This window comes from Tenrec ecaudatus, chromosome X, assembly GCF_050624435.1.
Source record: "Tenrec ecaudatus isolate mTenEca1 chromosome X, mTenEca1.hap1, whole genome shotgun sequence".
Lineage (NCBI taxonomy): Eukaryota > Metazoa > Chordata > Mammalia > Afrosoricida > Tenrecidae > Tenrec > Tenrec ecaudatus.
The window spans coordinates 26,543,165-26,655,838 of record NC_134548.1 but is presented as its reverse complement, the minus strand read 5'-3'; the positions used below and the strand labels follow the sequence as shown (position 1 = coordinate 26,655,838).

Below are 112,674 nucleotides of genomic sequence, written 5' to 3'. Positions count from 1 at the left end.
TTGTAAAGCTTACTTCTTAGTAGGCTTTAGCTAATGATGCTGTTCTGTCATCTGATATACAAGGGGGTACTTCCCAAAAACCTAAAAACAGTCCCCTGAGTGGAGTATTCATAGTACACTTTTTCCCCACTAGGCGAGCAGTCAGCCAACTCACTCTGAATTAGTGCACCCAGTGGTGTCACAGTGCATTTTTTTTGCATGTGAAAGCAGTTTTGCTTGAACCTGGTGTTTTGTGTGTGTGTGTGTGTGTGTGTGTGTGTGTGTGTGCACGCGTGCGCGCGGGCCGATTTAACTGAACAGTGTGCAGCTGTGAAATTTTGTTTCCCGCTTGGGAAAAATGTGGCAGGAACTGTTGTGATGTTGAACACATTTTACCGAGGACAGTGCTACGGGAAAAATGCAAGTGCAGGGTCATTTTCTCATTTCAAAAAACGTGAAATGTTAATTGATGACAAATCTCATTCAACTTCCCGAACTGACAAAAATATTGACTCCTGGTGCATTTGGAGTTTGTTCCACCAGGTCAGACTGTTAATCAAGCTTTCTCTGTGGAGATTCTGAAAAGATAGCATAAAGATGTGCAAGAAAAAAGTCTGATCTGTGGCAGAGGGGGTACTTACTGGTTTTTCCATCAAGACAATACATCTGCTCATGCAGCCATTAAGGTGCACCAGTTTTTGGCCCAAAAGAGTATGTCCTACTCACCTGACCTCGTTCCATGTGACTTCTTTTTGTTCCTGAGAAAGAAGAGGCACATGAAAGGACAATGATTTGATGCCATAGAAAAGGTGATGAAAAGAACCAGAGAGGTGCTGTCAGACATCCAAGTAGGTGAGTTGGAAAACACGTTTCCAAGAATGGAAGTACAGATCTGGCAAAGGTATTAAGTGTAATGGAGAGTACTTTGAATGTGATAATGCTGTTTGCAAACAAATTTAAATACATTGCTTTGGGGGGAATAGCGTGATAGCAAAAAATAATTGCTCCATGAATGAATGATATATTTATGCAGCAAATATTTCAAATAGTACATCCGTATAGATAGCTAAAAAAATAGTATGCAGTCCTCTTCCCTTCTTTTCACAGTAAGCTTACCTTGGCCCTTGATCTGACTTGAGTCTCTTAATCCTTATCTACAACTCAGTGGGAGGAGGCTTCTGCAGGAATTCAGTAGGGCAAGATGTCCTGTGATAGTAATAACTGTTTCTATCTTGCTTAATGTGGAGTGTTTACATACCAATAATTTGGCCCAAGCAGATGTGTAATACAGTTTCTGTGTTTTATCTCCATTTTATTCTGCTATTTAACATGTTTTTTCTTCTAAAGCTAAAAATTTCATATCAGCAACAGAAACTGAATATTTTACAGAAACATTTCAAAGGGATTATTTTTTATAAAGCTGAACCCCCTAGTGATGAAGCATTTGTGTGGAGAATGATAAGGGTAGTTTCCCTATTGTTCACACAGCAGGTTGTCAACTTTTTCTTCTTCATAGGGAAAGGTCTCCTCAGCAATGTTGCATGAGGTTTGCTGTTACTTGGCAACAATAATAAAGAAGACGTGCGCAGCAAAGTATCTATCATCAATATCATGACAAATAGTAGTACCTCAGCTGTTTTTAATGACCACAGGGAGGCATTAAGCTCCTTGCTTTCAAGAATGAAACCCAGGGCATATGAAAACAGAAAGCCCTCCTATGTGTACCTGTTTGAAACATTTTACCTGTTGCATATGACTTAATATGAAGAAAATGGTAAATAAATATGAGTCACTCGCTTGAATAAAGAAACAAAGCAACCTTGGAATGCATAATATAGGCCAGACACTGATTTTCCTCATTTGATTGTCTGGATACTTATCTTTGGCATATCCTTATGATCACTGCCAACTGATATCTACTATGTGCATGATGGTGTCTGCTGCTTAGAAATTAATAAATAGAAATGAGTCAATTGATTAAGAAACATTTCCATTAATAAACAGATGATTAAAACCAACCAGGATATGAAGAAAACGCAACATGAAATACAAACACTAATGAGTGAAACTAATAGTATTCAAAATAAATTACATAACCACATTGTAGGTGAGGGGCAAAAATAATTAATCCAAATAACTGAAAAGCAGTGTTTGATTGGATGCTATAAGAATAAAGACACAAAAAGAACTGTATAAAAATTGGGGCTTCTGATCAGTAAAGGGTTTTCTCTTAGATGCAAGACATTCAGAAAATGATTTATGCATATACTATAGTTATACAAATAAGCATATATATTATAGCTAGTGAAAATTGGGTTCCTCAAAATCTGAGGGGGAAAAAGTTACAAATAAGAAAAATAATCAAATTATTCCCATGGTGTTGAATTGGAATCTGAGTTCTTAGGTGAATATCAAGATATATATGTATGTGTGTGTGTGTGTGTGTGTGTATAGAGACAGAGATATGGAACACTAGTGGTGTAGTGGGTTATGCATCAAAAGGTCAGCAGTTCAAACCCACCAGCCACACCATGAGGAAAAAGTGAGGCTGTCTGCTCCTGTAATGTTTAAAGTCTTGGAAACCCAAAGGAGCAGCTCTATTCTGTTCTACACGGTACCTGTGTGTCGAAATTGACTCTAGCACTGGATTTGGGTTGGGTTATCGATATCAAGATACAAAGAGAGATAAATATGCATGCAGGCATGGGTTACCACTAGTATATCTCCTAGTCCCATTTACTGAGAGAGCCTTAAGAACACGACACTCTGATGTCATTGGGTCTCATTAAGTCAGTTCTAACTTAGAGCAACTCAGTTTGTCAGAGTAGAATGGCTTCATATGACTCTACTGGTTATGGATGCAGATCGCCAGCTCTTTTATCCTGTGAAGTTGCAGGGTGGATTCAAACTGTCCCCTTTTCAGGTAGCAGCTGACGGCTTTAGTATTATATCAAAAGGGTTCATTTCAGGTCTGGGACATAGAAAATACAAGATGAGCATAGAACATCCTTTGGAACCAGAAAAATAGTAGAATTGTTCAAAGTAAGGGAATAAGGTGAAGGCCTATCAAAAGAACACACGGGCCAACCACAAAAACTCCTATAGTCAAAGCTTTGAGAAAAAAATTAAGAGCACTGTATTATAGTCCACAGAATAAAATAAATATCCATGAGTCCATAACTATAAATAATTGGCCAACACAGAAGATATGACAGTTTTTCCTGATGGTGGAAATGTAACAATTACACATTTAAAGAGGAGAAAAAAGGAGCATCATAAGCAGACAGTACAGGGTGATTATCGTGGACATGACCTTCTGATGGGTGCTGGATAAACAAAAGCTGCGATTCAGTGGTGGCAAGGTAATGTGCATCAGCTTAGGAAGAACAGTGATCCCTGAGATTTGGGAAACAATAAGAGACAAATATTATCACTGTCATAGTTTAATACCTTGGAGAGTTTCCAGGCCTCAGTGAATGCAGAGGGAAAGATTGGAGACCTTGAACATAGAACAATAGAAATTATTCAATATGAATTATAGAAGAAGAAGAAAAATGACTGCAAACTAATGAAAAAATCTTTTGGGAGTTATGGGGCAACATCATAAAGCCCGATATACTTGAGTAACCCACAGGAGAAGAGGAGGGGGTGGTGGGACAGAAAGAAACATTTGAAGCAATAATGACTGAGAGTGTTCCAATTTTGATGGAAACTATTATCCCACAGATACAAGTTAAAAGAGCATCAAGTACAAGGCATCCTAAGAAGATGACATCAAGGCATAATGCCAGAATCAATAGTTTCAAGTTCGTAATAAAGAGAAAATGCTTTAAATGTTCAAGAAATAATTATCTTCAGACAATAAAGCACATATTAGCCATGTGCAGAAAACAATGCAAGTTAGAAGAGAGCAGAGCAATGTCTTGAACGTACTGAAAGGAACAAGAAAAGAAAGCTATCAACCTAACATTCTACAGCCCTTTGTGGTGTATGACTCTTCCATCCATACTCTGTGTAATACCCACCCAGTGACTGAGATCATGCAAATAAGGTGTAGCAGACTGTAATTCAGGGATTAATCCATTTTCCCATTCCTCTGGATATAAGGAAGACATTGCAGAAGCAGAAATCAGAAAAAATATGATCATCAAGAAAGAAGAGCTATCGATGAAGCATGTGCATGATCTTGGCCTTAAGTAGCAGAGGCACAGAGATGCCAGGGGGCACTCCAAGCTGAGACCACAAGAAAGAACACAGGAATTGCATTGAAACCATGAGGTAGAGCCAAGGAGCAGAACCAGGACTGTGAGGCCAATAGGATAAGGCAAAAGCCAAGAGGCTAAAAGGCTGTGGTCCAGAGAGAAAAGCTTGGCTGCTGGCTGAGGAAAGCCGCTGCTGAACAAAAGGTTATATTCTTAATGCTTTCTGTGGCAGTTACATAACCTACAGTCAACTTGAAGAATGGGTAGAATCAAACCTGTCAATCAAGTCAAAGCCAATACTGCTTCTGTGTGGCCATGGCCTTCTCCTGAGGATTCTCGGGACTCCTGTCTTCCTCTCTGGAGATGGGAGACACTGTCTCTGCTACACATTCCTGTTGACAAGCCACATAGAGCTACACTGATGGAGTGAGACACCTGGAGCTGGAGGACACATAGGGAGACCCACACCAGTGCTGAGATGCTCCCACCATCACTGGATCCGCAAGACTTTCCACCCACTGGCCTGTGATTTTCCTGCATTTGACGTCATTGCATGTGTTGTGCATGTCTGAATAGGAATTTGTGGACTGTTATCAGACCTATGGGCTTATATTTGACTTATGGACTTGATGTGAACTTTCCTGCGATGTTTTCTTAATATACCATTACTCTTTATGTAAAGCTTTTTCTTATACACACGAGTGTCTATGGATTTGTTTCTCTAGTCTACCCGAACTAACATACTTTCTGATCCTGACTTGTGTTAACCTGTTAACTTGCCTAATAAACCCCAATAATCATGAGCATTGCCTGTGCGTTCTCTGTAGCTGTTGCCATGGATTATCTAATGCAGCAGAGAAGTAGAGTGCTGTAGGAGGAAGAGTTGATAATCGACTAGGGTAAAAGAAGGGTGGAGAGTGGAGCCACATCTGACCTCTGCCTTATGGCAATCAAACGTGGGCTGGTGTGGAGTTGGACACTCCTTCTCTCCACTGATGCCAGAGCAGGTCAGATGTGTCCTCACGCCATTCCCTTACCAGTGAATGGATTTTTCTCAAGTAAAGGCAAAATGGAGGATTTTTCAGGAAGAAAACCTGAAAGACTTCATCACCGATCAATGCACAGGACTAGAAATGCCAAGAAAAGTCCTTCAGACATAAGGAAATTATACCAGATGGATTTCTAATCTACACAAAGAAAAAAAGCACTGGAAATGATAAATTCATAAATAAATAGAAAAATTTCCCTCTTATTTTCATGTCCTTAAAATTTAATTGACTCTTTAAACTGAAAATAATAGCAATGCATTGTGGGGCTTATAACCTGCATAGAAGTAAAACAGATGGCAATAACCAGGAGAGGAGAAAAGGGAGTGCACCCTTCTTTCTTTGATGTCTGACTTTCATGAATGCCAAAGGGCATGGGCAGCTTTTTCTTCTCTCTACCTGAGGCTTAATTACTAGGCAGTCAGCAAATGGCAGGCATTTATGGAAACACTCATCACTTGAAGTGTGAACTCAAGGTAATTAGAGGTGGTGCATTGCTCTTCTCTGTTCCTTGAAGCATAAAATTATATGAGAACCTTACTGGTGGTATTAAAGGGTTTCAAGCGACACAGCTTTAGGAGAAGTTGGTGAGATCAGGCAATTGACTATCAATCAAGGGGATTGATTATAAGTCCTTTGGAGAGAGCCAAAGCAATAGATGAAAGTAAAGGGAGTGAAGCCCCCCACAATTGTTGAAAGAGTGCTTACATGAACATGAGAGGATAGTGTTTTCAAAATAAGAAAACATGGGTAATGAGGCAGAGAAGGCCCATCACATTTAGATGCTACAAGGCACCACCAAATACAGGTAACTGCAGAGGTCTCTTTCTCAGGGGAGAGTTTGAAGTCGGGTTATGAAGGGGACAAAGGAAGAGACCGAGGTCACCAAGAAGGAAGAGCCTGCACAAAGTTCTATGAAGGATGGTAGATTTTGTCAGAGGGTAGCTAGGTCTGTGCTTCAGATAGAGATTAGATAGAAAGACACGTATGCTTAGGTATGTCCTGGTGGGGATGGGGTGGGCTAAGAGGAGTTGGAGGAAGAAGAAGTGGCATGGTAAGGCACGCTGTGGGTAGAGTTTGCCAACACATGTGCAGGTAGGGCTAGAAAGTGAAGCAATAAAAACAGGATCCTGTGTGTTGTGCAGAATGCTTAGGCAAGAGCATGGTGAATCCAGGTGAAAGCTTTTCTAGGACCAAACTTTCCCAGAATGCTCAGAGAGAACTCAAAAATTTCATGAGCTTTGGGGTTTGACCACCATGATGGAAGGACAGGGGCAAGACAATAAGTTTTCCCTCTTTATATAGATTTGTAGTCCTTCAAATTAGAGATTGAATTTTGGAGGATGATTTCCAGTAGAATAAGAGATCTCATATCCAAAAGGGTGACAACCACTGTATATAATAGTGAGAGATAAGATGTTGAAGGTGCCCTGGCCTCCAGGGAATTGCACTGTGGGGATTTCATGTTCTCCTTCATGGACTTTATAAATTTCTCTCTCCGGGTCCTCTTGAAATGCCCAAGGAGTGGAGTGTGTCATATCTGGATCCATTCCCGGACACCCAGTCATTCCAATCAGAGTAACGGGAATTCTTATACTTACATTTGAGAATTTTAAAGCATTTCAAGATAAATACAGCTGCTCAAGTTATCACTGCTGAAATCCTGCTTTCCATCAGTGAGGAAGTCAATTAAGTTTCTACTCAATCTAATTAGAAAACCACCACCATCACCACCACCACCACCACCACCACCATCACCACCTCCACCACCACCACCACCACCCACCACCATCACCACCACCACCACCACCCAAAACGCACTGTTATTGAATTGCTTCCCATTCAGATAACACTTTTTTTTTTACAGGAACAGAAAACCTCATATTTTTTTCCACTGAATCTGCCAACGCTGTAGTTAGTAGTGCAACTTTACTTAAAAGCACCATCAAAGTTCACGGCTACCCTACAAGAAGGTTTCTGAGACTTTCAAACTTTACAGGAACAGACAGCCTCATCTTTGTCCTGAGGAGTGACTGGTGGATTTCAACAGCCCAACATTTACCTGGCAGTGCCAGCAACTACAGAAGCCAAACTCACTGTCATGGAGTCAATGCCAACTCAGAGGGAACCTATAAGAGTGAGCAGACAAGTTGATGGTTTCTAATTGCTGACCTTGCAGTTAGCGGCCTAACACAGAACCACTTGGCCACCAGGGCTCCTGGCAGCACCAACAGAGATCTTTAATTAAACAATAGAGAAATCAAAATTACACAAATAAGGAAAGAACCTCCCACCCACACCCAGAGTTTGACCAAAATGTATTAATGTTGACTAAACTATCTAGGGGGAGGGTTAATGACCAGGTGCTTCCTTATATTCATTTGTGAGACTATGAATTGGTACAGCTGTATTAAAACAAAATTTCATCCATATTTATCATCATCATTTGCAGTGATCACATTTCTTCTCTTAATCCAGTGTGTTTGTGTCTTTGCCTTTCCTGGTGGCACTGTTTGGGAAGCATTGAACGGCGTATCTCAAGGTCAGCAGTTCAAACTGCACTCAAGCTTAAACCTTGAGCACTAGGCTGATGAAAGGCTACCATCACAACAAAAGCCCAATATCCATTTTTGCGTCCACATGGATTAAGACTTCATTTGATGCTTGCTGACCATTTGCCAGCAGTGTATTTGGCTTTCCCCATTGGTCAAGTGTGTTCAAGGGTGGATTACTACCACTCTCCTGGCCATTCCAGGGAAGGGCAGTCTAGCTCTGGAAGACTTCCCCAAGTGTGCCCTGGATGGAATTTGGGGTACCAGAGTCTGCATGGTTTTGAGTTATATCCTGACTGCCTTAGTCACAGGATCCTGAATCAATCCTGTTTATTTTTCTATCTCTAATATTATATGTGTCCCAATCACAGTCAAATTTCTTCTTCTGCAGGCCCACCTGCAATTGTGATGTATTGATCTGCCACCAGTCATGCATGGGTGACAGTTGCCCTTGTGCGCTATGTTCTATTTAAGCAGCCAAGCTTCTTTGGTTGTCGGTATGGCCTCATGCCGATAGTCTCCGTCATCTGGATGTATTGGCTCTGTTTTTTCTTCATCCTGCTTGACTTAATGAATGTGAGGTCTCTTGTCTCCCCTAGAACAAAACCCACCAACTAACTTCTCCAAAGAAGATGAGACTATCTACTCCTGTAAAGACTTAAAGCTTGGGACTCCTATATAGGGGTCACAATGAATCATAATCAACTCCATGGCTGTGAGTTTGGGTTTTTAGCCTTTCCTGTAAGAACACATGCATACTTGTCCGTGGAGAGTGGATTCAAAGCACCAATCTTCCATCCATCAGTCCAATACTTAACACAGTGTGCTACTAGGGCTCTTTGGAAGGTGATATTCTGGCCCTCAAATGCCTTCAAGTGATAAACATGGCTTCTGCTGACATTTCAATCACAAGGATAGTGATATGACGCTTCCTATTGTCCAGAGAACTAGAAACATAGTCTCCATAAGAAACCAGGGAAGATTGCAGAAGTGGCTGAGCACTGCACTCTCTATGAGAACCTGCTACCTTGTAGGCATTCAATAAAGAGCAATAGTGAGCTATGCATTGAGCTGTGAATTGCGGGATCAGTGGTTCACACCCACCAACTGCTCCATGAGAGAAAGACAAGGCATTCTACTCCTGCAAAGATTTAAAGTCTCATAAGCACAAAGGGACAGTTGCACTCTGCCCTCATGTTCTCAGAGCCATGAAGTTGATTCTGACTCATAGTGACTCTCTAAGACAAGATAGAACGGCCCTGTGGATTTTCAAGTCTTTAAATCGTTAAAGGAGTAAAAAGCCTCCTCTTTCTCCTATGGAGTGGCTGGTAATTTCAAACTGCTGACCTTGTGGCTAACAACCCAATGTGTAACCCACTAGGCCCTATAGAGTCATTATGACTTTGGCTTGATGGCATTTAGTTTGGTATTACAAGTTTTAGAGAAAAAGGGGCCCTTTTTATTCTTGGATGAGTGCCTAAGGAAGCAAACTTCCTTGTAATTCTTCTTCTTCCTTTTTGTTTCAGTCCCTACTCTCTGACAAAGGAGCCCAGGTGGCACAGCGGATTATGTTTTCAGCTCCTAACCATCAGGTCAGCAGTTTGAGCTCACCAGACACTCCATAGGAGAAATATGAGGCTTTCTGTTCCCATCATGATTTACAGCCTTGTAACCCAAAAGAGCAGTTATACTGTCCTATAGGGTCACTGAGAGTCAGAATAGACCTGATGGTAGTAAATCAAGTTTAGTTTGGTATACTATGTGAGAGGGGTTTCAAATGCAAAATCACACAGTTTTCAAAACCCATCAAACCCACTGCCATTTAGTTACTTCTGACTTATTGTAACCCCCTATAGAATTGCAGAGACTGTAAATCTTTACAGAAAGAGATCGCATCATCTTTGTGTCATGGAACAGCTAGTGGGTTGGAATCACTGACCTAGGAGCTAGTAACCAAATGCCTATTAGTATCTCATGGCACCACCAATTTTCAAAAGGATTCTGTATATCTCTGCAGGAGGAATTCAACTTTCTTCATTCAACAGTGCGTTTCTGCACTGGCCTTTGGAATGACTTCTATCACCTCACAAACCGAAGATCAGTTACATGAAAGGGTCTGTTTTTATCAGAGTAGTTCAATGGTGAGGGATGGGACAGGTGGGAGACACTGTAAAGAGTTGGATGCTTTAAGTCAAGGGAATGCCAAGGGATTCTGGGCTACCTGTTTCATTGGGAGAAAGCACAGTTATCAGAAGAGATAGGCTTGAAGGATGCAGGATTTCTCACTGGAGGGGAAGTGTTGGGGGAAGACGTGGGGAGAGTGCATTGATGTGGGAAAATTCTAGCACTGGACTCATGCACCAGCACTCACGCAAGATCAGAATTGTAGGATACTGGGGATACAAAAAGGAAGGATGCTTCTGAGTGATGGAAGCCCACAAATAATTCCAAATGTGGTCGATTTCCACTTTCACCTTCCTTACATATACCCAATTACATTAAGGTGGGCACAGTCTCCTTTTCATCACAAAAGAAACATTTTGGAGCAGTAAGAATAAAAGTGACAGAAGAGATTAAAAAGGGGGGGAGTAGGAAACTGCCTGCAGCTGGGAAGAGCGGAAACAGCGTGTGCTGTAAAGGAAATCAGACCAGGGGTCTAATGTTTCACTTACTAGTCATGTGGACTCAGACACATGACACACTCTACGAGCCTCGGGGTCTTCATTTATGGAGTGTGTTTGATATGTACTGTCTGCTAAGATTGTAGCGGTGCATATCAAGCAGCTGGCACCACATCTGTCATCCACTGAGACATCAAACCGTGCCTGTTATTACTATGAATATTTTCACCCTAGAAAATACCATCCAATATGCTGAGATTTCTTTTTCTTTCTTTCCTTTTCAATCCAGGAAATATCAGAGAATAATGCAGTGCTGTAGATTGGCATGAAGAAAGGAAACCTGTAAATCCCCACCCCTTAGAGAATATATTCTTTCGTGTGGCTGTTGGGCACTTCTCCCCATCTGGATAGAATTCAGAATTCCTAGAATGTGTGCCAAGGACCAACTTCTTCCCTCCTCCTGGCCCTCCCAGGTGTCTTCAGATGAACACCATGCCTGTTCTCATTTCTTTCACCCCCACCAAATACGTACCTCATGTAGAACTTGCCCAATAATGTCAGTTAACTTAAATAACCAATTGTTTAATAGAGTGGGCGCTATCTTTCCTTTGCCAGGGCAAAAGAATGCCAACTGCTGGGCATCTCATTTCAAAAGAATATCATTTTTGTTTCTCAGAAATTTAATGGTGATGATGTGCATTAAATAAAAACCCCAGTCAGTACATGTATTCTAGCACAATGGAACAAGAGAATGGGATGCCTTCCAATCCTGCCCAGGAAAAGTTTATTGGTAATCCTAATGTAACTACCAAAACCAGTTCTCTATCCTACAGTGTCTTATCTGGCCCACGGGTGTCCCCCCAACCCCAACCTCATTTGATTCATCATCCAACTTAATTTAATATTAACTCACCGTGAAGAACTTAGTTTTCCAAAGTCCCAAACTGCCTCACCTCAGGGCATTTACACTTGACTGCTCTCATCTGAAAACCTCCCCCACCTCCTCACCTCTTGACTTCTTTCTGCCTTAGAGGGTATCTCGTCATGTTCCTTCTGTGACTTCTTTTCGTGATCTCCAAAGTTGTGTGACCAGGGGCTAGGGCCCTGTTTATTTGATTATTTCGAGTTCTACCAGGGAATTTTCCAAAGAGCAGATGGTCAATTAATGTTTAAAAAATAAACGAGCCAGTGTTCCAGAAGTCTGCTTTATTGCTTTTTATTTTTAAAGTTTACAGAAGAATAGAAGAAAAATCAGAAGTGCTGAATCAAACTTTTGGGGGAAAACTTCTTTTCTTTCTATTTCTTGATGACAACAATTTTATTGCTTATTTCTCTCACATTTTGAAGGCTGTGCCTATTCCAGTCTCATCTTCTCATGTGCCATGTGACTACATGTGATGAAAGGTTCACTGGGTTGCCTTATAAAAGGCAAACAATCATACTCTTAAACCTCAGAGGCAGCAAGCAGTAAAGGTGCAACCACTATTATTCATACACTTAGATTATGAAGTTTAGGAAATCTTTGGGTTTTTAAAAAACAGAACTATTTGACATTTTAACAACAAAAGATAAAGTACTCGTGCAGAACAGGTACAAATACATAACAGATACAGTTCCCTCTAGACTCACTTCAACACCCCAACTACTTAGAAATTTGACTGCTTACTTTAAACACAAAGTGAAGAAACTGCTTCTGACTTCACTAGAAGTGGAAAGAGCTGCCGGGAACCCTGAGATGTGCACTGGGTATAGCATTAGTACGAACAAGCGCTGCAAATCTGGATCGGGCTTTCTCTTCTTCATCTCTCAAAGCCTCCTCATACCAGGCTGGGAAGGCACTGGGCACGGTATTATGGACCCTGGCCAAAAACTCCAGGACTTCCATCTTGCTAGTTTCAGCCAGGGCTTTAGGACCCCACAGGAATTCGTAGCGTGGAGGCTCACTGTTGGGCACCTGCCGGTACTCCAGGTACTTTTCTTTCACCAAATCATTGGTGATGAGCTTCCTGGGCTCCCCATAGATGAAATGCTTCTTCCCTGCATGGATCCCCATCACATTAAGCACTTCCCAGATCACATCCTCGGTGGCGCTGTTCCCCTTCATGAAGATCACACACAGGACGGTCATCAGAAGGCCGCTCTTGGGCAAGACGTCCTCGCCAGGAAGGTTTCTATCACGGCTGCATCGCAACTTGCTGAACAGGGCATAGCAGTGCCTGGTGCTGTCGACTTCCCTCACGTCAATGCCAAAGGCCAGCACCATGAGCTCTGTGGTTCTTCTGAGGATCTCATGGAAGTGATCTCTATGCTTTTTAATGACATACTTCAGCATGTCTTCCTTTGTTGCGGTCTCTTTCATCTTGTACTTGCGCAGCAAGAAATGAACCAGCAAAATCGCCTTCTGGTCGAGAGGGGTCCTCGTCGGGGCAAAACTGAGAGAGGAGGCCGCTAACATGCTTGCCACCTTGTCGTCAAGCTGGCTGGCATCCCTCTCAGCTCTTTCAGCAGCAGCACCCGCAAAAGCTGTGGTGATGGAAAGGGCACTGCAAGGAGACTGGCTAGTGCTAGGTGACCCAGCTGTAGGCGCACTCTGGGAAGTAGCTCCCAAAACAGGAGAAGAGGAGGCAGGCCCTTCCTCTTCTGCTACAGTGGCCTGAGCATCCTTGAGATCCTGGGGGTCACCGCGAGCCAGGCGGCGTTTCTCCTGGGCACGCAGCTTGCTTTTATGACCGCGAGGCATGGCGATTCTGCCCAGGGACAGCAGGCACAGGAGTGTGATCAGGAGGGCAAGTGCTGTGAGCCCGCTGGAGAAGGGAGATGAGAGACTTTAAGCACCTTCCGAGGGGTGGTGCTGATATTGCTTTAACAGAGGCCACCAACGCACTTTTCCTTGAGGGCACATCTCTAACAACCCATAAGACTCCTGCGCTCCAGATCAGTTTGTCCCTTGAGAACCCTGTGAAGGAAGTTAAATTATGCCACAGGTTAAATTTGCCTGCTCTCCCTGCCTGGGGCTTCATGGGGCAGTGAGCTGAACCCAGTCTGGGCAGGCCTAGGCTCCTCAGGGGCCTCTCTGTTTGCTACATTCAGTTGCCATCAAGTCAATTCTTGAGCCCCCTCCCCTCTGGTTTACCTAAGGCAGCACCCTTTTCACAGAATTTCACCTTCCTGAGACTCCCAAACCCAAGGAGATGTAATTCCTGCTGTGACACCCTGAATTGACACAGGAGAAAGGGTCTGTCACCCCCTTTTTCCTGAATGATTACGGTTTTCAGTCCTTACTCATTAATATCCCACTAAGCCTTGGCCCCTACAACCCTAAGACCCCTGGATGGAAAAACGAGGCTCCTCTGCTATAACAGCTCTGCCTGGGGCCTAAAAGGGTGATCCTTAGCAGTAGGTCTCTGTGCCAGCTGGTACTCTGTTGTAGGCTACGTGTCCCCTCACGCAGGGCCCCCTTTTTTACTCCATGGAGTGACTGGGTGTTCTCACTCTGCTGACCTGAGACTACCAGCTCTGCTCAAGAACTTTAGTGCCTGGGATCACAAAACAAAATTGGAGATGCCAGGCATTTACCTAAAAGCTAGGCCACAGGCCTTCCATCTTGTATGGAGGATTGTGGGGTGGGCAGGGCAGGGCTCCTAGTGATGCAGCTGTCTTTCAGAAGGAGTAGGGCCTATATAAAGTAGTTCTCATGAAGGTCCTCCTTTTGACTCTCAACTGTGCTGTAGCCCTCTCCCTTACGGAAAGCTGAGGACAAATTCTTCAGACCATGGGTTTGATCCCCCTGAGACCCTTGAAGTAGAAATTCATGGGGCATTTCCTTCAAAGTGCTCCATCCTGATCGTTCCAGGAATAACAGAGGGCAGGGGTCTATGGGGTTTTGTTCCAATGAAGAATGGATCAGTGTCTTAGGCTAAATGGGAACCCCACAGCCCAAGGTAGGGGACCAAAGACAGGTGGCCTGGGCTGTCAGAGAAAACACATACTGACCTCTGGGGTGTGGTCAACAGCCAAACTTACAATTTGGGAAACATGTTTAGATCTGCTTTCTAAGAAGAAGCTGTCTCATATGATTGGGGACACTTGGATCTTTGGGCCTGATTTAACATTGCTCAGTCCAGTAAAGTACCTTTCATTTTGTTTTCTGACCTTTATTAATAGTAAGAAATACAGTGACATCTACTGAGTGTATGTGTGTGTGTGTGTCTACTGCTATGCGTAATTCACTCTTCATTCTTTATGCTTAATTATAATATTCTTTTTAAAAGGTAGTTCTCACCCTCAAAAAGAATTTTCAGGTAGTTATTAACACAGCCTTTGGAGTGATCTTGTCGCAACGAACCCAAACTTTGGTGCCATCCAGTTATCACCCCGTGGCGCTGACACTCATGATCTGGATGCTGCTGTAGTGAAACAATGGAAGCTGTCCTAAGGCACACTGCCAAGAATCAGGGGCTGGACTTTCTTTCTACTGCTTCTATCATTGGCAGATCTGTCTCAACCTCAGGGCATGCTCCACCTGCCATGCAGAAAAACGGGTTCAACACTGAGAGAGCCTCTCCTAGAGGATTCTGGTTTGTGTTGTCTCACTTCTACAGCTACTCCAGGGTTGATTTCAGAAACAGCGGCCCTTGTCTGGTTGCCACCTTGATCGCTACAGGCAAGGTACCAAATGTATAAATAATGTAAGGAGAATAGATATCTGAAAGAATGGCATAGGGATGCCTCCGACCTCCTCTGACTTTAGAATGGTGGAGGAAAGTCAAACTCAACATCAGTCCAATGATGTCAGAATTAGACATACTTCCATCCGCCAATATTTTTTTAAAATCAATTTGGATACTAACCATCCCTCACAAGAGACTCTACTTATCTGCTGGGTTTGATACCTAATTGCAGAGGTCACACAACTCACAGATTATATTCGTGATTATGAAGTCTATTAGCAAGATTAACAGACTACATTTCAGGGTCCAAAATGCCCAGGATACAATTATTCTGGTCAGTAGCACCTTGTCTCAGCTGTGCCCACAAGCAAGTCTTTCTCTGGTCCTCAGCCTCTCAGCTATACAACTTCTTTGGCTCTGTCCTGCTCAGTACTACAAAGCTCCTTTAGTCTGCCGAGAAGCCAAAGGATATGCCACCCTACCCAAAGCCTTAACTGGAAGGTGGTTAGCTCTAGCATCATGGAACAGCAAAGCTAGTTCCCTCAATTACATGTCTAGATGCATCCTACTCTACTATCAAGATTCCTGCCCAAGGGCATTCAGTTTTATTTTCTCTATGAGTGGGCTTGGAAGCCCGCTACTCTTGTCTCATGCTCTGCCTTTTAGTTCTGCTGCTGCTCCTCCGATGTAACAACTCTCTGTTTCCTGTGTTAAGGAGGGCCAGCACAACATAATCTCAGGTTCCAAAGAATGAACTCTGCTGTGACTCTTCTTTTTTCATGGTAGTGAAATCTTCCATTCCTGCTTCAGAGAAGAGTACTTTTATACCCAGCAGGATGGCCAAACCGACCAATCCCCATGTTAGCGTTCCATGTTTTCAAATCACAATTAGCTCCATTAGCAAACACTCCCAAGGGAATTATATAATCATTTGGCACTTCTTTCACCTTTACTTACCTGATCAATCAGGAAACGAGGAAATACACCCAATCTGCATGGTCGCAGTCATTTGGTGGAAGTTACAAAGACTATAGTTATGAGTCATATCAAATAAGTCACTGCACCATTCCTTTACAGTATCATTTCCCCATGACTAAACAACAAACATAGGGTACTGTTCTATGAAGATGCTGTGTCTTAGGCATTGGGCTGCTACCCAAAACAGCACTTTATGCCCACCTGCTATTCCGCAGGGGAAAGGTAGGACTGCCTGCTTCCATCAGAAACCCTATAAAAGGTTCCTGTGAGTTAGAATCAACTTGATGGCAGAGGGTAGTGAGTTTGGTTTGTGTGTGTGTGTGTGTGTGTGTGTATTGTTTTGTTTTTGGACCATTCCATTATTGAGTTTATTTTTAACCTAATTTTATCAGTAATTTTTATAGTTACCTCCTGAAAGATTGTGTACATTTTTATTAGGTTTCTTTTTAGTTAACTCCTGGATTTTATTGCTGTCGTAACTGGGATATTTTTTATTACTTGACCCAATTAATTATTGATTTTATAAGATCACACTCTTGATTTTGCTATTTGCTATACAGAGTATTCTGATGTCTTATTCATTTGAGTGTTATTTTTGTCCTGGTCCCTTTGGATTTTCTAATTAAATGACCATATAGTTTCCATTTATTATCTTTCTTTTCAATATTCCAATATGTTATTTATTTTTATATCCTTATTGCTCTAGTTATATTTTCCAGTAAAGTTCAACAGAAGTAGTACCATATATCTGTGCCTTAGTCATAACTTAATGACAACTATGTTCATATAAGTTTCATATAAGGACTTCATGTTAATATTAGTTTTCTGTATGTTTTAGCCAATGGAAACTCCCTTCTAATATTATTTAGGTAATTCCTTATTAGGAGAGGTGCCTTAATATGAATAAGTTTGACTCAAGTGTTCTTTTCTAGAGGTATCTTTGTCTCTTTAGCCGCATGCCTGCTAAATTCAGTTTGGTAATTTCCCATATTTTTTTATAGTTTGCATAAGATTTTTTATAGTTTATGTTAGTTAGCAATTACTTTTCCTCAATTATGTACTATGAACCTGATTGGTCTTGGAAAACATTGAGAAGGAGTGATGCTTAGCCTAGATTCAGTTTTCTATTGATTGATCAAAGTTTTTAATATCTGTTGTGAAAGGTTTGGCTAATTGCATTTGTCAAAAATCTTGGAGTTCATATTTCAATACATAATATGCATTTTTAAAATTGGCTAGAGAAATACAAAACATATGTAATAGTACCAAAAATAGTGTAATGATCCCAATATACCTGCCACGCAGCATCATCAATAAATACTCAAAACTCACTACCATTGACTCAATTATTACAACCACTACACCAATGAGCTTCTGACATTGGATATCTTTGCAAGAGTACAAAGCCTCTTTGTGGGTTTGAAATGCTAACCTGTAGTTAGTAGCCCAACAGGACAACTGTAGGCCACCAGTGGTCCTATCAACAGCTGTAGGTAAAAAAAAGTTTGATCAGATTAAAAGTGGTTTTTCACCTTATCTTTTGATCTCTATTTTGATCCATATAAAACATGTTCTAGTTTTTCCATATTTTCTGCTTTCTTTTCAATTGAGGTTTATATCTGTTTTACTTTGTTATGGCTGTTAGTTTTGGTTTTCATTTATGATTGTTTTTCTCTATATGAAATCCAGGAGAGGTAAATATATAGAGACAGTAACTGGATTAATGGTCCCTTGGGGATATAGCAGGGAAAGTTGGGGAGAATGAAGAGCTGATAACAATGAGTACAAGAATAAATCAAATGTTCTAAAATAGATTGTATATGCATCATCTCAATCAGTTTTAGTGTACCCTTTCCCTCCCATATTCATAGTTTGGTCCCCAAGTCCCCTCACCCACTCCCTCCTCCCTGATAAACCATTACATCAGTTACTGTCTCTATATGCCAACTCCTTCTGTGCTTCATAAACTGAGACACATAAGAAAAACAATAAAAATAAAACACAAAACAAACTAGACAAAAGGAAGAAAGAAAAGACTGCTGACAATATTAAAATAAGTCATAGGGAAATTTTCTGTTAAGGAATGCGCAAGAAATATTTAAACCTAGAGCAAATTTAGGATGGCTCAAGAAGGAGGTCAACAGACCAGGTTTCATATTATACTGCATTTTTACCCACAATAATCAAATTTACAATGATGTATACTAGTAAGGTGGTTCTCATCCCTTGACTGTGGCCTGAGGGGATCTCCCAGAGGTTTAATCCAAATAGGCACTCTGAAAATGGATTTTAGGCTCCCACTGTCCTCCATAGCCTACAAATTCGTTCCTCCCAATTTAAGCTCTGAAGCCTTTCCCTTCAACGTATTTGGATTTTGATATTCGTTGTCTTTGGATCACACAGGCTTCTTCCATGTGGACTTAGTTGACTCCTCACTTGGATGGCTGCTTGTTTGAATTCAAGCCTTTAAGACCCCAGACACTTTTCCAATTCATAGCCAGGCACCATCTGCTTTCTTCACCACACTTTGTTGCTTTGCTGCAGCACCTATAACTTCAGTCATCCCTTCATGAATACGAGTATCGAGCAGGGCCATATCATAATATCTGAGTGTGTTTGGCTTGAGGCTAGAATTAAGTGGGATCTTTTTTTAAAAACCATTTTATGGGGGGCTTATACAGCTCTTATCAAAATACATACATGCATCGATTGTGCCAAGCACATTTGTACATTTGTTGCCATCATCTTTTTCAAAACCTCTTCTTTCTACCCGAGCCCTTGGTATCAGCTCCTCATGGACTTGTATATTTTAGTGGTATACAAGTTCATTTTTTAAAAAGATATATATAGTTCTAAGGACTGTGTCTACATATAGAGAGTATAAACGTTATGTAATGTTTCTGGTTGGGGATTATTTTAACACATTTTCTATATTCATGTCCTAATGGTTCCTTTGATGTATGTGCAAAGGAAAGGTTACCTTATAAAAAATGGATGAGATTGTTTTATAATGAAAAAAGTAAAAGTTGTTTTGTTTTTAATTGTATTTGTTAATACTAGTCCAGAGGTAATATTGAATATTTCCAATAGAAGGAACGTTATGTCTGTGTGTCTTTATTTGCAATAAAGCTGGTAGTTATAGGAGATCATTACCTTCATTCATTCATTCACTAGGAGGTAAAAGATGGCAGTTCTCATGTCTACCATTCCTTCGGGAATTATTAGCTGAAATATTTATACAGATAAAGTCTTCCCTTCTTGGTTATATTGAGGTGATGGTAAAACGTAGTTGTGGTGTTCTTTTACATTAAATGTCTTCTGCATCTATAACGAACAATGCTATTTCTCTGACATCATTTATTTCTCCTTTCTCTTTTGTAGTTGATAATATCTACTTTTTTTTTTACAAATTTTTTTAAGAACTAGTTTTGATGTTTTGGTTTTACTATGATCCTTTTCCTTAGTTTTTGTATTTATCTATTTTCTCATCTTTTACTTCTTTGCGTTTAATATGCATTCATTTTCTCGCTTGTTGAATGCTCGCATATCTTAAATGTTTGTTTCCTAATAGACCTACAGGGATGAGGAACATCTGGCCATTGGGCCATATGAAGTCCATGAAATCATCAATACCACCTAGCATCATACACCTCACCAAAGATAAGCAGTTCCCGCCATCACGTTAGGAGTGACTTAATTAAACATTTGACCAGTATGGCCTGCAAATGATGTTATAAATATCCAAATGTCCCTTGGAAGAATAAAGGTACCCCGCCCCTGATTTAAGGCTACAATTGTCCCTCTTAATGGGTTGTATCTAACAGGTAGTTCTTCAGAGCTCTGTGTGCATGCTTGAAAAGTTTACAACTTGACTACATAGTTCTGGTCCACATGCAAGGAAAACAGTAAGTACAATTTTAACAGTCAACTGATGATCAGGGCAAAGTAAATTTATATCTTTAACTTAGAGGGAATTTAAAGTTATAAATTGATTACTCAAGAAATTGAGAAGCCACATAGGGAAAGGTCAGAAACCCTAGTAATTAGTAACACAATGAAATGATTCTCACCCCTGCAATTGAAGGACAAGGAGAGGAGGTAGTGTTACTAGGGTCATTAAGGTCAACAGGATCAGGAATCATTGTGGTCCCGTTTTATGGGTGCCATAGAGAGGATATAGCCATTGAAGGGGAAACCACCTGACACACAAAAGGAAGCTGGGCAGTGAAAGGATGAGGTATGAAACTGGAGGCAAGTAAGATCAAAACTGATGTATCACACTGACAAATTAATTGGAGAAATTATGCCTAATTTGATACAGAAAAGTGTCTTATAAAAATCACTGATATTTACTTATGGTAAAATAATGTTATCAGGCTAAATAAAGCATATCTAATCAAAACAAAGAAACACTAAACAAATGTCACATTAGCTTTTGTTTTCAAATTGTGGTAGTACACAGAAATTACTGACTACATATTACATAGGCATGTAGCAAGGTTGGTAAGATCTCATCTCAAGTACTTTGGGCAGCCAAGAGAGATCAGTCTCTGGAGAAGGACATTGTTCTTGTTAAAGCTGAGGGGCAGCAAAAAAGAGGAAGGTACTTGGCAAGATGGATCAACCCAGCAACTACAACAAAGGGCACAAACGTAAGAACAATTGTGAGGATGGCAGTGTTTCATTCTGTTGGACATGGATCTCTAAGAGTCGGAACCAACTGGACAATACCTCTTAAGAACAACACTCAACATTTGAATAAAAGTATAGAATAGTACTGTAATGGGAATAAGACAAAATAACAGGGATAGGGATTAAAAGTAATACATAGAGCTTACAAAATAACTGATCATTAGACTGTGTATGGGGAAAATCTGAAAAAAGAAATTCTTCAATCAAAAAAATTAAAAGTTGTTTGGTATAAAATCAATATATAAAAACAAGCTTTATTTCTATAGTACCAGAAAACATGAAATTAAAATAAAATACAACTTTTATGTTATCATAACAAATACCATGGAGTTAGAACAAATCTCATAAAAAGTGTAAGAACTGTCGAAACAGCAGAAATTTTGTCATTTGGAGCAATTAACAATAATTAACCAAATAGTGCAGGTTCATAGATTGGAAGATTTAATGTGGTCAATATTATCACTTTCTTCAACTTTAAGTTATAGATGCACTGAAAATACAATAAAAAACTCAGTAGACTTTTCATGTGAATGTGTATGAAGGACTTCAAAAGTTCCTGGGAAAATGAAATGAAAAGATAATAGACGTTTTCCCAGAAATTTTCTGAGTATGTGTGTAAAACTTGGCAAGCTGATTTTTAAAGGAAATAAATTCACATGGAAGTGGCTAGTCACAATGGATGGATGGATGGATAGTGATAAGAGTTGTATGAACCCCAATAAAATCATTTTTAAAAAAGAAAAAGAAAGATGGAGAAGACAAAAACACAATATACCAAAATATTTGGGATGTGGCCAAAGCTGTGCTCAAAAGTAGATATGTAACTGCAAATAGCTACATTTAAAAAGAAAAAATTATATCAAATCAGTAATCTGACTTTACATCTAAACTGATGCAAAGTAAGTGGAAGGAAGCACATTACAATACACTGAAATATATAATAGGAAAATTATGGAGAGGATTAATGAAACCAGAAGTTGGTTCTTTGGAAAGACAAAGAAGACATTTTTTTAACTAGAATAACTAATAAAACACAAAGTCAAGGAATAGAACTACCCCACAGGGTTTCTAAGACTGTGAACCTTTAGAGGATCAGGCAGTCTCTGCTTTCTCCCATGGAACATCTGCTTGGTTTGAACTGTTAACCTTGTGGTTAGCAACCTGACACTTAAACCACTGTATTATCAGGGTTCCAGAAAACAAGAAAGAAACAACTAAATAAAATTACAAATCAAATGGGGACATTAATATTAAATTTAATGTAGACATAGAATTTAAATCAGAAATTTAAAACATCATAAGAGAATACTATGAATATACCATCCAAATGAAATAGGTAAATTGTGAAATATGTTAAATTTACAAAAATTGACTCAAGAAGAAATAGGAAATATTTTAGTACAAAATTTGCATCAGTAATATAAAACCTCCAAACAAAGGAAGCTTCAGGGCTTGACAGGGTCACTGATTAATTCTACCAAATATCTAAGGATAAAGTAACACCAGTTCTTCACAAAATTTTTTAACACATTCTATGAGGCAAGCATTACCCTGACACCCATGCAAGAGAAAGATACCACAATTTTAAAAAATCACAGACCTTGTGAATATAGATGCAGCAACCTTAACAAAATACTCACAAATTGAATCTTAAAACAGATAAAAATAATTGTATGCCTATGCAGGAGAAATTTATCCCAGTAATGCAAGGGTATCTCAACATATATAAAACAACAGGAAAAACATTCATCTCAACAGATGCAGACAAAGCATTAGACAAAATCCAATACACTTTCATGATCAAAACATTCAGCAAAATATAAATAAAAGGGAAATTTTTGAACCTATAAAAATCACTTATCACACACAAAAGCCCACAGGTAACATCCTACACTGAGGTGAAAAACTGAAAACTTTTCCCCTGAGACCAATAACAAGACAACGTCACCCAATTTTACCACTGTTATTCGGGGAAGAAGAATTCGGCAAGAACCAGGTAAAGAAAGGCATCCAGAATGGAAAAGAAGAGAGTAAACGGTCATTGTTCACAGATGTGATTTTCTTCATACAAAATTCCCATCAACCACCTACATGCAGAAAACCTACTAGACTTAACAAAGAAATTCAATAAAATTCGCAGGGTAAAAGATCAACAAACAAAAAATAAATAAATAAATAAAAAATAAAAAATAAAAAATAAAAAAAAGATCAACAAACAATAAGCAGTTACATTTTTATTCACTAGCAATGAACTTTCTGAAAAGGAAATTAGGAAAATAATTTCACCTATAACAGCTTTGAAGAAAAGGCACTGTGGCGTGGTGCCATTGAATCAATGCTGATACAGCAAACACCATCCCGTTCCGCATGCTTGAACCTGTTGTTGCAGACACTGTGTCCACCCATCTCCTGGACAGTTCCTTTTTCACTGACTTGATTGTCCTTATCCAGAGACCGGCGAAGTTTTTAAATCTTTGCTTACAAGGAGCATTCTGACTGTCCTTCCTCAAAGACAGACTTGCTCATTCTTTTGGCAGTTGACGGTACTTTTTTTTCTAGTACCATAATTCTAATTCATCAATTCTTCCGGGATCTGCCTTATCCATTGTCTAATTTTTGCATGTGTATGAGGTTATTGACAATAATGTCTTGGATCGGATACATCTTTGCTTTCAAATTGACATCTTTGCACTTGAGACCTTTTGCAATAGATTTCCCAATGCAATGCATCGTTTTATTTCTTGATGTACTGCTCCCATAGGTGTTGATTATAGATTTCAGTAAAATAAAATCCTTGACAATGTCAATATTTTCTCCACTTATCAAGATGATGCTTATTGGTCAAGTGGCGAGTCTTCCTGTTTTCTGTATGTTGTGAGGAGCCCTGGGTCACAATTCAAAACCATCAGCCCCTCCACAGGAGAAAGATGAGACTTTCTACTCCTGTAAAAAGTTACAGTCTCTAAAACCCACAGGATGGTTCTTTGTCCTACAGGGTCACTAGGAATTGGAATCAAGTTGATGGCAGTGAATTTAAAGTTGGGTTTTGGTTTTTGTTTATTCCAGTTTTATTGGCACATAAACAATTGTTCAATCATGTCAAGAATTGTCTAATCATTATCACACTCAATTTCAAAGCATTTACTTCATTTCCCTGTGACTAAATCACCATTAAAACGACCTGTGTAATCACTTTCAGTTATAGTGCTCCCTCCTCCACCCGCCTTCACTGTTGACTCCAGAAATCCCCTCACCCTCCACACCTCCCCCCTACCCACCCTATATGCCCTACAAATCCTTAGATCAATTACTATATTTATGCGTCCACTCCTTCTGTGCTTCATAAACTGTCAAACCCAAGGGAACCAATAAAGAACAAAAATGAAATGAAGTGGTAAGGATAAAACAATAACAATATAAAGATTAAAATACCACAATGAGCAGGAAAGAAAAGACCACTATCAATATTTTAAAAGTCACGATCAAGCTAGAGATCAAATTCAGGTTGGGTCTTGAGGGAGGTCAACTGGCCAAGTATCAAGTTTTATCCAGCCTAATCAGGATTACAATGATCTATGTTTGATGGTAAGGCTGTGCCACACTTTTGCCTATGGCTAGAGGGGATCCGCCAGTGGTTTAATCTGACCACAGCTGGTTTTTGTGTTCCCATTGTCCTCCACAATTTAGAGGGGTTTTTTGGTTGTTGTTGCCATTCAAGTTTATGGTGAGGTGTAGTTTTATGGAAGGCTATAGTTTTTTATCTTCATCACTAAGTGTTTCAAGCCTTCTTCACTTTCAGCCAACAAGACTATGTTACCTGCAGATTAGAGTTATTAATGACTCCTCCAATCCTGATGCTGCATTTTTGTTCATACTCTCCAACTTCTTAGGTTATTGATGACCATACAGATTGATTAAGTATAGTGAAAGGATGCTTCTCTCTCTCTCTTTTTCACACACACACACACACACACACACACACACACACACTCCTCTTGATTTTAAATCAAGCAATTTCTCTTTGTTTTGAAATTACTGTCTCTTGATCTATGTACAGGTTCTGCATGATCACAAATGTTCTGAAATTCTCATTCACTGCAATAGTATCCAGAATTTGTCATGACTATACAGGAGAAGGCCTTTGCATAGTCAATAAAACACAGGTTAAAAATTTTTATTTTCCCCCTTCCAGCAAAGATCCTTCTGTTATTAGCTATGATATCCTTTGTTCCACATCCTCTTCTGGACGTGATGCTGGGAGATAAAACAATAAATTTATCATAGAAGGTTAAATATTTTTTCACTGAAAAATGAAAACTATTTCTGAAAGAAATTAAACATAATCTAAGTAAATTAAAAGATATTCAATGTTCATGAATTAGAAGACTTTGTGTTGTTAAAATGTCAGTGCTTCCTAAAGCAATCTACATACTCAGGGAACTCCTTATCAAAAACCCAAAGGCCTTTGTTGCAGAAACAATATCGAAAAGAAAAACTAAGTCAGAGGATTCATACTTCCCTCTTTGGATTTTCACTACAAACCTTCAGGAATCAAAACAATGTGGTAGTGACATATGGCTAGATGTATTGAATAGTGGAATGGAATTTCCAGGTTAGAAACAAACCCAAATATGTATAGCCAATTGTTACCTAATAAAAGTACCAGGACTATTAAACGGGGAAATAGCTCCATACATATTTCTGGGACTACTGGGCAAATTCTTTGACCCCCACCTCACACTACAGGCAAAAATCAAGTACAAATTGAACAAAGACCTAAATAGAAGACTGAAAAACATAAAATTCTTAGGAAAACACAGAGAGAAATTGCCATGGCTTTGGATGTGAAAAAATCAATAAACAGGACTTCATAAAATTAAAGAAATTTTGTGGAACAAAGGATGTTATCAACAATAGGAAAATAGACCCTATAGAAAGGTTGAAAATATCTTTAAGTCGTATATTTGATATAAAAATAACCAAACTCTGCCATTGAGTGAAGTGTGACTTGAGTCAACCCTATAGGACAAGGTAAAACTACCCCTGTGATTTTCCCAGGCCCTAACTCTTTATAAAAGTAGAAAATCTTATCTGTCTCTCAAACTGCTGATCTTGAGTTTAGCAGACTAACCTGTAACCACTGTGCTACAAGGGTTCCTCCATAGCAACCCTACAGGGAAGAATAGAACTGCTGAAAGAGTTTTTACCTTGTCACACTTAATGGAAGCAGCTGTTTCACCTTTATCCCTCAGAGAGGATGGTGTATTCAAATCATCAACCTTTTAACTGGTTGGCCAATGCTTACCTCAATATTCCATAGAGCACTTCCTGTATGATAAGACACCTAATGGTATATTGTAAGCAGATATAATCATGGGGATGTAAGTGACAATAGGTAGACTGAAGGGAAAAGCAAAGCTCTTGGTAGTTGGGTAAACGTCCTAGAAGTTTGGACATAGGGCTAGTGTCATACTATATTCTATTTTAGTATCTATAGAAATGTATAAAATATAGCATATTTTAGGCAAAATCAGAGGAGATAAGTAATTGAAAATGATAAAGAATTAGAAAAAATTAATATAGAGATGATATACATGGATCCAAAAATAAAGCTAACATATACATTTTATTAAGCACAGAGCATTAAAAATTTTTATTTTAGAAAAGATTAACTGCAATATATTCCATGATAACTGAAATGCTACTTAACAGAAAATTGAACTTTTCAGATAGGTTCTGTAAGCAGGACCTAGATAGCAAATGGATTACATTCCTAAATCAAATTGTATGATGTAGGTAGGAAATTGCAATCAAGCATAAGACAGGATTTGCTATATTAATATAGACTACAGAATAAAGGAAATTGGTATTGACAAAATGAAGAGATATTATCAAAATAGAGTCAATACACCAAGAACACATAGTCCTAAATATGGATATACAAAAAAGCAGGATTTCAAAATAGCTAAAATTGGCATAATGGAAAGGAGAGATAGTTAAACCCATAATAATAGTTGTTAACTTCAGCATCTCTAACCAGGAATGAAAATAGCAACTTGACAAAAATAATTAAAATACAGAATTGAACAACACATCAACCAGATTATGGCTGCGTATATACCAATAGAATCTAATATTTATAAAACCCTTTATTGGAGGCTCTTACAGCTCTTATCACAATCCACACATACATCTATTGTGTCAAGCACGTTTGTGCATATGTTGCCGTCATCATTTTCAAAACATTTTCTTTCTATTTGAGCCCTTAGTATCAGCTAATTTACCGCCACCCCTCCCTCATAATCCCATGATAATTAAAAAATTATTATTTTGTCCTGTCTTACACCAACTGCTGTCTCCCTTCTCCAACTTTCTGTTACCTCTCCTCATAGGGGGGGGGAGTTATACATGGATCACTGTAATCGCTTCCCCCTTTCTCCCCACACCTTCCCCTTCCCCTCCTGGTTTTGCTACTCTCATTATTAGTCCTGAGGGGTTTACCTGTCCTGGATTCCCTGTGTTTCAAACTCTACCACAGTTATTATGTAACTACTACAGTTAGCATGTATTGAAGATTTTCATAATAAGGCCTTTGTCTTATGTGTCATTGCTAAATATGTTTTCCCAATCTGTGGGCTCTCTTATTATTATCTAGGCACATTCTTTTGATGTGCACATGTGTTTTGTTTTCAGTAGATCCCACTTGTCAATTTGTAAAGTCTCTGTGTTTGTGTCCTTCCCTGTTTCTGATAGCCTATGTATTCCCTGAACCAGAGTTCTCAGGTTTGTTCCAATTCCCTCATTGATGGCCCTGATAGTTTGGGGTTTTACCTCAAGGTCTATGATCCACCTTGAGTTTATTCTTGTGCATGGAGTGAGGTAAGGGTCTTGCCTCATTTTTGTGCAGGAAGATATCCATTTTTTCCAGCTATACTTGTAGAAGAAGGCATGTGCATACCATTTGATATTTTTGGGACCCTTATCAAAGATCAGTTGTCTGTATGCTGATGATTTCATTTCTGGGTTTTCAATTCTTTTCCATTGGTCTGAGTATCTGTCATTATGGCACACTATACTTCACATTATACCACATCTTATAACAGTACCACACTGTTTTGACCACCGTGGCTGTATAATAGGTGCTAAAGTCGGGTAAAGCAAGTCCTCTGACTTTGTCCTTCTTGAGGAGTTCTCTGCTAATTCTGGGCTTCTTCCCTTTCCATATGAAGCCGGTAATGATTTTTTCCAATTCTTTGAAGAAATATGATGGTATCTGTATTGGGATGGTATTGACCTTATATAATGCCTTAGGTAGGACTGACATCTTGACTATATTGAGTCTTCTCATACACAAGCATGAGATATTCTTCCATTTGCTGAGGTCACTCTTGGATTCATGTAATAGTGTTCTGTAGTTTTCTTCATACAAATCTTATGTTTTTATAGTCAGGCATATTCCTAGGTATTTCAATGTGTGCTTTGATATTGTGAAGGGTACTACCTTTTTGATACTGTCTTCCATGGCCTTGTCCAATGTGTATAGCAGTCCAACTGACTTTTGTTTGTTGATCTTGTATCCTGCCACTCTGCCATATTTTTCTATCACTTCCAGCACTCCCCTTGTGGAGCTTTTGGGATTTGTCATATATAAAATCATATTATCTGCAAATAATGATAGTTTCACTTCTACCTTCCCCCAGACGAATACCTTTGATGCCTTTTCTTTGCCTTATGCTGTTATCTAAGACCTCTAGTATGATGTTAGGAGTGGGGACAAATTGTGTCCTTGTCTGGTCCCCTTTTTCAGAGGGATTGTTTTCATCTTTTCTCTATTGACTACCACATGGTTGTTGGTTTTTCATATAAAACTTATAAACATGACTTTTAAGTAGACATGAAAAGTGCACTTAGGAAGATCATGTCCTAAGTTAAAAGACAAGCCCCCAAAATGTAAAGTAATTTAAATCACACAAATTATATTATCTGCCCCTAGTGGAATGAAAGCAAGACTCAATACCAGCAATGAAACAGGACAATCCTCTCACAATTGAAAAATTAAACAACAATGTTCTAAATATAGGTCAAAAAGGACATCTCAATTGCAGTTTAAATATATCAACTAATTGAAGATTAAAATAAAACATGTAAAGTCTGTGCAATGCAACTAAAGGGATATTTTTAAGGAATGAATAGCAGTAAATGCTTATTGTAGGGAAAAGTAATATCTAAATGCAATAATCTAAACTTCCTTCTCAGGAAACTAGAAAAGCCAACAAATGGGGTACAGGAGAATATCTCTATCTTGCTGTCATCTACAACTATATAAACAAGCTCAAAAATAATAAAACTTTAAATAGAAAAACAATAGAGAAAATCAATAAAGTTGTATGGTTAAATCCTGGTTCTTTCAAATGATGTATAAATCTATGAATTTCTACTATGACTGACAAGAAGGCAGAAGGACACAAACAATATTAGAAAAGAAATTATCATATTACATACCCAATAGACATAACAAGGAAAATAAGAGACTATTATGAACCACTCGACTAGCATCTAAATTATAAAACTAAGGGAAAAATCAATCTCAAAATCCATGAACTACCAAAACACATCACAATTTGAATGAACCAGTTGCTACTGAGTCAACTTTGACCCCACTACAACTATGGGTGTGTTATTAAAGAACTGTGCTCAATAAGTTTTCAATAGCTGATTTTTCAGAAGTAGATGGCCAGGTCTTTCTTCTGAGATGTCTTTGTCTGAATTAAACCTGCAACCTTTCTAGAAGCAGCAGAGAGTGTTGTTTGTACCACACAGGGAACCACAGCTAACTAAGCCTATTTAATAAATAAGACGCATAGTTAAAATCCTTCTGAGAAAAAATTCTACCCACCCAGATGGTTTCACTGGAAAATTATAGAGGAAAGTTAAAAAAAAATAGCAATTCTCTATATTCCTCTTTCAGAAAATAGGAAAGGCAGGGGTACTTCTCAATTCATTAATGAGGTCAACATTATACTTCTATCAAGTCATATAAAGATAATATAATAAAAGGATACTACAAAACATAATACCTCTTGAACAAAAATCTTCAACAAAATATGAGTAAACAGCATCTATCACTATAACAAAAAGTAATAAACCATGGGAAAGTACTGTTTATTCCAGGAATACAAGATCAGCTGACTGTCTGAAATCAAACAATGCCATCCATTTCATTTTACTTGGTTCCACATCCCTTTCTGAAAGTGGCTTGAATTCCTGGCAGTTCATTGTCAGTGTATTTTTGCAACCATTTTTAAATTATTTACCTTCAGCAACACTTAATTTGTGTGGGATATGGATGAGAATGTTGAATAATTCCCATATTCTGTTGAATCACATCACTTTGGAATGAGTACTGACATTTATTTTCTCAGGTTAGTTTAGCAGACAGACGTCTTACAAATTGCTTGCCCTACATGAGCATTGCTGGAACACTTGCATTGGTGATCTGTTAATTATTGGAGCTTTATTTTTTGCCAATGTCATCCATGTAGCTTGGACTGTGTCTTTCAAAGGCATCCTGAAATGCTTGAGAATCAACAACAACAGACTTATTTAAAATGAATCACATGAAATTATAATACTTAAAATATAAATATAGGAGATAATCTTCATGCCCTAGAGATTTGTGAAAAGGTCTTACACTAGAACTCAAGACTGATACACAAAAGACATACTCAAAAATTGAACTTTTCAAAATGAAAAACCTCTCTGTAAAAGACACTGTTAAGAAATTTCAAAGACAAGCCACATTCGTGGAGAAGGTATGTAGCATACCTTTCAATATATTTGTACTCCCAAGAACTTTCTAAACTCAACATTAGAAATGGGAGCAATCATTGACCTGGGCCCACCAAATCATCTCCTGAAATTTGGAGAAATGCAACTATGCAAAAGCAATACAAACAAATAAAAAAGAAGATCAATTGAAAAATGAGCATAGGATTTAAGCATGCACTTCACCAAAGGGGCTATATGAATGGTGAATTGACAAATTGAAGCTATTTTACACCATAGCCTTTATCCACTGCCTATTCTGTTGATGATGACTCATAGGGACCAGACATAGCATTTCTGAAACCATAATTCTTCCAGAGAGCAGACAGCTTGTCGAGCTGCTTGTGGGTTTGAACAGCCAACCTAGAGAATAGCTAAAATAAAAAGTTGCTAAAAATACCAAGTGTTGGTGAGGGTGTGAAGCAACTTAATCTATGGTTCATGAATGAAAAAAATGTTCACTGAAAAGCAATCTGTTAGTTTTCTCATCAATTAATCATACACTTACTATATAATTAAAGACCCTTCCTTAATATTTATTCCAGAGCAAGAAAAACCCTTTATAAAAGCTTTACTTGTCCTAGTTAAAATCTGAACCAAGTCCAAATATCTTACAATAGGTGAATGGATAAGCACATTGTAGTATATTCATGTAATGGAAAACCAATAAAAAGTAATAGACTATTGTATTGGTCTCAAGGCCATTTTGCGGAGTGGCAAAAAAGAAAAAAAAAGCCTAAAGGTATGATTCACTCATACACAATTCTTAAAATGATAAAATTACAGCCAGGAAAGTATGATGATAAAGGAGTCATAGCAAGAGATTCCTTTAGGGTATTGGAGCACTCTCTATCTTAACTGTGGTAGTTGGGGAAAAAATGTGTACATGAGAAAAATTTCATAAAACTAGATACCAAAAATATAAAAAAATGAAATTAAATGATGGCAGCCACTACACAAAGAAGCAATTTAATTTTTAAACTGGTAAAATTCACGTTAGATTGATTTTTAGTCCATAATACGGTACCAATGTCATTTTCTGAGTTTTGATTACTATCATTAGGTAACCCAGTTCTAGAGTTAAGTAAGTTGTTATCTTTGGAGTAAGCTGGGACAAGCATACTCTGTATTTTGTTTACAATTTCTATGAGTCTTCAAGAATTTTTAACTAAGAGTTTGTGGTGGTTACATAATCTGTTGTCAATTTGAGACTATTAAGAGTGAAGGGGTGGAGGTTAGCCTGTCAATCAAGTCGCAGCTTGATGACCTCATTTGGAGGCACTAAATAGATAAATATTTCACTGGAGGTGGGACACTGGCTCACTCCCTGCAGGACCTTACTGAAGAAGAGCCTGATGGAGCTACGCTGATGCAGCCAGAGCCTTGAGAGCTGGCAGAGCTACATGGAGACCCCTGCCAGAGCTGAAATGCTTCTACTGCCACTGCATCCGTAAGATGTTCCACCCACTGGCCTGTGATCTTCCTACATTCAGCATTATTACATGGTGCATGAGTATAAAGAGGAATTTATGGACTAGTATTGGATATACCAGCTAATATTGGACTTATGGACTTGATCTGAACTGGGCTGGAATGCTTCCTTAATGTACAATTACTCTTTATATAAAGTTCTTTCCTATACACATATGTGTGTTTATGAATTTGTTTCTCTAGTCTACCCAGACTAACAAAAAGGATTTTCTTTTTTCCTTCTTTTAACTTCTTCTCTCCCTCTTCCCCCTACCCTTCTGGCATCACTACTCCCACTCCTGTTCCTGGATTCTGTGTGGCGTGAGCTCCCATCTCTTTCTATACCTGTGTACATGTTCTGGTCTAGTCTGAATTGAGAAGCCGCACTGGGGTCATGGTAATGGCGGGTGAGGAAGCATCAAGGAACCAGAGGAATACTGTGGGCTTCATTGATGCTTTACTGCACCCTGGTGACTCATCCCTTCATGGTGGCCCCTCTGTGGGGAGATTGTTCCACTGTCTACAGATGGGCATTGGAGCTCTGCTCAAGCCCCCCTCATTCTCTACATGTTTTTTGCTTGTTTTGTGTCTGCACATGCCTGTTATCTGGTCCCTATGACTCCTCATGATCACACCAGCGATGTGCCTCTTCCATGTGTACTTGTTGCTTCACTGCTGAAATGCAGCTTGTGTAACTTCAAACCTTTAAGATCCCAGACACTATATCTTTTAATAGCCAGCACCATTCACCTTCTTCACCACATTTGCTTATGCACCTGTTTTGTCTTCAGCGATTGTGTTGGGAGGGTTAACACCTCAGACTGCCAATTGGTTAGAACAAAGTGTCTTGTAATGAGGGAGGTTATGAGCAGAGGCCCCAAATCGATCCCCTATCTCAATGTATTGCCATATAAATATATGTACATGGGTTAATACCTCTATTTTGTGGATTAATATGTACACATGTACACCATTATGTTTGTACCTCTATCCATGGCTTTGCTTCCTCTAGTTTTAAATTTTCTTTACAACTGTTGCTCTAGAAGTGGGATATGGAGGAGGATTCCAACTCCAACATCTAAAGAGCCTGTTCATTACCTCCTCCATCGTTACAAAAAGTAGATGGAAAAACTGAAAATAAATGACTTTCTTTGTACATCTCAGAGAACAAGGGTTACAGGGCCAATGGCCACCTCAAAATCTGAAGAGGCAGGCACATCAAGAGAGAGAAAGCAGATCTGCGTACGTGGACCAGAAGTCACTGGAAGGCATAAAGGACTAAAACCAATTACTTCATGAGTCTGAAAAACCCCTCGGCACTGAAATCACAGAGGAGACTCCAAGCTTCTACAGATTTTCTTTCTAGGAACTTCATCAAGATTTCCTGATCAAGATTGGAGACACATTCACGAGTTGGTCTTGCAGAAACAGAGGGAATAATAATGATTGTTTAATCTTCTTTGAGTCTGCTCCATAACACAAGCCAGTTCTATAGGAAAGCTCAGAAATTTTACTGCATGTCAACAGCGGTTCTCAACCTGTGGGTTGCGATTCCTGTGGGGGTCGAACGACCTTTTCACAGGGGTCACCCAATTCATAACAGTAGCAAAATTACAGTTATGATGTAGCAATGAGAATAAGTTTATGGTTGGGGTTCACCACAACACGAGGAACTGTATTAAAGGGTCATGGCACTTGGAAGGTTAAGAACCACTGACCTAGGAAAAAAGACATTTTACCCCACTCTAAAAAGAAAGAAAATTTCAAAACAAAAAATCTTTACAGCCAACAAGTTGATTCTAACTCATAGGGTTTCAGAGAATGTAAATCTTTATGTGATCATACAGCCTCATCTTCCCACAGAGCAGCTGATGGACTTGAACCTTGAGTTCAGCAGCCAAACAGTGAACTCAGTACATCACAAGGGCTCCTTCTACCCTACTTGAGTCCCTTCCAAATGAGCCCTGATGGTTCAGTGGTTACATACTAGGCTATCGAGAGTTCATTGGTTTGGACCCAGGAGCCACTCCATGGGAGAAAGATATGACAGTCAGTGTCCATAAAGATTAAAGCTTAAGAAATTCCATGGGCAGTTCTACTCTGTCTTAGTGGTCAGAATTGGTTTTTTGACAATGGGTTTGTACTTTATTTTGTCTTTCTACATCTTACACATTCATGTCTCATCCCAGAGAAAACACACACACACACACACACACACACACACACACACACACACACACACACCAGTACACAAAAGACAGGGTTCAGAAGTAGTTGATTGGGAATGGTGCAGCCAGGTTAGAAGGGAGAGGGCAAGAAGTGTGGCAGCCTGACACACTGTATTCCTGGAGGAGGGAGGCTCCCTAACATGCCGACATTTAATCAGAACATTACAGAATCCTCCTCCATATCCCACCTCTAGAGCAACAAACCTCAAGTATAGTAACCGTGCATTACACCTGGAAGAGCTGCAAAATACAGATACTGTCAGGGGAACGGTGTGAAGATAAGTGCTAAAGCAAAGAGAGGACACAAAAACATCATTTCTACCTGTTTTGAGAGGCTCAGAAGCAGTCACAAAAGCCGAAACGTGTACACCAATGGCCACTGCATCACTATGCACAATTGCCGACAAGTAAAAACAACCTTAATGCCCATCCACAGATGAGAGTATAAAGGAAATGTGCATTATGCCACTCTGCTAAAAAGGAGCCTTAGTGGGTTAGTAGCCTACATGTTGGGCAGCTAACAGCAAGGTCAGCAGTTTGAAATCACCAGCTGTTCTACAGGAGAGTGACTACTGTACAAATTTATAATCTCAGAAACCCACAGGGGAAGTTTTATAGTCTGTTCTATACGATTGCTGTGAGTGGGCATCAACTGGTGGCAATGGACGTTGGTACGGTTCATAAAGAGAAATGTAGTCCTGATATGTTGCAACATAGGGGAACCTTGACAACATGCTGAGTGAAATATAGAAATCACAAACAAGATAAATATTGGATGATTTTGCTCATATGAAATAACAGGAGTGGGAAAGTATATATACAGAAAACTTATGAGCTATGACCACAGGCCACAGGGAAGGGAAAAGGAGTTACTGTTCAGGAAGTAGTGCGTTTCTGTTTGCGGTGATGGGAAATTTGGCCACAAAGAGTATGACAATTACAAAAAGATGAATTGAATGAATGTCACTAAATTGTATAGAGGAAAGGCATTAAACTGGAAAATGCCTTTATACATATATATTTATATGTTTACAACAAGTTTGAAAAACTAGACTTGAAATGAACCCTAGCCAAAAGTTATTAAAGAGAACAATGGTAATATTTCACTGTATTCTACGGGAATAAAATTTCTGATACCACGGAATACAAACAGTTTACTGACATCCTGGGAGGAAAACTTGACAACACTTGTCATGAATAAATAATTCTTATTCATTGTGTATAAGGAAGGAGCCCTGGTGCTGCCGTCGTTATAGTGTCTACTACTAACCCAAAGGTTGCTTGGTGATTTGAACCTACCAGCTGAAGGAAAAAGATGTGCCAGTGTGTTTCAAGGTAAACATCCCCGTCTTAGCAACCTTATGGGGCAGTTTCACATGTCCTAGAGGGTCACTTTGAATTCTAAGCAATTCGATGGCAATGGACTTGGGTTTGGTGTGGGTGTATGATGAGTGTTTTTATAGCAATGAAAAAGGGAAAAAAAGTATTGGTAGTGATTATAAACAGCCAGTTTACATATAAAATCACAACTGATCAATATTGAAAAGACATACCACTTTACTAATAAACAGAAATGTATACATTCAATCTGAAGTGAGATATCAGCCTTTTCTAACCAAATAGACAAAAATGTAAAGTATGTTACTAAAGACGGACCATTAGTGGGTACTATGATAATTGGGGAAATTACCTATTACTGTTAGAAATATAAATTTTCATTAATTCAAATAGTAATCAATTGTATTAATTCAAATATAGTAAAACCTGTGAAAGCTGAAAACTTTGGGCAAAAAAAAACTTGGCATAGAGGCCAAGTCTGAAGTCCTCTGGCTTTACAAAGCAGGATGGAGGAGAATCAAGAAACCAAGGTTGGCTTCTGTAAGTCCCAGGTCAGACATACCTCTAGCCTCCGAACTTCTTTACCCTAGTCACACAAGAAGCAAAATCCTACTTCCGAGTCAGCTCTGAGTCTTTATACTCAGCCTAAAGGCAAAACTGACCAATTTCCACATTAGCATTTTATACAAATTGTGTTCATATGCCTACCTGTTCATCTAGGAAGCATACCCAAGCCATTCAACTGCACCACACAGTGTAAGGTGAACACTGTCAGAGAAGGAATTTCCAGTAATGGAGGGTTACAGAAAACTCGTAAGACATAATGGTAAGTCTGCACCCTCCCCTAGGTGAAAAAATGTAAAAGATCTGAAAAACAAAGGGAGTTTCTTGAATTGTAGGTCTCATAGATTTCACCGTATCTTGAAGACAATGTGCCAAATATATCAAGATTTAAAATGACCACGCCCTTTTCATTTTTAAATTCCTTCGATAGTAATTATTATTGAAAATTTCTTTATGTGAATATATTCAAACAGTAAGCCCCAAGAATACAGTGATACTTTAAAAAGAAAATTTATATAAGTAATTTTAAACAATGCCTGAGGCATTCAATAATGCTAATTATCTTATTTTTATGAGGATGTTAATTATAAAAATGATTACATTAATGAATGCAATGAAATCTTATGAACATATTTGTCATAGAAAATGCCTAAATAAATTATGTTTTACTTAAAAATGAAAAAGGTGCCAACCTAGAATTCTGTCTTCCACAAAATTATCTTTCAAGGGTGAAGTAGAAATAAGAGCCACTCACACTGAAGCAGACCTGCTATGTAAGAAATGTTAGAAGAGTTTTCTCTTATTGAAGGTAAACCACCTATCAGAAAGAAAGGAATAGCATTGAGAAGGGAATAAATGAAGGCAAAATAAGTTTTTTCTCAACTTTGATTGAAAAATTGTTTGCCCAATGTAATAATGGTAAAGTACTGAGTGATTCCCGGATATCCACCACCACTTACTTCCTGAGTGCATTCCAGTCTTTGACTACCCTGTATGCGGGGATTTGAGGATGTAAATTATTTTTAATCATTTTATTGGGGGCTCTTACCGCTCTTATCACAATCTATACATCCATTCATTGTGTCGAGCACATTTGTACATATGTTGTCATCATCATTTTAAAAATATTTTCTTTCTACTTGAGCCATTGTTATCAGCTCATTTCCCCCTCCCCAAGCCTCCCTCCCTCATGAACCCTTGATAATTTATAATTTTTTTCATGTCTTACACTGATTGATGTCTCCCTTCACCCACTTTTCTGTTGTCTGTCTCACTGGAAGGGGGATATCCATTGATCTTTGTCATCAGTTCTCCCTTTCTCCCCCCACCTTCTCCTTACCCTACTGGTATTGCTGCTCTCATTATTGGTCCTGAGGGGTTTATCTGTCCTGGATTCCCTGTGGTGTATACTCTTATCTGTACCCGTGTACATGCCAGACTTGTAAGGTAGAATTGGTGTCATGATAGTGGGGAGGGGAGCATTTAAGAACTAGAGGAAAGTTGTATGTTTCATCGGTGCTATACTGCACCCTAACTGGCTCGTCTCTTTCTTGTGAACCTTCTGTGAGGAGATGTCCAATTGCCTACAGATGGGCTTTGGGTCTCCACTCCACCCTCCCCCTCATTCACATTGATAGAGATTTTTGTTCTGGGTTTTTGATGCCTGATACCTGAACTCATTGACACCTCGTGATCACAAGGGCTGGTGTCCTTCTTCCATGTGGGCTTTGTTGCTTCTCAACTAGATGTCCACTTGTTTATCTTCAAACCTTTAAGACCCCAGACACTTTATCTTTTGATAGCTGGACATTATCAGCTTTATTCACCACATTTGCTTATGCACCACTTTTGTCTTCAGTGATTGTTTTAGGAGGGTGAGCATCACAAAATGCTGGATTATTAGAACAAAGTGGTCTTGCGTTGGGGGAGTATATGAATAGAGGCCCAATGTCTGTCCGCTATATTAATACTTAACATATAAATATATGTACATAGATCTGTTTCTGTATCATTATATATAAATGTATTTACATATGTATATGCTATATTTAGACTTCTATAAATGTCCTTTGCCTCCTATTTCTTTCCTCTATTTCCATTTACTTTCCTCTTGTCCCACTATGATGCTCGGCCTTCATTCAGGTTTCATTAATTCCTCTCAGCTACATTGCCTTTGATCAAGCCCCACTAGGCATACTGTGACCTCTTTGCCATCTATTTTAGATCACTTGTTATTCCTTTGTCTCTGGGTTTGCTGTCAACCCCCTTCCTTTCCCCCACCACCCCCTCTCTCATGTCCCCTGGGAACTGTCAGTCCTGTTGTTTTCTCCCCTGGATTGTTTATCCCACTTATCTTATCTAGGTAGACATGCAGAGACAATAATAAGCATAAAACCAAGACAAAGCCAAACAAAACAATATAAGAAAACAAAACAACACAACAACAAAACCAATGATACGCAAAAAAGAAAAGTCTATAAATAGGTTCAGATTTGTTTGTCGACCTTTAGGAGTGTTTTCCAATTGAGTCTGATGAGGTGCCATGCCCTGACCCCAAAGTCTATTTTTGGTCTTCCTCGGAACTTCATTGCTTTGCTCCCCTTGCTGGTCTGATGCATACCCTTAGGGTTTTCTCCAGTGTGGTAGGGTTAGATCGGGCAGAATTTCCACACTGTGTCTCCAGTGTTGTCCCCTGTAGCACTATGGGTCAGTGGGGGAAGTCTTCGTGTCTTGAGGTAGGGCCAGCCCTATGGTCCTCTCTGTGCATTGGTTGCTCTAAGCAGGAACATAGTCCTAGGGGCTTGGTGGACCAAGATGTGGTCCACTTTCTACTTCCCTCTTAGTTTGCTCCTGTGTGCTCTGCCTTTGCCTCCTAGTTCTTTCCTCTATTTCCTTTTACTTCAGATGCGCCTCTCTCCCTGAGCTTTAATTTCATTGCTGTCCTCTGAAGTGCATTCTGCTTTTCTTTTGGGGGAGGGGTTGTCCACATAGTTTGGATTGGGCTGTAAATCTTTATGGGAGCAGAAAATAAGGTATTGCATTAGTGTGGAATATTTGTTCCACAGCTTAGAAAACTGGTGGTTTGAAACACTGACCTTCTGGTTAGCAGTCTAATTCTTACCCAACAGTGCCACCAGGGCTCCTATGATAGCATACTGGTATATGAAATGAATTAGACCAATGTCCCAAGGGATAGGAAGGTGAACTTGGAAAACTTTTATAAAGAATCTTCACTACATAATAAGCATTTTAGTGTTACTTGAAGAGGAAATTATGTAGATGACTTTAAAACGTATATGATAAACCATAGGAAAACTACTGTGGGTAAATTCCTTTATCAAGAGAAGAGATAAAGAAAATAATATATAATGTTCAATTAAAACTAGAGAATTCATAGAAAGAAGTATATAAAATAGAAGGTCAAATGCAACAGATAAAAGGCAGTTATAAAATATTTTTATGATACTATTTCAATACATTGATATATTATATCAATAACATAAGTCTACACTCACCAGTTAAAAGCAAAGCTTGTTAGATTGTGTCAAAAAGAAAAAACATCAGACCAAAATATATGCAGTCTAAATGAGCCCTTGTGGCATAGTGGTTATGTGTTGGGCTGCTAACTGCAAGGTCAATAGTTCAAAATCACCAGTTGCTCCATGGGAGAAAGACAAGGCAGTCTACTCCTGTACAGAGTTTCAGTCTCAGAAACTCACAGGGACAGTTGTCATATTGGGTCATTATTAGTCAGAATTGACCAATGGCAAAGAGTTTGGGGGTTTTTTTTTTGCTTTTTTGGTATACAGTTTACATACACCCACTTTGTATATAAAGACGGGTTACTCAAGAAGTATAGGAGAGAGGCTATTGAATGCAGGCATACTCCTCTGTATGACACATGACATTATGAATTTGTTAAACCCATACAGCTATGCAACACAAGGCTAAACCCTAATGTAAACTGTAAAGTTTGATTAGGAACTTATAAAAAATATTCCACACCAATGCAAAATATCAACAGTAGGGATCTCTCTCTCTCTCTCTCTCTCTCTCTCTCTCTCTGCGTGTGTGTGTGTATGTGTTTGTGTGTGTGTGTGTGTGTGTGTGTGTGTGTGTGTGTGTAGAAGATATATGGGAACTCTGTACTTTCTGGAAAAAATTTTAAGAAGAAAAAAAGTATAAATGATACATCAAGAGACAAGATAAACTGGAATCATCTAAAACACTCCATTTTTCCATGAAGCTGAAATTGCTCTCAAAAAGAAGTTTACTAATGTTTGTAAAAGCAATGAAATCCTATATATGTGGTTGGTGCATAATTGAAGTATATCATATATATATATTGCACACTGTTTGCCTCACTACTAATTTGTACTTCTAACACATCAAATTGTGTACTGTTGCTTACAAATTGACTCAGCATCTTCAGACCACCTACCACATCTTCTGTTCAATATCCAAGGATTACCTCAGAACATTCAACATCAGGCCAAAATTTTGAAGGCCATGCCAGGTAACATCCTTTCAGTATTCCACGACGTTGTCTCCTCTAAGGAAATGTCGGATGTTCTTCCTCACTTTAAGCAAAAAGCAGCGGTAGAAAAGGTAGGAATGTTTACATGATGTGCTGGCTTATTTTGTTAACAACACATTTATTAACTGATGGGTCCCAAAACCAAACTCACTGTCATTAAGTCAAGCTGACACTTAGCGATGCCCTGTGGGTTTCTAAGACTATTAATGATCTGCAGGAGTAGAAATTCAAGTCTTTCTCCCAGCAGAGCTGTTGGGGGTTTCCAATGGCCAACCATGGGATTGAAGCCCAAGGCATAACCTCTCCACCACGAAAGTTCCTAACTCATTGGTAGATTCCTTTTATTCTCAGTTTATTGAATATCAACAGGTAAACTTTTCCTTGTCACCAGTGGAAACAATCAGTTGGTATCTTCTGTTATATTAAAATTGACCTGTTGAACAATTTGGAATTAGGGTAGCAGGTAGTTTGTTTTTTTAATGTCCTTAATTATCATCACTTCCAAGTGAATAAAGAATTTTAAAATTTCTGGCATTATCAGATAAGTTCTGTTGTTTACTTGGATGGTTAAAAAAATGATAGACTTGTCGTTGCCTAGCCAGAGTGTGCTATAAGTTCAAATGTATTTATGGACTGACTCTGTGGCCATTTTGTTGCTCTGTCACCGTGAATCAGAATTGACTCAATGTACATTTGCTTTTGGTCTTTATGTAGTTGTATTAAATATGATGGGGCTTCAATATATCTCTGGAGAAATGGAATCATAGAATTTTTGAAGAACAGTTTTTTGAATCACCTCATAAAGAACACTAATGTGGGCTGTGGCGTTAAGTGTAGTGTGCTTCAGTTTTGTTGACCGGGACTGACTCATCACTGTTATCTCAAGCGACATACTTGAAGTTAGGGTCCTTGTTATTATTGTTGTTGTTTTGTTTCTCATAAAGGAACGCCACCTTTGAATTCAATACAATGCACTGCAGAATATATCAGGTTTGAAATAAAAAGTGAAAATGTAAAAGGATAGAGAAACTGTGATAACATAATCAAATAAAAACTAAAATAGCTATATTATTGAAGAGCTCTCGTGGCATAATTTCCCTGCAAACCATAAGGTCAATCAGTTGAAATCATCAGCCAAGAAAGATGAGGTTTTCTACTCCCATAAAGGTATATAATGTCTGAGCCTTTACAGGAACAGTTCTACTCTATGGATCAGAATTGACTCGATGGCAGAGAACTTGGGTGTGTTTGTTGTTGAGCTATATCATTCCAAACAAAGCTGAAATCAGAACAAGCACTATTACTAGGGATAAAGAGAAACATTATACAAATAACAAAAGGGTCAATTATACAAGAATACATTCTAAATGTGGATGCACTCAGCAAGAAAGTATCAAAATGCACAAAGTAAAAACTGATAGAAATGAATGGAGAAATATATGATTATAGTTGCAAATTTCCATTCTTCTGTAGTAACTTATGAATCAAGCAATCAAGATGGCAGTGAGCAGAGACCGTGGCCTGTACAGCACTGTCACTTAACTTACGTAATACAGTTGACATTTAGTATAGTCCATGCAACAGCAGCAAAATACAAATTATTCTGAAACTCCCATGAAATATTAAAACAGATCACATTGCTGGCCATAATACAGACCTTACATTTAAAAAAATAATTAAAAACTAAATATATTCTTGCGTTACAACAGATTAGAAATCAGTGACAGAGATATCTGGGAAGTTCTCAAAGCTCTGCAAATTAAAAAACACACTCTACAATGACACATGAGTCCAAGACGACATCTCATAAAAATTTTTTTTAAATCGCCTAAACTAAATGACAAGGAAAATCCAAATCATCAGAGCTGTGGGCTGCTGCTAAAGCACTGCTTAAGAGAAATTTAGAGAATTAAATGCATATATTTTAAAAAGAGAGATTTAATGTAAATCACCTAAACTTACACATTAGGAAAGTAGAGAAAGAAGAGGGGGCATGCCTAAAATAGGCAGAGTGAAAGGGAAATAACAAAAATTATAGCAGAAACAAACCCAATTTGAACCATAAAAAAATGAAAATTAACAAAATGCTGTTACTTCAAATAAGAAGTCAGTACAATTGATAGTTGTCAGGAAAACCAAGAAAAAGAGAGTGAAGACATAATTACCAGTCTCAGGAATGAAAGAAGTATTGCTGCTACAGGTCCCATGGACATTATAAGGATAATAATGCTATACTTGGACACATTTTATTCCCTAGAATTCAATAACTTAGATGAAAGATCAATTCCTTAAGAAAGATCAGTAATTCAAACTCATGTTAAATTAGGTAACTCGAATAACCTCACATCTAATAAAGAAATTTTATTAGTAGTTGTACTCACCCCCCCCACACACACACACAAAAAGGAATTACTATATCCATTGGTGAATTGTACTCAAAATTTAAGGAAGACATATCAGTCATATTTTTCCAGAAAGTAAAAGAGGGACCATTTCCCAACTTACTTTATGAAGCTACAACACTGTAATACCAAATCCAGATAGTGTTATCACTGGGAAGGGAAACTATAGTCTAATATATTTCAAGAATATAGACAATGGAAAAAATTCCTTAGCAAGATATTTATTAGCAAATAGAATCCGGTAATAATTAAATATATATCATGACTGAATGGGGCTCATTTCCAGAATGGAAGGCAAGTGTAGTGTATATGAATCAATCAGTGAGCTCAATAAGTAGTAACAGACTATTTTTAAAAACATCATTAAATCAACATGTTGTTATTTTGTTGCTGTTGATACTGCTCTTGTTGTTAGCTGACATTAAGTCAACCACTGACTCCTGGATAGCCCATGGATCAACAGGTGCAGAAAATAATATGAAAAATCTAATACCTACTTATGACAATTTTTTTCAAGGAATTGGGAATAGAATGGCATTTCCATAACGTGGTAAAGAAAGGCAGTCCCCTTTCATCCAGGGCTCATCCAGGCTGTGGATGAGATCCATTCTTAACTGTGACTTTAAGAATTCCCATCCAAATCCCAGCACAATTCTTTAAAGAAAGAGAAAAACTAATCACTAGCTTTATATGGAAAGGAAAGAAACCCAGGATAAATAAAAGATTATTTAAAAACATAGTAAGAGCACTTTCACTCCTGGACTTTAAAACCTATTATATTGTCACAGTAATCAAATGAGTTTGGTATGGGTACAATGATAGACACGAAGATCAATGGATTGGAAACACAACCAAGTACCTACCAAAGACCTGGTTTTTGATAAAGTTCCAAATCACATTACATGGGAAAGATACAGCCTTTTCAATAAATACTGCTGGAAAAAAATAGATCTCCACCTGCAAAAGAATGGAACAGGACCCCTATCTCACACCATGTAAAAAATGAACTCAAAATGGATCAAAGACCTAAATATATCATAACCCCCAAACCATAAATACCATCAATTAAAAAATAGGGACCAACTTAAAGGTTCTAATACGAGGCATAAATACACTACTAAACATAATGAAAAATATCCACCCTATAGAAGACAAAATAAAAATCTGACACACATCTTTTGCACATCAAAAGAGTTAACAGAGAACTCACAAACTGGGGAAATTATTTTGTAATATTACATCAGATAAAAGGCTAATTTCAAAAATCTATAGAAAACCAGAACACCTTAATAAGAAAAATACAAATGGCCTAATAAAAATGGGAACAATATATGCATAGACAATTCATTAAAGATGGCATCCAGATATCCAACTACCATATGAAGAAATGTTCACTTTTTCACTAGCATTAAGAGAAATGCAAATTAAACAATAATGAGCACCTCACACTGATACTTTTATCAAAAATTTTTAAAAGTAGAAAATAATGCTGGAGAGGATGTGGAGAGAAATTTTGCTGGTGGAACTGCTGAACTTACAACACCTATGGAAATGAGTATCCTGTTTCCTTAAACAAATGAATATTAATTACCTTATGATCCTGCAATCCCTCTATTGGATATATAATCTAAAGAAATAAAGAACATAGCACGAGCAGACGTATGCACATCTGCTATTTCCACAGTAGCAAAACCATGGATACTACCAAAACTCCCAATAATAGAAGTATGAATAAACTCCGGTATATTCATACAATAACAAACAATGACTACTCTGCTAAACATCTCAAGATTATGGAGAAAACTAGAGAACATTTGGCTTAGCAAATTTAGTCAATTTTATAAAGAAAAATATTCAATGACACCATTATTAAAAGGAAAAACAAAGAAAAATGAAACTTGTTTTCACACCAAAAGACGGGATTTGGAAGACTGCAATGAGGCAGGAAGAACAGAAAAGATGGCAGCAATCAAGCCCCAGAGGGCTTGGATTGTGGAGCAGCTGTGCATCGAGTAGCTGCCTAATAAGGACCTTTTCAAGTTTCTGCAGGACCACAGTTCAGACTCGGTTTTTTTTGCACAGCATACGCTATTACAAAATATCAAAAAATGTGGCCCAAACAGGTGACACGGCTCATCTGGTTACAGCCTATAACCATCTTTTTTAAGCATTTCAAAGGTACCTAAAGCATAAATAAAGTGTGTGTGTAGATGAAAAATGTGCAGGTTACTGGTGCCAACCCCAAAGAAAACAAGTCAGAAGAGGCTCTGGAAGAAAGTAAACAAAATCTGTTCTTCAAAAGGGAGGGGTAAATTATAAATTTTTATTATTTTCACAGAATAATAATGTATAATTTATCAAGGGGTCAGGAGGGTGGGAGGCAGCGAGGAAGGGTAAACAGAGGAGCTGATGCCAAGAGCTCACATAGAAAGTAAATGTTTAGAAAATAATGGTGGCCACATATGTATACATATGCTTGGTAGAATTGATGTATGGATAAGACCTGTAAGAGCCCCAAATAAAATGTTCTTAAAAATAACAATAAAATTGATTTTTTAAAAAGGAGGAAAAGCCAATGTTCCCCCAAAGGGTGTTGTTATTTGTTGTTGGTTTCCAGAAACACTCCAGGATGGGACTATGTTTGACACTAATATTCAAACAAGTGCCAAGAGGAAGAAAACTTCCAAGCCTTTAAGACTTAAGGTTGGAGTTGGCGAGCTTCTCAGAGGATGGGCTGACGCACGCTAGACTATGAGAAAGGGAGCCATGGCTCGACTACGGATGGAACCAGAATGGGTTTCTTGAAAGAAAGGACAGCCGGATGCCAAAATTCCACCAAATGGAAAGCATATTTTTGAGGTAGAAGTAATGGATAGTGATTGAAATGACAGCACTTCAACTCTAAAGACAGCAACAATGGTAATACCTGCCCTTGAAGAAACTCAATGTCATCAATTAGAGCTGGTGACTATTATGTTTAAGACTAAAAAGTAAAAGCCTGTTTATCTGATCCCTGACTTCTGAGAAACGCAATCCCATATCCTTGAAACCGAAAATATTTTACAACTCTGTAAAATATTTGTTAAATAGAATTGATTTTTCATTTCCCTTGGTGTTGTAAAGTAAGTCTCAATACAAACATCCATTAAAAACACACAAACAAAAAAAGATTTATACCTTCAGAAACCTTCAGGGGTAGCTTTACTCTGTCCTACAGGGTCATTTTGAATCAGAATTGACTCAGTGATAAAGATTTTGGTTTGATCTTAGTGCAAGAAAAGGTTCAATGACTTTTCAATGGTTTAAATGATGTCCATGTGGCAAATGAAGGTAATTGGGATTGAGAATTTGTAGCCAGTAGGGTTTGCTTAGATCCTTTCAAAGTGAGGGAAAATTTACACAACATTAAGGGGTAAGTAGGAGCACTCATCCAAGATGTAATTAAGAGAGAGCTTTGAAAACAGGAAGTGGGCTTCAAAAATATTTCTTGAAACCTTCGATTATCTTTGAATTCCATTTTTCCACCCATTATATTGGTATCTCCCAGTGTGGAGCAAAGAAGGTTGGAGAAAATCAAAGCATGAAAGAAACAATTCGACCACAGCCTCCACTACCCTTCATCAAGAAGAACTAGATGGTGCCCAGTTACCATTACTGAAGTATCTGGTCAGAACTGAAATCAAAGGTCCTGGCTAGAGAGCGAAAATAAAATGCAAGATGATTTCAAAAGACCAGTGTTACTGGACTGATAGAGACGGACAGAACACGCACAACTCTACCCTTCAACAGCCCTCAAGCCTGGAATTAAACCCACCCTCAGGCATCAACTTGTAGAGAAATAAGCAAGCCTGTCACATGAATAGCACCAGAGAAGCACTTCCTCCTCACGACAATCATCCTTACAAGATCAAAAGAGCATCTCTGGCTCAAAATCAAAGTTCAAAAGGTAGGAAGGGCCAGAAAAGAGGTGACACTGGGCCCCAGCAAGAAAGGGGAAAGAGTGCTTTACATCAAAGGGATTGCAGCCAATGTCACGAAACACAATGTGCAGAAACTGTTCAACTGAAAATTAATTTTTTCCCTAACGGTTCACCCGAACTCTAATAAAATATCCAATTATAAAGGGCAAATAGGAGTTTTCCATAAGCCAGACTCTCCTAAATCAGATGGTCATAACTCTGGATCTCCCTATATAGTGATAACAAAACCTGTACCTCATATCATAGTTGATGATGAGAGGAGTGCACAGTTCCTAAGACCAAGAAGGAAAGAAGGCTATCCTCTCTCATTACTCCTAGTCACCATTATATGGAAAGTTCTACATAGTGCAAGACAAGCAAAGATTCAAAAATAAAAGTATGCAGACATGAGAGGAGTTTTGCTGGTGCAAGGGTAAAGGGCTGGGCAATTAAGTGAAAGTTTGGAAGATTGACCTTACTCAGAGGTGTGGCAGAAGAAAGAGGTGGCAGTTTGCTCCCATAAGGATAAAAGCCAAAGAAAACATGGTAAACTCACTCACTGCCCTCCAGTCAAGTCTGACTCATAGTGAACTTTATATGGTTTCTGAGGCCATCAATCTTTATGGGAGTAGGAGATCTCATCTTTCTACCACCCCATGACGATTCTCAATACCAAACGCACTCTCATCAAGTTAGCTCCAACTCACACTGACCACATGGGACAGAGAAGAACTGGTCCCGCAAGTTTCTGAGAGTGCATCATTGCCCCCTCCTACTGCGTACCATCGTTAAATCACTTTTAAAACGAGTTGTGTAATCATAATCAGTTCTAGTACACCCTCCTCTGAATGTAACCCTTCACAGAAATCGAAAGCTCCGTCTTTCTCCTGTGGAGCTGCTAGTAGTTTTGAACTGCTGACCATTTGGCTAGAAGCCCAACATGTGACCACTTAGGCACCAGGGCTCCTAGAAAACCCCATGGAGTCGTCTGTCACATATAGTCAATATGAGTCAGAATTGACATAGCAACATACATTCACCGAAATAAATACATTTTTACTTACACAGGAAATAACTTTCTACATAGAAAACTCCCTACAAAATATGAAAAACAAAACTTTTAGGATAAGTGAGTATAAATGGTTTAATTATACTAGCCATGAAACCAATTCCCAGAAAGTCAATTCTGATCCACAGTGACTGTACATAGGATTTTTAAGACTATTTATGGGCAGTGACACCTCAATTTTCCCCTGAAAAGCAGGTAGTGGTTTTGATCCACTGACCCTAAGGTTAGCAGCCCATTGATTAACGCTCAGCACTCCCTTATACCAATCATAAGCATATGAAAGTAGAAATTAAAAGAAAATAAATAAAAAACATTTACAATAACACAAAACAAAATATTTAGGTATTAGGTACGAATCTAACAAAATATATAGGAGTGATCTGTAAAAAATACAGATCAAAGAAGCACTGATCAAAGAAAACTTACATAAATAGAGAAATATTTCCTGTTCAGACATTGGAAAACTCTGTATTTTTACAATGTCAATTTTTCCCAAATTTATTTATAGATTCAATGCAGTCTCAATGAAAATATCAGAAATGATTTTTATAGAGATCAACCACTTCAAACACTTAGATGGAATAGAGTAGAATTGACAATAGACTATCCTTAAATTGATGATACAAAAATGAAGAAGAACTAAGTTTGAGGACACACATAACCTGATTTCAAGGCTTACTATAAAGATAGAGTAGTCAAGGTAGTAGTGTTGGTAAAAAAGTAACCACAGCACAGCAGAACAGTGAATAGAGAGTGTAAACTAGGCCCATACTAATTGAGACAACTAGATGTTTACAAAAATGCAAAGCAAAATAAATGGATAAGGATAGTGTGATACTCTAATGGTAGATATATGAGAGTATATAGTATTTGTCAATCCTACAGAATCTTACAGCACAAAGAATGAATCTTAATGCATGGAAACAAAACAATCAATTGGGATATCTGGATTTACTAAGATGGAATTCAGACTGCAGCAAAAATATCTAATTATATTAGGAATGTATAGGGTGAGGGGGGAACGGATCTCACTGAAGAGTGTGGAGAGAAAGGTGTTAACTTAAGTAGCTATGGAAATGAGTTGAGACTGATAAAGACAAAAGGAACAATATATAGGCACAGTACTATAATTGGTAAAGTTCCTTCTCAAGAGGATCTGCCCTTACATATTGAAACTAATATACATGTGTATTTGCATTGAAGAAATAGTAAATGGATACTAGGTAGTGCAAGATGAGCTTATCACTGTTGGAATGGGAGTTAAGCAAAGTGAAAAGGCTATGAACGACATGATACCAAATAAGAACTGTGGAATCGGCAATAAGACTCTATACATTGGTGTTGATACAGATAGTTAAAAGCAGGAATAATTATAGATATATCTTACATACATGTGCATATGTGGATTAATACACAGATCGTTTTTTCAAGTTCTATCTGCTCAGAGGGCCAAGAAGTAACAAGAATCTAGTAGCAATGGAACAATTCAAGCAACAAAATTAATAACTTCATGTTGGATTACAAAATGTAAAATAAATGTTCATGGATCTATTCTTCTATGAGCACATGATTGAATAAATAAATAAGGAAGGGGAGAATAGATAAATCTTTCACACAGAAGAATTCTAAACGATTGTGTAGATATTCCACCCTCAAGGAATTGGTGTATAGCTGTGCGCTCCTTAAACACAAGCTGAACATAGTGACTTTCTTCCAAAAATCACACAATGCATGGGAGACAGAGCAACTTCACAGTGGAGAAACTATGTTATCCAGGTAATCAAAGTAACTTAATCAGTGATGAATCATGTTGGACCCTTAACACGGTGTAATCAAATGACACTGTAATCATGCTGTCTTCTCCCCAAGAACACATATCACAAGTCTAATTATGAGACAAACATCCAGGAAATTCTAGCTGAGGGATATTCTACAAATCACTTTACTCCTCTAACCTGTCAGGGCTATCAAAAACAAGAAAAGTCTGAGAAACTGTCACCATCTAGCAAAGGCGAAGGAGAAATGATCATGGGCAGGAGCACATGTGGCAAAGGGGTGTGGGGAATTAAAAAAAAACCCAAATGGAAAGCTATAGAAGTATGACTAAAGGGTAGACTTTAGTTAATAATAATACCAACATTGGTATTGATTCATTATGTTCTATATTACTGGAAGATGTCAACAGCAGGAAAAAGCAGATGCTGGATATTTAGACATATTGTTGCATCTTTGCAAGTTTTCTGTAGATCTGAAACTATTTTAAATGAATAGCGTGTTAAAAATAAAAAGTTTTGGATAACCATGATGACAAATAATGCAACTTGTGTGACACATTACTAGTGTTTACACTGAGCCAACTTTCCCCAGACATTTCCAAGGCCAACAGCAAGGGCAGAACTTTGTGATGGCCTCCTCTGCTTTCAGTCCTCACTCAGGGTTTCAACTTTACTTCTGAAAAGGCATGGGATTTCTCCCTCTGCTCGCCTGAGGACAATACCCTGAACCAAGCCTTCATTTCCTTGATTCCCCACAGGAGGGAATCATTGCGCATAACATCTGGTGATATCAGAAGGGGTTCGAAGTCTTGGAGGGACTCGGTAGGGCCCCAGTCAATCTGGGATGGGCTGTCACCAATCTCCTCAAATCTCACTCAAGGTCTTTCTTTAACTTACCTTCTGGTAGGGTTTGGGTTCTTTCTGCTGACAAGCCGCTTCCTACATTACCACTCTCTGTACTTCTCTGAGATGCCTGAGGCCAAAGTCAGGAGAAGCCACTTCCTGACTCCCAGACTAACAGAGGCAGGACTCTCAGGGGGTTCCAGTGTTGTACAGGCAGACTTCCTCAAGGTTTCTGACTTTGATTATTGTCCATACCTGGTATCCCCACCCCCCTGCAGAATGAACTCTCTCACCTTAGAGAAGCGGTTCTCAACCTGTGGGTCCTTCGACCACCAAAGACCTTTTCACACGGGTCGCCTAAGACCATCAGAAAACACATATTTCTGAATGGTCTTAGGAACCGAGACACTGCTCCTCTGTCTCCAGGCAGGTCCGCCCACATGCAGATGTACCTACCTACGAGTACCCAGCGTGAAGACTGTGACCCATGCTACACCATGCTTCAAGACGAAATTTCATTTATTTGTCATTAGAAATAAAAATGTCACACTATATAATTACATATTGTTTTTGTCATTCATCACTCTGCTTTAATTATGTTCAATTTGTAGCAATTAAAATGCATCCTGCATATCAGATATTTACATTATGATTCATAACAGTAGCAAAATGACAGTTATGAAGTAGGAAAGAAAATAATTTTATGGTTGGGGGTCACCACTACATGAGGAACTGTATTAAAGGGTCGCAGCATTAGGAAAGTTGAGAGCCACTGCCTTGGGGCCAAATCCCTTTTACCCCACCCTCCAACAGACACTGCCACTTCCACCCCATAGTGGCCAGATGGTGACATGAATGAGGCATCCAAGTGCAACAGGCATACCTGGATTCCAGAAGAAAGAGCAGCTCTGTGCAGCTCTTTTGTTTCTGTAATGGCTGGTTCTCTTACATGGACCTTAGAATGTTCACCTTTACTTCTGTTGGGCCGGAAGATCTTTTCTTCTGATAGCCTGAGGCTGACACCCTTGTCCAATACCTTCAACTCATGATGAAAGGTAGTAGACATTTTACTAGAGATCATGTAATCCCATTGGGGAAAATTGGTTGTTGTTATTGCTGATGTTGGTAGGTGCCCTTGAGGCAGTTCTGACTCCTAGCGATACAATATGCAACAAAACAAAATACTGTCCAGTCTTGCACCATCTTCAGAACTGTTGCTATGCTCCAGCCCATTGTTGGAGACACTGTGTCAGTCCATCTCCCTGAGGACCTTTCTCTTTCTGCTGACTCTCTATTTATCAAGCATGAAGTTCTTTTCTAGGAACTGGTCTCTCCTGATAGCACATCCAAAGTATTTGAGACACGTTTCATTAGTCTATCTTCGAAGGAACATTCTGACTTACGTCTTTATTCTTCTAGCCATCGAAAGAACTTTGAATATTCTTCAATGACACCATAACTCAAGGGCACACTTGTTCTTCAGTCTTTCTTATTGATTGTCCAACTTTCATATGCTTAAAAATATCATGGCTTGAGTGAAGCACGCCTTAGTCCTACAAGTGCAATCTTTGTGCACTTTAAAGAGGTCTTGACCAATACAATACATAATTTTTTTTCTACACTGCTGCTTCCATGAACATTGGCTGTGGACCCAAGCAAAATAAATCCTTAACACTTTCAATATTTTCCTCAGTTATTTGGGGCCTGTTTTAAGATTTTTTGTTGTCTTCACAATGAGTTTTAATCCATGCTGAAAGCTGTTATCTTGAATTTTCATCAACAAAGCCTCCACTCTTTCAGGGGGTTTGGTTGTGTCATCTCTATATCATGAGTCATCCTACAATCCTGGTGCCACGTTCTTCTTCATACAGTCCAGCTTCTTGGATAATTTTCTCAGCATACAGATTGTATGAATATAATGAAAGGATACAACCCTAACACACACCTTTCCTGATCTTAAGCCATGCAGTATTCTCTCATTCTTTTTGGAAGTCTCCTTCTTGGCCTGTGTACCAGTTCCACATAAGCACAATGAAGTGTTCTGGAATTCCCATTATTTTCAGTGTTATCCTTAGTTTGTTATGATCCACACACCTACAGAGTCAATAGAAATTACTATGTCTTTACATGGTCAATAAAACACAAGTAAACATCTTTCTCATAGTCTCTGCTTTCAGCTGAGATTCATCTGATCTCCACAATGATATCTCTTATTCCATGTCCTATTCTGAATCCTACTGGAGTTTCTGGCAGCCCTGTGTTGATGTATTGCTGCAACCATTTGTTAAATACATTAAGAAAAGTCTTATTTGCATGTGACATTAATGAAACTATTCAATAATTTCCACATTATGTTTGGTAAACTCTCTTTGGAAAGAACAAAAATTTAGATATCTTTACATTGGTGGGCCAGGCAACTGTTCTTTACACATTTCTTGGCATAAATTAATGAATTATTCAAGTGTTGCATCAGTTTGTTGAAACATTTAGTTGTTATTTTGTCCATTTCGAAAGCCCGGTTTTCACTAAAGTGTTCAGTGCAATATCATTGGTTCTTAATAATATTATACCTTTTGAAGTGGTTGAATGTTGGCCAATTCATTCTGGTATAGTCCCTCTGTATATTCATTCTATCATCTGTCTATGCTTCCCGCATCAGTCAATATTTTGCCCATCGAATCCATCAGGATTGTGCCTCAAGGCATGTGCTTCTCTTGTGGCTCTCTCGCTCCAGGTCTTTTCACATTTCATTATAATGCTTTATGTTGTCTTTCCAAGCTACTCTTTGAAACGTTCTGTTCAGCTCTTTAAAAGTTTTATCATTTCTTCCAGTAAAATTTAACTACTCCATATTCAAGATCAAGTTTCAGAGTCTCTTCTGGTATTCAGGTTGATCTTTTCTTTCTTCCCTACCTTTTAAATAACCTTCTGCTTTGTTCATGTATGATGTTGTTGATACAATGTATTTTTTTAGATCATTCTATTGGGGGCTCTTACAACTCCTGTTACAACCAATACATCAGTTGCATCAGTACATATACTGCCATTGTTCTTCTATAGACATTTATTTTCTATTGAGCCCTTGGGATCAGCTCCTCTTTTTTTCCTCCCCCCTCACCATCCCCCACCCTCATGGCCCCTTGATAGCTTACAGATAATTATTACTTTCATATCCCACACCAATTGCTGCATCCCTTCCCTGCTGGTTTCTGTTGTTCTTCCCCCCTGGAAGGTGTGTGTTATTATGTGCCCTTCATTGTGATTGATAACCCCTGCCTCCCCTCCACCAACCCCCCCTGCCCCCTACCATTTTGGTATCGCTATTCCCATTCCTGTTCCTGGTATCCGTGTGTTGTGAGCTTAATCTCTTGCCTATATCAATGTATATGTTCTGGTCTAGTTCAGGGTGGGAAGCAGCACTGTGGTCATGATAGTGAGGGGTGAGGAAGCCTCAAGGAACCAGAGGTGTATTGCGTGATCCATCGGTGCTCTACTGCACCCTGATTGACTCATCCCCTCCCTGCAACCCCTCTGTGGGGGGATGTTCCATTGTCTACAGACAGGCTTTGGGTCTCTGCTCCAACCCCCCTCATTCTCACTAATGCATTTTTGTTTGTTTGTTATGAATCTTCTGATGCTTGTTACCCGGTCCCAATGAGACCTCATGATCGCACGGCTGGTGTGCTTCTTCCATGTGGGCTTGTTGCTTCACTGTTGGATGACCACTTGTTTAACTTCAAGCTTTTAAGACCCCAGATGCAATATCTTTTAATAGTTGGCCACTATCCACTCTCTTCACCACATTTGCTTATGCACCCATTTTTTCTTCATTGATCATGTGTGGGGGGGGTGGCGTCACTAAATGCCATTTTGTTAGACCAAAGTATTCTTGTATTGAGGGAGGGTATAAGCTGAGTCCCAAGGCCTGTCTGCAGCTTCAGTGTATTGCCTTATAAATATATGTACATGGGCCAAAACCTCGATTTTTATGGATTAATGTATTTACATTAGTACACACCTCTGTTAATATCTCTAACTTTGCTTCCTAGAGTTTTCCTCTTTTTCATTTTGCCGCCTCCTGCTCCACCATCATGCTCACCCTTCGTCCACCTCTTAGTATTTCCTCTCAGCTAGATTGGTGTTGCTCTAATACCCACAGGACCTCTACAATCTCCTAGAAGTTTATTTTAATTCCCTAGATGTTTCTCTATGATGTTGTTTGCTCACCACACCCTTCCCCTCACCATGTTCTCCCCACAAGACCCTCTGGGGCCATTGCCTACCCTGTGGCTTTCTCCTCGAGCTTGCTTCCCATGTCTGTCTTATATAAGTAGGCAACACAGCAATGTCCTAGTCCAAATAATAAAAAAATGAAAATTTGAGAACAGGAAAGGAGAGGAAAAAATTAATTAAATTTTTATTTTAAAAAATAAGGGGAAAAGACATACATATTTCAGGTCTGTCCACTGGTCTTTATGAATCTCTCTCCCCACTGGTCCTGGGAAAGTTCTGAGGGCTGCCCCTCCTAGCCCAAAGTGTATTTTGGAGGCTCTTTAGGGGCTTTGTGGTTTGGCTTTCCTCCGATTGCTTATCTGTTATGCTGTCTTCTTAGTTTGTCGCACTGCAGGGGATTCAGGCCACACTATCTCCCCACCGTGTGTCCCCATTATTGTCCTCTGTTGCAATACACTCCGTTTAGGGGATAACATGTCTTCAGTTGTTGGTGGTCCTATAGTCTTCTAGCATCATCTTCTGGACTTGGTGTGCCATTATGGAGTCTAGGTCAACCATTGATTTCTCTTTTTCCTTTTTGGTTTGCTTCCGTGTGGGCTTGGTAGGTCGGCTCCTATGCCCCACCTGGAGGTTTAGTGTTGTTTTCTGTGGCACATACTTCTAGGGCAGGGGTCAGATTGACTCTGGTTGGGGCTGGCCCTGTTCTTTTCATGCTGTCCTCCATGCGGTTATGTTGCCCTCCTGGTTTAATGCACCGTGGTCTGTATGCACACTCCTAATTCTGTGGAGACACAAGCAACACTCTCTCCCTTGGTAGGTTAGTGCCCTCTTCCCCCATGCCATCATCTCAGCTTCACTCCCCTCTTTCCTCCCTCCTTCTTCCTCCCTTTCCCTTTCTTTATGTTGGACTCACATGTACCTCTTTGGGTTTGATCTGACCTCCCAAAACAATTTCTTTTAGGCTATATTAAGTAATTACACCTCATCGCAACTTGTCTGGGTTCCAGTCCTTAGTTTTCAGTGCTTCAAGTTTGTTATTGAGATGGTGTGAAAGCTCAGGTGGAATATACTCAAAGTTGTATGTTGGCTTTCATGGACCTACATTAGCTTCAACTTGAATATGACTAATTGATGGTCTGTTTCACAGACAGTACCAGCTTAATTGGCTGATAATACCAAGCATCTATATCTGATATTCCCACAGATGTAGTCAGTGTAATTCCATTGTATTCAATCTGATGAAGTCTATGCCTATTGTCACCATTTATGTTTATGTTTTTGAAAATTGCAAATGTCTATAATCTGATCTCCAGCTTTGTTTCTATCAACAGGGCCAAAGTTTTCAACTACTAATTCTTCCTTTTTGATTCCAACATTCTCATTCCAATCACCAGTGGTTATCACTGAATGTAGATTGCATATTTGATCAATATCAGACTGGAGACGTTGATAGAATTCAGCTCCTTCGTTATTTACTTTAGTGATTGCAGCATAAATTTGGATAATACTTGCATTAGTTGGTCTTCTTTGTGGGTATATAGATACGATCCTATCACAGACAGCAGTGTTCTGACAGTATTCTTCAAGATAGATCTTGAAATATTCTTTCTGATGATGAATGTTATGCCATTTCCCTTGAATTCTCCATTCTGGTCATTGCAAACCATATGATTGTCTGACTCAAAATGGCCAGGACTTGTTGATTCCAGTTCACCAATACCTAGGATATAATTATCTATGCATTCCATTTTATTCTTATGACTTCCAGTTTTTCTAGATTTGCATATTGTACATTCCATGTTCTGGATATTAATGGATATTTACATCTGATTTTTTCTTCTTCTCATGTTGAATCACTCCCCATCAGCAAATGTAGGACCTGAAAGCTTTGCTACATTCATGCTAATAAGATGGTCTGTCTCTATGTTGAAGAGGCCAATCTTCAGAAGTTCTGTATTTGCGGGCCTTCTGACCTGAGGTGCTTATTTTCTGGCATTATATCAGGCAATGTCCCACTGATATTCATAAGATTTTCGGTGGCTAATCCCTCAGAAGTGGCCCACCTATTTCCTCTTACTAGTATGTTCTTAGTCCGGAAACCCGACTGAAATATTACACCATAGGTGACTCTGCTGGTATTTGAAATCCTGGCAGCATAATTTTCAGCATCATAGCAACATGTAAGTTAACAAAACACGCATGACAAACTGACAGACAAGTGAAGAGAATAACTGGCAGCAAGTTTTTATTTCTTTATTTTTAATTCAATCAAGTAAAGCCTATTACACTAGTAAAGGCAGAGAGCTTTGGGTTCACACAGCCCCATAACCCCCCAGGCAATTTAACAATGCACTGCATCACCTGCAATGGTACCCACCCACCTTGTCAAATGTTTCTGCCTTAGGCCAGCCCCCTACCCAGGCAGTATCTGGTGACATCTGTGATGAGCACAAAGCGATACGTCCTGATAGTGGCCAGGGGACTTCCAAGGTAGACTGGCCTCTGGTCCACTCATCTAATAGCTGGGCCACTCATATCACTCTACAACTTCAAGTTGGTGATGAAGATTTAGGGATTTTCAACTTCAATTCCTTTCTTTTCACAGGGCCCAACAAAAGGTCCTCCCCCTACTGTCCTGCTAATCCTCTCAACACCCTATGCTTTACTCTAGATTCAGAGCCCTGGCAGCTGCTTGTTCGAGTCTCTGGTTTTGCATGTAATCTCTCTCATTGCTTCTGGAAACTGGTCTCTCCCCCCAAGCTCTTCCTAGTTGAGGGTGTCCTGTATGGACCATTATCAACCACCAGTTCTGTGGTTCTCTATTTAAAGGCAAATGTCAACTCACATTGAAAACCATACATTGCATGCAAAGGAATCCTAGCACTCATGATATCACTCAGAAGTCCAGCTTTATATGAGTGAGAGATTCTGCTCAACCTAATTAAGAAACTGTGCAAACTAAAAGGCAGGCTGTTTTCACCTGAAAGTTCGACCAAAATTTAAAAGGCTGATCAAATAAAATGTCTTAGAGAGTATAGTTTATTCGCATATATCAATATCTTAGAATATTGATTGGTATAACTTATGGAGTTGAATTTTAGCAATATTTATTAACATTCACAATCCTCACATTCATTCCATTTTAATCCAATTTTCACTTTGCTATATCTTTTCTATAAGCAACATGCACATTAGTCAAGAATTCATGTTCAACAGTTGATTTCTGTTACATCAACCATAGTAAAATGGAGAGCAACTGATTGAAAATAATGACTAAATTCATTTTGGCACATACACACCTCCAAATTCTAGAGAGAATTTAAAAGAGCGAGGGAGCTCTATATGTGCTGTCATGTAAAGATTCTTCATTCTTCTTATACAATGAGAAGCTGAACAAAGAGCACATTGTTCTCCGTGTAGGTTAGAAACCTGCCATGTATTTTCAAATCACAGCTGTGTAAGGGAAGAAAAGTACAAAATAAACTTCAAAATGCTACAAGTATTTAAATTGTAGTTACTTATAAGGAGTGGGCTGATTTGGGGAGGAACTAGCAAGAAAGGAGACTTGTAATTTACATAGGTTAGAAGTTTTGGGCAAAAAGAATATATGGACTGTTATCATTATGATGAAAACATATGTCTAAGCCTAACAAGGGGAGTAGGAGCTGTATACTAGTCAGAAAAACTACTAATCAACGTCAAGGAAAAAAAGGCTGACTCTAAATTGTTTAACACATAAAGATGATCTCTTATGCACATAAAATCGAATGTGGATTCCCAGGGACTCTTCGCTGTCTTATGGCATAGTGGATTATGCATTGGGCTGCTAACCGCAAGGGAAGTAGTTCAAACCCACCAGATGCTCCTCATAAACGTCCACAGCCTCAAAAGCCACAGGGCAAGTTCTGTTCTATCTTGTAATATCACTAGACTCGGAATTGACTTGATGGCAGTGAGTGAGGCTTTGATTTTCCTTTCTCCACTGTCTGGAGACCCATATTGCTTCCATCATTTGGTTTTATATTTCAAACCAGGACGACCATGTTTGCTGATGAATGTAACAGAAGACACGGAGTAGCATGCTTACTTCCAAGTGCTGTTATAGATGGAATTATGTCTACCCAAACTATGTGTTGTAAATCCTCACCTGAGGTTATAAATTTTAGGTGTGTGGTTATAATCCTATGTGGGAATGAGTAGTCTTTGCTATGCTAACAAAACAGGATTGGTGAAGGCTGTATCTAGAGTCAATCTCTTTTGTGATATAAAAGAGATTAAACAAGAGAGCATAGAAGAGATAGATGCTGGGCCCATGGAGATCTCCTTGGAGACAGAAAGCAGAACCTAAAGAGACAAGGACTTTCCTCTATGGCCACCAGAAAGAGAAAGCCTTCCTCTAGTGCCAGTGCTCTAACGTGGGGATTTTAGACTCTTCAACTGTGAGGCTTTCTAGTGGCAATAAGGCTAAGGCATGAGTAGCATTCAGTAACTAGTTTGTAGGAACTCTGATGGTGTACTGGTTACGTGTTGACCTGCTAACCACAAAGTCTGCAGCTTGAAACTACCATCCACTGCACTGGAGAAAGATGGGCACATCTACTCCTAAAAAGAATTACAGTCTCAGAAATACACAGGGGCAGTTCTACCCTGTCCTAGAGGGTCGCTATGAGTCGCTATCAACTCCATGACAGTGCATTTCTTTGTTTTCATTATACTTTGTCATGATAATAGTCCATTTTGAAACTCAGAGAAGTATTTAATGAAACCAAAGTTTTTTGCAATTAGTCCATTTTTTTCTAATGCCCACTGTGTGACAGGGTTTTCAAAACAGGATCATACCAGTTTCCAAAAGGGCCCTGTAAGTCACAACAAGGAGAAGTCACTCTTCCTCATGCAACTTTCTGTGCTTCTCCTTGCAATGACTTCCATGCTTTCAATAAACTGAGGATTTTCTTCTACTTGTAAGTGCATGATCAAATTTTACCTGGTGAGACTCTGCTACTACTACCTGACGATCAGTCTGAACACTTGAACAATTAGCTGCACGAAGAAGCCAGGCAGGATCTTCTCCTGGACCTTTTATCCCCACTTCTGATGCTTATTCAAGCTAACATGACTACTGAGGACACACTCGCTTCCTTAGGATACTCACAGCCTTGGACTCAATGCTGAATGCTGACTCATATACACCCCGGGGGGGTTCCTGAGACTGTAACTGTTTATGGGACGAGTAAGCCTAGTCTTTCTCCTGTGAAGCTGCTGCTGGTTTTGAACTGCCAGCCATGCAGCTCACAGCTGAATGTGTAACCACTACACCACCAGGGCTTCCTTAGAATAGCCTGGATAATTTCTCCACAAAGATGCCCATGCCATTATCTCTGATACCTGCAGATTTATTAAGTTACATAAACAAAGGGAATTTGCAGCTATAATTAGAGTCTAGGAAATCAAATTTTAGACAACTGGATTGTACAAGTGGGCCCATTCTATCCCATGACAGCTTTGAAGCAGAGGATTTTCTCATGCTGGAGCAGGACAGAGCTACAGCAGCAGAAGTTAGTTAACAAGCATGAGAAGGTTTCAGTGCACTGTTGCTGACTGAAGACATCAGGGCCCTTGATGGCAACATATGTACAAATGTGCTTGACACAATGGATAGATGGATGGATTGTGATACGAGCTGTAAGAGCCCCCGATAAAATTATTTTAAAAAAGACATAAGGGACCCCATTCAGGAATTAAAGAGAGACTATGGAGATTCCAGGTAACCAGGTCCTGCAAGTACACAGGTCCTAGTCTAACCAATCCAAAGGAGTGGATTCCTCAAAGAACTGGATTCCAGGAGCAGCCTGAACGAACTTGGGAGGATGGTCTTCACATAGCTTCTGGATAAGAATCTAGCCAGTTACCTTTGGGTTTGGCTTTTGAAACTCAAAGAGAAAAAGCCAGCAAAACTCAAGAGGATACTAATCTGCAGAAATTCAACACAATAATGCATGTTGTGGAAAGGCACTAACTTTGTGGCCATTTATTGCAAAAGAAGAAGAGGACGAGGAGAAAGAAAAGGGAGAAGAAAATGACTAGAACTTCCTTGAAGGACTTCAGTGCTCATAGGAATTCAGCCTCTTTAGATGGTTGTTACACCATCATTCCCTTGGTCATTTCTCATCTACCACTTGTGAGGAAATCATGCTACCTGATCAATTAGCAACTCAACCCATCAAGTTGATTCCAACTCATGGTGACACTAAGACACAGGGTAGAACTGTCCCTGTGTGTTTCTGAGACTGTAACTCTTTATGAGAATAGAAAGTCTTGTCTTTATCCCTTGGAGAAGCTGCTGGTTTGGAACTACTGACCAGGCAGTTAGCAGGCCAACATGTAACCACAACATGATCAGGGTGGCAATTCATTCAGCTAATTAATCATTGCATGCTAGAAAGGCCAGTCTGAAATAAAACCTCCTCTCTAGCATCCCGAAAATTAGGAGGTTCTGTGCCAAATCAGCTTTGGTTCATAAACCAATTTGGAAAATAACTTTCAGAAGGGAACCAATGACAAGGGTCTACATATAACTCCCTGGGGGACAGACAACAGAAAAGTGGGTGAAGGGATACATTAGACAGTGTAAAATATGACAAAATAATAATTTATAAATTATCAAGGGCCCATGAGGAAGGGTAGAGTGGGGAGGGAGGGGGGAAATGAGGAGATAATGCCAGGTGCTTAAGTGGAGAGCAAATGTTTTGAGAATGATGAGGGCAATGAATGTACAAATGTGCTTTACACGATTGATGTATGTATGGATTGTGATAAGAGTTGTATGAGTACCTAATACAATGATTTTTAAAAATAAATGTATACACAATTTTTTAAAAGAAAATAACTTTCAGAGCGTATTGGAGATATTCTAGAGAACAAATATCTAAACTTCACTTCCAACGTGAATAATTATATGGAAGGGTGTGTTTTATCAGAAGTGTTCAGTGGTGAAGCAAAGAAAGGGTATAAGGAGTTGGATGTTCTAAGTCAAAGGAAAGGCAGAAGCCTTTGAGCTGTCTTTTACACGGGAAGCAGATGGAGATTTTAGAGGTGGAGATTAGGACATCAGGTTGCAGAGTTGGACAGAATGGTTCTTTGGGGAAGGGTGTTGTAATGTGGGAAATTTCTGGTAAGCTCAGGTGTCTAGCATCTTGAGAGATAAGACAAGAGGCTACTGGGAAAATGAGGACCACAGGTAATTCTCACAATTTCTTTTTAAACTACAGTTGTTTGATGCCCCCCCCATACATACACATGTGTCACAGAATCCTTTATATTATTGCCTAATAGTTGTTGGAGAGAGGGGAGCGGTAGGGAGAATATAAATAAATTAAAAGAGACACAAAATCTCCCTTGGGGTTGGAGAAGGCACAATGGTGAGCTTCAGCCAGATACAGACCAGAAAGACCCAGTCCTAACTTTGTCACTTGCCAGTCCTATGAAATTGAGACAATGGCAAAACTTTATGCTCCTTGAGTTCTTCATTTCTGCAGTCTTCTTACCCACTAGCTCCTGTTTACATTGTGAATTAGGGCTGTTGGAATGTATGCTAAGTATGTAAAGGACCTAGCTTAGTGCCTACCAAGCACTGGGTCTTTGATATTTGGCAGCTATTACTAGTTTGACCACAGATCCGATTAAACTCTATTCTGGGATCCTAACTATCCCCTTCCCCAGGAGATAGAAGAGAAAATTAGCATTAGCATATAAAATCAGCTCAAAGATTTTTAAAATTAATTTTTGAAAACCATTTTATTGGGGCCTCTTACAGCTCTGATAACATCAATTATATCAAGCATAGATGTACATAGGTTGCCATCATCATTTTCTAAACATTTACTTTTTATTTGAGCTCATCTTTTTCCCTCCCTCCCCTCTCCCACCCTATGACCTCTTGATAAATTGTAAATTATTATTGTTTTCATATCTTACACCGACCTCTGTCTCCTTCCACCTACATTACTGTAGTTTATCCCCTGGGGGTGGGATATGTATGCACTGATCATTACGACTGGATCCAAATTCCTCCCCTCCTACCCCCATCTTCCCCCTACCCTCCTGGTATCGCTACTTCCATTTCTGTTCCTGAGGGGTTTATCTGACCTGATTTCTGTGTGTCATAGGTCTTATCTGTACCAGTGTACAGGCTCCAATCTAGCCAGAACTGAAAGGCAGACTGGGATCATGATAGTGGGGAGGTGGGGAAGCCTCAAAGAACCAGAGGAATATTGTGTGTTTCATTGGTGGTCTACTGCACCCTGGTTGATTCATCCTTTCCTTGTGACCCTTCTGTGAGGGGATATACTACTGTCTACAGATGGGTTTAGGATCTCTGCTCAACAATGTTTGTTGTTGTTGTTGATTTGGGTCTTCTGGTGCCTGTTACCTGATTCTGTTAACACCTCATGATGGCACAGGGTGGTGTGATTCTTCCATGTGGGCCTGTTGCTTCTCTGCTTCTCTGCTAGATGGCTGCTTGTTTAACTACAAGTCATTAAGACCCTGGATGCCATATCTTTTGATAGCCGGGAACCATCAGCTTTCTTCACCACATTTGATTATGTACTCAGCCCCAAATGCTTCTTAACAAGTGAAATTAAGTTATTTATTAAGTAATTTTTGGAGAGGCCTGGTGGTGTAGTGGGTTACACATTCGGCTGCCAACCACAAGGTTAGCAATTTGAACCCACGAGACATGTTAAGAGAGAAAGATGGGGCTTTCTACTCCTGTAAATATTTACAGCATAAGAAGACCACAGGGGCTATTTATTCTGTCCTGTGAGGTCACTATGAGTTAGAATGAACTTGATGGCAGTGAGTTTTGTTTTTAATTTGTTTGTATTGAGAGTGTGAGGGAGTCTTCCCCAGGTAGATGCACCTCAAAGCTCCTACAGTTTGAGTGAAAATCGACTTCCTTCCCATGCTCCCTACTTCCCTTCTATCAAAAGCACTCTATATGCATGCATTTCATCCTTAGCAACATTAAATCCTCACTTCTAAACCCACTGCTGTTAAATTGATTCTGACTCAGCCACCCCATTAGACAGAGGAGAACTGCTGCATTGGGTTTCTGAGGCTTATGGAAGCAGATGGCTCCATTTTACTCCTTTGAAGTGGCTGGTGAGTTTGGACCTCAAACTTTTGCATTAGCAAGCTCAGTACTTAAGTTACTTTACCGCTAGGGCTCCTTAGTTCTTGCTCAACCCTCTGCCATTGAGTTCATTCCAATTCATAGCAACCTTCTTTAGGGTTTATAGACTGTAACTACTGCCAGGAGCAGATAGTTTTTATCTATCTCTTTTAGAGCTGCTGGTGATTCTGAACCATTGATCTTACAGTTAGTAGCTCAAGTCCTAACTCACAGCACCAACAGGGCAACCCGAACCATGTGGGCTTTGATGCTTCCCTGCTAGATGGATGCTTGTTTAACTTCAAGCCTTTTTTTAACTCCCCTCTTTGGCATCGATGTAACTGTTTTGGATCTTTTGATAACCTGATATCCAATCCCGTGGACACCTCATGTTCACACAGGCTGGTGTGCTTCTTTCATTTGGGCTTCTTTGCTTCCCTGCTAGAAAGCTGCTGGTTTAACTTCAAGCCTTTAAGATTCCAGACACTATATCTTTTGATAGCTAGGCACCATCTGCTCTCTTCACCACTTTTGGTTATACACCCATTTTGTCTTCAGAGATCGGGTCAGGAAGGTGAGCATCACAGAATATCAGGTGATTAGAACAGTGTTCTTTTGTTAATGGAGGCCCAAAGTCCATCTGTTCTCTTAATACATAACATATAAATATATGTACATTGGCCTCTATTCCTTTCATTATAGATTAATATATTTAGACATATACATGCCTAGAGGTATATCTAGAAGTATATAGAGGTAAAAATAGCTTTGCCTCCTATTTCTTCCCTCTATGTCCTTTTACCGTCCTCTTACCCCACTATCATCCTTACCCTCCATTCGGCTCTCGGTAATTCCTCTCAGATACATTGAACTTGATTTAACCCCACCAGGCATTATAAGCTCTCCTTGTCATCAATTTTATAGCTCTTGTTCCCTTATTCCTGAGTTTGTTGACTCCCCACTCCCCCTCTCTGTCCCCTCCTCTCCCATGTCCCAAGAACCACCAGTCCCATTGTTTGCTCCTCGGGATTGTTCATCCTGCCTATCTTATATAGATAGACATAGGGTGAAAGAAAATGAAAAAAATAACAAAAGCAAACAAACAAAATCAGAAAGCAAAACAAAGCAAAAGCCAATCGACAGCTCCAGGTTTCTCTGCTGACCGTTTTGTATGTTTTCTGATCAAGTGTGATGAGGTGCCAAGCCGTCCTCTGCGTCAGAAGTCTATTTTCAGGATTCCTCTGAGACTTCATTGGCTTGGCTCCCCTTGCTATTCTGTTGTTCTCCCTTGTGTTTCATTCACTCTGGTCGGGGTGGGGGTCAGACTGGACATGATTCCCACATGTACCCTGGTACAGGTAAGAGCTCTCACACCAGGAATCCAGGACCAATAACCCCACAAGGAACAGCAATGGGAGTAGCCATACCATGATTGTAGGGGTGTAGGAAGGTCAGGGAAGAAAAGGGAAACTGATAACAAGAATCAACTTATAACTCACCCCCCTCCGAGGGGTATGAACAATAGAAAAGTGGGTGAAAGGAGACAGAGGGTGTAAGATATAAAAAAACAAACAATAATTTGTCAAGGGTTCATGATGGTGAGAGCAGGATGGGGGAGGGAAGTAAAAAAAGAGGAGCTGATACCAAGGGCTCAAATAGAAAGAAAATGTTTTGAAAATGATCATGGCAACCTATGTACAAATGAGCTCGATACAATTGATGTTTGAATTGTTATAAGAGCCCCTGATAAAACGATTTATTTTAAAATGAATAAATAACTTTTAAACAGTTAAAAAAAAACCCTGTGCTATCGAGTCGATTCCAACGCATAGAGATCTTATATAGTGTTTCCTAGATTTCATATTTAGGAGTGTATACTGCCTCATCTTTCTTGCTCGTTCTCCTGCAGTGTTTGGGTATGGGCGGCAGGCCAGGGTGGAGAGCAGGGGCAGAGGCGGGAGGAATTGAATGCCTGATCATGTGGTTAGCAGTCCGTTGTTTAACAGACAGCACCCCAGGACTCTTAATCCTTGCTTAAAGTTGGTGAAGTGTTCCTTCAAAGAACCTAATTAAAATTCCCTTTCAATAGAGTGGGCTCAGCTTCTCCCAGGCCAGAGCAAGGATTACCAGTCAAGGAGTTTCTCAACATCTGATGCTTCATATGAAATGCACCGTTTATGCATTGTATTCAATTGCATAGAGACGGTAGCCCAGGATACCTTTTATTCTTTCTTCCTGTAGAGAATTCTCTCTAGTGTTCCATGTTCTCAAAGTAACTGCTAAATCCAATTTCCCATTCTGTTTGAAAGACGTTGGTCTCAACTCTTGAGACATGCCAAGAGGGTCCAGCTGCCTGCTCACCACTCTCGCTGCCTCATCTGACCTCCCATCCAACTTAACATAAAATTAATGGAACCATAAAGGACTTCCCATGCTCAAATTCCCTTGTCAAGGCATTAAGTCCCCAAGTGACACAAGCAATCAAAACATTGGTAGCTGAACACGCCACCCCCCCTCTAAGGAAACCAAAAGCCCCAAACCAAAGTAACTTCCATTGAGTCAGTGTAGGTTCATAGCGACCCTATAGGACAGATTAGAACTAGCCCTGTGAGTTTCTGAGCTTGTAACTCTTTCCAGGAGTAGAAAGCTCACCCCAGCCCCTAGCAGCACTGTAGAAATAAGGCCTGGCGACCTTCTTTCATAAACATCACAACTAAGAAAGTCCCATGGAGAAATTCTATTGTGCTACACCTGAGGCTCCTGAGAGACAGAATCAAGTTGATGATAATGGCTCTTCACAGCATTTACACGTGACTGCTCTCACCTCCACAGCTCCTTACACCTTCTTTTTACTTGTCCTTTAAAGTCCTAGGATTTATATCACCCTTCTTATTACAAAAAGGGGCTTCAAAAAGTTCGTGGGAAAAATACTGTTCCATTCTCTGTGAACCCTTTGAAGGCCCCTCATATGACAGCTGCTCCCAGAGGTTAGGTCCTATGTCTCCCACCCTTTCCAGAGCTACCTTGGAGCCCTGCTAAGAACAGGTATCCGATTAATGTTTGAAAACTAATAGAACCAATGAACAAGGTGTACAATTTTTAAATTGTATTTTCTACATTCCTGAACATGCATTTTCATGTAGAAATTTTAATTTTACCGAACAATCGAAGTGATGTGATACCAGGGATTTGTCGTCTATTATTTTGTTCCTTTTATATCTGGATGCCAACTATTTTACTGATGAATTCTTTCATATTTGCAAGGAAATGCACTTTCTAAAGCCAAATGATAAAATACGAAGGCAACTTTCCTAATTTGTTTTACAAAAGAGTAAAACCCTTACTTCGCAAGACTCACATGAAACAATAAGTGACCACTCTCACTCAAAATTAGAAGCCAAAGCTAACTAGACTTTCATTCAAAGGAACAGCATTAATAGATTCGTACATTCATTATCGATTGCACACAGAAAGGGAGCACAAAAGTGATCAAAACCATGTGGCCTTCAACCCCCACCCCCACGCCATTTAGAATGTTAACAGCAATCTTCAAAAACAAACTAAAGAATCATCTTTACATTTTATTTTTTTTTCTTTCTTTTTTTTCCCTAACCCTAACCCTAAACCCTAACCCTAACCCTAACCCTAACCCTAACCCTAACCCTAACCCTAACCCTAACCCACATTTTATTTTTTACTTGGAGTGGGAACTGGACGTGGCCATGGAACGTGCCTGAGCCATGGCACTACTGCAAGCCTTGGCTGCAGCTCTGGCATGGGCTCTCTCCTCTTCATCCTTCAAAGCCTTTTCATACCAGAACTGGAAGGCACTGGGAATGGTTTCATGAATCTTGGCCCAAAACTCTAGAACTTTCATCTTGGTGGTTTCGGCGTAGGCTCGGGGACCCCACAGGAATTCATAGCATGGAGGCACCTGCTGGTACTCCAGGTACTTCTGCTGCACCAGATCTTTGGTGAGGAGCTTCCTGGGTTCCCCAAAGATTAAGTGATGTTCACCAGCATATAACCCCATCATATTCAGCATTTCCCAGACTTCTTCCTCAGTGGCGCAGTTGCCTTTCGTGAAAATCACACCCAGGATAGTCATGAGGAGGCCTGTCTTGGGCATACCTAAGTCTTCACTCACTCTCCCATAATGGCTTGATTCTAATTTGCTGACGAGGACATAATTGTGCTTGCGAGGGTCCGTTTCCTTCAACTCAAGGCCAAAAACCACTTCCAGGTGCTCAGAAGCTTTGCTGAGGATCGTAGAGTAGTGATTCTTGTACACTTGCACTATATTTTCCATTATGTCCGCCTTTGTAATGACCTCCTTCATTTGATACTTGTGCAGCAGGTAATATACCAACACGATCATCTTCTTTTCTAGAATTTTTTGGAGTAAGTGCTCAGCGATGGGCTGGGCCTGCTGACAGCTCGGTTGTTCTTGGTTTTGGGCATCTTCATTAGCTCTTGTGTATGACACACCTGCCTCAGAAGTGGTGGTCGGCTTGGAATGTAACTCAGCAGATAAGCTAATGGAAGGGCAGTGAGAACCAGGAGAGAGAGGGGAGGTGACCACCTCTTTCAAGGCTACAGTGACTTGATCGCTTTTTCCAACCAGGGACTCTTCTTGGGCCTGACGGCGTTTCTCACGGGCCGGTGTTTACTCTTGTGACCCCGGGGCATGATGCCTCTACTCAAGGGCAGAGCACAGGCAAGCAAGTGGTGTGGACACCTGGGAGAAACAGAGGATGAGATGATGGATAGCCCTTCATCAGAGAGATAATATCTTGCTTTTAGTCAGGAAAAACCTCCCTTGGAACTCTACAGAAGGAACTAGAGTATGCCTTAGGCTGCTCCCTGCTAGCTCTGCCTGTGCCTTACTGGGGTAAGCAGAGACTGATATTGGGGCTCTTTCAGTTCCAAGACATGAAGGAGACTGCCTTCATTCACACTCAGAAGCATCGTATCAACTGTTGGCAGGCATAAGCTCTGGTGGAGACTCCAGCAGGGAGATGAGTGATTTTCTCTGGTCACATTTAGTCCATCACCTTGACTTCTGATAGACCCGGGGGTCCTTCTGCTCAACTTATTTTATGTTGATTCCTCACACCCAATCTCTCATCTCACTGAGAATCTGGAGGAGAAATTGGAGCAACTCATTTGACCTCTCTTGCCTGGAGACATCCAGGTATTACAGCAGTAAAAGATCTCTATGAGACTCTTTCTTCTCCTGGGGCACTTAGGCTTCTGGCTTCCAGTAGAACCTAAGAATCCTCCTTCTACTGACCTAAATCCCATATCCTATGAGCAATGCCCTTACATCACCAAATCCCTCGAGGGGAGACCTCAAGGAGTCTCAGTCTAAAATAACTTCTCCAGGGTTTCTCAGGGCTGATAGCACTGACGGATAGAGAGAGAACCCCCATTGGAGAGACTTTGGGTGAGGGGGATATGATGACCACCATCCGCCTTCAACTTCCATATCTTGACTGATGACAATACCTAGTGCTGCTTCTTCACCCACCCACCCCCACCCCCAACTGATATCTATGCTCTTCAACTAAGTTGTTTGTTTGTTTGGCTTTTTAACCTCTGTAACCCAGAGTCTGAGTGCAGGGCCATACTAGGATTTCCCGGAGTTTCCCTGGATTACTCCTGCAAAGAGTTACAGCCTTGGAAAGCCACAGGGACAGTGCTACCCTGTCCTGTAAGGTCGCTTTGAGTCAGCATCCAGTCGATGGCAGGGAGTTTGCAGTTCTTTGTTTTCCCAGAGCTAATAGTAGTGTCAGAGGCAGAAATCAGGAATGTCTAGTGTTCTTCCACCCCCACCTGGGTCTTCAATGACCGTACAGGTAGACTCTTTGAGGTCCCTTCTATTCGGAGAGTAGTCATTCTTCTCAGACCTCATATACCATCCTCACATTTACTTATTTGAGGGTTTAGAACCTCTTCTTACAGGTGCCTTAAGTCTAAACCCTTGTTCAAAGCCTTCGCCTCGTGGAGCTCCCTCCGGGGAAGCAGAGGGTGCTCTAAAGTCGCTACTATCTGTGCACTGCAGTCAGTGCTGAACTCCATGGGAAACCGCAGACTCACTCCAATCGAGTTGATTCCGACTCAAAGCAACCCTATAGGGCAGAGTAGAACTGCCCCTGTGGGATTCCGTAGCTATAATCTTTAAGGGAACAGAATAGCACATATTTCACCTGTAGCTAGTAGTTTCGAGTTGCCGACCTTAAGGTTAACTGTTCAACCTGTAACCCATTAACCCATCAGGGCTCCTTAAACTCTATGAAAGTACCTTCAATCGTGGGTGGGTGGTCCCCTCAGTCTACGGAGGATGCTCACTCAGGGTCTTTGCCGTTTACCACACTGGACTGGAAATCCCTCCCACGGCTCACGTTGTGCCGTCATAATCCCCTCCCTTAGGATTCTGAGGAGGAAATCTGGGCGTGTCTACATCTGCCCACCCTCCTCCAGCCTCTTTCAGTCCTTTAAAAGCAGGGGCAGGCTTACATTCACTGCCATTCCTGGGTGCAAGCTATTATTTGAAAGTAAGTTGCATTGGTGTTATTAAGAAGATAAAAATATTGTTTGAGAACCCCTATATCCCAGAGGCCATTCGTCTATTTAACACAGGATTGTACGTCTGCAATGGTCTACATGTACCATATAATTATTTCCACCGGGGATCTGCCCTCAGCCCCATGGAATGTCTGGTGTATATAGGCAAAAACACAACTGGAGCGCAGCTGCAGTCTGGCATAAAAAGAGTTCAGGATCCATGCAAGAGAGCAGTGAATGCATCTGGATGGCTTTTCAAGATATGTCCACTTTCAAATCTTTGGTTTGGCTGTTTATTTTATTGTGGGGAGCATAATTGCTATGCATCTTCCATTGCAACCTTTTTTTAAAATCATTTTATTAGGGACTCATACAACTCTTATCACAATCCATACATACATCAATTGTGTAAAGAACATTTGTATATTCATTGCCCTCATCATTCTCAAAACATTTGCTCTCCACTTAAGCGCCTGGCATCAGCTCCTAATTTTCCCCCTCCCTTCCCGCTCGCCCCTCCCTCATGGACCCTCGATAATTTATAAATTATTATTTTGTCATATCTTACACTCTCTGACTTCTCCTTTCACCCACTTTTCTGTTGTCCATCCCCCAGGTCAGAGGTTATATGTAGATTCTTATAATCCGTCCCCTTTTCCACCGCACCTTCCCTCCACCCTCCGGTATAGCCACTCACACCACTGGTCCTGAAGGCATCATCTGTCCTGTGTTTCCAGTTCCTGCATAATTTGTTTTCATAATGCTGTGCAACCATCGCTACTATACATTTCCAAATTTTATCCATCGCCTTCAAAAGGAGCCCTTTCAAACCAACCTCTTTCCCAGTGCCCCTATCTATGCCTCTCTCCTTTCTCCTCCCTCCTGCCCCTGATAACCACTATCTTTGATCTCTGTTATTTGCTGAGTCATTCCAATATTCAGCCTTAGGGAATTCCCACCCCAATTGCTTACTCTCTGCAACTGCGCATGTCATTAGTATTCCTTGCCTTGTTTTCAACTGTCATGAGCCACCACTCTCATAAACCCAATCTCAGTGCTGGTGGGTTGCTGTTTTCAAGAGAAGAGATTTTCCCTCTAGGTAAAAAATTAAGAGAGTTTCTAACTCTAGTGGATGTGCTAGGAAGCATGGACCACCAGACTCTGGTAGGATTTATTAACAGCGTCACTAGGTGACTCAAGGGAGTCTGAGACATTCTGCCTGAGAGCGGATAGGAGGAATTCGAAGGCAGGGTGGGCTATCGGCTATGTCTTTAGTCTGCACACCGAGATCTCAATTCAACTTCAGGTTGGTAATGATGAACCAGAGATTTTCAAAGTTTATTCATGTAGTTTGTGCAGGACCCTCCAAAAGACTTCTCACCTTCTGGCCTCTTCTCCACCCTGTACTGAACTGTGGATTCAGAATCCTGAGAGGTTGTCTGCCCTGGGCTCTCTGGACTTTGTTTTACATGTGGTCCTTGTCTTGGCAGTCCTGGCCTCTAGGCAGTACTAATGTTCTTTACTACCTCTCAGTATCTCATGTGGATGAATTTCCTGGAACCTGATCATTCTGGCCAAGCCCTTGATCCTTTAAGTAAAGGCAAATGCCAATTGACATTTTAAAATTGTACAACCTGTATGCCGAGAAGAACTCTGGTACTCATTGCAGAAACTCCCTTTGTATTGTTGACAGATGAAATTAATTTTCAGCTCACCTTAAGTAGAAGAGGAAAAATCACTAACAGTGAGGCAATCTATTTTCACCCAAAAGTTTGCCCAAAATCTAGAAGACTGATAAAACAAACTTCCCATGAGAGTGTAGGTTATTCATATACACTGGTATGTGAGAATATGAATTGGCACAATGTTGTGGATCATAATTTCAGCAATATTTATAAACATTTATAACCTTCATAGTCTTTTTACTTTAATCGAATGTATGCTCAGCTAGGTCTTTCCTGTAGGACAACATGTATAATTTCCCAACAATGTATGCTCATTTCAGTTCTATTGATTATGGCAACAAGTCAGCAAGTGATGGTGAGTGAATTTTGGCATGCCTCATAATGCACACATACGCAACACAAACATTTACTTTGGAGTTCTAGGAAGCAGTTAAAAAGCAACATACACTGACATGTGCTATCACAGAAATGCTGCATTTTTTTTTTTGCTCAATGAGAAGGGAGAGATAAAGTGATAAGTACCAAGACACAAAACAAAATCAGCAGATTTGCCCGTGTATGTTAGAAACTCAAAATATATTTTTATAGTGCTACTTTGCAGGAAAAACACAGAATTAATTTTAAAATAAGCTATTCAATATTTTAGTTGTAACTACTTATGAGAAGGTATTTATTCCTTGTAGCAACAAATGGGAACTAAATAGCATGTTTATCATCAAGAGAGTGATTCATCCGGGCACACATGCACACACATTTTAGAACTGTGGACGGCATAAAAATCAGGAAGATCACATTTGCTATCATGGGGAGATTCTGCATTCTTTGACGTCAGTGAGAGACATGAGACAGTACAATAGGTTTTCAAAATATCGAGATACATGTTAAAAACTTACCATGCATTTTCAGAGCACCGCCTTTTAAGAATTATTGCAGAATCCATTGTGAAAATGCACACAATATTTTTCATTGTGCTTAGGTATAAGGATATAGTTGGATTTAGAGGAAAATCTGTTCTAATGGAAAAGATTTGTGATTTATCCCTATTGTTAGAATTCTTTGGTAACAGGAGTATATGTACTTTTACCTTTGTGATTAAAATGTGTAAGTAAAGCCTGAGAGCAGAATTAGTAGCTCTGTTTCAATCAGGTAAAGGGACTGCCAGTGTGAATCCTGAGATCTCAAGAGTTTCGCACATAAAAGTTTATTTCTTGTATATATTAAAGCTGATGTGGGTTGCCGGGGGCTCTCAGATATCCAGTGATCCAGGTCTCTAGGCTGTTTCCATCACAGAGAACCACATCTCAACTGGGGTTTTTCCAAGTTTACTGCTCACTAGAAAGGGAAACACAAAAGTAGCATGCTGGCTTCCAAAAGGCTTGAGGTATAAGTGGCCTTGGCTTATAAGCGAAAAACATGACTTCTGTTCATCTTCCAGTGGCCAAGGTAGGCACGTGACCCTTCCTAACAAGAGGTGGACATGAAACATAGTCTCCTTATGAACCCAGTAAATAATGTAAGACAGAATGTGGAGGGGCCCTTATGGTTTCCCCCATAGTCACTCCACAAAGGCCAGCCTGTCCTCACAATTTGATAACATTGCCTAGTAGTGCCCACCCTATGACAGGTGTTTTGAAAAACAGGATCACAGCCATTTCCAAAAGGACCCTGTAAGGACTGTTCGTCTTGCACGCGGCACTCAGTGGTGCTTTATGGCCAGGACCCTTGAAATGGCATTTGAAATCTCAATAAACTGACAATGTTCCTCCCCTTTAGAGACATAGTCAAAATTAGACTGTGTTTAAGTCGCCACTTCTACCATTTGATGCAAATGGTCAAACACTTGGACAGTTATGACTAGGTACACCGAGAACTAAGGCTTTCCCCCTAGGGCAGATATGCGCAGAGGTCAGGGAAAGGATAAAGTGCTTTTTTCTTTGATTCATATCTAAGCAATCATGCTTACTGAAGAAACATTTTCTCCCTCTGTGGTTGGGAGAATAACTTTTCTGCAAGGATGCCCACGCCCTTATGCCTGGAATCTGTGGCTATCTTTATATTATCTGGCCGAATGGAGTTTGCAACTATAATTAAGGTACAGGAAATGAAGCTTTGAACAGGAATAATATAGGGGTCTACTTAAATAGACCCATTCTAGCATGTGACCTCTTAGAAGCAGAGAAGTCTCTTGTTAGGGCAGGCTTGAGATGCAGCTTAGAGGAGCGTTAGGAGCATCCGGCGTGGGAAGGATGATCCAATATATAGGCTCATGTGCAAGGATTGGTGAGAGACCTCCAGGAACTATCGAGGCTCCAGGTGACAAGTGACAAGGAAATAGGCTCTGCTCAAACAGCGCCAAATAAGTGAATTTTCCTTCCAAAGAACAGAATTCTAGGAACAACCTGAGTGAGCTTGGAAGGAGATGCATCAGCAAGCCTCTGGAGAAAAGTACAGCCAACCACCTCTTGATTGGGCCTTTGAAACCCAGAGCAGAAACCAGTATTGACCACAGGGTTTTCTCACCTACTGAAAGAAGTATTGCTATAAATTGTTTAATTTATGGAAATTACGGGATCTATAGCTTACTGCCACTGAGTTGTTCCTGACTCATAGCAGCCCTATATAGGGATCACAAGGCTATAAATCTTTATGGGAGCAAATAGTCTCATCTTTCTCCTGTGGAGCAGCTGGTGGATTTGAACCCCTAACTTTGGGGTTAACAGTCCAACGCTTCCCCAACAGTGCCACCAGGGCCTTTGAGGTACCAATAGAAAATGTATCTTTCTGGAATCTTGATGGATCCCCCAGTTGTGGTTGATTCTCATTTTCACCTTTCTTCATTATATTTACTTTTATATACCCCCATAGGATCCTTTGTTTGATTGCATAAGAGTCATTGTGGGAGGTGAAGATGAAAATTAAGAGATAGAAAATCTTCCTCAGGCTGAAAACAAACTTACTGACATGGAGTCAATGCTGACTCATAGTGACCACTGTGGGTTTCTAAGACTGTAACTGTTTACAGGAATAGGGAGGGAGAAATGTGGGTTGAAGACAAATCCATACCAGAGGATGAGTCACGGCTCTGTGTCCTCAGGAAAAAGGCAAAGTTCCACCTGCATCAGTTTCCTCACCTGTGAAATGGGTTTGCTAGCCAGTCTTCTTACTGCCTCAGGAAAACACAGCACAACTGTTGGCATACGCTATGTAAAGAGCCGGAGAAAGTGCCTGCATGATAACCGGCGCTTATTACTATTATTTTGAACAATGACCCAACCAAATTGCTTTGGGACTCCCCCCTCCCCACAAAAAGAGAGGGACCAGAGAATATGCAGCATTCTAGACAGAAACACAATCAACCAGCCAAGATGATGCTCAGCGAACAGTTACTAAGTGACTGGATGTCCCTCCAAGCTCCTAGAATTTGGGTCAAGGACCCCCTCCTTCCCACCCTTCCCCTCTTGCCTTTCATCCTTGTACCTGCAGTTTTACCCTCAGCAAAGAGAAATCCTTGCTTAGAGTTGGCTATGTTATAGTCAAGAGAATTTAATTAAAATGTCCCTTTAATGGAGTGGGCTCTACCTTTTTCCCAGGCCAGGGGACCAATCGCCAGTTAAGTGGTTCCGGAGCATGCTATCAAGTGACCATCACCCTTATTTCTAAGAATCTCCCTGGAAATGTTGCATGTATAAAATGAAGTTAGTGCATTGAATTAAGTGGCATGGAGACAATAGTTCAGCTTACCTTTTATTCTTGCCGCCCCTCCCACCCACAAATTCTCTCTCATTTTCTATGTTCTCATTTTGCTTGAGAGGCTTTGGTCTTATATGAGAGTCTGCCCCCACGCCCTCACCATTCCCACCAAGCCATCAGACCCACTACCCAATTAAAGTTTAAATAAACTCACAAGAAGGACATAGTGGCTTCGCAAAGCCCACACATCCCTGGCCTTGTCCTGCTCTGATGAGAATGCCCTACGTGAGTGCAGCCTCATCCTCGAAAGCACATCTTTCACCTTTGCCTTTAGAACTTAGGGTGTATCTTACCATCTTCCTTATGGGCCTTGTTGCTCCCAGATTCTAAAAGTCTCAAATGCTGTGGGCAGGGGCAGGGATTTGGCTCCCTTAGTCCAGTGTTTTCCAAGGAGCAGATTCTCCATTGATATTTGAAGAATAAACGAGTCAATGTGCAAGAGAACGAATTTATTAGGGGATATCTTCTACATTCCTGAGCAAATTAAGCATATGCAGGCATACGATCTTTTACTTTTACATAAACAAACAAAATATCATGTCTCACATTGTATATTTCTGAATCCCAACTATTTTACTGTTGAAGTTTATTTTTCTTTTTTCATATCCAAGAAACACCTTTGCTCTCAATGCTATATTGCTTAAATGACTACATAAAATGGAACATCTCCTAGTTGGATTTACAAAACTCATAAATAACTAAGTGTGTAAACCACCTATTAATTCCTTAAGATTCTGAGAGGTTTAATAAAGCCTTCTACTCAAAGTACATTTGAAAGAGAAAAAAAAACCTCATCCATATTCTGAAACAGGGATAGAAACACAAAAACAAAAAAAACTTGGTGGCCCCTGCTCCAGCACAACCCTGCACTTTTTAGAACATTGACTTCCCTTCTGAAAATACGAAGTGAAGAATCTTCCTCAGACTTCACTTGTGGCTGGAGGCACTGCTGGTCAAGGTCTGGTATTATGCCTTGGCTTTCATTGTGGCTTTGTCTTTCTGCTCTTCATCCTTCAGAGCTTCTTCATACAAGCAGGGGAAAGCATTTGAGGTGGTATTATGGACCTTGGCCATGAACTCCAGGACTTTCATCTTCGTGGTTTCAGCGTAGGCTCGGGGACCCCAGAGGAATTCATAGCTTGGAGGATCACTGTTGGGTACCTGCAGGTATTCTAGGTACTTCTGCTCCACGAAATCTTTGGTGATGAGCTTCCTGGGCTCTCCAAAGATGAAATGATCCCTGCCAGCACGTAAGCCCATTATATTCAGCACCTGCCAGACTTCCTCCTCAGAAGCGGAGTTGCCATTCGTGAAGATCACACCCAGGATAGTCATCAGCAGACCCGTCTTGGGCACACCGATGTCTTCACCCATCCCTCCACTACAGCTTGATTCCATTTTGTTGACGAGGACGTAGGTATGCTGGATGGTATCCACTTCCTTTATGTCAAGGCCAAAGATCAAATCCAATTGCTCAGTGGCTCTTCTTAGAATCTCGGGGAATCGGTTCCGGTATATTTGAACTACATTTCGCAATATTTCACACTTTGTAACGGACTCTTTCATTTGATACTTGTGCAACAGGTAGTGGACCAACACAACCACCTTCCTATCTACTGCGGTTTTGTACAAATTCTCAGTGATAGGAAGGGCCTTCTCAGAGCTTGGGCCTTCCTCCCCTGCGGAGCTGGCATCCCCACTAGCTCTTGTGGATGAAGCAGCAGCTTCAGAAGTGGTGATACCTGGGATACTTTGGAACTCCTGGGAACTACTTGGAGATCCAGAAGTAGGTGAGCCCTGAGATGGCTCTTCAGAAACAAAGGATGCATTTTCAGCTGCACCTGACGGAGAAACCTCCATATTGCGCGTCTCATCTCGAACCTGACGGCGTTTCTCTCGGGCACGGAGCTTACTCTTTTGACCACGAGGCATGATGATCTGGTGAAGGAGAGCAGACGGAGCAAGAAGGTGAGTGATACAGGTGCCTGGTAGAAAGATGACATAGTTTATACACGTTTAAAACAAAACAAAGCAAAGCTCACTGCCAGTGAGTCAATGCTGAGACTAATAGAGACCCCATATCCCTTTAAACAGGACATAAAACCTTGGTCTAAAGATATCCCACCCCTGCTCTTTGAAACCATGAGGTTTTCTGTTTTCCGATCAGCCTCTTCCCTGAGAAACTTGCGGAAGTTATTAGAGGGTGCCTTAGGCTGCAGCCTGCCAACCCTGCTTAGGGCTTACGAGACTGATAGCTAGGGATGATTGCTCCAGGTGTTTGGGAGCGTCCTCTGTTCTTGGGGTGGGGGGGGGGGGTGTTTCTCTGTTTATACTCAGTGATATTATCTAGGCTTGTGACAGGACCCGGGACCTCAGCTACGCTGCTTTGCTGATGGCTTCTCGGACCAAAGTCGTCTCCTTCCTGACTTTGGAGCAGGACTGAAGGAGCCCCTGCTTGGTCATACCTGCTCAGGAACACCCAGGGGTGACAGCAGTAGCAGGCACTCCAGAGCTGAGAAGAATGTCAGGGCTATACTCACTCAGCTTTTGGGTGTATGGTCCTCTCCATTTCTAAGTTGCTTACTGTGATTCCTCAAGCTGACTACCTAATACCCTCCCCTCTGCTGACTACGGATCAGACCAATGATGTCATCTCCTTGATGGAGAAGTCACGGGGCACTCACAGTGACGGATCTTCCCGGGGCCTCTCAAGCCTGACAGAGGAACAGGACTCAAATGTGTGTGCTAGCTTTTATTCTGTCGTGGGCGTTCCTCAAGTAGGACCCCTGGTGGAGTAGTGGATTATCCACTGGGCTGCTAACCCAGGATTTTGAAACCAGCAGCTTTTCCTCGGGAGGAAGATGAGGCTGTTTGGTCCCATAAGGAGTTAGAGCCTCAAAAACCCCAAAGGGCATTTCTGCTCTGTCCTATAAGGTTTCTATGAGTCAGAATTGACTCAGTGGTCAAGAATTTGCCTTGTGTGGTCCTCAAGTCCTTTCCTACTTCTTTCTATTTTTTCCTCTTAGTTTCTTGGAAACCTCCCTATGCTGGCCTCTGATGGACACACTAGATCAATGCTGTCCCCTCTCTGAGTCTCCATATGGAGAATTAAGAGCTCACTACATCAAGTGTAATGGGATACACTAACCCCAATACACTAATGGGCTGCTACCCCAAGGTGAACAATTCAAAACCATCAGTTGTTCTGCCGGAGAAAGTCGTGGCTTTCTATCAATATTATTCACCACATTGATAAGAAAAATGATAAGAATCACATGATAATATCAATAGACACAGAAAAGGCATTTGACAACATCCAATATCCATTCCTAATTAAGATGCTCAAGAAGATAGGAATGGAAAGACAATTCCTCAAGTTAATACATGCTATTTATGAAAAGCCAACAACCAACATCATAGTTAATGGAGAAAAGGTAAAAGCAATCCCACTGAAAAAGAGGACCAGGGAAGATCACTCCTTGTCCCCACATCTATTCAATATTATGCTGGAGGACCTAGCTAACAACACAAGGCAGCAGAAGGGCATTAAAGGTATCTGTCCAGGAGAGGAGGAGATGATACTATTGCTATTTGTAGATGGCATGATTCTATACAATGAAAACCCCAAAAGCTCCACAATAGGAATACTGCCATCAAAAGATAAATATGGAAGAGTAAGAGGCCACAAGATCAACAAACAGAAAGAAATCTATTGGCTTGCTATCTATATCAGACAAAACCACGGAAGAGGAAATCAAGAAACCTTTCACAATAGTCAAGAACAAATCAAAATATCTAGGGATGTATTTAACAGCAACAAAAGCACACACACAAAAAAGACTGACAATACAAGGAAAACAACTGAACCCTGCTACAGGAAACCAAAAGTGACCTCCACAAATGGAAGAATATCTCATGCTCGTGGATCAAAAGATGCAATCTATTAAAAATGTCAATTTTACCCAAGGCACCATATGTTTAATGCTATCCCGATTCAAATACAAACAACCTTCTTCAAGGAATTGGAAAAACTGACCACCAGTTTCATACGCAGAGGGAAGAAACCCAGAATTTGCAGAGAACTCCTCGAGAAGGACAAAGTCAGAGGGCTCACCTTACCCGACTTTAACATCTATTATACAGTCACAGTGGCCAAAACAGCGTGGTACTGGAATGACAGACACATGGACTAATGGCAAAGAACAACAGAAAAAAAAAACCTACCCAGAAATAAAACCAACAGCATATGAACAACTGATCTTTGACAAGGGCCCCAAAGCATCTAGTGGGAGGTGGATGCCCTCTTTAACAAGTGGTGTTGGAAACAATGGATATCCACCTATAGAAAAATGAAACATGTCCCCTACCTAAACCCATCCACAAGAATAAACTCAAGGTGGATCACAGACCTAGAAGTAAAACACCAAACTCAGGATCATCAATGAAAGAATTGGGACAAACCTAAGAACCCTGGTACAGGGAATACATAGGCTAACTGCAAGAGGGAAGGGTGCACACACAGGTGAAGCTGAAACCAACAAATGGGATATACTAAGGATAAAACACCTATGTGTGTGTTGAAAGACTTCACCAAGAGAGTAACAGCAGGACCCACGGACTGGGAGAGGACTTTTAGCAATGACACAACAGACAAAGGGCTTATTACTAAAAGCGACTACCCTTCCAGCCTGCAAAAAGAAGAAAACAGTTTAACTCCCTGAGGAAGTGGGCAAAAGACCTGAACAGAAGTTTCACTAGAGAGGCGACCCAAATGGCCAAGAAACATATGAGAAAATGCTCCCGATCATTAGCCATCAGAGAAAGGCAAATTAAAACCACTGTGAGACACCATCTAAGACCTTTGAGGCTAGCCCAAATCAGAAAATCAGAGAGCAACAAATGCTAGCAGGATGTGGCCAGATAGGAACTCTCCTCCACTGCCAGTGGTCGTGTGGATACACACAGCCACCGTGGAAAGCCATCCGACGATATTCAAAGCAAGTGGAAATTGAGTTACGTTACGACTCGGCAATCCCTCTACTGGGCAGATACCCAGAAGAGGTAAGAAATAGACCATGATCATCATCTGTCCTCCAATATTTATTGTGGCGCAATTCACAATCGCAAAGAATCGGAAACAACCTAAATTTCCATGGATAGATGAGTGGATTGGAAAACCCTGGCCCATACACACAGTGGAGTACTACGCATCACTAAAAAGCACTGCTGGTGGCATGAAGCACATCATCTCATGGGAAGAGTTGGACAAAATTATGCTAAGCGAAGTTAGCCAATCACAAAAGGACAAGCACAACATGAATCCCCTGGGGTTAGCATAATCAGCACAGTAGATATAGAAGAAAAGCCACTTACCTCACACTTCATGGGTTGAGGTCCAGGAAACTGGGCAGGGAACAGAGCAAACTCCAGCATGTACATGTCATGCCAACACAAAGAAGGATAAGGGGTGGGGGGGAGGGGAAAAAAGAGGGAGAGCGAGGTACTGGGAGAGCAGGGGACTAATCCACTCTGGGTGGGGGTTGTTTAATCTCCACCCAAATAGGAGTGTGAGTGCAGACCCCACCACGGCACACCAAACCCTGAAGGCAATGTAACCACAGGGAGCAACACATGAAAACAGAGTGCAACAGGGAGAGCCCCAATAAAAGCCAAACTGAGCCCCTTCCTAGAGGTAAGTGCTACAGAGGACAGCACTAAACTTACAGATTGGGGAGTGGGGTTGGCCTGCCAACACCCACACAGAAGCAAACCAAGAAGGAAAAAGAGAGAGCAAGGGACTAGACCCCATACGGGCACACTAAGCCCTGAGGATGACGTCCCTGCCCGAACCTCATAAGGCACAGAGAGGGCTGTAGGGCCAACAACAGCTTGAGACATGATGTCCCCTTGCTGGAGCACACCTCGACAGAGGGCAATATTGGGAACACATGGCGGGGAATGAGTCCAGGTTGACCCCCTCCCCAATCCCCAACAGTGGGGCAAACCAAGAAGAGAACATAGCAGATCAGCAACAGGAGCCAAGTCAAATCACAAATGCCCTGAGGAGTCCTCAAAATAGACTTTAGGCTATGAGGGGCAGTTCCTGGAACCCCCCAGGGACTGGTGGGGAGATAGTCATAGAGGTCAGCAGACAGACCCAGAATTATGTATGCATTTTCTCTTTTTTTTGCTAGTGTTTTTCCTTTATTTTAAGTCAATCTTTTGTCTGTTATTGTTGCTTTAATTACCTATTAAGATAGTCATGGGAGGGAGGGGAAAAATGCGCTGATGCCAGGGGCTTAGGTTGAGAGCAAATGCTTAGAGAATGATGAGGGCAATGAATGTACAAATGTACTTTACACAACTGATGTTTATGTATGTATTGTTATAAGAGTTGTATGAGCCCTAATAAAATGATTATAAAAATAAAAAGACTAAAAAAAGAAGACAGTCATGGGAAGCAAGCTCGAGGAAAAAGCAAGGGGGAACAGTCCTGGAGGAGGCAGTGGAAGGAGTGGTGAACAAACAATGCCATAGACAGGGGAACTAATAGGGAATGAAAATCAACAAGGAGGACAAAGAGATCCTGGTGGTGTTGGAGCAACAGCAAGCTAGCTTATGGGACAGAAGCAGGGTGAGTATAATAGTGGGGCAGGAGGAAGGTAAAAGGAAACAGAGGAAAGATCTAGGAAGCAAAGCTACAGCTAGAGGTATAAGCATAGGTGTATACATATAAATGCATTCATTCATAAAGTAGAGGTATTGGCATATGCACATATATTTATAAGGCAATACATTGAGGACGTGGACGGACTTTGGGACTCTGTTCAAGCCCTCCCTCAACACAAAAACACACTGTTCTAACAACCTGGCATTCTGTGATGCTCACCCACCCGACATGATCACTGAGACAAAATGGGTGCCTAAACAAATGTGGTGAGGAAGCTTCTGAGGTTTTAAAGGCTTGAAGTTAAACAAGCAACCACCTAGCAGAGAAGCAACAAGCTCACATGGAATAAGCACACCAACCACTGCGATCATGAGGTTTGACGGGATCAAATAACATGCATCAGAAGACAACTGCCCCCAAAATAAAAATAGACAATATGTTGAGAATGAGGGGGGTCAGTGCAGACACCCAAAACCCATCTGCAGACAAAGGACATCCCTTCACAGAAAGGTCACAAGGAAGGGATGAGTCAACCAGGGTGAAATTTAGCACCAATGAAGCACACAATATTCCTCTAGTTGTTAAGGCTTCCTCATCACCATCATCACGCCACTATCATGACTCCATTCCTGCCTTTCAGCTCTGGCTAGACGGTAGCATGCACACTGGTACAGATAAGAGCTCAGGACACACAGAATCCAAGTCAGATAAACCCCTCAGGAACAGGAATGGGAGTAGCCAATCCAGGAGGGCAGGGGTAAAGTGGGGAGAAGAGGGGAGGAAAGGGGATCCAATTGCAGTGATGACGCATACTCCGTCCACCACCCCTCCACCACCACCAGCATCTCTACCCCTGCCCCGGGGAAGAACAATGGAAACGTGGGGTAAAAGACATGAAAATAGTAATAATTTATAATTTATCAAGGAGTCAGGAGGTGGGTGGGAGAGAGGGAGGGAAAAACAGGAGCTGACAGCAAGGACTCAAATAGAAAATAAATATTTTAAAATGACCATAGCAACATTGTACAAATATGCTTGATACAATAGATGTATGGAAAGTTACAAGCGCTGTAGGAGTCCCCAATAGAATGATTTTTAAAATTATTTATAGTCTCAGAAACGCACAGGGGCAGTTCTACTGAATCAGAATACACTTAAATGGCAGTGGGTTTGGAGCACCTCAAACAGGACCATAAACAAATCAAGCAATCCCTCCCTGGGGCCTGCCTGCACTGAGAGTATGGCGGCGGGAGGGGGGCACCATGGCAGGGGGTCGGGGACGGCAAATCATTGGGAGAGGGCACTAAGGCAGGTGGGGTCACTGTGGCAGAGAGGGGTGGCAGTCGCTGCGCAGCACGGCTAGGCGACACCCCAACCCTCACTCTCCATCCTTATCGTAACCAGAGTAGAAACCCCTGACTTTCTTCTGAGGAGGGGCTGGTGGCTTCGAACTGCAGATCTTGTAGTTGGCCACCCAACTCTGAACCAAGACGCCACCAGGGCTCCTCAGAAGGGGTGGGGGGAGTCATGGTGGATCATATTCAGCCACGCCCACGTAGGGTCTCCCTGGGCCGGTAGCAGACCTAGGTTCTGGCGGAGGTGGGGTTCTGGGTCTGGGCCTTTGCTTTTTGCTGGTTTAAGCCACAAACCTGGTTCAGATGATCACCCCCCCGCTGCACAGTCCTCGGAGTGAATCCAGAGGCTCGCCCAAACCCGTCGTCTCGTCAATCTCGACTCAAAGTGACCTTTTTGCATTATTGCAACTTATACTTCTTGCTCCGGGCATCTCAGAGTTGGCCCCAGGGGCCCAACTCGACTGGGCCTTTTATCACTAGAGTAATTTGTGCCCTCGGGCCACATAAAGGGTTATTACTTACTTTTCAATGTGACGCCGACGCCGGTAGCCTGCTGGGCACCAAGATCTGGACTCCCTAAAATGGCAGAAGCGGAAATTGGGCCTCCTCATGTCCGACCACTCCCACTTGGGGCGTTCTGAACCAGATAGTCGGGGTGGAGCTATGTCTCCCCAACTTTGTTGGGGTAAGCGGTTCCTTGAAACCACACTGTAATAAAAAGAGCCCTGGACACTGCCCCCCCGCCCCCTGCTGGTTTGAAAGCCACGTCCTGGCCTAATGGTTACTCCCTTCAAGGCCCCAGAAGATGAATTTAGCCGTTCCATTGGGCGGTCCCAACCCAGGGCTCCCCAGTATGTGCCATAACTATCAAATTCTGGACCCTTTCTCTAATAGAGGGGGTTCCCTCAAACCTCACGCGGGGTACTCACCTTAAATCTCTAGTAAGACCTGGAACTCTGCACTCAGCCGATGTGTCGCAGAACAGCTCGGGCGAATGCGTCACTTTTCAGAGGCAACAGAAGCCGAAGACGTTGGACGTCACGACGGCCTCCTGCTAGGGGTTTCCCTGGGCTACACGCAGGGCAGGGCAAAGTTCAGAGCCACTGTATCCAATTCACATAGAAATCCTATAGAAATCTTTAAACCGACTCCTGGCCGGGCCAGTGACTTCTTCCTTAGTGTCAGTTAGCTAGAAACCTAGACTATTACGCGCAGTCCCTGCCCCTTTAACACCCTAACGCCTTCCATCCTCCCTTCCAGACCTCTTTAAGGGTGGAAGGAAAGAGTGTCTGAGCAGCAGTTCCCACCCACTTCCCTCAGGTTCTGTGTATTTCTCTTAGCCATGGAGACTTTATCTGCAGCCTTGTGGCCGATGCCTGACCCCATGCCCTTAGCTCAGAGCAACATTGTATAGCATGGTTGCAACAGAACCTCCATTTTCTATGGAAACCAGGCCTGCCTGGCTTCTATGGTATAATATATAGAATATGTTATACAAGTATATAATATATAGCTCTGCTCCCCGTTACTCTTCCTGAACAGGGAACTCGCTTGTCACCAATGTTTCCATGAACACTGTAAATGTTTACCAAATGAGTGAGCTTCTGGGGCATCTGTCCTCTCGACAGGTGAACAGCAAGCACAGGACATTTGGTCTCTGAGCCACCTAAATACAGGGAACCATGGCAGGCAGTCTGCAGGCAGGATGCAAACTCCAAGACCTGTCCACCCTCAATTCTTTATTTGCAAGTCACATAGGCAAATGAAGGAGCCCAAGGGGCATAGTGGTTATGAGTCAGGATACTAACAAGGTCAGCGGTTCGAAACCAGCAGCCCCTGTATGGAAGAAAGATGGGGCTTTCTACTCCCCTAATGAGTTCCAATCCCAAAAACCCACAGGGGCAGTTCGACCTGCCCTATAGGGTCACTGTGAGTCAGAATCTACCCAATGGCAGTAAATTGGGTTTGAGTTTTTCACGTGCACATGCTGCTTCTGTACCCATTAGTCATCTTTGCCACAACTATGATGACTCACCAATTTTCCATTACTCTCATAGTCTTAGCCTTAGTGCAAGTGACCTCTGCACACAAGAAACAAGTCCTAGGCAGTTTTAGGCAGGCAGCATGACAGCTCTCTGGCCTAGTAAACTTATGAGGATGCACCAGAGTAGTGAAGAGAGATATAGCTCTCCCTGCATCCATCATTACCACTATCAGATGCCCGGGGCAGGGGGCTAGTGTCAGGTATATTCTACCTGACAGAAGGTAGGGGTATTCTATGAAAGAAAGCAGTGCCAGGTATGCCTCTGGTCCTTTCCTGGAATACATAGGCCTGTTCAGATCTCACCAGGTGTTCAAGAGACTAAGATGATCCAGAAAGTTCCTCAATCCATGCATGCAACTTTCCAAGACCAGCAGTACCTTCCCCGGACTTCACTCCTTTTGGTCACTTTTCTACCTGGTACTGAACTATGGGTTTAGAACCCTGATTGCAGTCTTCCCTAGCCTTTGTCGATTTGAGCTTACGCATGCACTCTCTCATCAATTTTGGACATTGTTCTTCCTCAGTGTCTCCTAATGACCTTCACTAGCTGTGGGTGTCCTGTGTGGATTCATTGTCTGGCACCTGGTCATTCTGACCCAGTCCTTGATTGGCCTGCTTAGATCCCTCTGCAAGTTCAGAGTGGAAATGAAAGAAATGTCTTGTTGACAGTTGACAAAATATGGAGCATGCCCAGAGGAAGCCTGGTACTCATGACATGACTGCAGAAAGCCTTCTTTATGAGTGAGAAATGAGATGAGCTTCTTGCTCAATCCTAGGTAGAAAACAGGAAAATACAAAATAAAACGGCAATAGTCAGGCCACGTGGTTTTACCCCAAAGTCCATCGAAATGTACAAGGTGGATAAAATAAAATGCCTATGATAGTACATCTGCATATGTGAGACTATGAATTGGTAGAGCTGTATTGGAACCAAATGTCAGCAGTATTCATTAAAATGTGCAGTGATTCCATTCTTTCCACTTTAATCCGGTTTACAATTTACTATGTCTTTCCTATAAGAAATCATGCAGATTTTCCCAAGAATTCATATTCATTGATGTTGCTGATTTCAGTTTTATTAATTGTAGCAACAAATGAGAAACAACTTATTGTGTCCATCAGAAGGAGAATGGTAAATTAACTGTAGCACATTTACAGAACTGTAGGAAGCAGTTAAAGGAATCTAGAAAGTGTAATATTGCTAACCACCATGTTGCTGGTTCAAATTCACCAGCTACTCCTCCGAGAAAAATAAGGCTTTCTGCTCCTGTAAAGAGTGATAGTCTCAGAAACCCACAAGGGCAGTCCGACCCTGTGCTATAGGACCGCTGTGAGTGGAATTGACTCAATGACAGTGAGTTTCGCTTTTACTTTTGGCATCCAGCTCTTTCTTTCATCATCTATTTTGAAAACTCTTTCTTTAACATCAGCGTGGTAGCCTCCACGAATCTGTGTCAAATATGAAGTCACCATACAATTTGGAAACACCACTGAGACTGGTGGCGTATGTGCCTACAGGGGAATGGATAGGCATGTGACTAAGCATCACTGTACAAAACGAACAATGACAAGAAAGCTATGTGTCCATGGAGCAGGGAAACTAGAGAGTGAATTTAGTGAGTCGATGCTCTGAATTGAGGGTGAGCAGGTGATTCTGTACTGTCTGTTCCACTGAGAGCAGGTTCAGGCTCAGTCTTCAAAGGAGGAAGCCATGAAAAGATGGGCAGCAGCTCAGGATGGAGACTTGGACTGGAAGGCTCGGTAGGGAAAGACCCCTGGGAAAGGTGCTGTGACATGGGAAAGTTCTGAGAATGAACTCATATGGTGGCACCGAGTCACAAGGTATACAGACAACTCCCAAATTGTGCTTGGTTCTTGTTTTCACCTTTTCCCATGACATGTACTCTCAATATTTGGCCGCAAGTCCTCAAGTTATGTGAACTCAGGGAAATTGCAGACGTCATCTGAGAAGTGGGCCCATTAAGCCAGCTTGCAGGACTGTTGGGATGTGTATAATACATATGATGCATGCAACGTAGTGCCTGGTATATATAGGGGCTTTAATATTTGGAAGTGATTATGTCAATCATTTTCAGTCCCAACTCCCTGTGAGCTTTTAATTATTATTGTATTCTTTTTCTGTGTTACAGAAAAGCAAATCCATCAAAATGCTGCATAGGAAGTGACATGAATTGAAATGTGTTCTATCAAAATATATGTCAACTTGACTGGGCCATGCCTCTTGGTGGTTTGGCAGTTATATAATGATGTGTTTACCCACCCACACTCCAAAACGTGATTTGAGTGATCACCCAGTCAGTTGTAAGAGCATTACTCAATTCACAGCCCTGATCCTATGTAAGAGGAATTCCCCTAGGGTAGGGCCTGTATCACTTTCATCCTACAAGGGATAAAAGGACAGAGGGGAGCAAATAGAGAAGGACTTGATACCACTCAGAAAGAAGAGCTGAGAGTGGAGTGCAACCTTTAGACCCAAGGTAGCTGTGTTGAGAACCTTCTAAACTCAGGAAAAGATTGATGACAAGACACATGGAGGCCTTCAAGGGACACCGTGTCTATCGATGTTGAAAAGAGACAAGGACCTTCATCCACAGTCAACACAGAGAAGAAAACCTCTCTTAGAATTGGCACCTTGAATTCAGACTTTTGAATTCCTACACTGTAAGAGAATAGATTTCTATTTATTAAAGACATTCACTTGTTATATTTCTGTTATAGAAATTCTTGGTAAATAAGATGGGAAGTAGAACTAAGTAATCTGTTAGGCCAGGTTATTTAGAGAGAAAAAAAGTCCAGAAATACTGATATATGTATAAGAAAGAGTTTGTATCAAGAAATATTTATATATCAAGAAGGCATCCCAGCACAGTGCAACTGAAAATCCATAAATCCAATACTAGTCCATAAGTCCTTCTTCAGACTGATGTAGCAACAGGCTGGTGAGTTGAAAGGTGAAAGGAGAAATAGGGAGGTCACAGGCCAGTGGGTGCACAGTCACAAGGATACAAGGTTCTAAGATTGCTGGAGTAATGGCAGGGCTCTGATATCTCTTAGGGTCAGATGATCCACATGTGGTTGGCTCCCTTCTCCAGGCAGAGTTCCAGCAGGCAGTGAGTTACGGGGCAGAGAGAGAAAGTTTCCCAGCCCTTATAAGAAGGCCAAGTCTTCCAGAAGGCATCATCAGGCTATGATCTGATTGACAGGTTAGATTTCACCCCTATCGTTTCAGATATCTTCAAATTAGCTACCCGATTTGAGAATACTTTTTCTCAAATAACATTTTTATTGACATATCTTACTCCTTCCAATATTTCCCTTCTCACACAGTTCTGTTGTTCAATCCCATTGCTTGTGGATACACAGTCTTCAGTGCTGTCCACTCCCTTCACTCCCTTCTACCCCCCCCCCCTCCTTCACTTCCTGCACCCTCTGGAAACTGTTACTCCTGTTAGTGTCTCTGAGGGATCATCTATCTTGACTACCATGTGCCAAAAGATTTTAAGTGTACAAATGGATATACACAACTCTAACATGACCAATGAGGTATATCACTTACAGACCACAATAGTAAGGGGAGGGAATCTTAAAGAACTGGAGGATAATTATGTGGTTCATCAGTGCCACAGTGCACTCTGGATTTATCACCCATTCCTCGTGGACCTACTAAGAAGGACTGTCCAATTGTCTTGCTGGTGGGCTTTGGGTCTCCACTACATTCAATCCCCCTCATATCAATTTGGATGTGCGTTTTTGAACTTGTGATACTTCTTCCCATGGACACCTCATGATCACACTGGCTGGTGCGCTTTTTCCATGTGAACTTGTTGCTTCCCTGGTAGATGGCCGCTTGTTTATCTCGAAGCTTTAAGACCCCCAGATGCTATAGCTTTTGATAGCCAGACACCATCACCTTTCTTTACCACATTTGCATATGCACCCATTTTGTCTTCCGCAATCATGTCAGGGAGGTGGGAATCATATAGTGTCACATTATTAAAACAAACTATTCTTGTACAGAGGTGAGATTTAAGTAGAGGGCAAATGTCCATTTGCTTCCTTGTTGGATTTATATGTCTATACACATACATAAACAAAAATACACATATTCATATATGTGGATTTATACTTATTTGCACACTCACATATATGGTGTGGTTTTATTTTTTGTTTTTTCCTCTTGCCCCACTATTATGCTTGACTGTCATTCACCTTCCAGTAATCCCTTTCAGATACAATTTGATTGCTCAAACATGCCCAGGAAAACAACACCCTCCTCACCTTACCCCCTTCTCTCCTCCCATGCCCCCCAATAACCATCGGTTCAGCCGCTGTCTCAGTAAGACTGTCCATCCTGCTTTTCTTGTATAGATCAACACCAAAAAAACAAAAACAACAAAAATAACAGTAATAGAATAATTAAAAACCAAAAGCAGACTAAAAAAAAAAACACCAACACAACAGCTAGCCACCAGACTATGAGGGGATCGTGACATAGGGACGCATTCCTGTTAAAAAGACAAGTTTTCTAGAGGTCCATGTAGCGATTACTGCAGTCCAGGACGGAGGTCCCACGCCCCTCCCCACTCCATTTATGTCTTGGACTTTCAGTGCAGCCCCCTTGTGAGTAACCCCCCAACCAGTTCTGGTGGTGGGCCAAGCGCTGCCACTGAGTCAGAAGTCCTCACTCTGGGTTGCTAGGGTACATTGTGGCTTCTCCCCTATCGCTGGTCTGTTGTACACCCCGCCTAGTCTGCCCCCATGAGGGCAGGTCATACCTGTCACTCTCCTTACACTGTATCTTCAGGGCTGTCTTCTAGTTGTGAGGATGTCGTCATCATCCAGGAGCAATGAAAGGCTCCTCAAATATGTGTCAAGGGATAGCTCCTTTCAAACCCTCCTAACACGGAGCCCTGGAGCCACAGTGGCTATTCCGTGGCCTAACAACAGAGTCACCAGTTTGAAACCACCAGCCACTCTGGGCAGCTCCTGTAAAGAGTTACAGTCTCAGAAACCTACAGGGGTGGTTCTACTATGTCTCAGAAACTTACAGGGGCAGTTACTCATAGTAACTATAGGGTTACTGTGAGTCAAATTCAACTCAATGGCAGTGAGTTTGGGGTGTTCTGTTCTGTTTTGGTTTTTTGAACCCTCAGAGCTGCCTTTCCTCCCAAATCATCCCTATTTCCCTAAACACCTCTTTTAGAATTTACCAACTGAACTTGAGATATATAGTTAAAATGTCCTTTTAATGAAGCGAGCTCTGTCTCTCACCTACCAGGGTAAGTCAGCCAGCTCCACGGGCTTTTCAGCATCCAAGTTCAAGTGAGCACACCTATATTTCTCAGAATACTGTGCTTAACTTCACTGGGACAAGGAAGGATGCCAGGAAGCATGCATTTCTGCTGCAGGTGGAGACTGCTCTCTGGTTCATCTTTGTCCCCCAAATGATTGCTACAAGCAGTTTTCCATTCTAAGGTTAGGACCTCCACCTCCCTTAGGTTCATGTCAGTCAAGTCATGGTGATTCAAGATATTTTCAAATGCACTCACACTAAAGAACCCGCATCTTCCTAAGACCTCAAAGCCTCTTGCTTCAGGACATTTGCACTCAACCACTCTCATCGTATATTCCCCCATATCCTCACGCCTATATTTTACTTGCCTTCTAAATTTTAGGATATATCTCCCCATTTTACATGACTTCTTGCTTCTAGACTAAAATTTATGGGGCTAGGGAATGTATCTTTTTTAATTTTTTTACCCTGAGCATTCCCAGTCTTTCAACGAGCAAGTGCTCACTTATTTGGAAATAAATGCACGGAGGAGGTCTAATTTATTAGGATATCATTTCTAGATATTTTTCGATAATCTAAGTTTATCCAGGTGTATCTTTTTAATATTAGAGAACAAAGGGATAAAGGAAAAGAAAAATTGATCATACTATACTTTTTTCCTCTGGTACGCCATTCGAACTATTTTATTGCTGTTATTTCACAGCTCAAAGAAAATAATTACTCAAAAGCAGTTTAAAATGTGTTCCATAAAACAGTAATATGCTTGCTATCAACTTAATCAACTTAATAAAAAGCAATAAAGGAGGCCGCCAGGGGCGGGGCCGCCAGGGGCGGGGCCGCCAGGGGCGGGGCCGCCAGGGGCGGGGCCGCCAGGGGCGGGGCCGCCAGGGGCGGGGCCGCCAGGGGCGGGGCCGCCAGGGGCGGGGCCGCCAGGGGCGGGGCCGCCAGGGGCGGGGCCGCCAGGGGCGGGGCCGCCAGGGGCGGGGCCGCCAGGGGCGGGGCCGCCAGGGGCGGGGCCGCCAGGGGCGGGGCCGCCAGGGGCGGGGCCGCCAGGGGCGGGGCCGCCAGGGGCGGGGCCGCCAGGGGCGGGGCCGCCAGGGGCGGGGCCGCCAGGGGCGGGGCCGCCAGGGGCGGGGCCGCCAGGGGCGGGGCCGCCAGGGGCGGGGCCGCCAGGGGCGGGGCCGCCAGGGGCGGGGCCGCCGCCAGCCGCCAGGGGCCGATGTTCTGATGTCACATCTCTAATAGGATAGAAGGTTGGTGGTTCCTTAAGGTTTTTCTGGATCTATATTCTCCTCTCAGCTCTTGATGACTCCGGATAGGGCAAGATATGACAAAATAATAATCTATAAATTATCAAGGGCTCATGAGGGAGGGGAGAGCGGGGAGGGAGGGGGAAAAAAGAGAACCTGATGCAAAGGGCTTAAGTGGAGAGGAAATGCTTTGAAAATGATTAGGGCAAAGAATGTACGGATGTGCTTTATACAATTGATGTATGTATATGTATGGATTGTGATAAGAGTTGTATGAGCCCCAAATAAAATGTAAAAAAATAAAACAGGAAAAAAATGATTCTTTGGAAAATACGATTTTCCTGAAAGCTTTGGGCATTTTCCAATTTTAAACCCATGAAGGCAGTTGTTCCATATTTTTTTGTGAGATGAGAATTGGAAAACTACAACACAAGGAAAGGGACCAGGGCAGGTGGTATAAAAAACAGTGATCCACGGGAACGCTACACTAAACTTTGGGGATCACTCCTTTCAGAATTGACTCTTGCGCATAAAACTACAGCATGATAAGAAAAGATATTATATACGTGTATGCCTTCATTAGTTACTCCTTGGTGTGCCCTGGTGGTGCAGTAGGTATATATTGGACTACTAAGTGGGTTCCAACTACTAGCTGCTCCGTGGAGGAAAGATTAATCTTTGTACTCCTGTAAAGAGTTGTAGTCTTGTAGTGAGTTTTGGTGTGTGTGCCAAAGTTAATTTTACTGTACTAATCTCTACACCTTCTATACACTTTCATTCATTTTGATATTTTTGATTTTCTAAAAACACTCATGTTTTCATTATTAATATGGATTTCTTTTCCATAATCTTAGTGTTTTAGTCACATAGTATAACAGAAACACCACACAAGGAAACAAAACCAAAAAATAAAAATAAACAAAAATGTATTCTTTCAGTTTCAGGAGGTTGGAAGTCCAAATTTATGGTGCCAGCTCCAGGAAAGGTTCATTTTCTTTGGTGGTTTCAGGGAGAAGTTCCCTGCTAGCAATTTTTCTGTGGATCTAGGAAATTCTCAGTGTAGGATTTGGCCCAAAGGATCGGTTTTGCTCCTGGCTCTCCTTTCTTGGTGATATCAGGTCTCTCTACTAGCTTCTTTTCCCTTTATCTCTTCTAAGATAAAGACCATTGCCGACCACACCGCAGGGAAACTTCCTTTACATGGTTATCAGTGATGTGATTTGATTTAAGGTGTTATTTCCCATCCTTAATCCTTTTACAAGTGTTTGGTATTGCAGTGTTTCTCAAAGCGTGTAATATGCTCATCCCCACCCCCCAGGAGTGCTGTTAGGATCCAGAGGGGCTGCAAAAGCAGAAAATTATGTTTATTCTGGATTGTGGGCTATAATCCAAAAGTTTTTAATTGCCAGGGGACCACTGAGTAATTTTTTTTTTTTTGGTAAAAGCTGTGGTAGGCCAATTGATTTTGGGAACTTAGGAATTATTGCAACATGGAGGATTTTTATAGACTGCCCAAATATACCTTTACATAACTGCCAAACCACTCACTGAGAAACATGGTCCAGTCAAGTTGACAAATATTTTTAGAGAACACATTTTAATCCATGACATTCACCTTTTATGTGGCTGGGAATTTTTATGCTCTGGCTGTGTCCTACAGTCCGGTTTTGAATAGTGTAATTGTTAACGTGCCTTGTTTCTCACTGTAATCACAATACTTAGAACATTTCACATGACAAGCTTTGCTGTAGAATTCAGGAAATGGAAGTTTCCTTCTAATGTTAGTTTATTCGTGTTATTACTATGCATTAGTTATTGAAATTTCTTTTTCCAAAAGCTTTTATTGTACCTCTGAACATGATTAAGCACATTTTTTCTTTAATCTGTTAATATAGTAATGTAAAGGTAATGTTTCCCCTAATGTATCATGTTTACATTCCTTGAAAACAGCTGATTTTGTCAATTAATCCACTGCTGTTGGACCTGCAATTAATTTATTCAGGATTTTTGCCTGTATGTGAATGAGCATGACGTAAGGGCTCTTTTTGTTTGGATAACCTCAGCTGATTTTTTAATCAATGAGAGCTAGTCCAGGAAAATAAGGTAATTCATTTCTCATCTTTTGATATGCTCTGGAGAATTTAAATAAAAACTGGCTAGTTTTTCCCTATTTGGTAGAAATTATCCCTAACAGCTTAGTTCAGGGACATTTGAGAGTGACCATAGCTTTGTTGACTATTTAAATTTTTATTGTTTATTTACAACTTTTCACTTCTACTTAGACCAATTGTACCACTTGAATTTTTCTAAATAATGACATGTTTCACTTGGCATTTCAAATTTAATGGCATGCTGTATATGTAAATGAAAACTGCTCATTATAAACAGTTCTCAAATGAAGATTTAAAATCTCTCACTCTCTCTCTCACACTCTTGCTCTCTCTTTTTTTTGGAAGGACAATAGATAAGAAACATGCCTGTGTGTCTACTTTTGGTTCATGTTGGCAGTTATAGAAAATGAGTTATCTTCATCCATTGGTTAAATCAGGGTTTCACAATGTGACTACTCTAATTCTAGCATTTCTTCTGAGTTTACTAGCTAAAATATGTCTTTATGTAGACACTTTTCCTTGTCTACTGTTAGGTAATATTTAAATCCCTGTGGGACTGATATTTTGTAGAATTATATTTAGCTAATATCATTTATTAGTTTTTTGTAATTGATCATAGTTATAAAGCTGTAAATATTTATAAGACAACTAAAATTTTAATTTATTTAGTTGTTATTATTTTTAAAATATTATTGTTTTTATTTCATTTTCTATTGGATTGCGGTCTTTTGTGTTTTATTTTGTTGTTGGGTTTTCAGTGTGATGTTCTGTATATGAAATCCAGGATAGGTAGACTGCTATAGTCAGTAACTAGATTAATAGTTTCTTAGGGTTATGACAGGGGAGGTTGTGGGGAAGTGGGGAGTTAACCACAAGTACAAAAATGAAAAGAAGTCCTAAAATTGATTGTGAAAATTATTGTACAAACCTTTTTAATATATTAAAATCATTGACATGTGTGGTATATGAATTATATATTAATAAACTGTTATTTTAAAATCTTTAGAGGAGTAGAAAGCCTCATCTTTCTTTGGCAGAGTGGCTGGTGGTTTTAACCTTGTGGTTAGCAGCCCAACATTTTACTCACTATGCCACCAAAAACATCCCAAACTCACAGCTAGCCTGTCAATGCCAACTCATAGCAAACCGAAAGGACCAAGTAGAACTGCCCCTGTGGTTTCCAAGGTTATCCCTGTGGGTTTCCAAGACTGCAACTAGTTCACAGGACTAGAAAGCCTTCTCTTTCTCCAGTGGAGTGGCTGCCATTATTATCTCATAATTCATTATTTATGCATTGATCTTCATTAGTTCTACCCTCTAGTTCTTTGGGTTTAATATGCTATTGCTTCCTTAGCTTCTTAAACTGTTTTAATGTTTTAAATATTTTCTGAATGTATATATTATATATTTATGATTATATATTTTTTCTGAATCTGAATTTTTATATATATGATTATACATATTCCTCTGAGTACCATTTGGCATTTTTCCTGTAAATTGTATTATAAAATTTTATGTATAATGCGTGGACTTTTTACATTGAATATATGTCTCTATTACTTAGGCTTTCAGACTGTCCTGAAAAAAATACACATGTATTGAAAAAAATATTGCCACTAGGATTTCAGTTCACATTTGCACCTATTTATTTCGAACAAGACAATTGGTAATTGTTTATTCCAAATGATCAGCGGATAGCTGCATACAAGTTCTCTCAATAATATTCTTAGGCTATTGGGGGGGGGGAGGGCTTCAAAAATACTATCAAGACAGTGGCTTCCAAGGGGATCTGCCAGGCCAGTTAAATTCAAGGCAGGGAGATAAGCTCAGACGTTTTGGTGACTGTTTTACTGAGCTTTGATAGATTTTCTTGAAAGCCACAGGGTGATCATGGGGCTTATTATAAAAAGTTTTTTGTAAAATTGAAAATTGCATTGGTGAAAACAAAAACAAACACACATACAAAAAGAACCTCACTGCCATCAAGTTGAAGCCAACTCACAGAACAGGGTCTGCCCGTGTAGGTTTCCAAGGGTCTAACTCTTTATGGGAGTAGGAATCTCCATCTTTCTCCTGAGGAACGGCTGGTGGTTTTGAACTGCTGACCTTGCAGTTAACAGCTCAATGCATAGGAATGAAAGAAAGGAAGGAAGGGAGGAAAGGAGGGAGGGAGGAAGGAATAAAGGATGGAAGGAGGAGAAAAGGAAAGAAGGAAGAACCAGAGAAAAAGAAAAGGCTGGGGAATTTCTATTGAGAAGCTTTTCCCCCTCATGGCAGGGCACTTGCCCTTTCCTCAACAGTAGCCAGGACTGTGCAATGAGAATTTTGTTGGGAAACTTCACCCCATCCACTCTATAACCCCGGTCTTATCCTGTCAGGCTTTCTAGAACTCAAAGAGCATTTACAAGAGCAGGATTTGAGCTCCTGAAGCACAACACACGTGTGAACGGGGCGGTTCAGGGAGATGGTAGCACTGCCCTGCAGAAATGGAGCGACCTCGAGGGAGGATATGTCAAGAAACGGTAGCTTCACGTTTTCACATTTTGTTGTTTCTATGATTTTGTAGCAATATTTTTTTATTTAGGTAAAAAGGTCAATCATAATAGCTGGCTTGTTTCTATAAAACAATTATGAATATCAAAACATGATCTCCATGAAAATAACTATTTGTTCTTACCAATCATCAACATGGTGGCTCATCTCAAAGAGGGTCAGAAAATTTTGAGCAAAACGTTCCACCTACTTATGGAAAAAAAAGTCAAAAGACAACTCTTCTAAAGCAGGTCTAGGCAATGAACAGATGACAAATTGCTCACAATATATTTCTATATGTATTGGGTTAGGTTGCTAATTTTTCACACAATATATCGTACTCCCGTTTTTAGTGCTTGCATGAACTGAAAACCTCAAGGAAATGCTTTTTGACTTACCATTGTCCTTTGATAAGTAACTCATGCAACATGCATTCTTCCTTACCACATCTTATATTCCTACCATACAACTCCACATTTAAGTGGCTAGCCACCATCCACAACCCAACACCTTCTGGTCACTGCTTCATTGGCACTGTATTATGTCCTGATATTCACTATAGCCTTAACCTCTGCCGTATTGCTTAAGCCTTAATCAATCACCTGCCCTATAACATATCTATCAACAGGGATCAGATTTGGGGATGAATTGAAACTTTAAAATATTGTTGTTGTTAGGTGCCATTCAGACAGTTCTGACTCATAGCTACCCCCAAATACAACAGAACAAAACACTGCCTGGTCTTGAACCATTCTCAAAATAATAATAATAAAAATTCTCTCTTAAAACATTTACTGTCATATTTTGAGCCCATTTGTTGCAGCCACTAGGTTTATCCATCTTTCCAAGGGATTTCTCCTTTTTATTTGTCCCTCTACTATACCAATTATTATGTATTTCTTTAGGGATTGACCTTTCCTGATAACATGTCTTAAAGTATGTGAGACCAAATATCCTGTCTCTTGCCTCTAAGGAGCATTTGGCTGTACTTCTTCTGAGATAGATTTCTTTGTTCTTTTGTCAGTTCATGATACTTTCAGTATTCTTTGTCAGCAGCATAATTCAGTGGCATTGATTCTTCTTTGGTCTTCCTTATTCAGTGTCCAAATTCCACATGCATATGAGGCTATTGAAAATATCATGGCTTGGGTCAGGGCCACCAGTCCTCAATCTTGTCCCCTTGCTTTTCAACACTTTAAAGAGGCTTTGTGCAGCAGATCTACCCAATCCAATGTGTCATTTGATCTCTTGACGGCTGATTCTGTAAGTATTGATTGTAGATGCGAGCAAGATGAAATCCTTGACAGCTTCAGCCTTCTCTCCATTTATCATGATGTTACCTATGTGTCCAGTTGTGAGGATTTTGATCTTCTTTACACTGAGTTGTAATTCACACTGAAGGCTGCGATTCTTGATCTTCATCAGCAAGTGCTTTGAGTTCTCACTTCCAGCAATCAAGGTGGTGTCGTCTGCACATTGCAAGTTGTTAGTAAGCCTTTCCTCCAATCCTGAAGCTGCATTATTTTTCATAAGATCCAATCTTCAAATTATTTACTCATCATACAGATTGAATAAATATGGTGCGAAGATACTACCCCGATGTCCATCTTTTCTCGTTTTAAATCATGCAGTGTGCCCTTGTTCTCTTCCCACAACTGCCTCTTGGTCCATGTACAAATTTTGCTTGAGAACAATGAAGTGCTTTAGAATTACCATTCTCCTCTAGCGGGTCTTTAGTTTGTTATGAGATGCACAGTAAAATGTGTTGACATAGTCAATGAACTTTTACTTACTTGTGGTATCAAGGATCTTGTTCTATAATTTGAACATTCTAATGTGTCACCTTTCTTTGGAATGGGCACAAATATGGATCCCTTTCAATCAGTTGGCCAAGTAACTGTCTTCCAAATTTCCTAGCAAAGAAGTGTGAGTGCTTCCAGTACTTAATTAGCTTGTTGAAGCATTTAAATTGGTATTCAATCAATTCCCGGAGTCTTGTTTTTGTCTAATGTTTTCAGTGCAGCTTGAACTTCTTCCTTCATTACTATTGGCTCTTGCTCATATGCTGCTTCCTGAAATGGTGGAATGCCACCTAGTTCATTATAGTACAGTGACTCTGTAATTTTTCTATCTTCTTGATGCTTCCTGTATCATTCACTATTTTCCCCATAGAATCTTTCAACTTGAGGCTTGAATTTCTTCTTTATTTCTTTCCATTTAAGATATGCTCGGCATGTTCTTCCATTTTGGTTTTCTAACTCTACAGCTGTGCACATTTCATTATAACACTTTGTCTTCTCATGCTATCCTTTGGAGAGTTCTATTCAGTTCTATGACTTCATAATTTCTTCCATTTTCCTTAGCTATTCTATGATTTGAGAGGAAGTTTCAGTGTCTTTTGCTTTCTTTATGAATGGTGTTCTTGATATCTTCCCACAGTTTCTCAGATCTTTTGTCATTAGTCTTCAATGCAGCAACACTATTCTTGAGATGTTCATGAACTACCTTATTTTCCAACTTCTATTCCTTCCTCTTTGTTTCAAACGTTTGCACCTTGATTGCATGTGTGATCAATTTCTAACTGAAGATGTCAGTAGAATTCTTCAGTATCTTCTTCAGGAATGGTTGTTGCATGAATTTTAGTAGTATTTGTACTGATTGGATTTCTGTGAAGGCAGATATATATAATTCCATTACAGACAGAATTGTACTTCAAGATAGATCTTGAAAATCCTCTTTACCGTGTCATTCACAGCATAGTAACCCATATGGTTTTCTGATTCAAAATGTCCAACATCAGTCCATTTCAAGCCTAGGATATTGATGTCTAGGATATTGATCATTATGGGTTCCATTTTATTTTTGACCACTTCCAGGTTTCCTAGATGCATACTTTGTACATTCAAAATTTTTATTATCAGTAGATTTTGGCAACTGTTTCTTCTCATTTTGGGTTGTGACCCACAATCAAAGGAAGGTCCAGAAGGCTTTACCTCCACAGGCTTTACTCCATCCACATCATTATTGTAGACTCGACTTTGAGAAGGAAGCTCTTCTTCAGTCGTATTTTGAGTAGTTTCTGACCTGAGAGTTTCTGGCACTGTCTGACAATAATATGCTTCCATTCATTAGGCCTTCAAAGTCTAGCCATATTATGATGCTGTCCACATAATTTTCATTGGATTATTCCTCTGACGTGGACAGCCTGTTCCTTCTTGTAGTCTGTTCTAGGTTTAGAAGCTGTGCTTAAACCTGTTCACTTTGGGTGACCTCTTTCATATTTGAAATATCCCTGACAGAGCTTCCAGCATCACAGCAACACACAAGCCACCACAGCATGACAAACAGACAGACAAGTGGTGGTTGAAATATATATAATTAGTTTGAAAGGCCAATAAATACACCCATCATCTTACAACTTAGACATAACAACCATAATCAGTTTTGTATTAATATTTGACTCATCTGGGCTTGTTAGAATGCTATCTAGAATTTGGGAGCAAATGTTAGTATTGATTTTTTGTGTGACTTTTTTTAGGTTTGAGAATAGGTATAATAGTGGTAGAGGAAACACAGACTTCAAATATTCTCAAACTAATAGTGCTATAGTTAATGCCTCCCCCCAATATTTTTTCCAGGACTGTTTATGTCTGAATTTTAGGGTTCAGTTTTAAGCATGGAGTAATATCTGAAGTACTTTGAACAATGTTCATAGTCTGCCTAGCTTGGACGGCTTTTTAAAAGATCTCAAAATACTCCTCTAGTTTATAAGTTTCTTGTTAGAGACATTAATGCAACCGCATTAAAATGCTTAACTAAAACTGTACCTGTCTTTACACCTAGTCTTTGATGTTTGAACTCCACCAACACCCGTGTTCCATTTGCCATTTAGAGCCAGCAAATTAATTCTGATGCTGAAGAAATTCAGGGAGAAAATATTCCCTGCTCTATCAAGCAGTTTAAGCAATTGACATGGATGCAGAACTAAGTAATGATGCTTGCTATATCATAAATCAGAACATTCATTGCCATCGAGAAGATTGAAATTCATAGTGACCCTGTAGGTCAGTGTAGAACTGCCCCATATGGTTGCTAAGGTTGCCATCTTTTATGAGAGCAGACTTCTACATCTTTCTCCAATGGGGTGTCTCAAACTGCCAACCTTCCAGTTAGTAGCAAAATGCTTAATCATTGAGCCACTTGGGCTCATTTGCAATATTATGTGGGAATATATAAGCACATGTCTCTCTCCTTGCCTCCAGGAGTATATGTTTGAAATAGTACAGTGTCAAAAATGAAATTAAAAAGTTGAGATGGTGGAGAAGGACAAGCGCTGATGAAAAAGTCATCCAAGTTATCAATTGTTAAATACTTTTGTTCTTCCCCAATATTCTTCAGTTTAATATTATAAAGAAGTAACCCAGTGCTATTTTAGAGACTTACATAAGATCATCAATGCAAATTGTGAGTGGAATAAGTTTGCTTCCTAGTTTTATTATTATTGCTGTTGTTTATGCTACTTAAACATAGCAGAAAAAAAAACAAGAATGAAATTTGAATAAGCAATTAGCAAGGAAGCTTCTAGAATAGATCTTCTTAAATACTCATATATCTCCCTCACATTATGTGTACGATAGTCTAACAGTTGTGGTAACATATGTGTAAGGTAAAAAGTCAGCATCAGGAAAGGTAATGTAGCCATATTGCGCGTACTTTCATCATCATTACTGAACTTCCATGACTTTGATGTTCTGTCTAAACTGAATGCTTCTTCTATGTGGGCTTTGATGCTTCTGAGCTAGATGGCCACTGTTTATCTTCAAGCCTTTAAGACCCCAGAAGCTATCATCTTTTGACAGCTGGGCACCATCAGCTTTCTTCATCACTATTGCTTATGCACACATTTGTCTTCAGCGATCATGTTGGGAAAGTGTGCATCATGGACTACCAATTTAATAGAGCAAAGTGTTCTTGAATTAAGTACTTGAGTAGAGGCCCAATGTCCATTTGCCACTTTAATACTAACCCTATAAATATATATACAAAAATCTATTTCCCTATAGTCATATATAAATATATTTACATAAGTACATGCCTGTAGTTAGACCTCTATAAATTCCTTTTGCCTCCTAGTTCTTTCCTCTATTTCCTTTTACTTTCCTCTCGCCCCACTATCGTGTTCAGCTTTCAGTTCGGGTTTCAGTAATTCTTCTGGGTTACATTGCCCTTGATCAAGCCCTACCAGGCCTCCTACACCCTCCTTACTATAAATTTTAGATCGCATGTCCCTTGTCCCTGGGTTTGTTAACACCCACTTCCTTTTCCCCTGCTTCCCCCTCTCCCATGTCCCCCTGGAAACATTGGGCTGGTTGTTTTCTCCTCCTGATTGTTTATCCCACCTATCTTATCTATACAGACATGCAAAGATATTATTATGCACAAACGCAAGAAGAGCAAAACAAAACACCAAAAGAAAACAAAGCAACAACAACAACAAATAAAACCAATAACAAAAAAAGACAAAAGCTTATAAATATTTCCAGGTCTGATTGTTGACCTTTAGGAGTGATTTCCTGGTCGAGTCTGATGGGGTGCCATGTCCTGGCCTCAAAGTCTATTTTTGGTATTCCCTGGGGACTTCCTTGCTCTGCTCCCCTTGCTGTTCTGTTTCATGCCCTTAGTGTTTTGCCTCGGTGTGGTGGGCTCAAGTCAGGCACACTTCCCACACTGTGTCTCCAGTGTTGTCCCCTGTAGCATTATAGGTCAGTGAGGAACACCATGTCTTATAGTGGGTCGGCCCTATGTTCCTTTCTGTGCATTGGCTGCTCTGAGCAAGAATATCATACTCAGGGCTTGGTGGGCCAGGAGGGATCCACATTACATTTCATCATAAAACAAAATAGGATAAAAGAAATAGGAAAATGAAAACGGGTCTGTCTTTCCACTTTTTAAAAAAGATTATGAAGGGCTTTTCATTTGGATTTGGAAAAGCAGATCTGTGGTGACCGTCAACAACTCTGAAAGGAATGCAGGATGATGTTCTGAAATGAAACCACCAACACCCCACCCCCACGCCTACCCCCCACACACTCCCAATTCACAGTAAAAAAGTCATTTAAAATCCAGACAAAACTGTGAATGGTCTGAGATTTTACTTCCTCTTAAGTTAATTTCATGAGTACTAGCAGAGAACATGGAGCCCTGATGGTATATTGGTTCTGCGTTGGGCAGTGATCCGCATGGTCAACAGTTCAAAACTACTAGCAGCTCCACGAGGGAACTACTGGGCTTACTACTGCTGTCAACAGTTGCAGGGATCCCTCTGAGTCAGCATTGACTCCATGGCAGTGAGCACAGAGAACACAAGCTTCCTGGGTAAGAGAGAAGGGATTTGTATTGCGGTGTTATAAATAGCCAGAGCATGGGGAGTTTGGGCATTGGCTCTCTGAGTCCCCAATTCACAGGCAAAAGTGAAGATGGCAATGTGACACCAGCAAACCAGCTGGGTTGCATAAAAAAAGAGGCACTCCTATCTTTTATAATGGGCAATAAGCATGCTTCCTCCAGACCTAGAAGGAAGCAGTGCATTTGTCTTCCAAGGCTGGGATTACACACACCTACTGGACAAGGTAATTCACTGCCTTAGAGTCCATTAAGATTCATGAGAAGCCTATATGTTACAGAGTAGAACTGCTCTGTTGGGCTTTCCTGGGTGTAATCTTGACAGAAGCTGATCACTGAGCGATTCTTTGAAGACACCACTGGTTGGAATGTATAGCTAACCTCTAGAATAGTAGTCAAGCACCAACCATTGATGCTGTCAAGAGACCACTTAGATGTGTCTTTGTCTGGAACAACAAGGCAGCCAGTGTGAATTACCCTGAGACTCCTGCAGAATTGTCTCCTAACCATTCCATATTCATTTCATGGGTAATGTCATTATTGTAGTTGAAATGTCTCCATCTTAGACCTTAACTTATGGAGAGGCAATAGGAGGGGGCTTACGGGGGGAGACAAAAACATACTTACAAAATATACTGTCTCATCCAGTCCGTTTTCTTAATATCCATGCGAATATTCTCTATTTGGGAGAAAAGAAACAATAGGGCATCAGTTACAATTCTGCTTAGTATATGTTTTGGGACAAGTTCCTCACGAATGCACTCACCATTGTAAGAAATTAAAATGTAAGCAAAAGGAAATAGGATCCCTTCTTTTTTTATTTTGTTTAGCAAAATCTCATACTATGTGAAAACAGGTATATATGGCCCCCAAATGAATTCAATTACAATATACAGGTCAGATGGGGAACACACTTAAGAGCCGGGAAAGTCTTCCTTCTATCTCTTAGGTTTGGCACACACTTCCATGAGCAGTGACAGCTAGATATTTTTTAATCTTCTCACCCCCGGGTCCTAGCTTTTTGAGTGGCACAAAAATAAGCATTCCTTCACTTCTCTAATGAAGCATTTTATATTCTCTAATATTCCATGAATAGGGAATCAGTGAGATGTGATAATACACGAATCCTTACCAGTGTGCTAGTTGCTTCTGGTGGAGTGGGATTTTTGAGGCATTACATATAAAATTAGGTTTAAAGGTTTACAGTCTACCATTCTAAGCACTCGGGCAATCTCTTTGCAAAAAACCTGAGGAGTAGTCATCATTATTTCCCAATTCAAACGAAAATGCCTCTACTTGTATTTTTGAACCCACTGATGGCTTTTACATGAAATTACTTGTTGAGGAGGATGGGGTGGTTTGGGGAGGAGAAAGTCTTCAAATCAATGCAAATCACAGATATGCTGAAAACTGCTAAAAATCTTCTGGTTATTATATCACTTATCAGAATGTGTTGAAGCTATGTTTCAAAACCAAATATAGTCATATTAAAACTGCCTGTAAAATAGTCCAAAACATATCATCTTTGCCTCTAAAAATGCATGAGTATAAAAATAATAAGTATAAAAAATGTGCCACACTGAGCAAATCCCTTATGAATAATTTCTATTTCTTGCTTCAAGTTTATAAACATGCCAATAATTACTGCACTGCATTAAGACAAATGTCTCCTGTGAACTGGCCAGGGTGATAAGAATATGCAAGTTCACATTTTAAAACTATGAATTTAAATTTCTCCTGAACGCGAACATAAAAACAGGCAGTGACTAGAGTTGCATCAATCCTTCCTAACTGTCTCAAAAAATATGTGCACTGTTACAATAAAAACAGTTCACCAGCTGTTTATGTAAAAATTATTTGACAAAAAACAAGCATGGCCATATGGCACGCCAGCTCTGCAGGGGGAACATGAAGAATAATTTTGTCGGCTGGAGTACATAATGGTCATGTTAAAGAGGGTGTCAACTATTGCAAGCATATTACATTCATAGTTAATCTGTCCTTTTATCCTCTACGTGCTTGCATTTCGTAACAGCTTGTAGTTAGGAAACTAGCTAACAACTCAATGATTAAGAATTAAAATTGGGGGAGTGACAGAATATGTGATGTAATGCAGACATACACAGTGTTCATTCCCCAATTAAAGATATCATTTTAAATAGATATTAATGGGATGATCTACGTGCAACTGGGCAGCAGGTTCTCATTTCTAACTACAGTTTGCAAAATTGTGAATACACTGGAGATACTCTTTAGAAGAACAGATTATTTAGAAGAAAGACAAATAATAAGAGGGGTATTTCATGGTAGAACCAAATGAACACACACAGTTGCATTGCTAGAATATAAGTATCTCACCTCGCTACCTGACTCACCTTCATATTCTTTGTAATATCAATTGCCATGCCTTCCATACAGCCAGCACAGGATACACATTTGTTGAATAGGATATTCTCAGAAAAACAAAGTGAATTGTAAATATCACTGACAGACACTCAAGTCCTTAAGTTTGTTTAGAACTCCTGGACAGAGAGTAGCCCTGATTCACTACGCAGGCTGCACACTTGAACGATGTTTGTTAGGCTCTGTTATTTCAATATTTCATACGCACATTCATTTCCTTGTTTGAATGGTGCATAGATTTGGGGTTAAAATCAAAATGAAACCCAAACCTGCATAGGTTAGCTTTCATTCAGCAGTTGAAAGCCCTTGACTTTGGATCCTGTCAAAGGACACTAACGGGGAGACAAAGCCAGAGAAGAAGCAAGTCACTTACATTCCTGTGCTTTGGGTTGTAATCTGACAAAGTGGTCCTCATTGATATGTGGCTCTGTCACCAATAACTTTGCAATGCCAATTGGGTGTCATGATGTCATTAAGAATAGAAAAAGAAAGCACAGCAGGAAAACTATCATCCAAAGGTGGTGCAAGTGTGCCATCAATTTCTACAATGCTTATGTTCTATGGTTTTCATTGGTTTATTTGATACATGTTTGTCTAATGGAAAGTCCTGATTTATGCCATGACCCCCATACATTGATTCTACATAAAATACTCATGTATTTCAGATATTTAGAACTCCACATTTAAACAATCATGTTGTATTGTCTCCTTGTTTCCAGATGACAAACAAATTTACATGTAGTTGATTATGTCTCAAGGGACTTTGGAAGAATGCTACAAAGATCCGTAGTTGACATTAGTTCATGAAATATAATGACCATAATCCATAAAAGTATTCTAGGAAAGTAACTTGAAAAAAGAGTTTGGAAAATCTCTATGTCTCAAATAATGAGGGCTTATGGCATGATATTTGAATGAAGGCACAATTAAATACTGGAATCACAGATGGATCAATACCTCAAAGAGTGACACCAACCATGAAGCAAAGGTCACAAGATCTCAAGGTCCCGTAAACTGGAACACTGGTATTCTCCTATGGTATGAATGCTTAAGATCAAACTTTGTCAGTTACTTTTCTTTCACACCTTGCACAAAATCTATCAAGAAAATTTTTGAGGAGTGCATATCTTTTCATTGATGTTTACTATGATAGGTGATCAACTGAGTTTCTACTGTGGCATGTGATTAAAAGAATAAGTGATTCTAAGTATTTTACACAATAAAGGAAATTGAATTCAAGAAAAATTTCACATGTACAGCTCCTTGAAATACATACATATATATATATATACATACATATATAATTAAAGAATCAGGAGCACACACAAAATTAGAGAAGGAAACACTATGAATATGGATGAACATGCTTACTCAGAATAGCACAGAATGGGCAGGGTGAGGTAGTAGGTGATGGTAAACATGGTAATTTCTGAACTTAAAACTAAAGGTACGTGAGATTTTTGGAGGCTTGCTATGTCTTAATTTTGGAGCATATATTTCAGAAGATCAATGATATGCTATTCAAATTTCAAAACTAAGTGTCCTTATTTTTAAGGAGCCCTGGTTGCATAGTGATTATGCATCGGGCTGTGATCCATAAGGTCCAATGTTCAAAACCACCAGCTGCTCCTCAGGAGAAAGAAACTGCCTTCTGCTCCAAAAAGAGCTACCACCTCAGAAATCACAGGGTAGTTCTACTGTGTTCTACAGGGTTACTGTGAATTGGAATCGACTGGATAGCAGTGAGTCTGGATTTTTTTTTCAGAATCCTTGTTTTTAAAAGTAAGAGATGGTCCACAGAAGAAATAAAAATTACTCATAACTCCCTGATGGATGATAGATAATATCCATACTTTAAAATGCGTACATAATATTTAAACTTTGGTTAATAGGTCCAGCACATGTTGTTCTAACTATACTTATTTCATTTACTTCCAAGCGCAGAATTTGAATTTTTATCATTAAGCCTATGTATTGATCATCTTTATTTGATTTCCGCATCTGGAATCATAAAGGTGCTTTTTTCTAACCAATGTTCTTTTAATATTCTTCCAATGCTTTTTTTTAACTTTTAAATTTATAATCCACTTATCAGGCAAATGTCCTAAGTAGGCAGTCCACAGGTTGGATTCAAAAGTTAAACAGCAAAGAGTTGGTTTGTTTGATTTTGTTTGTGTATGTGCATCTAGGAACATATTATTAGAGTAGAATATACATAAGGACAGCAGTCCAATGGTGCAGTGATGAAAGCATTCACTCAGCTGCAAACCAGCGTGTTGGCATAGTGGTGAAAGTAAGGTTATCACAGTCATTCTTTGCATTCAGTAATCCACTAAAAACAAACTCACTGCCCTTCCGTTGATTCCAGGTGATACCGATTTACTCCACAGGGTTCCCAAAACTGTATAATCTTTACAGAAGCAAACTGTCACTTCGCTGTTCTCAGGGCAACCGTTGGGTTTGAACTGCAGACCTTTAGGCGGCCAGCCAAGAGCTTGAACTCAGCGCCACCAGTGATTCCCCCTCTTATGTACAGTATGTACCATGACCATGTGCATCTCCTCTGTTGTGAAGTGCCTATTTTTGTCCATTGTTCTGTCTGATTGGTTTCATTTTTCTTATTCTTTTAGGAGTTCTCTATGTATTCTGGATATGAAAAACTTGGCTGCAAGCTTGCATTGCTTTTGCCACCTTTTCATTCTCCCTGTAGTGTATTTTGATATATATATAAAACTGTTAGTCTTAATATACACAAGTTTATCCACATTTCATGGATGATACTTGTTCTTATTTTTGTGTCCTGGTTAAGTAGGAATGGCCTATCTCGTGGGTTTGAAGAGCTTGCACCACATTTTCTTCTAAACACTGTATTGTGTTGACGTTCACATTTAGATATGCAATGAATCCAGAGCTGATCTTTTTATATTATGCTAGCCAGAAATGAAGCTGTATGTTTCCTCATAAATATGCAACCGATCCAGAAGCAGTTACTGAGAAAAAGAAAAGACTGTTATTTTCCTATTGAAATTGCAGTTAACACAATTAGATGATCGTATAGATGTGGATATGTTTCAAAACTTTCTGCTCTTTTGGCCTATTTGTCTGTTCTCTTGTTAATACCACAGAGTTAATTACAGTAGCTTTGTAATTATATTTGATGACGGAGAGTATAAGTTAGCAAGCTTTGCTCTTCAAAATTGCCTTGAAAGTAATTGGTATATAAATTTTCAAATCAACATATCAATTTCCATTAAAAAAGAAATAGCATACATTATGACTGAGAGCACATTGAATCTATTGTTGGGCTGGAAGAGATCACTTTAAAACACTGAATTATCCAATTAATGAATAATTATTTACTTCTTCTATAACATCCCTCAGCAATATATTATAATGACATCTTGCACATATTTGCTAAATTTATTTCTGGATATTTTATGCTTTTAGGTGATGTTCTAAATGATTTTAATCTCACTTGAATTTGCTTATTTAAGCAGGAATATAGAGATGCAATTAATGTTTACATTGTCTTTGTATCCTACAACTTTGATAAATGTACCTATTAATTATAAATATCCCATGTATAGATTCTTTTAAAATTCTAGGCAAATCATTACCTGTTTATTAATAGTAATTAATGAGCATTTCTTCTTTTTTGCTTTCTAATTATTTTTATCTGTTTATGAGGAAAAGTTAAAAGGGCTTGCTATTATAGTTCCAATTCACCCAGTTTATTCTACACAGCACATGTTTGAGCATGTCTCTGTGATCAGTTGATGGCTGTAGACATGTTCTCTTTAAAAAAAAAATCAAAACAATGGCTGCCCAGCGGACCTGCTGGGCAAGTGTACTTGAAGACAGAGGAATGTGTCAGCTCAGAAGGTTATGGCTACTGCTTGGGGGCTGCCACAGGGGTAATTGCGATAGATTTTCTCAAGGGACAGAGGGCAATTTTCAGGGGCTTATTATGAAGAAGTTTTAATAAAATGGAAAACTGCATTGGTGAGGGTAAAATCAGGAAAGTTGCACCCAGGAATTCAAACATTTTTCCATCATGACCATGCGCTGCTGTTCATTCTTGGAAGATAGCAAGGACTGGCCTCCAAGGATTTCACTGGGAAATCCTACCCCACGTACCCAACAGCCCTGATCTTGCTTTAGCTTTCTTTTGTTCCTCAAACTTAAAGAGTATTTTAAAAGAACATAACTTGAGGTCTTGGAAGGAACTAAAATTGGTATTTTGATGGGTGCACAAATATTGGGGGGAAGGGTTACCCACCCACCCACTGCCATCGAGTCTATTCTGACTCACAGTGACCCTTTCTAGGGCTTCTGAGGCTTTGCAAATCTTTACAAGAAATGACAGCCTCATCTTTCTCCCTTGGAATGATGAATGGGTTTTAATCGCTGACCTCGCCCAACATTTACTTGAAAGTGCCACGATGGAAAGCTTGCCTCCAAAAGTGTATAGATATAGATGGAAACTATGTTGAGTAACAATAGCTTTATATTTTGATATTCTTATTTAATGAAGGTTCTATGATTTTGCAGCAATCATTTTAGACTTACCTTCATATTTGAAAAGTGGTTAACCTGGTTGGTTTTTCAATTCAGAGATATAAATTAAAATCTGTATATTGTAGATTTTTCTGTGTCTTTGTGTAATTTTAAAATATTTGCTTATGTAAGTAAAGTTCATCTTCTTTGAAGTGTAATGTTTACAGGGAACTGATCTTTTGATCAATCAGAAGTAATCATTATATCTACCATTGTTTTTTTCTGTTGAAATTTATTTTATCTGGCATTAATATAAGTACAATTGACTCATTTTAATTCAAGCTTACATAAAATAAGTTTTTCTATATTTTAATCATTCCATATTATTTCATTTCAGATCATTCTCTTACACATAAATTGAAATTGAGTCTGAATTTATTTTCTTTTAATTGGTACAGTCCTTCCATTTCCGTAAGGAATAAACATAAATTAAATAAACTTCATTGCCATTGAGTTCATTCCAACTCATGGTGGTCCTGCAGGTCAGGGGAGTGCTGCCCTTTGGAGTTTCTGAAGCTATACATCTTTATAGGAGCCCAAGGCCACCTCTGCCTCCTGGAAGAAACGAGGTTTAAAAATATAAAGTTATTCTTTGCATTCTTATGTCCAGTTGATTTTGACTTTCCTTTTTTAAAGGGAGCTAGCTTCCAAACCTCTTTCCTTTTTTAATATTCCATCTCTATGAGATTTGTGGTCTCTATTCTGTTGATTCTTTTGCCCTTCTCATAGAAAATGTTCAAAGAATTGATACTTTAACGAAAGTTACCTTCTGTCTTTGCTTATAGAAAATTGTTTTGGGGGAGTTTGACTCTTTAAAACACTGGCAGTTGTTATTATTTTCATTTGGTGCAGTCCGTACTGATTTAAATGGAACCATATTTACAATTTTGTTCTCTCCTTTTCATTCCCCAATCTCAGAACTTCCATTTAGGTTTTTCTTTTTTGATCTTAGAAACATCAAAATCTTCTAGTATTTACTGTGAGATTGTCTGGGATGGGTTAGTTAGGTTTTGCTCTGTCATCCTATGTCTTTATTTAACATTCATTTTTGAATGATATTTGTGTGACATACATAATTCTACTCTGATAACAATTTTAATACATTTAAGTTAATTACACTGACATCTAGCTTTCTTTGCTACTGTAAAAGCAGCTTCCTTCTTTGTTTGTTTGTTTTCTTTATCAAATTATTTTAATGCATTTCCTTTCTTCTTTATTCTTTTGCTTTGTTTTACCTTTATGTGCCCATCTTAAGGTGTGTCATCATAAAATACCACAAAGTGAGTGGTTTGAAAGAATAGATGGTAATTTTCTTACAGCTCTGGAGGCTGGAGGAACAAACTGAAAGCTCTCTCTCTGTGTGTGTACTGGCTCTGAGGGAAGGTTCTTATCTCTGTCTCCAAGGAGATGACTTCTGAGGGATTTGAGGGAGGAACTATTACGTGGCCTCTTTCTTAACTTCTAGTGTCCACTAGCAATCCTTTGCTCCTTGAAGATAAATCTTCACATGGTTCCTCCTGTGTGTGAGTTTTGAACTTCTCTATTCTCCCCTTTAATAAGACACCACATGAAAGGGATTAGGACCCGCCTTACTCCACACAACCTCATTAACATAACTGATAATATCTTCAAACTCAAAAGCAAACTCAGTCATTGAGTCAATTCTGACTCATACTGGCTCTATAGGAGAGGGTAGAACTGCCCCTGTGAGTTTCCCATACTCTCATTATGGACGTATACATCCTCAAGTTTTTCCTCCATGTAGTGGCTAGTCATTTTGAACTGCTCACCTTGAGGTTAGCAGGCCAATGCTAACCACGACACCACCAGGGCTCCTTAATATCATCAAATAGACTAGTTCTCCAAACAAGGTCACATT

At 40.2% G+C, this 112,674-nt stretch overlaps 2 protein-coding genes and 1 pseudogene across 2 annotated transcripts; 1 reads left to right on the top strand and 2 right to left on the bottom strand.

The window, feature by feature from the left end:
- Positions 1–12,102: 12,102 nt before the first annotated feature.
- Positions 12,103–68,844, bottom strand: LOC142433238 (melanoma-associated antigen B18-like). The gene is made up of 4 exons (XM_075538325.1): positions 68,777–68,844; positions 67,854–68,690; positions 12,878–13,204; positions 12,103–12,832 (listed from the first exon to the last, which is right to left on the bottom strand). The coding sequence occupies exons 1-4, from the start codon at positions 68,842–68,844 to the stop codon at positions 12,103–12,105; spliced, it is 1,962 nt and encodes a 653-aa protein (XP_075394440.1).
- LOC142434412 (peptidyl-prolyl cis-trans isomerase FKBP3-like) lies at positions 45,064–45,987 on the top strand (annotated as a pseudogene).
- An 8,279-nt stretch (positions 68,845–77,123) lies between the features above and the next one.
- On the bottom strand, positions 77,124–78,089 carry LOC142433237 (melanoma-associated antigen B10-like). Its single transcript, XM_075538324.1, has one exon. The coding sequence runs from the start codon at positions 78,087–78,089 to the stop codon at positions 77,124–77,126; it is 966 nt and encodes a 321-aa protein (XP_075394439.1).
- Between the last annotated feature and the right edge of the window lie 34,585 nt (positions 78,090–112,674).

Bases quoted from the DNA above. Each gene is read 5' to 3' on its own strand.
- LOC142433238 (XM_075538325.1), bottom strand. From the start codon at position 68,844: ATGCCCCGGGGTCACAAGAGTAAACACCGGCCCGTGAGAAACGCCGTC. The intron at 68,691-68,776 runs GTTGGAAAAAGC...CCCTTCCATTAG, and splicing joins AGGCCCAAGAAGAGTCCCTG to CTTATCTGCTGAGTTACATT. The intron at 12,833-12,877 runs GCTTGACGACAA...CTCCTCTCTCAG, and splicing joins GCTGAGAGGGATGCCAGCCA to TTTTGCCCCGACGAGGACCC.
- LOC142433237 (XM_075538324.1), bottom strand. From the start codon at position 78,089: ATGCCTCGTGGTCAAAAGAGTAAGCTCCGTGCCCGAGAGAAACGCCGT.